Source organism: Bombyx mori, chromosome 8, assembly GCF_030269925.1.
Source record: "Bombyx mori chromosome 8, ASM3026992v2".
NCBI lineage: Eukaryota > Metazoa > Arthropoda > Insecta > Lepidoptera > Bombycidae > Bombyx > Bombyx mori.
This window is the reverse complement of record NC_085114.1, coordinates 2,773,466-2,917,644: the sequence shown is the minus strand read 5'-3', so window position 1 is coordinate 2,917,644 and position 144,179 is coordinate 2,773,466. Positions and strand designations below refer to the sequence as shown.

Below are 144,179 nucleotides of genomic sequence, written 5' to 3'. Positions count from 1 at the left end.
AAAAAGCCACGTCAAAGGAGATGATCCATGCGGGTCGAGATTTTGTTGATGAAGACATCGCGTTCGACGGGTGTTGCAACAGGACTAAGCAAAGCGCCAACATCCGCCAACATGTGGACAGACCGCGAACGTTGGCACAGATTCCTTTGATAAAACTGACACTCGACGGCCAAGTCCAATGTTCGCTCCAATTATGGCGCTCCGTTGGGGCCAATGCTATTATCTAGATCCACACGTTGGGCGAGTGGCGTTGGGGCCTATGTCGGGGCCAACGTGTGGAGCCGGCGTAATCGTAATGGTAGAAGGCAAAATACCTTAAAATAAGACTCAAATTTCAAATGAACTTAATAACATTCGTTCAACCAACCCCACAAATTGTATCTCATTAATTTGCGACAGTAATAGACACAACGGTGATACTAACCCATTTACAGACAACCGACCTTGTAGGAACCTATTTAAAACAGTAATACAAAGTAATTACTGAGTTAATCTGTGCTCATATTATTGCTATTTTCTTTAATGACACATTTTGGTTGTAACGAGAACGGTACGAAGTTATAGCAATTGTTTTACTTTATAAATATAGTATTAGTTCAGGTTGGAACTTGATAATCGATGCCTATTTTACATATTACTATCTGTGGGAGTGTACAAGATTGAGTAATGAAAAAAAATATGAGTATTTATCATTTTGTTGCATTAAAGCAGTAATGAATTCCCAAAAGTGACTGAAAAGTGTTCTAAGTGTTATGATATATTTTGTTTGTTTAAAATCAATTCAAATTTATTAGATTGTAGACTTTTTGGCAGAAACGCGAAGAGCGAAGTTGTGTGAATTGTTTTATTTGGTCTATTTAGTGTTTCCTCAGGTTTAAATGTTAACGGTGGTTTATTAACTCCTTCGTATCAGTGAAAGTGCACAAATGTGAGAAAATGAAACAAAACCGTTGAACGTAGGTCCTCGGGATCCTCCAAAAAGTCTACTCAAAAAGTCTCAGTAAATAACCAACATTGTACTAAGATTACATTTCATCCCATATCATCTCATCTCATTTCAATTCATTTAATTTTATGCTAATTGATTAATGTTTTAAATAAATCAACGTCGTTCCATTTCACATCATATTATCATTTTTCATTAAAAAAAAAGAATATAAAAGTTTAGGCTGTATGGTATGACACCCTTGCCTTTCCAGTTGCAAAAATAGAATAATATTAATCATCATCATCATCATCATCAGCCTGCGGCAGTCCACTGCTGGACATAGGCCTCCCCCAAAGCTCGCCACTGAACCCGATCTTCGGTTCTACGCATCCAGATACCGTCAGCTGCCTTGCGCAGGTCGTCGCTCCATCTAGCAGGAGGGCGCCCTACACTACGTTTGCCGGTTCGCGGTCTCCACTCTAGAACACGTCTACCCCAACGGTTATCGGTTCTGCGACATATGTCACCAGCCCACTGCCACTTCAGCTTACTGCGAGCTATATCGATCACTTTGGTTTTTGCCCGAATGACCTCATTGCGTATTCGGTCTCGCAATGACAAACCAAGCATAGCTCGCTCCATAGCTCGCTGAGTAACTTTTAGTTGGTGGACTGATCGCACAGTCAGTCAATAATATTAATAATACTACATAGTTACTCAAATATATTATGTAATTGTACATATTATGCATTCGGATTTTGTATTTGCATCATTTTTGTTTGAGGAAAGTTCATGATGCCCTCAACGTACTGTATTTAATGCGACACACACTCTGTATGTTTTAAAGTACCTACGTTTAAAACAATACCATAATTTCGTTTCTTTTTTTTTTTAAGCCTTACCGAGCCGTGAAGTCTTTTGTTTCATTCGCGGCTATTTTTCACTAGAATTATCAAAGCTTTTTATTATAAAGCTAACTTTATAAAGGACTTTTATGGATTCCGAGAGCTTGTTTTAAAAGTTTAAGGTTGTTTCCGTGTTTTATTTTGAGTTTTTTTTTTTGTAATTTCTTTGTGTTGCGAACAGGAAAAGATTTTTATAAAGTTTATGAGACTACGTAATAATATATACTAGAGGCCCGCAGTAGTCGAAATTCGACTATAATTAATTGGAACTGTAAACTTGTACACTATTATGATTGTATTTTATACTTCTATAATCACAAATTTCACACAATGGTATCCTAGAGAAAGTAAAAGGAAAAAAGGTAGACCGCAAAAAAGATGGGATGACGACATAAGACAAGTGGCAGGCGTCACATGGAACAGAGTGGCTCAAGAAAGACATGAGTGGAATAGGTTGGAGGAGGCCTTTGTCGATTGGCAAACAGATCTGCAGAAAATAAGAAAAATTCAAATAATAGACTAGATTAAGGTTTAAATAAAATTTAAGTTTTATATATTATATTTAATTTTAGTCATAAAATTGTAATATGGATCTGAATAAAAGGCTATATTATTATTATTATTATTATTATAATCACAAATTTCGCCAAGACTACACTATAAAAAATATTAACAAAAACAAACAATATTTAATCTATTCTCAATTTGACAACGACGTCAAGAACAAAAGTTTGACAATAAATACCTATAGTATGCATGCGTGTGTGCGTCAAATACATGGTATGTAGTGTGTGTAATGTTTTCTTTATTGATTTAATGTCTCTTTTATGCATTATTTTTAAAAAAATATTAGTATTGTGCACTTCTTCTCTATATTCTCTATAAGTGTGGAAAATTTCATACTCCTCTGTCCGCGCAATTTTCGTAAAAAGGGATACAAAGTTTTTGCTTCACGTATTAATGTATAGATAATTTCGTAAACCATATAGTTATTTAATTAACCTACATAGTTTACGGCAAATGTGATATCAGTCACCGTCGATATTGAAATTGGTATTGCAATTTTTTTATTATTTTTTTTTTTGCATAGATTGGTGGACAAGCTCACATCCCACCTGGTGTTAAGTGGTCACTAGAGCCCATAGACATCAACAACGTAAAAGCCGCCATCTAACTTGAGATATGAGTTTTTAAGGTCTTAGTATAGTTACAACGGCTGCCCCACCCTTCAAACCGAAACGCATTACTGCTTCACAGCAGAATTAGGCAGGGCGGTGGTACCTACCCGTGCGGACTCACAAAAGGGCCTACGCTCAGTAAAAAAGGTCAAGCAAGGTCGCAATCATGCCGTTTCCGGCTAAGATGATCATTTTTAAGTGTGAAAGGATGGTCAAAGGCATAATATGTTTGTCAGAAAGATTTTTGATAAAAATAGGTTTGTTTTTCAATGGTATTACATGTAATAGAAGCCTTTTCTGAACTGCTAAGAACAACTGTATTAAGTTTCATCACAATTGATTGAACACACAGCGTACATACATTTTTTGTTTTCGAGTGAACAAGCTCACGTTAAGTGGAGTTACCGTAAATTATAGGTACGATGTTATCCTTTCATTGTGGAAGTCATTCGTTAACGTGAGATAAACTCGTATTTTATAAAAAAAAAATTGTACCTGCATGCGGGATTCGAACACCGGCACTGTTGTATCGCTCGATACGAATGCATTGAACGTCTTATACTTTGAGCCACGACGACGTGAAAAAGACTAAGAGAAAATAATGTATTTATTTATTTATAGTTGGACAAAGCAACATACATAAAAAATCATATTAAAATACGTTACTATAAAAAAAAACAGGTGTGGCACTCGGTAACTGCCGCGGTAAAGCTATTGCGTAGCATTTTTTATCAACTTATGCAATTTTAGACAATAATAATTTAATATTAAAACAATAAAATAAGACCAGGCTATATTTATAAACATTAACAAAAGCAAAACATTAACTGTCCCCTTCACACTCATAAGCTAGACCACGCGAGAGAGAGAGGGGCAGACTTTTGTGCAGTGCGACGTCACGCCGCGCGCTTTTTCACAAACATTACACAAGCGCAACGTGTGAATGTGTTGAACGCGAGCTACCTACATGGTAGGCGGAGTGGGGGGTGTTAGGTTTTATTTTCGTTACGGAATTTCTTGATTCGGTCGCCACGCTTAAAGCCGTGATAAAAGCAACACAATAGCTTAAAAATACGTTACTATACATACTCGTAATACGTTAGCACTTTTAGACATTTACAGACACAGAAGCACTTCTAATATTCCGCTTATCCGCTTCATTTAATAAATAAAAAAAGCCTTCGTTTCAATGCCGTTTGATTCTAGAAATTTCCTAAAATGTATTATATTCGAACCGTGTTCGCAATATAAACACAAATACTTTGTTTCTATTATTTCATGTTTGAACTTTTGCGGTTTCGCGCTCCTTTCCCAAGCTTAAGGTCTTCTCAATGCGGTCTTATTCCGTTACTTTATTTGGTTGTTTGAAATTTTTTTTGCGGCCTACATCGTTATTAAACGGTCTCATTTGCCGACCTTTCGAAGATTATGAGGGATTTGTATGAAAAATGACATTGCGTTCGCTCTCCGTCGAACGATGCTTAGAATACTCACAGTGGGTTCGCGTTGCACTGGACGCGTGAACGAGCTCCAAATACGACTGCTGTCAAGTGGTCCACGGAACCCATAGACATCGGAAACTCCATGCCATTTTCTGTCTTTAGACATGAGGAATCTCAGTTGTGCTGTATAATGGTTGTTCTACCCCTCATAGCAGACTTTGCGCCAGTAACGCAGCGGTAGATTGTAATGCTGGCATTCGGAACTTGTATAAAAGATTATCCTGTAAATATCGTTACCGCGATTCATGTTTTTGACAGGTTTATTTTATTCATTGTTGATAATTACCACTATAATACGTATTTAAGTTTCGGAGGGATGGACAAAGGGAACATCTTCCACTAAATCGACCGTATACCAACGGTCACAATGTTAACATACGGAACTTGTCTATATCTATACTTAGGAAGTCGATAGCGCAATTTAGGCATTTGTCAAACATTTTCATTTCTATGATAGCTACAGCAAAACAGTCATAGTTAAATATTAGTTAGTAAATAATATCTACGAATAACGTTTTTTTCTACCCATTCGCAAGTAGCCTAAGGGGCTATTCTAGCTACGCTTGCTCGTGGGTAGGTGACCTCACAGACTCAGCCTGAGACAGCTTGTTAACACTACCTCCGGCAAGAGCAGTGTTTCGCTGAATCTACCACCGGATCGGAATCGCAATCTACTGAGAAGATCCGGCGAGAAACTCATTGGGCACGAATAACACTACTCATTCATGAACACGAAAACTGTAAGGTATTCGACACTTTGGGCATAGCAAAAGCTAAATTAAACCGTAAAAATAGTTTCAACCACGTCGGCGACTCGCGAAAACTGGACGGAAGACTACGAAATAATTCGTCAAATAATCGTAACGAAAAGGACCCTCAACGTACCTACTGTAAAAGTAAATTAACTGTGACATTGGATTCCTTTGCTCCTATAACTTCGAGTCGTTATTCTTTCGACTTAAGTTTCTGCGGGAGTGTTACTTCAACGTTAATGTTTTGTTTTTTCATTACATTTTTCGTCGGCAGTAGTCTCGTGTTAATAACCTGCCTTGTTTTGATCTCACATAAGAAAGTGATTTTTGTCGAGAAACAACAAGTTTATGTATATTTTTTCTCGATGTAATTTATATATTGTAAGCACTTTTATATATAATAATATATAATGCGGGTTTTTACCGCGGTTTTCACAGTTAATGGGCTCCCGATATTTTGGCACGTTTTTATTTTTATTTGTTTAGTATTGAAGTATAACTGGTGGCCCGGAGGCCTTTCTAGTTTCCCCAGGATAGGTTACAGGTGGGCGAGTAAAGACTCAGCCAGGAGGGGTGGGATTTGCTAACAGCTGCCCGAGCGCCTCCGAAGGAGACTTAACAACTCAAGAGCAGCTGCTTCACGAATGAATCAACTACCGGATCGGAATCGCGACCCGCTGAGAAGATCCGGCGAGAAAATTAGCGAGCTGATTCATGGGTTAGGTTGCACGTCGAACTCTTTGTCGAGTTTGACGAGTACGGTCACCGATTTCGTATATTTTGCCTACTCCTAGTGTTAGAGCTGAAGGCGTCTAATGTAAAGGTTATCGGATCTGATGGATCCGTAAGGGAGTGTCTAGGGCGTCGACGGTGACTGGCTCCTGCGTGATCAGGATTCAGGGAGTAATCAGCGGCGGCAACGATAACGCGATTATCATGACGCATAGTCTTATCGAAGTACCGTTCCGACGCTGACTTCATGTATTTCTGGATTGATTCGAGGCCCAGGTCGTCGTGTAGGTCAACGTTCCTCACGAACCACGGAGCTCCGACGGCTAACCTGCAAAAGCGGGATTGTAGAGATTGGAGGGTGTCTATGTGTGTGCGGGCGGTGTTGCGAACACCAAACTCGCGTAAGTCATGACGGGATTTTGGCGTGTTACGTATAATGGAGACAGGCATGAAAATATAAGGGAATGATAATAGCTGGGAACAAATCACGCAACAAGCAAATGGAACAAATCATCCGGTCCAAATAGGGTTCAGTTTTATGGGTACCGGGGACTGACATACATACTTATACATATATGTTTGAACATATACATTTTTTTTTATTGTTTAGATGGGTGGACGAGCTCACAGTCCAGCTGGTTGTTAAGTGGTTACTGAAGCCCATAGACATCTATAACGTAAATGGTCCACCCACCTTGAGATACCCTAAGGTCTCAGTATAGTTACAACGGCTGCCCTACCCTTCAAACCGAAACGCATGACTGCTTCATGGCGGAAATAGGCAGGGCGGTGGTACCTACCCGTGTGGACTCAAGAGGTCCTACCACCAGTAACGATATTCTTTCGTCTGATGAACAGCTGTATTGACTATTATTATGAGACCCTAATGCTCAAAAACTTTTCTCTTATCTCCCAATATGAATTTACATGGTGTTTCGATATCAGTATTTTTATTGAGTGATCCACAAACTAACAAACTAATGGGCATTGCTTAAAAAAAAGTTTTGCTTTTTAGAAAATATGGTCTAATTAATAAATTACTCTAAATATTTCATAAATATATTAACTGTAGTTATTTTTCAATAATTAATTGAAATAGTCATAGTTTTTCAAAATGATTTCACCATCAGGAGCACAAAGATAGCGGAGCCATTGCATCAAACAATTTTAACCCGTGACATGGTACTCCTTTAACAAATTATTAATTTTATTAATATGGTATGGTACTCCTTGGTATTTCATGGTACTCCTTTAACAAATTATACATTTAATAAATAATGTATATATTTTTTTTATGAATTAAGAGTTACTGAGTAAAATGTTTTCGAAGACATGTTCGGATTTTTATACTCCACATTCATAAACGCTCAGTTCTTAGATAATTCAAGACATAACTACCTTCATGCTTTGTGTTGGAACTGGAAAATGCTTTTTGAGGTTATTGCATATTCAAATCATAACAAAACTGAGAATTCCAGACGTGCACACAGTAAACTAAAATAATAATATGACGGTACGTTCGATTGTCGAGAGTAGCAATGACAATGTGATTTTGACATTATCGTTGGGCTCTATTGATTGATACTCTGAGCGAGCAACGAGTGATAGTTAGGCACAGTTGCCAGATGGGAGGGATTCCCTGCAAAGGTTTTTCGCCCTTGGGGGGGAAATTCGGGGGGAGAGATTCTTTGGGGGGACATTCGGGGGGAAAAAGTTAGTTAGAAATTTCGGAGGTTTTTTAAGTATCAATAATTCATCCACAAACACAGTTCGCAATTACTATTAGAATAATTATAGTCTACTATACTATTCACAAGTCAATATTATAAATGACAAATTATGCAACCAAATGGCAATAGAAACTGCCGAAGTGGTTCTCAGGATTCCATTTTCACTGCCGAATACAGCCATAAATTTTGTTCCCACATCGGACATGTTACATGGACAATAAGAACGAAAGTGAATATGATTGTAATTATTTTTTTATAGATGGTTCAAGTTATAGGGACAGCTTGTTTTATTTTGTCTATTTAGTGTTTCTTCAGGTTCAAATGTGTAATAACGGTGGTTTATTAAATGTTTAGTATCTGTGAAAGAGCAGAAATGTCAGAAAATGAAACAAAGCCGCTGAACGTAACTTCTCGGAATCCTCCAAAAATAACACTGAAAAAGTTTCAGTAAATAACCACCATTTTACTGAGATTATTTTTCATCCCATATCATCTCATCTCATTTTGTTTTCATTTCATTTCATGCCGTGTTTCATGTTAATCAACTTCATTTCATAAAATCATTTTTCATATAAAAACAGTTTTCATTAAAATGAAAATAAGACTTGACATAAAGGTCTTAGTTACCAGGCCATAAAATCCCTTAAAAAAAAAACCAGGTATTATGTCAGAAAACTATCAATATGGTGACATCGCAAAGGGGACGGCCCATTTCAGGCCCAAAGCGGACAATAGATTAGAGAAAAAATACTTAGTGCATTAATTTTGTCATAAATAAATATGCATTTACTTTCTTCCAAATAAGCGCCACTACAGTTTACAATAAGTAGTTAAAAAAAAGTAACTCTATTGAAAAAACAAGAATTTTATTTTTGCGGGAAAAATATTGCCAACTTCAAAACCTTTTACGTATTAAGTAAACATTTTAAGTATATAAAAAAAACATATAAATAAATCATTTTAAATATTATCATTAGTCAATCGATTTTAATCGATTTTAAGGACTATAGTGAGGGGTAGATCTCAGGGGTATTTAAAACTATGGGTTAGTCACCAGTATCGAATTTCGAATTTTAATCTTCCTTTAACACAAACAATTTTCAATTTTAAACAATAATTACATTTAGACGCGGGCGCACGCTATTCACACTCAAAACGGAAGCGCCCGGAACATAGATTATACACTGTTGAAAAGATGGACATAGATACTAACTATGTATAGCGAGCGGGCATACGGCCGCGAGAGTGACGTACCGGTCGGTTTGCTACAGGACATAAAATAACATCAAAGACATACCCATTGGACTTTAACTTGTTACTATACTTGAGACCTTAGAACTTATATCTCAAGGTGGGTGGCGCATTTACGTTGTGGATGTTTGTGGGCTCCAGTAACCACTTAACACCAGGGTGGCTGTGAGATCGTCCACTCATCTAAGCAATAAAAAAAAACTTAACTTGTATTGTTATTTAAATATGTACAACTAAAACAAAAACATAAAAAATAAAATATAATGTGTACTCGTAAAAAAAAGAGTAAGAAATAAATCCAATATCGGTTATTTAAAAAAATGATCGATATATGAATTTCATGTAATTATTTTTCTTTATACTGACAACACTGATTTTAATCTGACTGACGGACTTTTTTGGCGGGAACGCGAGGAGTGAAGTTGTGTGATTTGTTTTATTTTGTCTATTTAGTGTTTCTTCAGGTTTAAATGTGTAATAATGGTGGTTTATTAACTGTTTAATATCTGTGAAAGTGCACAAATGTGGGAAAATGAAACAAAGCTGCTGGACGTAACTTCTCGGGTTCCTCCAAAAAGTCCACTGAAAAAATCTCAGTAAATGACCACCATTTTACTGCGATTATATTTCATCCCATATCATCTCATTTCATTAAATTCATCCCAGTTGATTAATGTCTCAAATTAATCATCTTCATTTCATTTCACTCCATATTATCATTTTTCATAAAATTACGAATATAAAGTAAAACAAGACATGACTTAAAGGTCTTAGTTACCAGGTCATAAAATATAAAAAAAAAAAAAAAAATCTGACTGACTGACACTTCGCTTGCTGCTTGTGCTTGCGTTCAAAATGGATGTGTTTTGATTTTTCTTCGATTTATTTTGCTTTTATCAATAACGTTTCATACTACGGCTGAAAACCATTGTGTGAATTGTGGTTTTAACCTGACCGAGATTTAAAACCGTGTATATGCTCTCCTGTGCTATTTTTAGATCATTTACTAATTGTGTATGAAGATGAAGAAAATATAGAATAATATAGATATTTAAAGAAGTATGTGTGTTTTTTATACCCTAATAACTACAATTGGATAAAAATACATTAGGAACATCTTAAACATTAAAAAAAGAAAAGTTCTTGAGGTATTTATATAGAAAATTAACCTCAAAACGAGTTTTTTATTTTTATTATATTTTTTATAATAGTGGCGTCAATTTCAATATATTTTTTAGATATCTAATACATTTAAGAATTTGAATCAGTCCATTTTTATAGTAATATTTAATGTCCACCTTGGGCCTAGCACACTATGGAGAGTGGGCAATCCCCTTTATACTATGTGTTTGGTGGAGTATCATCTGATACAGACGCGATTAACTATTGGACAATACGAACCAGGCAGCACTTGTGTAAATTATTGTTATTAACTTGGAATTGTAAAGCAAAATGCTGTGTTTTTATATTCTTTTCGCCAGATTACCCAAGCCTTCCTACGATCGAACATGGAAATCGATGAAGGAGACCCCTCTTCTTCGCCTTCAAATATATTTTGAGCGCTACGAAGCCAGCCAGCAAGCGATCACGCCTCATTACGAACGTAAATTATACAATCAATGATTAAGTTGTGCGCCTCAAAGTTCAGTCTCGATCGTGACGTAGATGCGCCAAAGAGATTCGTCACGTCCTATTAAATATTCTGTTTGAAGGCTTTTGATGGTCGCGGCTCAGTTTCTGTATTGAGTTGTCAACTAATCACTGAGAGCATTCGCGGTTTCCTATACTTCAGTGATAGCGCCGAGTATAGTGGGGTAAATCAGTACAACTGGAGTCATTATTCATTTTGATCGTGCCATGTTTGAATGCATTGTTTGAAATTTGAAGTCGCCGTTGCTTAAAGAATAAAAGTCTTATGGACGATCATATCGTCGTTGCGCGTGTGGTACCGTTTTGTGAACTAACGATAAATTAGCAGAGTGTCGTGTCAAGTCATCAGGCTGACCACCGCCATTACGCGTCGTTCAGCAGTAACGTTCCTTGGTTTTTGCAGCCTGTAAGAAGCCAGCGTTGGCAGGTACGTCTACTTCTCATTACCTAGCCTCGGCCTGCTCCTCTTTTTTGTTCACCTTTTGGTGATACTCGCCCCCGCAGAAACTTCCAAAATATATACCAACGCCCCGCCGTGGTAAAGAGTTTTTTCCCAATATTAGTATTCACGTCAATTAAATGCCTATAGGTTCCATAATCGCCTAACACAAGCCCTGGATGAGGCTGACGCAAAAAAGAAGTATAAACGAATACAGAAAATCCTACAGCAACACAATGGCGAGAGTAAACGGGATAAATAGAACAGCGAAGTAAATCTGTGAATTTTATGTGAGGTATAAGCCACCTTTAACCGGTGTTATCCGGTTACTGAATTTCTTACCTCGCCACCGAGTTGACATTTGTTCTCATGCGACGACTGAACTTGTTGTAAATTTATAAAGATTCGTGTTCATATGGACGGGGTTATGTTACAAGCGGTTTTTGAAAAAATAAATAAAGAGAATTGGAATATTGAGCGCAACATGCAAACTTCGTTTACTGTACGTCTGCAGTGTTTCAGTAAGGAATGTAGGGATACATGATGATAAAGTTGACCATGCGAATCATAATATTTTTCGGATTGCGAACACACTTCAAAATTCACGAGAGTGATGTTCAGAGATGTTGAGTAGAGGTTGAGGAATTATACAAAACATACGTCAAATTCGAACTGTCTAGAAAATGCCCAGCCTCGCAAGCCATATTACGTCCTCTGTCACGATTCACCCAATTCAAAGGAACCACGCGAATCGCCTCGACGGTCCTACGACCAACCGAAGGATCGGCCAGCCGTCTGGACTATGACTCCAGCACGGACCGCTGAGATTAAGGCCCTCCGCGCTCTGACCACACCGGGGCTGTGACGTTTGAAAAACTCAACTGCTTCTGAGGTCACGGACGACTTAGTTTTATTCGTCGATATTTTAATATTATACTAACTACTGTCTAATATTCTATAAAACGTATTTATTAACATTTACGTTTCTTTAGTTTTTTTTTTGCCCTTGTAGGCAGACTAATGGTGAGTGGTTACTGTCACTCATGGACGAAAATAATTCCAAGGTCACAATCAAGTCGCTGCACACCACTGAGTGCTCTCCGTGAGCCTCCTTTGAAGAGGGACATGTCAGAGCGCTCGGGAAACACTGTAGAGGGAAGTTCAATCTAAAGCCCAATGTTACGTGGCAAAAAAGATCTTTGGAAACGCACTGTGAATGAACGTAGCGGTTCTAGATAGTATGGATGAACTCTGCTCCGGAGGCGGGTGGTGATAAGATTTTTTTTCCTACCTAAGCTGATGGCCTACGACCTGACGATGTTCCTAACACGAACCCTAGCAAGAGCTGTGCTTCGCCGAATCTATCACCGGATCGGAAACGCGACCCACTGAGAAGATCCAGCGAGAAACTCAGTGGGCTGTGTCTGTGGATTAATTTACTCATCGAGCCCTTCGTCGGTTTCGACGAGAACGATGACCGGTGCTTGAGGTACCTAAAAGCACCGTTAGTGGATCGGTAGGATTCGAAATGACGTGGGTGATAAGAGGTGACGGGATCATCTTAAACATTTCCTCAGAGCACACTCAATGTAACATACGGTATACAACTTAGAGAGTGTCTGTGTCTACAACTCGCGAGGAACATAGGAAATACCATAATATTATGTTTACACTATTTCCCTCATAATCATTACACTGTTAATCGCTTATCGCTCACGCTCCGTCAGTCACGGCGCCCCGGCTCACTCAAGTGGAGTTTTATCCTCAAAGTAACTTGCTCGGTAAATCTTGTTACACTCGAGTACATTATACTCTACTATTAGGCGTTTAATATAACGATCATTAAGTTAATGTTGCTTTTAAAGGATAAATTTGAAAGACAAATCATTTTCAATAATTAATGTGACAGACAGAAAAGAATATATGGTATTTGAGCTTTGATTTAACTATTATTACCGATTTATTTATCATATGAGTAAGTTATAATAAAATAATTAAAATTGATAGGGACGATGGATATTTTTGACATGAATGCGTTCTGATTCAAAACATTTAAAATATAAATGTTTTGAATCAGAACGCATTTTCATATTATGAACTAATGCAATTTCCAGTGCGATATATCTGAAAGTAGTGGCAGTAACGGTGTTGTCAACTCTTGTACCAGCGTAAGTGCAGGTGGGTCGTGAGTTCGTTCACACATCTAAACCTTAACAATAGCATAGTCGCACACTTATACACACTTAAACTCGAATTACAGCGAACATATTTATTACCACGGTCCATTTTAGACTCGCATGGGCTTACATACAATCATCTAGCCTTTTTATACCGTGAAGCGGTAATGTACTCTGGATTACAGAGGGAGCAGTCGGACTTGTAAGAATTCCGAGTACAAAAGCTTCGTCCCACCTATGCTGATAGCCTTGAGAGGCTATTTCAGTTTCTCCTTGACGTGTAGGTGTGCTCACGGGGCTCAAACCGGAGTTTTGCTAACAGTGGCCCTAGCAAGAGCCGTGCTTCGCAGAATCTACCACCGGATCGGAAACGCGACCCACTGAGAAGATCGGACGAGAAACTCAGTGTGCTGTGTCTATGGGTTAATTTACTGGTCGAGCTCTTCGTCGCAAGCGACGGGTTCGGCGTGGACGGTGACCTGTGCTTGAGGTATCTAAAAGCACCGTTAGTGGATCGGGAGGATCCGAAATGACGTGGTTTGAACGAAAAGCTTTGACGTTCGAACTAATAAAAACATTTGTAGCCTTTTTTGCCATTGATTAACTGCAGAGCTCCAATTAAGGAAACAGTCCATTCCCATAAATACAAAACGCAATAAGTACACAGAACAATAGATCAATATTCACTAAATAATTTATTTGATGTAAACATACAAAATATGTATTAATAAGTCATAACAATGCTTAATAACCAACTTTCCTTTGTCGTCACGATTCACATTTGACATCTTAACGCAAAGGCGTAAAGCCGAAAATAGCGTGGCAATTACAAGAGACCCCTTTGAACACATCACTCATTTTTCCTCCGACACGAAACTGACAAATCTCGTGATAAAACACAGAATAAAGGCATATTTCGTACGTGGTAAAATTCGAATGTGTAATACGACCTTTTGGGGAGTAAAAAATAAAATGTATTACTGCTTCTAATAGTGAATATTTGTAACGTTAAATTATATTTCGATTATTCAGAAGAGGACTTTTTGACACGCTTTTGTTTGCTTGGTATCTATTTATTGTTACGCCGGTAAGAGTAACGCCATCTATCGCCGAATAGTCGAACGAATATCGAAGGATCTAGTAGCACCTAGAGCGCTCGAGAAGTACAACGCCATCTATTGTCAGATAGCGGAAAAATACTAGAGATTTGTGGAATATTCTCGATAATTCTAGGGATGTGGTATCGACTATAAAAGCGTTGCAGAGATGGCACGTAGTCAGTAATCGGAACTACTTGAAGCGAAACAGCGAACGGATCACCTGAAGCGAATTGAGAATTTTAGTGTTTGTGAAGTGTTTTAAGTGTTGAATACAGTTTTTAGTTGTACTTTGGTGGAATTTTATTTATCCCGATCCCCAGCGCGTAACAATATTATTATGTTGTTTGCACGAAACGGAATCTTTGAACATAATTTTCATCCAGTTCAAGAAGGCCCGTTAACTTGAAAATATGCACACGCATTAAGGACCGACGACAGTATATTAATTCTATAACTTCGCTTCAATATCCTAATCAGTAATAACAGCATAAAAAGATAAAAAGGTAAGGCTCACAAGACAAGCCGTAATAACGCAAAAAGTAATATTTGCGGGTTTGATTTTTATTACACGACTTTATACCTTCGGCGTGGAAGTCATTCTTGAACGTTTGTTAATTATGTATTACACTAGAAATGTTGGTATTCGCTTGCGGGATTCGAACACGGCAACAGTCGCAACGTTCCATACGATTCTACCGGCAGTAGATGCAATTGCAAAACAGCTGCCCTCGAGCTGATAGGCCTCTTTCGGAATAGCTCGGGCAGTTGTTAGCAAATTCCCTTCCTGGCTAAGCCATTATTTGCCCGACCTTCATAGTGAAACTGGAAAGGTCTTCTATACACGAGTTATTTTTCTTTCCAAAAAAAGAATATTATCAGCCCGAAGAACCAATATTGAATAGTAAGCCTTTATTGGCATGTCAGTATAAGAATCATGAACACGTATCGAATAGATTGTAAGTCTTAGATGCACACTATTATAATAGACTGGTCGTTCAAATACTTCATTAGCTTCACAAAAACGTTAGCTATCTAAAAGCTGCGTCCCTTTGGACATCCTTTTTTGATAACTTCGAGGGGTTATTCTAGATTCACCAAACTATTAGATGAGCTCACGGGGCTCAAACCAGGAGTGTTGCTAACCCTGGCCCTAGCAAGAGCAGTGCTTCGCAGAATCTACCAGCGGGTCGGAAACGCAACCCACTGAGAAGATCCGGCGGTAAACTCAGGGGGCTGTGTCTATGGGTTAAACTCATAGTCATGAAGATGGTTTTTCATTCGCGTATCTATTGAACCGAATTCATTTCACATTAAATGGCGGCAGAGCTGTCGTAATACAAAACCCTTTTGTTGCTTGATACACTAGTATCTGCTCAAACAAGTGAGAATTTCCGTGCATTCGTGAAAATCAGGGTCGAATTCAGCAGCAAGAAATATAACGTAGCTTTTTTTTTTAATTCGGCCATTCCGTACGTTTTTTTTAAATTAGATAGTAACACAAACTCACCGTCTACCTGGTTTTATGGAGTTATATTATATGTATCATAAAGTAAACCTGTCGTTCACTTTGAGGTCGCGACCCAGAGAAAAGGTCAAAAAGTATATCCGACCTCAAGCTTGGCCTGTGATGTTCAGAAATCAATAGGTCGGAAAGAAGACGGTTTCCTATAAACAAAGGCACAATGTTTAAAGTAACCACGAAGACACATTAGTAATTTAACAGTATTTTATTTCTCAAAACGCCGTTCGATTTCAAAACCTAATCACATAACATAAAACTTGTGTAGGTATATTATTTATTCCATTACCCAAATAAGAGGGAAGGACTAGAAACATGACTACGAAATAACTTGTCCTCGATAGAGTGTAAATAATTTAGTATGGATTTATTAATTCCGTCCCTGGCGAGTGACGGGTCGTACGTTTGATGCTGGGCGGACGTGACCGCCCACGCCTCTCGTCAGCTTATCCCGATTTCACTTTAATCTTATTCTATAACCGTATAGGCCAGTGGAACTATTACATGTGCTATTTGTGTCGGTTATCGACACTTTGCAGGGGTTTCTTTTACTCTGTCATATATTTGTGGTGATACACCCACTGAGTTTCTGTCCCGATCTTCTCAGTGGGTCGCAATTCCGATTCAGTGGTAGTTTCTGCGAAGCACTCGTCTTGTTAGGGCTAGTGTTAGCAAATTATTTCCAGTTGGGCCCGTGAACTAAGCCGTCCGGGCGTAGTTGGACCTTGGACCCTTAGGCGATCAATGACTAGGTAGGGAAAAAAGATGATCAACTTTACATCGTTTTAGTTAGCTAAATATTATATTATACTATCACTGTGCCAGATACAGCGTCGTATAAAATGATACAGAGCTTAGAGAAAGTGCCTTTTGTCAAGACTCCGGTATGCCACTATAGACATATTGTAGACTTCCGAGAGCATATTCTTGACTGAGTCAGTGGTACCCCACTGGTGGTATTTAGCGCCTATGACTATTGGCCGAAGGTCTTCAATTCCCACACAGAGGAAGCATTTGTGTGTGACAGGATTGTTTGCCTGGATGTCTGGATTTTTACTATAGATATATGAATATTTGAACGTATTTAAGTATATATGTATATCTGTGTCTGGTTTTCATAGCACAGGGTATCTTAGTTTGTAGTAAGGTGTCTGTGACTTATCCCCGGCTATTAGTATGTTAGGATGCCTGAATAGGTTAGACAATGACTTGTGCTCTTCAAAGCACAGTTAACTATCCCGTTTGATTGTATAAAGAGGAGCACAGTTGGTCGGTTAGGCGAATTAATTTGTCCGATCATTTCAAGTAATCGGAGCTTAGTTATATATATGGATTAAAAAGTTATTGAGAATTTAAAATCACATCTAACTAGCGAAACGTCTAATTAGTATGAATTAGTAGAGGCTAATCAAGATTCAAGACTTTTTTATTGCTGAGATGGATGAACGAGCTCACAGCCCACCTGATGTTAAATGGTTACTGGAGCCCATAGACATCTACAACGTAAATGCGCCACCCACCTTGAGATATAAGTTCTAAGGTCTCAGTATAGTTACAACGGCTACCCCACCCTTCGAACCGAAACGCATTACTGCTTCACGGCGGAAATAGGCGGGGTGGTGGTACCTACCCGTGCGGACTCCCAAGAGGTCCTACCATCAGTGAAAAATTGCTAATTTGCTAAGTTGTGCCATAGTAAGAGCAACGCAACGCTGAGTCTATCACCGGATCGGAATTGCAACCTAGTGAAACGCAGTGGGTTGTGAGATGATTGTAATTTTATTGGGTTCGCTCGGGTCTTTAACAAAAATTTCAACGATATTTGACGTTGTTTTATTTTATTAAATAAAAAAAACACTTATTGCGGCATAACTATAATAGTTAGACATCTGCTGTTGCGACACTTCTTGTAAATAATAATGTGTTCTACAAAGTCGTAGTACATTATTTTATTCTATCATCAATAGTTTTCGAAGGGCACGCGATGTAAATAATATTTTAGGTAATTTTTTAACAACTTGGATTACGTTATTGGAGTTTTTTTTTTATTGCCTTTGTAGGCAGACGGGCATACGGCCCACCTGATGGTGAGTGGTTACCGTCGCCCATGGACTTCAGCAATGCAAGGGGCAGAGCCAAGTCGCTGCCTACCGAGCCAAGTCGCTGCCTACCTAGTTTTATAGTAAGGATCCCTAATTTTTTTCAAAAAAGATTATAGCCTATGTCGCTCGGGATTAGTGTAGCTTCCAAACAGTGAAAGAATTTTTCAAATCGGTTCAGCAGTTTCAGAGCCTATTCGATACAAACAAACAAACAAATCTTTCCTCTTTATAATATTACTAGCGATCCGCCCTCGCTTCGCTTCGGAAACATTAAAACACACATGAAACCAAATAAATAAATAAAAAAAAAAGTAAAAAAAGTAGCCTATGTTCATCGGGGACAATGTCGGCTTCTAATGGAAAAAGAATTTTTCAAATCGGTCCAGTAGTTTCGGGGCCTATTCGAAACAAACAAACAAACAAATCTTTCCTCTTTATAATATTAGTATAGATATAGATTAGTATAGATTAGTATATTAGTATAGAATAATTATTGTTTCGTGGGCGTTCTTTCAATTAATTAAAATAAACTTACCGAATATTAGGTGAGCTACATTTTTTTCTTGCCCTTTTAGGCAGACGAGCATACGGCCCACCTTTGAGAGGTTATCATTGTTCATGGACATCAGCAATGCCCATCGCCTCTGTCAAACTGGCTCACTCATGTTCTGATTCACTGGTAATTAGTTTGTTTCTTTATGGAATTAGGGATTACTGGCGTAGTTGCGGCCGTCTGGTGTAATGGTAAGTGACATGGTCACTACACAGGGGGGTCGCGGGTTGAATCCCGCCAAGGAAAGATATTTGTATGATAAATATAAATGTCTTTTCCAGGGTTATGGATGTATATTAAATATATGTATGTGTATAATAAAAATCTTACATTTATATCCGTTATCTGGTACCTGTAACACAAGTTCTTTACGAACTTATCACGGGACCAGTTAACGTGGCGTGATGGTTAGTAAATATTTATTTATTTATTTATACTGGTGGCCCGGAGGCCTTTCCAGTTTCACCAGGACAGGTGGGCGAGCAAAGCCTCAGCCGGGTATTTAGTTGTGACATGTGCTTTCAAATGTTACGTTTATTATCTCTATATATTAATACGTGAAGCAAAAACTTTGTATCCCTTTTTACGAAAATTGCGCGTACGGAGGAGTATGAAATTTTCCACACTTATAGAGAATATAGAGAAGAAGTGCACAACGCTAATATTTTTTTTAAATAATGCATAAAAGATACATTAAATCAATAAAGAAAACATTACACACACTACGTACCATGTATTTGACGCACACACGCATGCATACTGTTTATTGTCAAGCTTTTGTTCTTGACGTCTGTTGTCAAATTGAGAATAGATTAAATATTGTTTGTCTTTGTTAATATTTTTTATAGTGTAGTCTTGGCGAAATTTGTGATTATAGAAGTATAAAATATAATCATAATAGTGTACAAACTTACAATTCCAATTAATTATAGTCGAATTTCGAGTACTGCGGGACCACTAGTTATTTTAAATACGTGTCAGTAATAGGTGTAATGTTTTATGACCGACTAAAGAAAATATTTTTACATAGTTTTGTGAGTCATTATTATTGCTTAAATACGAAGTGCTCGTGATAGTCACAAATTTGAGGGAATGGTTCTGAAAATATTAAATAAAACTATTATAATGATTTGTAACACGATTATATTAAAACTAGCGACCCGCCCTCGCTTCGCTTCGGAAACATTAAAACACACATGAAACAAAAAAAAAAAGCCTATTTTCATCTGGGACAATGTCGGCTTCTAATGGAAAAAGAATTTTTCAAATCGGTCCAGTAGTTTCGGAGCCTATTCGAAACAAACAAACAAACAAATCTTTCCTCTTTATAATATTAGTATAGATATAGATTTACTGATATTTGTATGAGCGCAGAACCGGTCGTTGAGCGATCAATGCAGAGATCTATGTCCAACAGAAGAGAACTTTCATCTGATCATGACGCCTATCCTAAGAATTTATTAATTATTAGGCTATATAAGGCATTTAACGCATTGATGCGAATACGGCACTACAGGAGTCTGCTAACTCCTAAATTATTATTATATAATTCACAAGTACTTCAGCTGAGTTCTTCAAGAATGCTGAAAGTGGTGTGTCTAGTATGGGCTTAGAAAATACGTGAACAACTTAACATCGGTTTATCGAGTTACGCTTCTCGTGCTAAGGCATAGTTAAGTTTGGTTTCCGGGTAAATGAAAGTCAAAGATTTGAGTTCAAAATCTGCGAATTGCGGGTGAATTTCCTGATGTCAAATATTTTGTATAATTTAATTTAAGTTGTTTCGTTTTGTTTAATTTTTTTTTAGGTTTACTTTCTGAAAAAATTAATATGAGTTTTTAATTTTGTTATTTTCTTATGTAAATTTCGTTTCATTTTCTCCCGGCCATGTTGGTTCTGGGCAAAATTATATTAAAGATATATAAATAGTCAAATCTGACCGGCTTTGGTGGTTAATCTTTGATTTCGCTTTAATTCGATCGCTACCAAACTTTACACACAATTACCAGCTAAGCCTGTCAGAAGTTTTCTAAAATTTCATTGAAATCAATCCAGTTCTTCCGGAGTCTAAAGGGAACACCAGTATATAAAGATAGATAACGACAATAATGGCCGCTCTAACTGGTATCGCCAGGTCGACCTCACGAGTAGCCGATATAGTCATTTTAGCGGACGCAGATCCGGTGTCCCCAGGGAGGCTACGTATCTGATTGCAGTTATGACCTTCTGGTTTTACCTCCTACCTCTCGTACTGTCTGTTCAGTTCGAGGTTCGACTAAAAGAAAGCCATTTAGAGGTCAATTAAGTAAAAGGTAAAAATATACTTGTTCTCTTTAGAATTAAAATTTTAGACAACAATATGTGTGACGGTAATTCTGAATAATCAAAGAAGATATTACTGAATATCGTTAAAGACATTAAAATAAAGTACTTTACTAAAAAAATACATTACCGTGTTGAAGCGATGCACCGGTGTTCGAATCCCGCAGGCGGGTACCAATTTTTCTAATGAAATACGTACTCAACAAATGTTCACGATTGATTTCCACGGTGAAGGAATAACATCGTGTAATAAAAAAAATCAAACCCGCAAAATTATAATTTGCGTAATTACTGGTGGTAGGACCACTTGTGAGTCCGCGCGGATAGGTACCACCGCCCTGCCTATTTCTGCCGGGAAGCAGTAATGCGTTTCGGTTTGAAGGGTGGGGCAGCCGTTGTAACTATACTGAGACTTTAGAACTTGTATCTCAAGGTGGGTGGCGCATTTACGTTGTAGATGTTTATGGGCTCCAGTAACTACTTAACACCAGATGGGCTGTGAGCTCGTCCACCCATCTAAGCAATAAAAAAAAAACCTTCCTCTAACGCCCTACAGTCCTCTACTTTCTTAAGCAGTTAAGGTTTACGCTATCTTACAAGTAAACTCGGGGTAAAGTGGGGTAAAATATGACCACTTTAAAACCTCTTAATTCAAAGGCAAACGTGATGCCTGATGCGTAGTCATGAGCACTAAAACTTTATTACAAAAACCTCTACGGAACTGTCTTTTTATGTACCTACAGAGATTGTTGGCTAAAAAGACCAATAGGCTCAACTTGCCACGTAGGAACATAGCGACGAGAAAAGTAGGTCGCTTGTGAAGTGAATCGTTTATTGTACCAATAAACTGAACGCTTATGTTTATTTCTTAGTGAAGTTAAACATCTGTGTTTGTTTGAATGACGTCATTTGAAACTTCTACGCGTTTTAGACACAGTTTTCAGATAAAGTTGGTCGTTGGTAAGAATCTCCGATATTCATAATTAAGCTCGTCAATAGGTACTACATATAAAGTATATTGAGTTTCTTTGCGGCATAGATCCATCGTAGCATTGACAGTGTCAATACATTAACCGATTTCAAAAAAGGATGATGTTGTCGTTCCCACTGTTTTTTTGTGTGTTTTAACTCTGAGCTGTTTTCTAAGGGAATCGATTTTACTGATTCTTTTTTTATTTATTTGACATGTTCTTAATTCATGTGATTATATTTAAATTATATAAAGATATGACCAGTAGTTTTTGGAGTTTTCCATAATAATGGATATTTAATTGACTACGATTTGAACACGGTTTTCTTTGTTAAAACTTTATGTACAAGGCTGTCGACAGCTACAACCGAGCATTGATCAAAACAATTCCCATTACATTACGTCTATAAACCGAAAACGCAAAACTAGAACACTTGGTACCTATTATTCAACTTAGGTAGTTGATTGTGAGCTAACAGCCCTAAGTGTATCTAACACACAGTAATACACACTTAGTCAACTCTAGTCAGTATAACAAATAACCATACCGGTCCGTGACCTGCCTATTCGTCACGGAATCCGCTCCGAGCGCCAATCGAGTTTCGAACAAAGGCATTTCGAAATGTTTCGCTATACAATGCGCGTTCTGAATAATGTTTTTTAACATCAAAGTTAAATCGACTCCAGTGTATTGCATTCGTGGAATACCTGGCGTTACATTGTTTGAGCATTGATGATTTAGGCATGCACCGACGAAAGAGAATGTTAAAGGTAACATTTTATTAAATATATTTTTTTATTTTTTTATCTACGACTGCCATAAATATTAATAACTAACTGACCATGCAGACTTCGTAGTACCTCAATCGCTAAATAAAATACCTAAACTTTTGTATAAAATAAACTTAAAACAAACAAAAGGAATCCGTCCGACGGGGGGACACATCAAAGGAAAAACAAAATTGTTATTTTTATTTAATTCCCAGCATTTTCATATTTATCCCATCTTTTAAACCTTCTCTGGACTTCCACAAATAATTCAAGACCAAAATTAGCCAAATCGGTCCAGCCGTTCTCGAGTTTTAGCGAGACTAAGGAAGAGCAAAAAGATGAGCAACGGCCCGAAAAAAATAAATGAGCACAGGAGTCTATAGTGGGCGTTGTACTTCAGGAAACTTTGAAATATGTAGACTGTAGTGCTTAATTTAAACTATTTTAATCATACAGACGGTTAAATCACTCAAACAATCAAGGATTGCACCAATAATTAGTGATTTAGAGCCAATTGATTTGTGTATGACCACTAAGTGCGACCGCTGTCAACGATAGAATAGAATTATTTGAAGTTTGCCCGCCATGACAAACATAATTCCATTAGGTGTTAACCGGCCTGAATTAAAATTAACAGTTAATCGAAATCAACAATTTATCAGAAATTTCCAAACGCTTGAAGGAGGTTACACGTGATGCTAAGGCTGGCTGGTACTTTGCGCAGAGAGTGAGTCTGGCTGTCCAACGAGGTAACGCAGCCAGTATCTTGGGAACTGTGCCTCCTTCAAGCGCATTGGAAGATTTGTTCTACTGTGTGAGTTGATTTATGTTAAATTATTTTGATTTGTTATACTATCATTAATTATATCACATTAAAAGGTTAAATTAATCGAATAAAATACGATTAATTGTTATAAAATTAAAATAATAATTTAACAACGATCTGCCGTGAAACAGTAATGCGTTTCGGTTTCAAGAGTGGGGTAGCCGTTGTAACTATACTGAGACCTTAAAAACTCATATCTCAAGATAGGTGGTGGCATTTACGTTGTAGATGTCTATGGGCTCCGGTAGCCACTTAACACCAGGTTGGCTGTAAGGTCGTCTAACCATCTATGCAATAAAAAAAAAGTTTTCCAAATTAATTGATTTGTGATATTTAAAAAGTCACCGTAATATTTAGCAGATACCACTATCTTTCTTATTTCTATTGCGGTCCATTTGGCCTTATGTTGTAAGGTGGGTGGCGGAAATTATATTGTGTTATCTATATTCTCGAGTTACCACTTAACACCGGAATCGTTCGCACTTCTACTGCAATGGAATTAGTCACACTGTTTTGTGAAGATTTAATTACCAAAGAGCAATGTACAGTAAAATAATCAGAAGTATCGATTCTATGGTATTACGGTATGAAGGTAAGTGATTGACTAATGCTGGGAGATTGCAGTGGAGTCTGACACCGCGCTATATAGCTCCCTCTTAGCCGTCAATCTTAAGCAATGTCTACACAATACGTTTCACTTACTCAAATCAAAGAGCGAACAGTTTCAACTGAACAAAAGTCAGTCTGGGGACAGTTTCGCGTTATATCCGAAATACCTATAGCCTATACCTGACCTTTAAATTTTCTCAAGTGATTTAGTTTTAAAATTAAGTTGTGCCAATGAAATACGTAAATGCGCGCTGTCTTTCACCGGACTACACTTGCGTCATAGCTACACTTGCGTCCATCTAGCGTAGTATTGATAGTTTCATATAAACAGGAACTGTATCAAACTAGTTTGCAGACCAATGTTGGGTTGAGTACGAATGAGTTAGCTTAAGCAAACAGCAAAGTGTACTTTCTTCCTGATAAGTCACTCTTACAGGGGCCAATCTGTGTAAATACAGAAGTCAAGGTAGTATAGCTTCCAAAGTGGAAGTTGTTGTGGAGTAAAGACTCGCGACCAGGCATACTAGCATCAACTGCATATATAAGAGTCCACTAAGTTTCTCGCTGGATCTTCTCAGTGGTTCGCGTTTCTGATCCGGTGGTAGATTTTGCGAAGCACTGCTCTTGCAAGGGCCAGTGTTAGCAACACACCCGGTTTGAGCCCCATGAGCTCACCTACACATCAAGCAGAAGCTGAAATAGCCTCTCAAGGCTATCAGTATAGGTAGGGGAAAAATAAATATATAAGTAATAAAAATAAAGATCCTTGTATACCAACAGGCAAAGTGCTGCGTGTAGATGCAGCATTAGCCCCACTCAAATATGATACATAAATCATTCGTTTTCATTAATGGATTCTTGTATTATTCAAGCGCTTTTGTATGTTTCCGCTGGCTTCTATATTAGTTTAAGTTTTCTATTGATATTTGCAGAATGAATAGAATGAATTGAGTCTGCGATTTTTATTATACGGGTCGGTATTAGCATCTAGTATATTTTTAAAGCCATAATCCCTTCTAGTTTGAAGGGCAGGGAAGTGAAGGGCGGTTTTAAATTCGACTTCACGCCTTAAAATGTGAGGACAGAGTCTCATAATGTGTTTTACAGCGGCTTTCTCACCTTAAAACGAAGCGGGATTAAGCTAGGTCGTATGCCGTACCTCCAATGAAAATCATCAACATCGTCTATTCACTGTAGTAGGCGGCGACTTGGCTGTGTCGCTGGCATTGCTGACGTCCATGACAGTAACCACTTGCCATCAGGTGAGCCGTATCTGTCTACAACGGTAATAAGAAAAAAGTAGCTCACCTAATATTCGGTAATTTTATTTTAATTCATTGACAGAACGTCCACGAAACAATTATGTTACAACAAAATTACAATCATCTCACAACCCACTGAGTTTCACTGGGTTGCAATTCCGATCCGGTGATAGAATCAGCGATGCGCTGCTCTTATTATGGCACAGCTTAGCAAATCTTGAATCTTGATTAGCTTCTTAGACTACTAGAAATTAGGTGGAAAAAATACGATCATAATACTTCACTCTAAATTCTGATTTCGTAATTACTAATAATTATCAAAGTCAAAAAACCTCTTCATCCATTATATTTTACTAACAAAAAGGAAAATAGTGTCTAAAAGGAAAATACTGTTATCTGCGATAATGTATCTTTCGAAATAGAAAACAAATTATTTTTAACGAATAGACGAAGTAGTGGATTTAGTTTCGCGTGAGCGTGAGTTTGTTTCGTGAAATCGGACGACTGTGAACCTTTTAGACCAGCCTTTCCCAAATTGGGCGATAACGCCCCCTTGTGGGCGCTGCAGGCCTAAAGGGGGGCGGTAAGAGACCTAGAAAAAAAAAGGAGGCGCTGTGTAAAGGCTTAGGAGGCGATTTGTAATTTCTCAGTCTAAAGAGGACTCTTAGACTGAGCTCTCGCTATAGTGGTTTTTACGAAAGTGAAAAAATGGGGGTGCTAAAAAATAATTTATTCTCAAAGTGGGCAGTAGACAAAATAAGTTTGGGAACCCCTGTTTTAGACAATGGCTACCACCGTGATACCGGATTCGTTGATATCGGGATTCAGCGCTTCGAAACTTCACAATAGGGGTTAGCCACAGAACTTCGTGCCCACTCGACTCCGAACCTCGATACAAACGGAATTAATTCCGCAGTCTTCCGCACCACGAAATCAATTCGATTGAACGATAATCACACAAAGTGCTCGTGAGATTTTAAAGGATTCGTGTCGGTCTGATCGAACGATTGCTACTGTATCGAGATGGGAGCTCGACTCGTTCCAGATATGTCAGGCCTCGTTGCGGGACTGATCATTGTTTTCATGTCATTCCTCGACAACAAACCTGACCGTGCCCGACCGTTTGTTATTTTCGATATTCATCACACGCACTCTATTTCGATCTGTATTTTTTTTTTTATAGCAGTACAGAAAATAGCATTTTCTGATACTAAACGATTTTGGTGTCTAAATGTCAACCTGAAAAACTTCAAATGCAAGAAAATACTGAACGTTCAATAAATGAATAATATTATAGTATGTATGAACTTGTAATAAAATCTCTTTGGCTATACTATTTGTATCTGACAGGTTTTGGTATCATTAAAGGTTTAAATTTTAAAGAAGATAACTCCAAATTCAAATCAGAAAAATGTTTGATTTTTATTTATTTTTCGTACTGTCAAGATGAGTGAATCTAATGAAGAAATTCGATACGTTTTAAAGTTTTACTAGAAGAAGGTAAAAATGCAACGCAAGTCGCGAAAAAGTTTGTGATGTTTATGGACCTAGTGCAGTGTCTGTGAGAGTAGCACAAATTTGGTTTAAGCGTTTTCGATCCGGAAATTTTGATGTCAAACATGCACGTCGCTCTAGTGTTAATGCATCCGCCGTATAGTCCTGACCTTGCACCTTCAGATTTCCACCTGTTTCGGTCTCTTCATAATTCTTTAGGCAGTGTCAGGTTAACATCACGAGAGGACTGCCGAAACCAATTCACGCGGTATTTTGATCAGAAGCCCCAAAATTTCTATAGCAATGGGATCATGTCCCTACCTACAAGACGGCAAAAAGTCATCGAACAAAATGGTACCTAGGTAGTTAAATGTAAATAAACTATATTAAAAAACGTTGTGAATTTTAAAACGCAAAGAAACTTTTTTCCCAGCTTATTATAAACAAATTATTTTTCGCATGTCTCCCAAAAACCGCTCTAGTGCTTGCTGTTCGTTATTTATAATAGTCTAGTTATTTTTACATTCGAACGCTTAAAGCGTAATGTAATGTAAGATAAATAACAATATTAAACGAAATAAATAGCAATTATTTTAACGGTTGATTGGGATTCGTTAACGCGTGAACACAAACATGCGTAATTGCTTTCATGAAGGTACATCTATATATTAATACGTGAAGCAAAAACTTTGTATCCCTTTTTACGAAAATTGCGCGGACGGAGGAGTATGAAATTTTCCACACTTATAGAGAATATAGAGAAGAAGTGCACAATGCTAATATATTTTTTTAAATAATTTTTAAAAAAGACAACAAATCAATAAAGAAAACATTACACACCTACCATGTATTTGACACACACACGCATGCATACTATTTATTGTCAAACTTTTGTTCTTGACGTCTGTGGTCAAATTGAGAATAGATTAAATATTGTTTGTCTTTATTAATATTTTTCTATAGCAGTCTTGGCGAAATTTGTGATTATAGAAGTGTGTCTTTGAAAATAGAATCATAATAGTGTACAAACTTATAATTTCAATTAATTATAGTTGAATTTTGACTACCGGGCGACCAATAGTTCAATTAAATCGATCATACCGTTTGAACACAAACACAACCAATAGACATCGTGTTTATATTTTTTATTTGCTAAATGCTATCTATCATCTTAATGCTACGTAAATGTTTTAATAATTCATCGAACAAAATTGTAAATAATCCAATTAATAGTGAGTGATATTTTTTTCGTACGTAATTTTGTTATTTGCTATTATTTATGATTATTTGAATATCAATGTCGTGCAATAAATATTTAAACCGCCAAAATTGCTCTAAAACTGTTATGAACTTTCGCGCTTAGCACAGAATAATGGATAGTCTAGGTGAGAAATATTATTTAATAACGTTTTTATACAATCTTGTATTACGATGAAGATTTTTGTAGAAATAATCAATATCAATTTTTATAATTCTTCTTTTAAACTTCACATAGTTCATGATAATTCCTTTTTTGATTTTATTCTTAGATACTAACCATAGTGTAAAGATTAGTCGCAGCGCCAAAGTAATTGAGACTTTATGTTTTAAGATGGCATTGACGTATTCGTGTATCTTTGGATTACAGTTTTCAACATCATTTGGATTCTTAGCTTGTTTATTATTAAAAGTAATGGCGGTAAGGCTTCTTGTAATCCTGAACGGATAGGTAACACCACCACCCTGTCTATTTCTGCCGTGAAGCAATAATGCATTTAATAATGCAGTTTCAAGTGTAAGACGAGCTCACAGCCCACCTGGTGTTAAGTGGTTATTGGAGCCCATAGACATCTACAACATAAATGCGCCGCCTACTTTGGGATCGCCTACGTTCTAAGGTCTCAAGTACAGTTATATCGGCTGCCCCACCCTTTAAACCGAAAAGCATTCCTGCTTCACGCAGAAATAGGCGGGGTGGTGGTACCTATCCGTGCGGACTCACTGGATGTCCTACCACCACCAGTAATTACGCAAATTGTAATTTTGCAGGTTTGATTTTTATTACACGATGTTGTTTCTTCATCGTGAAAGTCAACCGTAAAAATTTGTTAAGTACGTATTTCATTAGAAAAATTGGTACATCGATTCGAACATCGTTGCATCGCTTGATATGAATGTACCGGACGTCTTATCCTTTAGGCCACGACCTCTTCATAAGTCGTCTAAGTTTTGAGTATTATTTAGGATCTAATCTATAAGTAGGTTATTTAGTAGAAGATATTGAGACTAAGGATGTTCTACTAGATTTCGGTAGCAGTAAGGGTGATCGGACAACGTAATGAGCTGCGCAAATATGTTTAGTGTAGAATCGTCTATTCAGCATTCTATCATCAAGTTTTTTTTTATTGCTTCGATGGGTGGACGAGCTCACAGCCCACCTGGTGTTAAGTGGTTACTAGAGCCCATGGACATCTACAACGTAAATGCACCACCAACCTTGAGATATAAGTTCCAAGGCCTCAGCATAGTTACAACGGCTGCCCCACCCTTCAAATTGAAACGCATTACTGCTTCACGGCAGAAATAGGCAGGGCGGTGGTACCCACCCGCGCGGACTCACAAGAGGCCCTGCCACCAGTAATTACGCAAATTATAATTTTGCGTAAATTTATGACGTCACACTTCACAAATTGAATTAAAAAACGAACGTGAACCGGAACATCTTGCAAGTGCAAGTCATAACAAATATTTACGCCAAGCCAATTTGTACTTTATTGAATTTCGCCGGCTCCGGTGGTGTCTGTGAGTTCTTGTTAGCATCAATTACCGGGACTTGGGTTCTGTCATCAGCTCTAATAAAATTTTAAATTTATCCGACGCTTGTTTAGTGTTCATTTTTCTATTGTTGCTTACGAAGTTGGTCTTGTAGTTTTATTGGCTCAGACGAACTGTTCAGTGAAGTTAGTCTTGAGTCGTGGTATGGTTCTAGACACACATAGAATATAGTTTTTTAATTTTTTTTTATTGCTTTTTGATGGATGGACGAGCTCACAGGCCATCTGGTGTTAAGTGGTTACTGGAGCCCATAGACATCTACAACGTAAATGCGCCACCCACCTCGAGATATAAGTTCTAAGATCTCAGTATAGTTACAACGCCTACCCCACCCTTCGAACCGAAACGCATTACTGCTTCACGGCGGAAATAGGCGGGGTGGTGGTACCTCCCCGTGCGGACTCCCAAGAGGTCCTACCACCAGTGATTACGCAAATTATAATTTTGCTGGTTTGATTTTTATTACACGATGTTATTCCTTCACCGTGGAAGTTAATCGTGAACATTTGTTGAGTACGTATTTCATTAGAAAAATTGGTACCCGCCTGCGGGATTCGAACACCGGTGCATCGCTACATACGAATGCACCGGACGTCTTATCCTTTAGGCCACAACGACTTCTGTCTTATCAGGTATATTCCGAATAATATGCACTATTGTGTTAGGTAATCAGATCTAAATGTTGTATTATAAAATGCATTCTTCAAATTACAAAACTATATATTCAATCGCTAAACTAATAAACAATACGTGGCCTACCAAATTTTCTTTTTTCTTAATAAATACATCATTTAGTTAAATCGTAGATGCGTATCGCGTATTTTAAATTAATAAAAGTTGGGCTCGATAGCTTTGTAATGATTAAGGAGTTTATTCTTCGACAGTCTGTCTGTATAATATAGATACTTAGATTTCGTGTTTCAAGGCGGTCGGTGGAATCCATATTTTAATGTCTTATGTACAGTTTGCTTGGGGTGAGTTTTTTAACGTTCTCGATAGTGTAAAAGTTAACTCAAGTTTGTATGCAGTTTGAACAGCGCCCCTAGCGGCAAACGAAGACAAACTCCATACAAATTTGAGTTAACTTTTACAATACTAGCTCGTTTTTATGGTAGAGCTATGTGGCTAGTTTTTTCATTAAATTTTCTGAATAATAATTTTTGACGTGGCTTATAACAGTTAACCAACAATTATAACATTAAGGAAACAGTTAATCAATCTTAGTTAACTAAATAGCAGTGCTGCGCCGATATCTTATATATAAAACTCTCGTGTCACAATGTTAGTTACCATACTCCTCTGAAACGGTTTGACCGATTTTTATGAAATTTTATATGCATGTACAGTTGGTCTGAGAATCGGCTACTATTTATTTTTCATACCCCTAAGTGATAAGGGTTTTCCACCACATTTATTTTTTATTTTTTGGACAATTTTTTTTTGTTACTATGAGGCATTATGTGGTTGAATGAGGTTTTGATAATTTTATATTCCCTCATCCCGTCACAGCGCTACATGCCTCTTGCACTCATTTACCACATCCTTACAATAAGTTAGTTTTTCGTTTTCTACACTAGAAATTCCCTAGAAATCTTATATATGGCTAAATAATGTTTGCCGGGTCAGCTAGTATTATTATATAACTTTTACATTTAAAATCTGGCTTAAAGTACACATAAAATTGACATGAAATACTTAAATATCGTATTAAAGCAATCGTATTGAATTCACAATGTCAAGATAAACAGGGTGCCATACAGAATATTTACACAATTGACGGTCGATTGTAACGCTTCGAGAGGGTGAGTGGTGGTTGAGCATCTGCCGTTGCTCGGCGTGTTCCTGCGAGTGGATTTGATAAAATAACATCAGAAACGAGATCGGTACGGTCCCATTTGAAAATCAATTTTGCCGACAATGGAAAAGGCTGGCGACGTATCGAACTAGGTTGGACATGATTTTTTATAAGACATGTACAAAACATATTAGTGGAGCCTAAAAAACGATTTTGCTATTGTTGTGATACTAGCTGACCTGGCAGACTTCGTAGTGCCACAATCGATAAATAAAAGACCTAAACTTTTGTATAAAATAAACTTAAAACAAACAAAAGGAATCTGTCCGACGGGGGACACATCAAAGGAAAAACAAAATTGTTATTTTTATTTATTATAATTCCGAGCATTTTCATATTTATCTACATTTTAAACCTTCTCTGGACTTCCACAAATAATTCAAGACCAAAATTTGTCAAATCGGTCCAGTCGTTCTCGAGTTTTAACGAGACTAACGAACAACAATTCATTTTTATATTTATGTAGATGTGATTGATGTATAAGTACATTATGGATATGTATATTCGGATGCTTATTTACTGCCGTGAAGCAGTAATGCGTTTCGGTCTGAAGGGCGGGGCAGCCGTTATACTGTAAAAGCGGATACTTAGAACTCATATCTCAAGGTGGGATGGCGGCATTTACGTTGTAGATGTCTATGGGCTCTCCAGTAACCATTTCATTCCAGGTAAACTGTGAGCTCGTACACCAATATAAGAAAAAAAAAGTTGGCTTTATTTTCGTTACGGAATTTCTTGATTCGGTCGCCGCGCTCAAAGCCCGCGATAAAAGCTATGCAATAGCTTAAAAAGAAAATATACTTAAGTAAGTTGAATATGTTCGTGATTCAATCTTTGTACAGAAATAAATTCTATTATTAAAAGAATTAATTAAATGTCACAAAGAAAGGTGAAAGGTAAACAGGAGTTAAAGAAAACTAATAACAATAAGAAAAAAATATGTAGACTATTTTTTCGGAATTGTATTATAGTATTAAGCGGTAGGCAGCGGCTTGGCTCTGCCCCTGGCATTGCTGACGTCCATGGGTGACGGTAACCACTTACCATCAGGTGGGCCGTATGCTTGTCTGCCTGCTCGGGCAATAAAAAAGAAGTTGTAATGAGACAAGCGTACGTAATTCACGCGGTTTTTCTTTTCATTACATTCCGCGTTTTAATTAAAAAATCTGTTGTTTGTAAAGTCGGTTTACTGACGATAGTTGAACGTCACAACGTCATAAGAAAATACTGATGGAATGGTTTCATATTTCAAAAGAAAATTTTAATTTTATTTGTTTGATAGATCTTTTGTATGGATATAGAGAAGGAGGTAAATGGAAATCACTACGGAATTGATCAAGTTACATTTATTTGTACGCATAAATATATTACAATTATGTCAATTTTTTTTACAATGTACATAGTTTTTTTACAAGTATGAATGTGCTTTGAGCCATTGTTTGTGGGAGAAAGACAGATGTCGAACGCTGCCGAACGCGGAGGCCGATTGTGCCTCTTTGTCGCTCGTTGCGCGCTCTCACTTGCACTTCAAGCCTTAAATGGAACGCCTCAGAGTGAGGTAATGCCGCATGAGTCATGTTTTTTCGTGCGTGCAGCCGGCTCCTTCGAATTATAAGACGTTGTCACGTCAAAAGAAGCGCTTTGTTCTACATGGCTTAGATGCATATTTGCAATGCGTTCGGTTATTGCGAGCTGGATTTTATATATATTTTTTGCGCTAAATGTGTAAACCTCAAAGCCCGTCTGGGGTTGTCCAGTTATCATAGACTCAAGGCTCTTAAGAAAGAAGTCTTGAGAGTCTGTTTCTGGCGAGATTTTTTTTATTGCCCTTATAGGTATGTGCGCCTGTACAAAAAAATCCCACAAGATGTTCGGAACCTACATATACATAGGCTTAAGAAAACGTTATAATACATCTTGTAAATGAAATGAATATTAAAACAAAAAACTGATGTATAAAAAAAAAGACATGCCCGCTGAGTTTCTTGCCAGTTCTTCTCAGGACGGAGGCTAGTTTTTGTGAATTGGCGTGATTCTTTTTGTCGTTCAACAAGTGTGTACTTTCATTTATGTTGAATAATTTTTTTTTGATTTGTTTTGATTTGATTTGATGCATGATGAGCATGAGGCCCACCTGATGGTGAGTGGTTACCGTCGCACGTGGACGTAAGCAATGCCTGGAATGTAGCCAAGCCGCCACTAACCGCTGTGTTGTATTGTATCCTCATAATAATTTTTATTCTCTGGTTCCTTTTTATCCCATGAGGAACAAAATGATGTTGCCTTGTTGCTCTACTAATCCCAACAGGACGGACAACTCGGTTTTAATTTATATTGTCATAATCACTGAGTTTACTACAGATGAAAATACATTTTTCTGTTGTCACTTTTTGCTTGTAATCTGCGCTGTTAGCGTGGGAATTGTAATTTCTTGATTCTGAATAATGGATCGAGTAATGTATATACAATTACTGTTACGGAAAGTGGGCTTAATTTTTAATACGCTTTTATTAGCTTCAGACGTATGTATGTTAGTATGAAACGGAATCTTTGAACATGATTTTGACCCCTTTCAGAGCGTCCGATTAACTCGAAATTTGGTATACTTATTAAGGACCGATGACAACTCAATATTAAAAAATTAATAAATAAAATTGAAAAAGTTTGAAAATGGACTAAAAAATGAAAAATAAATAATTATTTAAAAAAACTAATAAATACGTTTTTATAGAAAATCCAACTAAAAAATAGAAAATAAATTTTAATAAATTTGAATTAAAAATAGTGTAAGAAATAATGATTTTATTGTAAAAAAGCGTGTCAGGATATTATCAAAATAACCCTTCTACTCATATCTGTTCATAAAATATGTATAACTACTGATACCATGCACTATTCTATTTTTTACTGGTGGTAGGACCTCTTGTGAGTCCGGGCGGGTAGGTACCACCGCCCTGCCTATTTCTGCCGTGAAGCAGTAATGCGTTTCGGTTTGAAGGGTGGGGTAGCCGTTGTGATAATACTGAGACCATAGAACTATATCTCAAGGTGTGTGGCGCATTTACGTTATAGATGTCTATGGGCTCCAGTAACCACTTAACACCAGGTGGGCTGTGAGCTCGTCCACACATATAAGCAATAAAAAAAAAAACAAGCTCAAACAATTCTATCTTCTTTTTTTTTATCTCTCATCAACCGAATCGTTATATACTGTTACTTATAATATTTTGTATTCAAGTTTAACAATATTTGCTATGTGTATGTGCATTACTATAATTCTCATGTTGTATTTGTTATTTTAGCTGTTCTACACAAACTCATCACTTTTAATTATTATTCTCATAATCCTCTCGCAGATCTGCTGGAAGAGATTTCTTAAAGAAATAAGCAGTGCCTTTATACATAATTTTCCTATTACTCTGTATTATGTCTTCTTTTTTGTGTGTACATAAATAAATAAATAATTTAAATACGCAACAATAGAAATAAATTTTGACTAAATCAGTTGATAAAAATATCAAGAATTTAAATTGCTCCTTGATTGGGGTTCAATAGCCAAGCAAGGTTGATGGAATTGATACTTTCACGTCAAAAGATAAGAACGTCTTTGTCTAGTTTCATTGTAAAACGTATCAAAAGATGTCAATATTACATTGTTAGTACCTGCGAACAATGGTATTCGAAGACTTCGAACAGTGCCAGACTAATTTAATTGATTAATCTAAATGCTGTTTTCATTTAGAGCTGATGAGATTACGGTGGATCTCACGTTAAATGCCGTTTAAGTTGTCGTGGCCTAACGGATAAGACGTCCGGTGCATTCGTGTGTAGCGATGCACCGGTGTTCGAATCCCGCAGGCTGGTACCAATTTTTCTAATGAAATACGTACTTCACAATTGTCCACGATGGACTTCCACGGTAAAGGAATAACATCGTGTAGTAAAAATCAAATTATAATTTGCGTAATTACTGATGATAGAACCTCTTGTGAGTCCGCACGGGTAGGTACCACCACCAAGCAATAATGCGTTTCGGTTTGAAGGGTTGGGCAACCGTCGTAACTATACTGAGACCTTAGAACACTATCTCAAGGTGGGTGGCGGCATTTACGTTGTAGATGTCTATGGGCTCCAGTAACCACTAAGCAAGAAAAAAAAAACAGAACTGGAAGGCATCACGACATGAATATCGTTGTTAACCTTGAGACATGAGGTCGAAGACTCCACTGCAGTGGAGTAACCCATGCCGACCTCCAGACCGGAAAGGGTGATAGCATTGTCGTTACTGCAACCCAAAAATCCTGCGACAATTTTATTTTTATGTCTAGCTCTGTGTTATAGTTTGTTTATTTGACGCAATTTGCATTTGGAAGATACTTAGAAATAGATTTTCGTTTTGAATTCACACTATGTACTGTAAATGGCGAATGCAGTGATCGTATCAATTTGGTGTTTTTTTTCCTGCCTTTTCTAGTAACTTCCAGGGGTTATACTAGATCTGCCGGGTTAGTAGGTAAGCTCATGGGGTTCTAACTTGGTGACGTTGCTAACACTAGCACTAGCAAGAGCCGTGGTTCGCTGAATCTACCACCGGATCGGAAGCGCGACCCACTGAGAAGATCCGGCGAGAAACTCAGTGGGCTGTGTCTATGGGTGATTGGGTGAGTGTTATTCGTCGATAAATATATTGCAAAGCACTGTATTCTAACATATTTTGTGCCGCATCTATATCGTACTATAGGTTTATATAAAAAGGAACCATTCAAAATAACATTAAATAGACCAAATATTGTGTTTATTAGAATATACTATTGATGTAATTTCTGTTGCAGGTGAGACAAATGTAATTTGAAAGAATATTTGTAAACAAATTAGGTTCCTTATTGACAAGACAGTTTTATATCTACTAGAGGTCCCGCAGTAGTCGAAATTCGACTATAATTAATTGGAATTGTAAGTTTGTACACTATTATGATTGTATTTTATACTTCTATAATCACAAATTTCGCCAAGACTACACTATAAAAAATATTAACAAAGACAAACAATATTTAATTTATTCTCAATTTGACAACAGCAGACGACAAGAACAAACGTTTGACAATAAATAGTATGCATGCGTGTGTGCGTCAAATACATGGTATGTAGTGTGTGTAATGTTTTCTTTAGTGATTTAATGTATCTTTTATGCATTATTTAAAAAAAAAAATTAGCATTGTGCACTTCTTCTCTATATTCTCTATAAGTGTGGAAAATTTCATACTCCTCCGTCCGCGTGATTTTTGTAAAAAGGGATACAAAGTTTTTGCTTCACGTATTAATATATAGATGAAATATGTACCTACGTGCTTAGAAAGCGGTTCAACCTATCAATGCATATTATTAGACGTGTTCAACTCTACTTTTACTTGGAAACGATTAAAACCTCGAATGGTTCTTTCTTGCTTACTCCTCATTACTTCATATATAGGATGTTTCATTACCTTACGATAGTGCCATTCAGGGCTGTCAGTATATTAGTTTTATAGCCACTTATGTTTATATCCGAGTTTATGGTGCTATAAGCGAGCGAAGCCGGGCTCTAAGCTTAGCTGCTTCTATAAATCGTTATATACCAACGTTAAGGTTTAATGAAAATAGTGGCAGTACTTAGTCCATCGAGGTCGATTATTAGTTTGGGAAGTAAAACAATCGTGCCTCTCAGGGTAATGGACAGTAAATCCATCAAACGTCGGGTCATGGTAATCGGAATACAGGTAGACACGCATTGCGACCGCTCCGTGTATTTTTAATATGTAAATGACTTCTAAACATTTCTTCTTTCTGTAACAAAACAATTTACGCATATTCTTAGGGTTGGACGAGTCATCTTTTTTTTTCTTACCTAATCTGATGGTCTAGAGAAGGGGTGGTTTTTGGTGGTAGGACCTCTTGGGAGTCCGCACGGGTAGGTACCACCACCCCGCCTATTTCTGCCGTGAAGCAGTAATGCGTTTCGGTTCGAAGGGTGGGGTAGCCGTTGTAACTATACTGAGATCTTAGAACTTATATCTCGAGGTGGGTGGCGCATTTACGTTGTAGATGTCTATGGGCTCCAGTAACCACTTAACACCAGGTGGGCTGTGAGCTCGTCCATCCTTCTAAGCAATAAAAAAAAAAAACTTAATTAGTACCAAGATCTACTGTCTACTGACGATCCACCAATGACATTTCTCGAAATTTAATGAAACAATGTAGTTCAGTATATAAATACGTAGAATATTTTCTTTTATTAAAACCAAAAAAAAAGGCCACGACGACTTCACATGTGAAAACATAAGCAAGACCCATAAAGTGTAAAGAAAATAAAAGTCAATAATAGCGCTTTTTATGTTGCATTACTTTTCATTCTAAAATAAAAAATAAACCGTGAAATACAAACATACATAAAATGTTCCTCACATAAAAGTTATTATAGAACCAAAGAATTGGTCATTATATTAGTCATATTTTGGTATTTCAGTGTTAGGAATCGGTAGCTTTGTTTTATTTTTTAGTATTATAGATAACTAGCGACCCGCCCTCGCTTCGCTTCGGAAACATTAAATTTTATTATTGATAGCTGAGTCTCGCGATGTTACCCGCGGCTATTGTCGTACCGTGAGTAACGCCGCGGGGTGAAGCTAGTCTAAGAAAAGTAGCCTAAGTAACTCCTTATATTATCAGCTACCTATCAGTGAAAGTCTCGTCAAAATCGGTCTAGCCGTTCCAGAGATTAGCCGGAACAAACAGACAGACAAAAATTGTAAAAAATATTATTTTGGTGTACGTATAGTATATATTCATATGTATGTAGCAAAAAGTGTTTAAATATTACAAACAGACACTTCAATTTTATTTATATGTATAGTTTATAGAATACGCCACGCCGGCCATCCTGGTGAAAGATTACCACCACCACCACTGAGCATGCAATGCGTTGCTTGAACAAGCACCTGTCAATGACGACCTACCTGCCAATGTCTCTATTGACCATTTATCACCTTAAATAGTATCCTTGTAAAAGATCGGTTTTGTTGCGGTATACCGGTACATGACTTAACGTGAATAAAAGACTTTGTTAATTCATCATTTAACGTCAGCTTTTCTGATAAATGTTCTCCTATATCGTGAACACGTATGCTTTAAAACTATTTTATCCCGTCCGCATATATCAAGTTTCTTCTTCAACAAGTTCGGGTTCAGTTCGTATCTGGAATTCCGCATTCGATATCAATCACACTCAAAAATCTTCATACAAAGTTCGTAAGTTCTACGGAAACCCAAAATAATTAGAATTAAAACTATTTTTTATGGTTTCAATCTCGCTCAGTTTTTTATTGTAGTTTCTATTGTTTGCGATGATTCGAATAATTTACAGTTTTCGTGGTCACGGTCGACTAAGGTGTTATTTATCGATATTTGAATACAGTGTAACTCTATTCATCCATTAGGGGTAGAGGTCCCAAACGATGGTCGGGCCAAAATATAGTGGAGGAACTAAAAATACCTGTCAGCGACGCACTCCACCAAGCTACAAAATGGAATCGATGGAGACAGCTGGTTGACGGCATCAAACGGAGTCACGATCCTCCGCATTTTTTTTTTTTTTTATTGCTTAGATGGTTGGACGAGCTCACAGTACACCTGGTGTTAAGTGGTTACTGGATCCCATAGGCATCTACAGCGTAAATTTGCCACCCGCCTTGAAATATAAGTTCTAAGATCTCAGTATAGTTACAACGGCTGCCGTACCCTTCAAACCGAAACGCATTACTGCAGAAATAGGCAGGGCGGTGGTACCTACCCGCGTGGACTCACAAGAGGTCCTACCACCAGAACCGATTGAAGAGAGAGAGAGAGAGAGAGATTTAACTATTAAAAAATATCTAAAAACTTTTACGTTTAATTTCGCACACAACAAATATTATTTTGAGATCTGGTAGTTTGTTTCACCTAAGTTTTCCTATTCTGATAAGACGATAGTCCTGACCAAGAAAACTGTTAAAATATTTAAGAAAACTGTATTTGTAACTTTATAAATAATATAATTACAATAATAAACGCAAGATAAAAACCGTAAAAGTAGTTCTAAGCGCCAAATAAAAACCGTAGGAGTAATTTAACGGCCGTCTGGTGTAGTGGTAAGTGACATGGTCACTACACAAGCGGGTCGCGGGTTCGAATCCCGCCAAGGGAAGATATTTGTATGATAAATATAAAAATGTCTTTTCCAGGGTTATGGATGTATATTAAATATGTATATGTATGTGTATAATAAAAATCTTACATTTATATCCGTTATCTGGTACCTGTAACACAAGTTCTTTACGAACTTATCACGGGACCAGTTAACGTGGGGTGAAAAAAAAAAAAAATTGTCATATTTATGACTCGCGAAAACTGATGATAATATTAAATTGAATAAAAATGAAATCTTGAAACATAAATTTAATAAGGAAATCAAATTGCTGGACCGTTTCTAATTGCGCACTCGAGTCAATGTGTCTGCATTCTGAAACTTTAGTTCTGCAACTATGGTTGCAGTTGAGTTTTTAATTTAAGATACATTCCCTTGTGCACGATTCGTTTTGCTTTTAAATTTGAAGTTAGCGTTTTGAATACTGCGACAATAGATAAATTTAATCGTGCGTGATATTTTATTTGCGGTCTGTGAGTTATCGACTTAAATAGATGGCGCTCTTGATTTTGCGACAAATAGGTGTACATCATTCATGCATAAAATGTGGAAATTGCATAGCTTTTATCGTGGGCCTTGAGCGCGGCGACCGAATCATGAAGTTCCGTAACGAAAAAACCGAACACCCCTCACTCCGCCTACCACGTAGCAGGCGTTAAACACATTCACACGTTGCGCTTGTGTAGTGTTTGTGTATAAACGCGTGGCGTGACGTCACACTGCATGCGCATCATGACAAGTCAGCCCATCTCTCTCTCGCGCGGTCTAGCTTATGAGTGTGAAGGGGACAGTTAAGGTTTTGCTTTTATTAATGTTTAATATAGCGTGGTCTTGTTTTAATATTAAATTATCATTGTCTAATTATAATTGCATAGTTTGATAAAAAATGCTACGCAATAGCTTTACCGCGGCAGTTCCCGAGTGCCACACTTTTTTTATTTTATGTGTAACTTATTGATTATAGGGCACATGATAAAAAAAAAGTGTTATTTTTTAAATGTGCTGTAAATTAAAACATACTTTTTCTCATCTACATATCGACAGGTGAACGGCTATTTGGTTTAAGCTACATTTTTGCAACTTTAGGGGCCATCCATAAAGTACGTCACACGTTAATGGGGAGGGAGGGTATCACCGAAGTGTGACATCGTGTGACAAGGGGCATGGGGGGGGTCAATACTTTTGTGACGTCACATGTTAAAATTTAAAATACTAAAACGCAAAGTTTGTATGTGAATTAAAAATTTTAAAAATTTACAAACTTGATCTATATTTTTTAATAATTTAGCATTCTCGCTATGCGATAATCTCTCATGCAACGTCATTTAACTTCTAGAGCGGCGTTGTAATGCAAGTGAGACACTCAAATTCACGAGAATTTTGAATGGTAAGGATTTAAATAGGTTTAAGTCGTCGGCGAGTGCTCGCTCGCTTTTCTATCGTTCCGCACGTCGGTTGTTTGCGAGACCTTCGACAAGTGCTACTTCACGCGCCGGCGCAGTGACTTCAATACATTCCTTTTGTTTATTAAAATTTAAAAATATTTAAAATTATTAAAATTCGTCCTCAAAGAATTGCGGCTAGACGTGCCCGAGAAATTCTCTGTTTAATGAATGATGACGATGCTTTATGGATGGAAGAGAATGATGTCGACACTAAGGATGTTCCTGACGTTCAAATTCAGAACGAAAATGAAGTGCCTGATTTACCAGTAATAGCTGATATAAAAGAGTGGATCCAAAGTCCATGGACACTCGATAATTAAGTTTTTTATCTTTAATTAATATAATTAATCGTTTATTATTTTCTAACTAGTCGTTTGTTTTTTCGGTTTTATGAAATGTTGGACTTTATGTTGATTTTATTAGATTATTATTTAATAAAAATAAGTAGAAAATGAAAATAGCTGTTTTCTCTCGATTATTTTTAAATACATACATAAATTTAAAAAATGTGTGACATCACATCAGGAGGGGGGGGGGTTATAAAAATGTGACAACCTGTGACAAGGAGGGGGGGAGGGGTTCAAAAGTCCTAAAATTCGTGTGACGTACTTTATGGATGGCCCCTTACAGGAGAGCCATTTAAAGTTAGAAAAAAATATCATAACAAAAAAACTTCTTCAGCTATTTGAGTGCAGTAAGCTTAATTGAAATTCAATTAAAAACATCAAACTGCTGATGCTAATACGAAATAAAACGCATCTATAATTATAGAGATAAATGTCGCGTATTAAGCGAAATGTTGCTTAGCTTTTCACCCTTCAATATATACTCTGGGGTCATTTCATCTTTTCTTGCGATCGTAAAGTTCTTTGTAAAAGTCATATTTCAAACAGGGGGAAGAGGTCGACAGAAGAAGACATGGATGGAGTGTGTGAATGACGATATGAGAGATAGAGGAGTGAATATTGAGATGATATTACTGATGGTACGACCTCTTGTGAGTCCGTACGGGTAGGTACCACCACCCTGCCTATTTCTGCCGTGAAGTAGTTATGCGTTTCGGCTTGAAGGGTAGGGCAGCCATTTTAACTATACTTGAGATCTTAGAACTTATATCTCAAGGTGGGTGGCGCATTTACGTGGTAGATGTCTATGGGCTCCAGTAACCACTTAACACCAGGTGGACTGTGAGATCGTCCAACTATCTAAGCAATAAAAAAAAAGACGGCTGATATAAGAGAATGGAATAGAAAAAATCGCTGTGCCGACCTCACCTAGTGGGATAAGGTGGAGAAAAAAAAGAATACATTTCAAAACCTTAGTCGCGAAGATCAGTAGGGCACCTTTAACATTTCTCGTTTGAACCTTTTCTTCGGTGTCTTCGGAGCACCAGCGCTGTTTCTCAAGTGAATTTAATTAATCTGTCCAGCGGAGATACGTTGTATTAATTCACGCGGTTTTTCTTTTCATTACATTCCGCGTTTTAATTGAAAAGTAGCGCTTTGTTCTTCGTGGCTTAGATACATATTTGCAGTGCCTTCGTTTTGGTCATTGCGAACTGGATTTTATGTATTTTTTGCGCAAAATGAGTAGCGTAGTAAAACAGTAGACCTCAAAGCGCGTCTGGGGTTGTTTGGAGGTGTTAAGAGGTTACTGGAGCTCATAGACATCTACAAAGTAAATGCGCCACCCACCGTGAGATATAAGTTCTAAGGTCTCAGTATGGTAATAAAGGTTACCCCACCCTTCAAACCGAAACGCTTTACTGCTTCACGGCTGAAAATAGGCAGGGTGGTAGTACCTACCCGCGCGGACCCACAAGAGGTCTTACGACCAGTAATTACGCAAATTATAATTTTGCGGGTTTGATTTTTATTACACGATGTTATTCCTTCACCGTGGAAGTGAAACGTGAGCATTTGTTGAGTATGTATTTCATTAGAAAAATTGGTACCCGCCTGAGATTCGAACACCGGTGCATCGCTCAACACGTATGCACCGGACGTCTTATCCTTTAGGCCACGACGACTTCAGGCCCGTCGAGTTAGGCGATCGAGGAGGTCGATGCATTGAGAAGCTTGACTCGAGTTGTGAAGTCTAAAATACTCGGTAAACATTAGGTAAATGCAAGCTGAATTCTTCGTCTGCCTATCTACTCAATTACTATAAAAATAATACTATAAGAAAAATAATGCGATCCTAGTCGCAGAGTAATAAGATCGATGGTCGTATTGGAGGCTGCCGTCGATCAGGATTATTACCGAACGATGACAAAACAAGAACATCGGCAATTCGTTACGCTAAATCCGATTTCTGATTAGGGATCGAGACGATCGGTTCGTGTTGCTAATACATACATTCGCGGCAAAAACAGAAGACGTGACGGGGCAAACTCTAATATATTGTTACGCGCTGGGGTTCGGGATAAATAAAATTGTACCGAATTACGAGTTAACACTGTATTTAACACTTTAAATACTTCACAAACACTTTAAAATTCTCAATTCGCTTCTTCCGCTTCGCTTCAGATGATCTGTTCGCTGTTGAGTAGTTTCGATTACTAACTAACTGCGTGCCATTTCTGCAACGCTTTTATAGCCGATACCACATCCCTAGAATTATCGAGAATATTCCACACAAATCGAGTATTGTGTTTCCGCTATCTGACAATAGATGGCGCTGTACTTCTCGAGCGTTCTAGATGCTACTAGATTCTGCGATCGTTCGACTATTTGGCGATATATAGCGTTACTCTTACCGGCGTAAGAATATTAATTAAGAGAATCGTTCAAATATCTATAATATAATATTTTTTGACGTAATAACGTCTTACAAATCGATGAAAACCGGCTACACGCATGAAAAAGTTTCACGTTTCGCCTGATCCTGAGCGAGCAAGCGGGAGCGCGAAACAAGCGATAGAAAGGCATAATCGGCCGAAGCGTCGGCTTGTTACACATTTTTCTCTCTTCTCGTGTGACGTCAGAGCTAGCAGTTCAAATAGTTCTGCTATTGACGTTGTGCTCCTAGTGTTAGAGCTGAAGGCGTCCAGTGCAATTGTTATTGGATGACTGGTGACTGGCTCCTGCGCGATCAGGATTCGGGGAGTAGTCAGCGGCGGCAACGAAAAGTCGATTATCGAAGTAACGTTCTGACGCTGACTTCATGTGTTTCCGGATTGATCCGAGGCCCAGGTCGTCGTGTGGGGTCCTCACGAACCACGGTGTTCCAACGGATAACCTGCAAAAGCGGGATTGCAGAGATTGGAGGGTGTTTATGTATGTGCGGGCCTCGTGAGCGAACACCACACTCGCGTAAGTCATGACGAGTATTATGCAAGTTTTGTAAAGTGTCACCTTGTTGATTGACATTTTACTCCGCTTATGTACCATGGGGTAAAGTCTGCCGAGAATAAACGCGGCGCGGTCGCGGACTGTTTTAATATGCGGGCGAAATGTCATGGATGCTTCCAGGGTGACCTCCAGGTACTTGACCTTTCTGGCCCAGGGAATAGGTTGGCCGAAGAGGGTGATCGGGGGTGTGAGATTTCACCTCCTAATGCGGGAGAAAATCCATGTAGAGTTGTCCCTTTGAAATAGCGCCGCTGTGCTTTTCACTGGGTTGATGTCTTTGCGCCATTTTCGGAACCACTGTCCCCATATGGTCTTAAGTGGTACTGGAGCTTTAAATAACACGGTGAATACTTAATACTTAATATTGCAATACAATTTGAGGTACTTTAGGTCGTGAAGATCACGATCTCCTTCAAGGAATACGGTGCAAGCAGTGATGGTTTAAAATATTGATTACATGTTGATTTTATAAAAAAAAATCACAGAAACTTAACATCGGGAACGTAGGGAGCTATAAATTAAACAAACCCGAGATTTAACCTCGAGATATTTTATGAAGCTTTTGTTCGCATGTGCCAACGCTATCCGCTGTATGCTAATGTAAGCTATAATAATTTAATAGCCATTACCGCACGTTGTTCCTGTTAACATCGCCAGATGGCGTTGGACAACTTGTCGCACAAATCGTCGTAATAATAATACAATTATGTAAACGACGGTTATAACGGCGCCATTATGTTTATTACGTTTTTAAAGCGCCCCGTGAGTTTTCGGAAGAAAAATAAAATATTAGTTTTCTTTATCGTTATGTATAAAAGTCGATGAGTACGCACGTTCCCTATACAACACGGAACAGCTGGAGCGATTTCGATGAAATTTTCAGAAGGTCTTCAGATTGGTACAGAGGGTATGAAGTTTCACCACAGTGATCCAATCAAAGTCAAATAGCTCAGCTCAGCGAAACAAGCTGGTTTTAACTAGTTGGGATAAAAGGATTTTTCTCGAGTACGAGTAAGTGGTTACTGGAGCCCATAGACATCTCAATCGTAAATGCCGCCACCCACCTTGTGATATGAGTTCCAAGGTCTCAGTATAGTTACGCAGTATAATTGCTCAGTATAGTTACTCAGTATAGTTACTCAGTATAGTTACTCAGTATAGTTACTCAGTATAGTTACTCAGTATAGTTACTCATTATAGTTATTCAGTATAGTTACTCAGTATAGTTACTCAGTATAGTTACTCAGTATAGTTACTCAGTATAGTTACTCAGTATAGTTACTCAGTATAGTTACTCAGTATAGTTACTCAGTATAGTTACTCAGTATAGTTACTCAGTATAGTTACTCAGTATAGTTACTCAGTATAGTTACTCAGCATAATTACTCAGTATAGTTACTCAGTATAATTGCTCAGCATAATTACTCAGTATAATTACTCAGCATTACTCAGCATAATTACTCAGTATAATTACTCCGCATAATTACTAAGTATACTTATTCAGTATAATTACTCAGCATAATTACTCAGTATACTTACTCAGTATAGTTATAGTCATAATTAAAACTGTCTGTCTGACTGAACGACCACGAAAACATTAAAGTCAAAGTGAGGTAGGTAGTTGTCCCCTCCCGCGTCTCGTAAAGCTAGCTAGTATCCGATGTAGAACGTAAAACCATTTTGTTAATATTAAAAAAAAATGTAATGCAATTTCAGAGTGTAAGCATTCGAAGCGCAATCTCCGATTCAGCTACGTCGTAGCACACGCATTCTACCGTCGACGTATACAGGAAACTGTCCTTATAAAAAATTACGTCCAATGGAATCGAGAGAAAATCCATGTCATTGAAGAAAGAAATGAGTCGTCTATTATCAAAGGCGGCAATCTGACTTTTGAACAATGATTGGTAAATCAGAAAAACGAATTATTGACTTTGTATTCCATCGGCAGTCACAAAACTCTTCGGAACGACATCTTAGATAAATAACAGGTTAACTATTAACCTTTATTTAATGCAGGTTTTGAACCGTATTCTTTGAAGGAGACGATTATATTCAAATCAATCTGTATTGACATATCAATAAAAAAAAAAGTGTGTGTGTCCGCTCCGACGCACGACTGGAGTTTACTGGATATAAAAAATTAAACGAAACAATACGAGAAATAGTTCTATATTACGACAACACGATACACTACAGATTATTAACAAATTAACGAGACACAAAACAAACGACTAACAAATATATGAAAATACAATAATGAGAGAAACGCGCGATCAGTACGAGGCTTTGTGGCGGACTGCCGGCGCAGCAGCCCGGCGCGCATTTCGTGTGACATGCGCAATCAGGCGCATAACGCATTTCGTGTGACATGCTAGTACGATTTTGGTCCCCATAATTTTCATACCCCGGGCCTATATATGTAAATCGATTCTAAAGGAGTAAACTCCAAAAATTTGTCCAAATGCACAGATTGCCACCTTTGATAATAGACGACTCAAATATGAAAGAAAACTTTAAGACTTCCCTGTGTTATTTCTGTGATGTATTATTCTCCTATCAAGTATTGCAAATCAGACCAAGTATTGTGGAGGGCAAATACCATTTTTCTTTAAAAATCCGTGTACCATGTATTAAAATAAAATCCATCATAGTTTTGCGCATTGTGCTTGAAGTAGCCGCTCTTAGAAAAGTTTGTACAAAGCCAGTTATTGTCAAAGATTTTAGTTTTAATGTAATCCATCCAATTGTACAACGTTACCTATTTAAAAATAAAGGTAATTTCAAAAAATTGCATATCTCTGTACAGTCCAGTGGTGTGTGATGGCTTAAGCTGAATAGTGTTAACAACATTATTATTATTTTTTTTATTGCCGTATAAGCAAACGAGCATACTACGGCCCACCTGATGGTGAGTCATTACCGTTGCTCATGGACGTCAGCAATGCTAGGGGCAGGGCCAAGCCGCTGCCTACCGTTTAATACTCTCCACAAGCCTCGTTTGAAGAAGGACATGTCATAGCGCTCGGGAAACACCGTGGAGGGGAGCTCATTCCATAGCCGGATGGTACGTGGCAAAAAATGTCACATGTTAAAATACGCCCCATAAAAAATATGATAAAGACTATTAAACTCAACGGAACACACTCGCGTCTAAGAGATCATTAAGAGCTTAGTGCAGACGGTAAGATGTACTAAAAGGCACATTGATGACGCGGTATTTTTACAGCTCCCGTCACAGAAATGATGCTGTAAGTATTTGAGGGGCTTACCGTCATAATATCTATGGCGGGTGTTGCCAGATATTAAGGAATTCGGGGGAAAATATTTGGATTCATAAATTGCGAGTTTGTGTTACTTTGATTTATTATTGTAACGACTAGTGCAAGGTCTATTGGAGGTGAAGTACATAATGAATGCAGGTTTTTAGCACCTTATAATTATGATCATTGCGACTTCGATTTCATGATTCGAATATCTCTTATAGTCTCTACATTGAAGAGGTCGAAATGGCAATTGCATATGTAAAAATATCACGCCGTTCACCTCGAAATGTGTTCAGAGCAAGTATTTCAGAGCAAGTGTAAGCAAGACGACTATATTCATGCGGACTCACACTTCCTACTGTTGTTTCAGAGATTACGTGGAGTAGAAAAATTGAGGATTTTATTACTATGGACTCTCGATCGGGTAATTCTAATATTATAGATACAAAGGGATATATAAAACGAAATTAAATTCAAGTTAAATCTCATAATACCGTGTCTGTATACATTATTTTTTTTGTATATTTAAATTTATTGAATCCAGAAAAATTGAGAAATGTTCAAAAATTCTCTAGATCCAGATTTGGTTTGCTTTTGTGGGTCGACACGTATTTATTTTTAGGTTATTTAAGTTTTATTACATTAGATGGTCTATCAGAGTCTATCGACATGCATGCGGTTACCAAACTTGAAACATGAAGACGGTGTTTTCGGTATAGAAACAGTTTTTTTTTCATTTAACACAAGCACCGGGTGCCTATCCACGGTCTAATATTACTTTTATATAATACTAACTGACCACGCAGACTTTGTAGTGCCTCAATCGATAAATAAAAGACCTAAACTTTTGTATAAAATAAATTTAAAAGAAACAAAAGGAATCCATCTGATTTTTTTATTTAATTCCGAGCATTTTCATATTTATCTACCTTTTAAACCTTCTCTGGACTTCCACAAATAATTCAAGACCAAAATTAGCCAAATCGGTCCAGTCGTTCTCGAGTTTTAGCGAGACTAACGAAAAGCAATTCATTTTTATATATACAGAAGAAGAAGATAGAAGATTAATTATTAAATAAATGAAACCATGTATATTTTTGAGAAAGACAAATCTATTAAAATCCGTCCGAGAAATATCAATTAAAATGTAATTAAATTAATTTATCGAATACGACAACACTAACCGCCATGCTTGATTGCCGCGCTAATAAAATGTACATTCCGGGGTATTGTCGGAATAAGGATGTCGTCTAGTTGCGAATTTAACCACCGGTCCGTAAAAAAGGAGCTTTTGTTGTTTAGATGAGAGATTGAGGCAACGTTATACGTTTTTGCGGTCCCTTCGATTCTCGATACAGCGCGTTGTAATTTTGTGATTTGACGTTTTTATTTGAAAAAAAAAAACAGCTGTTTGTTCATTACGAATCTTGTAACTTTTGGCTTGGAATAATGGTCAGCGCATGTCAAATATTTCAATATATTTTTTTAAGTAACTAAGTAGTATCATTAGTGTGTCCGTGAAGTTTGAATTTGTATGTACTTATCTCTTATTACGTTTTGTGTTTTATTACTTTTACTGTATGTTTAATTTTTTATTTTATTGCTTCGATGTGTGGACGAGCTCACAGCCCACCTGGTGTTAAGTGATTACTGGAGCCCATAGACATCTACAACGTAACTGCGCCACGCACCTTGAGATATAAGTTCTAAGGTCTCAGTATAGTTACAACGGCTGCCCCACCCTTCAAACCGAAAAGCATTACTGCTTCACGGCAGAAATAAGCGGGGTGGTGGTACCTACCCGTGCGGACTCACAAGAGGTCCTACCACCAGTAATAAATGTGTAATATGTAATAAAGAAAAAATAAAGCAGTGTGGTAATTTATGACGGTCAGTCTTAAGCGGCGTATTATTGTGCTAAGTATTTTGAAATAATTTATTAGAATCTTCTTCAATTGTCTGGATAGACTATGTTTGCAAACTTGTTTCTTTTGTTTAGCAAACATTGACGAGTTTCAGTGTTATCAATAAAGGTAAAATTAAAACTGGCTTAGGCCAACCAACCTAAGAAACAGTATCAGTGACACAATAAAAGAAAAATCCCTCTCTCTCCCCCCTCTCTCTCTCCCCCCCCTCTCCCCCTCTCCCTCCCTCTCTCTCCCTCTCTCTCTCTCTATCTCTTCCTAGTTATTCATCCCACAGGGTGGTAGGGTCAGCTTTCCTTATTTTTTTCCTCCACTTCGCTCTTGTCGCTCGCTGTCTTTTATGCGATAATAAAAGGAAAATGTGATCCCAATTTAAATCTTTAGATGTCGTTGATTATGGTCGCATTTGGATAACCAGTCAATTGTAAGCTTTCGGAAATGAAGACATTTGTTAGCCCTGCTAAACTTTTTTTTATTGCCCTTGTAAGCAGACGAGCATATGGCCCACCTGATGGTGAATGGTTACCGGCGTCCATGGACTTCAGCAAGCCAGGGGCAGAGCCAAGCCACTACCTACCGTTAAACGCGGCATCTTGGATATCCCAATAAATATATTTACTGAATGTAAATACCTGGTGAATAGCAAGAAATGTACAGCGTTGAAAAGCTTATGGCCATTGCTTTTTTTCCATTGCGTATTACTAAAATAAGACGTGATGTTAATGACCTTCATTCAAAAACATGAATAAAAATGAACCAAATCTAAACAAACCTTCTTATCTTATCAAGCTTCACAAATACATTTTCATTTACCGTTTACCACCACTTTCACAGTTTTTGTTTGTTCTCACTCTGCGAGGGGTCTCCTTGGTATTATAAAGTTAGTCCAATCTATGGAATGTAGGTAAAGCTACAGTTTTCTTAACCCGCATCGCCGCCAATTGTAGTTGTTCCAGATTGTTCCAATTATTTGGGATATACAATATATTTTTTAGTAATTGTAGTAACATCTATTATTATACACAATCTCAGTTTTTTTCTTAGTATTACTTGTGAATGAAGCAATCAAGGAAGAAAGAACCGGAACTGTATAGAAATATAAAATTGCAGTCGAGAATTTTGGTAGACTTACAAAATTTTTGACGGAATTACATTGGATAAAATAGCAATCTTTACACTTAATCTATATATATAAAAGAAAGTCGTGTTAGATAAACTATTTATAACTCAAGAACGTCTGAACTGATTTGGCTGAAAATTGGTGGGGAGGTAGCGTAGAACCAGGAGAAGGACATAAGATAGGATTTTTATCACATTCCCATGTGACGTGACATAAAACGTGGTATAACAAAACGCAACTGATATGGAATAACAAAACGCAACTGGCAGATAAACGTAATGTAGTCTATGGTTAATTATAGTAGAATTTTGAAGTTGACCGGTTGATGTGTTCGTTCCGAGTTTCGATTAGATTATTGTGCCGAGATTGGTAATCATTAAGAAAGCCATGGCGCGACCAACAGGCTCAAATCTTTCCCGACGAAGCCGTAATGCAACTAGGATTCGAAACATTACGAGTGAAAGGACTGAAGAAGAACAAGAAAATATAATAATAATAACAACTAAATTACATGGCCAATAAAGAATCATTAAAATAATTGCTTTTTTAATTTACATTAATTATTCAAATAAAAAATTGACACTTATAAAATCAAAAGTCTGCTAATTTATTGCCTCTAAGGCGGAACAATGTTCGCCGGGTCCGCTAATATGTTATAAATTTTCTTGATTTCAGTTGAAAATTTTTCTGTAACCTCAAAGTGAAGATGTGAGTGGGAACTCATACTCATGGGAGAGTGAACGTATGCAAGCTACAAGGCTGAAAATATAGCTTAGTGATTTTTGGAACTGACTGACCGTATGTAATTTTTTGTAATTTGTATAAATGCAAACGTGAAGCAAAAACTTTGTATCCTTTTTACGAAAATTGCGCGCACGGAGGAGCATGAAATTTTCCACACTTATAGAGAATATAGAGAAAAAGTGCACAATGCTGATTTTTTTTTAAAATAATGCATAAAAGATACATTAAATCAATAAAGAAAACATTACACACACTACATACCATGTATTTGACGCACACACGCATGCATACTATTTTATTTGTTCTCGACGTCTGTGGTCAAATTGAGAATACATAGATTAAATATTGTTTGTCTTTATCAATATTTTTTTATAGAGTAGCCTTGGCGAAATTCGTTGAATTATAGAAGTATAAAATACAATCATAATAGTGTACAAAATTAGAATTCCAATTAATTATAGTTGAATTTCGACTACTGCGGGACCTCTAGTTTTGACAAATTCGCTAGGGAGATTCAGACATCTGTCAAATTATCTTGTGTTCTATATGTCAAATTATCTTGTGCTACCATACTCAGTTAGCGGTCTACCTAAGAATTATCAGAGCCCGGAAATACACAACAATGATCTCGAGACGTTAAATCCTAACGCTATCCCTTTGCAGGAATGTTTGCTTCTTTGCTTATATGTTATAATGTTACTTATGGCGACGCTTGCAGCTGATAGTAAGTATTGTACTTTTTGACGAAGCATGTTGCTGATAACTCTATTTCTGTAATCTGACGAAGCATGTTGCGGATAATAACAGGTACTTTTAGGTTAGGAATCTTGTGTTCTTTTTTTTAATAATAAATCTATTAGAATCAATGCAATTAAGACTGACTCATGTCTTGTTATGAGTGATGGACGGAATTCGTTTTAATGATGTGTATAGTATATACTATCTTAGAAAAATAGGTAAAAATCCGACAGAACTAAATAAGATTACTACTTACTATGATTATTACTATGATTACTATTTAAAATACTTACTTATACTATAAATAAATTCAAGCATCCGTTACAGTATAAGAAGCCGTAAAAGTGTTAATTGTTGGCAGTTTCTTTTCTTATTAAAATAAACTTAGCTTGGTAGCCGCCGTTAACTTGGCTACTGACTTTGGCAACTATCCAGCTCAGATGAATGGCCCGTTCTACGTTCAAGTGTTCACTTTGATCGGCTTAATACTGTTTTGATGGTAAGTTTCACGTTTTCAAAACTTTGTTTGTTTTGTTTTATTTCGATAGTTGTGGAGGAGTTCGCGAGAGTACTTTTTCGTTCTAAATCTTACTTTAAATAAACATTTGTATAATAATATATAGAACTACATATTTTAGTGTCCCACTGTAATTTATGAATGATGCCACGAGTATATGAATGCGAAATAGGTATTTGACAAATTCGTGAACAATATACTCGTAAATAATGTAATAATTAATGTTATTTATCGTCAAGTAATAATAAACGCTCTGTAGCCTACCTACCACTCTCTAAGTCAATTTTATTTAGCATTCGGTTTAGTTTTAAGTCTCATTATTTTTAACCCAACCTTTAAATCGAAAAGAAATACTACTTCGCCGTTGAAATAGGCAGGGCGTACATAGCCGCGCGGACTCACAAGACTTCCTACTAACCAATTAAAAATTGTGGTAGGACCTCTTGTCAGTCCGCACGGGTAGGTACGACCACCCCGCCTATTTATGCCGTGAAGCAGTAATGCGTTTCGATTTGAAGGGTGCAGCAGCCGTTGTTACTATACTGAGATCTTAGAACTTATATCTCAAGGTGAGTGGCGCATTTACGTTGTAGAGGTCTATGGGTTCCAGTAACCACTTAACACCAGGTGGGCTGCGAGCTCGTCCACCCATCTAGCAATAAAAAAAGGGGCCTAAGAAGACCACGAGTAAGTGGTTCTACACTCTTCTTATGAAAGAGTAGATGTGAGAGTGACTGCACTTTGTCATCTACACTGATGATTCTGTCCTGCAGGTCCAAGTTGATGGCGCCGTCTGTGTCGGGATTCAGTAAGTTCGCGGACTGATCGAGCCAGTAGTCGTAGCGTTGACGAATGTGTCTGTTTCCTCAGGGTAAGGGCATAGATGTACTCCATAACGGTCAGCTTACCAGTTTGCCTAGAGTGAGTCAGTCTTATTCGTAGCTTGGAGACGGGTGTTGGTCGGTTCAACTCCGATTAACCCAACGTACTGACCCAAAATAAAATGAATTCAAACATTATTCAATATTCAAATTTTGTGAATAATAATGGAATTGTATAACTGAAAAGTCGGGTCTTAATCGTCTTTTCCTTTTGAGTATACAATTTTCAAACTGTTTTCCGAGTCATCGTGACCGCAAAAACTGTTATGTAAATGAATTATCATTGAAACAAAATTCATTTGTAAACTACGCATGGAGCCCGTAAACATAACAAAAGAGAATGCTGGAAACCTTTGACCACATTGAGGCATGAGGTGGAATTCCGAATTTTATTGTACGGGTAAGCCTCAAAACTTCACATCCTTAACACTTTAACCTAAATTATGAGACTGAACAATCAGGTGGCAACACGGGATCGCTCGACACGAGTAGACTAGCCGTCCTATCCTTTTTTTTTTGTTTTTTTTTTTTTTTGCACCCCTCATCACAGGGCGTTGCGTCTTACCTCCGACGTTATGTCGGAGTCTGTTTTACATTTCTCCTTTCATATCAATTCACCCTGTTTTCTTTTCACACTCACTATCATCCTCATTCATTCATTCATCGTCTTTCATTCTATCTCTTTTTCTCCATATCAGGAGTTGGGAAAGGTTTTCTTTTATTTACATCTCTAATACTTATTTCTATATTCACAATACTTATTTTCCTATTATTTATCTATTTTAAAACTAAGTTACTAACATATATGTTCACCATATATATCTTAACTTACCTTATTTATCTATTTCTATTTATCACCTTCTTTGCCACATTTTTACAAAATTCTAAAAACTTATCTCTAATGTACTTATTTTCTACTATTTTACAAATATTTTCTACTTTAATTTCATAATCTATGAGATTTTCTGTATCATACCTTTCTCTACCAAAGACAGGACATTCTATTATTATGTGCTCTACAGTTTCCGGTTTTTCCGGCTCGCAGATACACGATGGGTTCTCCTTACATTTGAAGCGGTTCAAATATGCGGAAAACCCACCGTGCCCTGTCATTACCTGAGTTAAAATACCGTTTGGCTTTACGTGCCGGACTATACTGTAGGCCTTTATCGCGTCTGGGAAGAAAAGCTTCGTAGTTGCTGCGGTTTCACCATCACTGTACCTTTTGTTCCATACCTCAAGCGACCCCAAACGGATCTGTCGCCTGACGCATGAGACAGGGCACAGGTCATAATCTGGCTTGGTCTTCAGCTTCAGAGCGGCCTCTTTTGCGAGCTGGTCAGCTCTCTCATTCCCCTCTAGGCCCGCGTGAGCTTTAATCCAGAAGAGTGTAACGCGTTTATTCCTGCGCTTGCACTCTTCTAGATTACGACGGATTTCGACCACTAAGGGATGGAGAGAGCGATTATTTGTAACGGCTTCTAGTGACGACCTTGAGTCACTGTAGATTCCGAAGCTGTCTTTTGGGTGCTTTATGATCTCCCTAGTGCTCCTACATATAGCCAACAGTTCCGCCTGGAAGACCGTACAGTACGACGACAGCTTCAATTTCTTGCACTTGGTCTCGACCTCATTGCTCCAGAAAGACAATGAGGCCCCGACCTTGCCATCAATTTTGCTGCCATCGGTGTATATGCGTACTGTTTGCGTACTATGGGTGTCTACCTGTTCACGGTCCTCCAAGCATATGAACTGCAGATCTATGTGTTTTGCTGGGTGGGGAATATCTGCGAATTTGGTCATGCGCTCCATCTCCCCGTCTCCTGTCGCCAGCTGGCCCACTCCCCTCTTTGCCTCATACAGGGCTGCTGCCTCATGTATTCTGAGGTCCAGGGGGAGTAGTCCTGCCAGCACCAGTGCCGAGTTGAGGGAGGTGGTGCGGTAGGACTTGCACAATTTTTGGGCAAATCCTCTTTGAACCGCATTCAGCAGCTTTTGCACTCCCAGTTTGTTAGCTGACGAAGCCCAAGCACTAGAGGCGTACATGATGACTGGCTCAACCACAGCAACGTAGATCGTCCTAATGACGTCTGGATGTAAGCCCCAACTTATTTTGGCGGCCCTAGACAGCTGCTTATAAAGATTCAAAGCCTTTTTACAAATGTTCGCTACGTGGCTGTTGAATGTCAGCTTGCTGTCTATGATTAACCCCAGCACTTTGATTTCTTTTGACATGCGTACGCCGACCCCGCCCATGCTCAGGACTGGGGTATCGTACTTAAGCTTACGCGTAAGAACCATTGCGTACGTCTTGTGTGGTGCGAAAGTCAGCTTATTTCTGATTCCCCAATCCCGAACATAGGTGAGGGCGGCATTCGCCTGTCTTTGAATCTCCAGTGCAGAGTCCGCGTCAAAAACCAGGACCACATCATCCGCGAATGCTTGGCAATAGTCGCCCCTTTTTTTCAACTCCTTGAGAAGCGGATCAAGTAGCAGGTTCCAAAGGATTGGCCCTCCTATCGAGCCCTGCACACATCCTTTTGTTGTAGACTTCGTTACCTCTTCACCTGCGTAACGCACTCTTACCGATCGGTCGCTGAGGTAACTGTCCATCACTCTTCTGATGTTTATCGGGCACCTTTCCTCTGCCAGTCTGGTTCTGACCGCGGGCCACCAAGCGCTATCAAAGGCTCCCTCTATGTCTAACGATACCATGGTGATGAGTTTTTTCTGCTTCAGCTTTTCGCGTATGCATCGTATTAGATCATAGAGAGAGTCCTCGGTGCTCCTTTGGGGCATAAAGCCATACTGGCGAGTACTCATCCGTGGAAGAACGTGCCACTTGATCCGGTTCACCATCATTTTCTCTAAGATCTTCCCCATCACAGGCAGCAAACCTATTGGTCGATAGGACTTGGCTTCCGTGTAGTTTTCTTTGTCCGGTTTCCTTAATACCACTACGATTGCCTCCTTCCATATCTTCGGAAAATATCCGAGCTCCAGACATTTATTTGCCAGTGACAGGAAAACTCTAGGGTTCGTACTTATTGCCTGCCTACAGATATCTGACGTCAGTCCATCGATTCCTGGAGCCTTCTTAGGGTTGAACGTGCTCACTGCGAATTTGAGCTCTTCGGGGGTAAATGGTGGGTCATGATAACTATCATCACCCGAGCCATTTACCTTTTCAGCTTCTTTCCTGATTCGCTTGTGTTCCTTATTATCTTCACCCTTCTTATCTTCTGGATAAAAAGTGTCTGCCAGTAGTTCTGCAGACTCCCTGGGCCCCAATAATACTCCCTCCCTGACGAGTGGCAGGTCTTCATGCCTCTTTGTTGTCCTGCCTATGACTCTATAAATAGATTCCCATAATCCCTCCCTATCCTGTTTACCACAGAACTCCTTCCAGCTTGATGTTTGTGCGTTTTTTGCTTCCAACTCATACTTCTCTTTCGCTTTCAGGTACTCTTCCACGACCATTGATCTTCGGACTGGCGCTGCGCATCGGATCCTGCGTTTCCTGGTGATGACATCCTTCTTCAGCATGGCGAGTTCATCCGACATCCATGGCAGGGTAAGTTTGTTTTCTGTTTTCTTTTTCGGTATAGTACTATTGCATGTTTTTGTTATTATATTTATATATGTTTCTACTATGTATTCTAATTTATCTTTAGCATCTATGTTTTCAATATTTGCTGTATTTATGTTATTTTCCGCTAGAAACTGGGCCAGTTTCTCATGAAATTGACTCCAGTTTGCTTTCTTGCTGTTATACCTTCTTGTAGTTCTACTTATATTAGTTCCCTTTGATTTTAATAGCCTCACCGTCCTATCCTTTAGGCTACCTACTTTAAAGTAAAGCTGTAAAGAATTAGGCGTTGTTTAATCTAGGAGTCTTATGAACACTGCTACTATAAATAAGATTGAGCTACTGCAATTTTGACCCTTATCCTGTACAGCATAAGTCCGTTGTTGGTCAACGTCGGTTGACCAGTAATCAGTAGCCGCAGGTTATTCCGAGAGAGCCAGGGAAACGTCCACAATTTATTTTCCCGCGTTCGTTGACATTAGTGAGGACGTATGGGGTCATTGGGCTATTGCTTTGTGAGAGGAGGCAGCGTTTAGCGTTAATATATCTGGACATTAGTAATGAAATTCGAGATAAATAATAATAATATCATTTTCGTTTTAAATGTTATTTTGATTATTATTTTTACTGGCGTCTACCTGATAATAAATTAATAAAGGAACACTGTAAGAGTAAGATGTGAGATTAAAGCAATTGTCTTTAAAATTGTTCGTGAACATATGATAAGTACATACAGTACCTGGCCAAATATAGTGTGCATCGAAGTTTGGAAAGAGACAGAGATAACGCTCTACAAATCAGTGGATTGTCTCTTTCCAAAGATCGATGTACATTATTTATCGTTAGGTCTTTTTGATTTTACTTCATCATATTCGCTTCACATGATACGAATTATATTTTTCTACGATTTAAAGTAGATATTAAAAAAAAATATACAAACCGGCTTTATCTGTTTTCAGTGATATCCATTCGTGGTGGCTCACGATACAGCGGACGTTGCTTCTTGAACTAAATTCTACCTTGAGTATTACTGTCTCTAAGGCGTTATAAGTATGAGTAGCTCTAGTGAGTGAGCTAATTCGACAATGCTTATAAATACGACTAGATACATTTTAAAATTAAATTGTTCGGTAATATAGTGGTCAGTTTCCCCGCCCCATAGACACAGCCCACTGAGTTTCTCGCCGGATATTCTCAGTGGTTCGCGTTTCCGATACGGTGGTAAATTCTGCGAAGCACTCCTCTTGCTAGGGTCAGTGTTAGCATCACTCCGGTTTGAGCCCCCTGAGCTCACCTACTAGTTAAGGTTACGCTGAAATAGCCTCTCAAGGCTATCAGCTTAGGCAGGGCAAAAAAAGTTAAATTAAATGACCAAAAATTATATTTCGATTTAAATATAACATGACAAAATAAGTCCGCTGTTTCATCGCTTCCAAGTTTCAGCCATTGCCATTTTTCAAGTCTGTCACAGCTAGGGGAGAAATGTATAAAAACGTATTGCCTATTTCTTAGGGAAGGCGGCGCTCAGGGAAGAACTTGTTTCATTCTCTTGTCATTTTCAATTTCGGTTCATTTTGTTTACTCGTTTCGTATCAGCGATTTATTTTTCTGCAGCAGCCTTCGTAAAAATAATAGGATGTCTTCGGCATCGCAATGTTTCGAGGGATATTGTGATTCTGCTAAAGTTTTACAATACAATTTTGCATCGCTTCAAAATATGTATCGCTGTTTTTTTTTAAATTCTTATATGAGTGGACGAGCTCACAGCCCACCTGGTGCTAAGTGGTTACTGGAGCCCCTAGACATCTACAACATAAATGCGCCATCCACCTTAAGATATAAGTTCTAAGGTCTCAGTATAGTTACAACGGCTGCCCCACCCTTCAAACCGAAACGCATTACTGCTTCACGGCAGAAATAGGCAGGGCTGTGATACCTACCCGTGCGGACTTACAAAAGGTCCTACCACTAGTAAGTGTTTATTCATTGTAACGTGAAATATTGTATAAAAAGCAAAATTGTGTACTAAGAAAAACTTAATTCAAATATGAGGTTTTTTCTAGCGCACCGCAAATAGGCATTTATAGAGAAATAAGATATGAAAGGGTTTAAATTTTTCGATTTGTTATTGACGGAAAATACTTAAAAAATATTGATTTTATCATTTTGTCTGTAAGTGAAATGTGAAACAAATATATACAGGCTACATCTGTTTCGCTCCTTGACGATGTAAAGGGCTGAAGATAGTTTTGTTTTAGTTTCAAACCCGCAAAATTATAATTTATGTAATTAGTGGTGGTAGGAGCTTTTGTGAGTCCGCACGGGTAGGTATCACCACCCCGCTTGTTTCTGCCGTGAAGCAGTGCGTTTCGGTTTGAAGGGTGGGGCAGCCGTTGTACCTACACTGAGACCTTAGAACTTAAATCTCAAGGTGGGTGGCGCATTTTACGTTGTAGATGTATTTAGGCTCCAGTAACTACTTAACACCAGGTGGGCTGTGAGCTCGTCCACCCATTTACGAATACGAATCGATTGAACAGTGGAAGAGCCCTCGTAATTGCACAGGGATCTTAAGAAGATGAGAAGGCTCAACTTTGGTCTTGTGAGTCGTTTTATCGGTAGGAATTAAGAGCTCATTTTTTCCCTATCTATGCTGATAGCCTTGAAAGGCTATTTCAGCTTCGCCCTAAAATGTAGGTGAGCTCAGGGGCCTCAAACCGGAGTGTTGCTAACACTGGCCTTAGCAAGAGCAATGCTTCGCAGAATCTACCACCGGCTCGGAAGCGCGACCCACTGAGAAGATTTGGCGAGAAACTTAGTGGGCAGGAGCTCATAATGATGGTATATATAGCCGCATCGGACATATGAAGAACGGAGTATACTCGTATATAATGTAAAAAGATATAGGTATGTATCTAGCAATCTCAACGTAACCATATACTACCCTAATTTGGCTCAGAAATTAGATTAGAGAAAGACCAATATTAATTGTTTTCATTGCGTGTCGAAAGTTAAATAAAAGATAAGTTTCTGATATAATTTAAATATTTATTTTGTAATGTCACTTGGAACAACATAAGAGCAGGCGTCGGCGTCACTCCGGACTCAAAAGCGATGCCGGCGCGGCTTCATTCTACGCTTACGCGTTAAAAAAACAACTTTAACATCACCTACGTAATATACACTTTAGATTATTTACAATTTTCCGCTAAACGTATTTACACTAATTAGTATGTATGATATACATAAGCAAAGTATTGTACAACAAGAATTAATAGTCCACCGAGTATCGGATTAGGTGTAAATGTAATAGAGGCAACGCTGTTAGAATTTTTTGTTGCGTCCCCTCCTGTGAGTTCCGAAAAGGATTCGAGCGAAGGCTTGACGGAAATCCGGACTGAATATCGTGTATATAACCGGGTTCAGGGTCGAGTTGAAATAGCCGAGCCACAAGAAGAAACTGGCCAAGTAATCGCTGATCACGCACGTTTGGCAGATTGGCATCACCAGCGCCATGATGAAGAACGGAAGCCAGCAGAACACAAACGCTCCCGTTATGATTGCAAGGGTCTTCGCTGCTTTCCTCTCCCTCTTCGCTTCGAGAGACTCCTTCTTTTCACGATGAGTCGGAGCTGAAACGATCGCCTTTTCTGGTTTCGAGCCATTTGTGACCGTCGAGGAAGACTTTTCTGGGGAAACAGATTGCATTTTCTCGTTTACGGTAAACGCAGTGGTCCTTGGCTCTTCATCTAGTGTATCAACCGTCGAAGTGCTTTGACCCTCGGTCAGTAATAACGCAGCTGCTAAAGTTTCGACACGAGTGCGCTGATTGCATTTCTTCAAGTTCAGGAATCTTTTCTTAACGAACCGCCGGTCTCGCGCCGACTGGATTGGGCGTCCTGATGGTGGAGCACCGTCAGCTGAAGTGGGTCGAGGGGGAGGAGGTTCGCGTCTTCTCCTTATACGTCGTCTTGCAGTTTGAAATATCTTCCAGTAGAGAATCAGAATTACAGCAAGAGGTACATAGAATGTGGAGCAAGTGGCGAAGATCTGATATGCCAAGTCTTGACTAACAAGGCACTTTTGCTGTTGCGTGATCCTGGCCAGGTAGTCAGGGTCCTTCCAGCCCAGCTGCGGTGCCAGAGAGACGACGAGAGCAGCACCCCACACCAGGACAATCATGGTGAAGATCCGTTTCTCGTTACGTATATGGATGTAGTCAACATCGGTCACGGCCCAATACCTGAAATAAGTTTCGTGAATAATATACTGTGCCAGTAAATGGTGTCTTCGGTTCTAGAATAATTTATCCAAGATTAGGTGTCGTCTCGAGGTCTCGGATAACTCGATAATAATTCTAGAAATCTGGGAATATGTCAATAAGCGATTATTTAGGTCAAGTATACCTCGCCCCTCTGGATGTATTAATACCCAGTGACAGGAAAATGGGAAAAATATGGCATACATTATTAAGAGTAATATACAGGTTTTATTGGCGCAGTGGGACTTTATCTCCCTTCGGGATGTTTATCGCTGTAACAGACGGGTAAGTTTATTTTTCTTTTGAAACATTTGATTCGTCTAATGAATATTCGATTGCAGCGTTATTGCGATGTTTTGGATTTGAGTTCGCATTTGTGCCGTGATGAGGCTTAGAATTTTATTTGGGTCAACGGATCTGGCAGACTGCTGTATTGTGTGCATTCAAGTGTGCCAAATTGTCCAAGCTATATTTAAACTTGATTTAATTTTATCGTTTAAGATAATAATATCCATTTTTTGGCTAAATATTGCTGGATATCCATGAATTAAGCGTTTACAAAATTAAAATTTTTAATTGATTTTAATGAGTCGTCTGTAAATGTGACGTTGTTGAGAGGAATTGGTATTTCTTTAAAATAAAATAAAAAACGAGAGGTGAAAACCACAAGAAAAATTTTTTTTACTAGAAAACTGACCGAAAAGAAAGGAGATCCTAATTGTGCAGTGATGCGAATTCTTCTTCTTTACTCTTAACAGAGTGGTCGTGATCCTTACGTATCTTTGGAGAGGGTAGACTTGACGTTTGTTACTAGACTCATTTCTGCCTACTCCAAGCCATTCTGTTGCACTAACTAAGGAACCTTCCACTGCAGTCCTGATTTGGACAGTCTACCGCATATGATGTGGTGATTTGAATGGCACATTACAAAGAAAGTTTGCTGCATAAAAGAGTGACGGGCGATCTAATGCTCAGTTATATGAACAAGAATGAATAAATATGCTCCCGGTTTAAGCCCCGTGAGCCCACCTACACGTCAAGGAGAAGCTGAAATAGCCTCTCAAGGCTATCAGCATAGGTAGGAAAAAAAAGAATAAATAAGTATAATGTAGTATGTGTTCTTGGGTACATACATTTTCTAACTGATGTTTTATGTAATATCTTTGTGACGTATTAATTAGCATAGTGTTATAATTTCTATTATGAAATCCTATCATTCTAGTACCAATAGTTGTCAGTTTCAACCTTTTAACCGAATTGTTATTTAATGGGCTGAGGATCATGGCTTCAATTTCAACACTCACGTGATGAACAGATTTGTTTTTCTTTGTGTGTGTGCTTAGTATCTTTAATCATATTTACACGGACATAAGTATGTGTTTCTATTTCTTGTTCTTATAGTAAAATTAATTCTGACTGGAAAACAAGTGACGCTATGTGATTCGTCTTCTATCGTTCAGATTTTTAACACTATACCTGTCAGTGGCGATAGCGACCAGGTGCAATATCGATGCGGAACTGCAGAGTACGTCGCTTGAGGTCCACATGTCGCAGAGCTCGGGACCCAGGATCCAACCTTGACTAACCTGAAGAAAATATTACCAGTATAGTTGCCATTTTTTAAATAATAAACTATGTAACTAGTATTTTTTTAAGGCATTTGATTCTGTATACAATATATACTTAGTAGCAATAGTAAAGTGGAGATCAAAAATGTATTTTGAAACTTAAATGTCAAAGTGTAAAGTCGTTTGTAGTTTATCTCATGGCTAGCGACCCGCCCTCACTTCGCTTCGGAAACTGTAATTTATTATTGATTTTTCCACTATTTAATGGATGTTATTATACATATAAATCTTCCTCTTCAATCACTCTATCTATTTAAAAAACCGCATCAAAATCCGTTGCGTAGTTTTAAAGATTTAAGCATACATAGGGACAGACAGATATAGGGACAGAGAAAGCGACTTTGTTTTATACTTATATATATACTAGCGACCCGCCCTCGCTTCGCTTCGGAAACTGTAATTTATTATTGATTTCTCCACCATTTAGTGGGTGTTATTATACATATAAACCTTCCTCTTCAATCACTCTATCTATTAAAAAAACCGCATCAAAATCCGTTGCGTAGTTTTAAAGATTTAAGCATACATAGGGACAGACAGATATAGGGACAGAGAAAGCGACTTTATTTTGTACTATGTAGTGATAAGTTACGGTTTGATATATGAAAGACGCTCATATAAATGAGATATTCGTTTGTTCCTACTCGTGCGGCTTCAAAATGTGCCCCATTTTCCTACATAGATGGGTGAACGAAATCACGGCTATCCTGATTTTAAGTGGCTATCAGAGGTCAATTCCGTCATCCACTTTGAGGCGGCCTATATCGGATATGATCGCTGTCCCGCCCTTAAAACAGTAACACATTACTGATCCCGGCAGAACTAGGCAGGGTGACAGTACCTACTGTTAGACTAAGATACAGTTTCTGTCTTAACAAACTCGTACACTGTCTAATCTATATATATATATATATATATATATACATAAATTGCTGTTCGTTAGTCTCGCTAAAACTCGAGAACGGTTGGACCGTTTTGGCTAATTTTGGTCTTGAATTATTTGTGGAAGTCCAGAGAAGGTTTAAAAGGTAAATAAATTTGAAAATGCTCGAATTTAAAAAAAAATACAATTTGGTTTTTCTTTTATGTGTCCCTCGTCGGACGGATTCCTTTGGTTTGTTTTAATTTTATTTTATACAAAAGTTTAGGTCTTTCATTTATCGATTGAGGCACTACGAAGTCTGTCGGGTCAGCTAGTTAAGATATACACATTTGCTCGGTCATAAAGTTAAATTAAATAGCGGTCAAGTTTCACAGTCGCTGGGCATTTTGAATACGCGACTCCGTAAGCCTTAGCGGGCCATTAACCAATGGCTTTGATGTCCCCCGAAGCGGTCCTTTGTCTGGGAGCGCTAAATGAATGCATTCGTGTCGGTTTTTCCTTCGAAACATTTTTGTTTAATTACGGGCGAAACGTTTTAAACGGGTGTAAAGTTTTTGTTAAGCATTTCCACGATTGGAACCTCGGTTAGATTACGTACAATGTCAAACATCGGAATTGTTCTGTCATCTATATATTAATACGTGAAGCAAAAACTTTGTACCCCTTTTTACGAAAATCGCGTGGACGGAGGAGTATGAAATTTCCCACACTTATAGAAAATATAGAGAAGGGGTGCACAATGCTAATTTATTTTTAAATAATACGTAAAAGATACATTAAATCAATAAAGAAAACGTTATGTATGCTACCATGTATTTGACACACACACGCATGTATGTATGTTCAACAGGTGCACCGCCTCACGGAGCACATTCTTGTGGGGCTTAATCGACCAAAACCGTTATACACGGGAGCTCTCTTCTTCGACGTCGCAAAAGCGTTCGACAAAGTCTGGCACAATGGTTTGATTTTCAAACTATTCAACATGGGCGTGCCGGATAGTCTCGTGCTCATCATACGGGACTTCTTGTCGAACCGCTCTTTTCGATATCGAGTCGAGGGAACCCGCTCCTTCCCACGACCTCTCACAGCTGGAGTCCCGCAAGGCTCTGTCCTCTCACCCCTCCTATTTAGCTTATTCGTCAACGATATTCCCCGGTCGCCGCCGACCCATTTAGCTTTATTCGCCGACGACACGACTGTTTACTATTCTAGTAGAAATAAGTCCCTAATCGCGAAGAAGCTTCAGAGCGCAGCCCTAGCCCTAGGACAGTGGTTCCGAAAATGGCGCATAGACATCAACCCAGCGAAAAGTACTGCGGTGCTATTTCAGAGGGGAAGCTCCACACGGATTTCCTCCCGGATTAGGAGGAGGAATCTCACACCCCCGATTACTCTCTTTAGACAACCCATACCCTGGGCCAGGAAGGTCAAGTACCTGGGCGTTACCCTGGATGCGTCGATGACATTCCGCCCGCATATAAAATCAGTCCGTGACCGTGCCGCGTTTATTCTCGGTAGACTCTACCCCATGATCTGTAAGCGGAGTAAAATGTCCCTTCGGAACAAGGTGACACTTTACAAAACTTGCATAAGGCCCGTCATGACTTACGCGAGTGTGGTGTTCGCTCACGCGGCCCGCACACACATAGACACCCTCCAATCCCTACAATCCCGCTTTTGCAGGTTAGCTGTCGGGGCTCCGTGGTTCGTGAGGAACGTTGACCTACACGACGACCTGGGCCTCGAATCAATTCGGAAATACATGAAGTCAGCGTCGGAACGATACTTCGATAAGGCTATGCGTCATGATAATCGCCTTATCGTTGCCGCCGCTGACTACTCCCCGAATCCTGATCATGCAGGAGCCAGTCACCGTCGACGCCCTAGACACGTCCTTACGGATCCATCAGATCCAATAACCTTTGCATTAGATGCCTTCAGCTCTAATACTAGGGGCAGGCTTAGGGACCCCGGTAACCGTACTCGTCGAACTCGACAAAGAGGTCGACGTGCAACCTAACCCATGCATCAGCCCGCTGAGTTTCTCGCCGGATCTTCTCAGCGGGTCGCGATTCCGATCCGGTAGTAGATTCATTCGCGAAACAATTGCTCTTGAGTTGTTAGGTCTCCTTCGGGGGCGCTCGGGCAGTTGTTAGCAAATCCCACCTCTCTTGGCTGAGCCTTTGCTCGCCCACCTGTCCTGGTGAAACTGGAAAGGCCTTCGGGCCACCAGTAAACTTTCAATCATAAAAAAAAAAAAAAAAAAGCATGTATACTATTTGTTTATTGTCAAAATTTTCTTATTGTATAAAGTGTATGGTAAAATTGATAATAGATTAAATATTGTTTGTCTTTGTTAATATTTGTCTAAAGTGTAGTCTTGGTGAAATCTGTGATTATAGAAGTACATATAATAAATAGTATTTGACAATAGAATCATAATAATGTTCAAACTTATAATTTCAATTAATTATAGTCGAATTTCGACTACTGCGGGACCACTAGTAACATAAAATATCTCAAAATGCAATCGTCAAATGTGAATTTAAAATTCTATTTCTGTACTATGGAAACAACATAACACCAGGAATTGCAAAAAAAAAAGGTTTAAATAAAAAAGTTGATTTATCCTAAAAATATCTCCCCCGGATTCGTTCGCAATAACTATCCTTGTCCCATTTTCACTTTAGTTGTTCACATTAGTTTTAAACACCAGAATACTAGATAATGATGGAAGAAATCGAAAACTTACTTCATATACAGCGCCCAAGGGCATCACCAAGCACGCGACCATGAGGTCAGCGACCGCTAGCGACGCGACCAGATAATTAGCTACATTCTGAAGATTCCTCTCGATAATAATAGCGGCTATCACGAAAACATTGCCTAGAAAAAGAAAAAAGGGTTTTTTAAACGTAGCATGTAATTGAATTGGTTTTTCATTATATAATCTATACTAATATTATAAAGAGGAAATATTTGTTTGTTTGTTTGTTTCGAATAGGCTCCGAAACTACTAGACCGATTTGAAAAATTCTTTTTCCATTAGAAGCCGACATTGTTCCTGATGAACATAGGCTACTTTTTTTAATTTTTTATTTATTTATTTTTTTGATTTCATATGTGTTTTAATGTTTCCGAAGCGAAGCGAGGGCGGGTCGCTAGTAGGAAATATAATTACAATAAAATTACTGTAAAAATTTGTATATGTTTCTAGCAATACAAAGAGAAAAAAACTGGTCATTTTGTTCAATTTGATATTTTATGATAGATTCGACTAGCATCGAAGTCGGCGTAGCTAGCCGATCTTTAACTTGAGTTTGATCCGACCGTTACCAAACTTCACACTGGATCTACCGTAACGCCAATATGAAGATATCTTTAAAACTTGATGAAAATCGGTCCAGACGTTTCGGAGTTTACAATGAACATACAAAAAACACAAATCGACTTTTATATATAGAAGATGACACTAAGTACAATGTTTTAGAAAACTTGTAAGCTATTTTATTATTTGTAAATAATACATAAGGCCTAGTAATTTTCATTTCTAAGCCATTTAGGACTTATCCTAATTAAAAATACTCATACACCTAATGTTATATAAAATGTTAATTAATTGTTCAAAGATCACTGACATGAAGTATTTATGGACGAACTGCACGTAGAAGCATAAATATGCAAAGATAAAACAGCTAAGTAATCTTTATCTTTGGTTTGTAAACGTCTTATCTTTTCTTTTTTTGTCTATTGCCATTACCATTACATCTGTTTGAATGAAAAAAAAAATGTTTAGGAATAATTTTAAAAACATCACAGAAGAGTGACACAAAAACATGCTATTAAGTTTTCTCAAGTAGCTAAAAATAAATTCGAATTACCATCATTCGGAGAAGCTACTGCAATAAAAACTAATTTACATTATTACACAATACATTAAGCTTCCGTGGTCACAGACGACTATGGGGTTATTCGTTTAAATTTATTATTAATATCGTATTAAATACCGTCTAAAATTGTAGATGAACTTTGTTGTAAAGTTTACTGTAGATAGAAAAACGAACATCCTACGCAGCTTAGATATATACGATAGTTAAAATAAACGCTTGAACAACTACGAACCGGTGATCCGTTGATCAACCGTCCGCTTTCATTCAGCTGAGCGGTTATCGCATCAGATCTAATAAATCATACGGCCTTGTATAAAAGTGAAGTTTTAATTTCTGCCTCTGAGACTTGTGATAAGTTTTGTTGAAAAGAAAAATCTTCTTCCCCGTTGTTAGGAGAGGGACGGTGTTCCCAAAGTTTCGCAGATAAAAGATTTCGGTGTTATTGTGGATGGATTTTTTTTTTTTCGTCGTCAGAGTTTTTGTCGTTTTTGCTATCACGTTCACGGACCTTTAGCGGTCGCGGGAGATTACTTTACTTTTAATGGATATTTGTAGTAGATCATTCTGAATTTAATGAATTCGTAACTTAATTCACAACAATATTGTGGCCGCCGAAATAAAACGGGTTTTGAGTTCGAACCATAATAGAAATAAATCGCGGTGTCAACTTGGAAGAAATGATAAATCATTTTGCCATAAATTTGCACATTGTGTTCATACAGTTCATATCAGTGAAGAAATTCATTCAGTGTAACAAGTAAATCTATAAAACCTCCATGAATGAAGTAGATATTAATAAGAAGGAAGCATGTTTATAGTCGGATCTGTACTTCTTAATTAACTTTATTTTAGCAATATTGATATAAGTATACAAAAGAGGAAGAAGAAAGAAGAGAGTGGTAACTCCTAATAGATATTCTTGATGTCTTTTTATTGTTCCATACAAGCTGTTATTTCTTATGAATAATGCTACCTAATAAACTATTTAATAAGTTACAAAGTAGCTACACCGATTGAATAATTGTAAACAAACATAACCATAAATGCAACGAAGTTAAAGTCTAGAGTACTGTGCTGTAAATATTGAGGTCTTTTTTGCCACGTACCATCCGGCTATGGAATGAGCCCCTCCACGGCGTTTCCCGAGCGCTATGACATGTCTTTCCTCAAACGAGGCTTGTGGAGAGAATTAAGCGGTAGGCAGCGGCTTGGCTCTGTCCCTGGCATTGCTAAAGTCCATGGGCGACGGTAACCACTCACCATCAGGTGGGCCGTATGCTCGTCTGCCAAGAAGGGCAATAATTTTTTTTTATCAAGATGCCAATAAATGGAAAAAATCCATTCTTCCTATGGCAATAATATTTAAATCTCCAAATCTGACACGAAGACGTAACAAAATAAAGCCATGTGAGTGCAGGTATTCGAATAAAAGCCTTTTGTGCCTCTTCGAACTGTTCTTCAATAGTTTCGTGTGTATTCTCCACTTTACAAGAGATTTCTCCTTATGCAGATATCAAGTTGGAGTACGGGTGTGAGCGAGTTGAAAATTTAAAGAAAAAAATAAATAAATTAATCATTCCTTCTTTTTTTTATTTATTCTTTATTAGAGCCATACACCTATTAGAGGTCCCATTCCACGACGCCCTTCATGCGGCCAATGAGGCGCTGGCGGGACATCACAAGGAGTAAAATCATGTCGAATTATAATGGTCACGACCCTCAGCAGTGAGGAAACGACGCGAGGAGGAGACACCTATTAGGTTAAGTCGGCTTGATTCATTCTTTTAAAGCAAATTTACAAAGGACATGCTTAGAGGGTAGGTAATTCAACTCAAAGTCTTATAACAGAAGTTGTCGACGGAGCGTTATCGTTGTTGAAAATTCATTCGTAAAATATTACAAAAAAAAACAACATACCTATACTACTAAAATAGATGTGAAATTCGCGAATAGAAACAAATATAATCCTTGAAGAATCCAATAGTCTGATTTAAATCAACAGACTGTTTTGTCTGCGAAAGCACGTCGTGATAAAGCAGTGTTCATTGCAGTAAATAAACCATACCTTCATTTGCATATTTTAAATTTATAACCGTACACAAGCGATGATTTGCTTCAATGCTTATAAAATTAGACCTAATATTAATATTCAAATAAGCGGATACTACAATCGCGACATTGTTCTATTCTTCAAACTCTAACACGGAATTGCTTCACCAAAATGGACAGAATGCTTATGAGTCTGTAGTGACTTGCATCATGCTCACTGGTACTAAAAGAACTTTGGGGTCCCATCATTCTGTAGGTCATGGCTTCTATAGGTAATCGATGACGCAATGGCGAGGGTGGAGCGTCTAAAATACTCTGGAGAACCCTTCGCGTGGGCTTCTTGTAAGAGATTTGACCCACTCCCAACAATAAAAAATTTATCTTTAAGAAATGGGAAGGAAAATAAATAACCATACAGGCAAAAGATATGGATGCTATCTTTTATGTAATACAGGCTATATAAAGTACTGAGCTGTAATTCATTTAGATCTTGAATTAATTAAGATATCTGTTCTGAAACCATTCCGCTAGCAAAGGCAGCATACAGATTGAATAACGGGTACCAACTTGACCCACTCGCAGCGGATTAAGCACTTAATCACATGTTAGAATTTAGTTATACTGTAATCTCGATGTCCGTAGAGAAATGGTGCCAGTATCAGAGAATTTACTTTGTCAGTTCAGAATTAATTGCGAACTGTATCAATGAATAGTATGTCAAAATAGCTTAACCAAATTAGCATAAACGCTTTATAGATTTAGTGGCACAGAAACAATTCAAACAAAAGATTAAATCGAAAAAGAAAAACATAGATTTTTTACTGGCGTAAATAAGCAGTCAATTTCCAGGTTCAAATGGTGCAACTGTCCTACAGCTAAAAACATACTGATTGCGAATCAAACCTGCCTGGATATGTACCAAAATCCCGCATTTTCTGTTGCAATGCAGTCAAGCTTTCCATGACTTTTTATGTCTCATTTGATTTATATCGCAAAAAAGCTAACGGCAGGCATGGAAAAACGACAACTTGTCTTGTCTATTATAAGATACGTAAACCACTTTAGACCAGATCTATGGACTTAAGTGAAATAAGTCCATAGATCTGGTCCATCATCTGGCCTAAAGGGGTTACTTAGTTGAAAATAAAAGTGCCTCTGAATTGTTTTTAATTATGAACCATCCTTCAAAGCCGTCACACATGATCGATTCACGCAACGAATAGGCCGAACTGTGGTTGATTTAACCATGTTGAGTCCGTTGCACTCTCTCAACCGACGTTCGATCACCGCCCAGGGTTAGAGCCCGGTCAGATTAGGATGGTTCTCGTGGTCAACCCTACAACCAAATCATCGGCGCCATCCCTAGAACACCTGACGAACGGAAACCATGTTGACCCAACCTACATCGATACCATGTAGACAGCAAAACATGCGTATGAGTGAGGCATCACCATGTGTCCATGTAAGTTCTTCTAAAATCTAATACAACATTTGAATATAATATTCCGTCATCTTAATTTGAAACATAAATCGCTCTCATAAGCACCGCACCCTGTGTGTGTGTGTCGGGGAAACAACTTGACCTAGTCACGACAGATTTCGCACTTAACTTCCTCTCAGTTTACGTAAAGTGTCCAATTTCGACGTTGTGTTTAGTTTAGTACTTTAGAATTTAATTATACAGAAATTTACATAATATAAATGGTAAATTTTCGTCTACTAGAAAAAGATCCAGATAAATAGGTGTAAACATAAATAGGTGTAGGCAGCAACTTGGATCTGCATTGGACCCTGGCATTGCTGAAGAACCGGGCGACGGTAACCACTTACCATCAGTTGGGCACTATACTCCTCTGCCTACAAGGACAGTAAAACAAAATATACATGATCAATAATCATTTAGATATGTGTAAGACTTGTTACATGTGAATTTGTGGTTTTAATCTTTAATCTTTTAATTTCAAAAATATTTTTTTTAACTGTTATATAATCTGATACGGACTTTTTTCAATTTATTAATCCTTAAATCACTTGTATTGATGTACATACAATTTAGTTTTTTTTTTAATGAATTTCCGAAACAGTTCCGAAATTCAGATGAAAAAACCCTTTCATATTTGGTGTTGGAAGTGGTTGTGAAATAACCAAAAAGCACACACATTGTGGTTTGTGACGTCACAAGCATTAAAGCTCGGTCGTCCGATAGAGCCTTCGAGATTATCATATGTTTTGTAAATTAATATAAGAGCGCTTAAAAATATGAAGCTTATTCAGATATGCCATTACAAGTCAATCATCTTTTATAATACGATTGTAATTTCTATAGTCAGTTCCTATGCTCAAATATTTTAGAATGGGTTTCTTAGGGTTATCTGCGTCATTGCTTCGATGGCTTTCTTGGTACAAACACTACGTGAATGACACGATTTTTGTGTTACAAAGCAGAAAATATTTTTGATTACTATACGCATCAATATATCGAGACAGTATACAACATAATTACAATACGAAATAATTAGACTGAAAAAAAGGAGAGTTCAAAAAAATGCATTTTAGAGTTTCCGGTCGTAAGATTTAAATAAAGCTTTGAAAGTTTCAACTACAACAAGACCTGTTTATAAGAGAAACCGCAAAAAATTATGAAAACTTTTTCATCCGACATTCCGCAAAGCGTTTAATTTTGTGTTTTATTTTTTAATTGTTCCTCTTCCACGGGGCCGGGGAAGAGGCCAGTAATTACACAGAATTATTTTTCATTCCATCTTAATTATTACTTTTGTGTTCGTAATTAACTATGAATGCTGTAAGGCCTGATGGCACTCGGAATCTGTTTGGAAACGTTCTTAAATTAATATTAATCTACCTTTGTCTTTTGATGAATTGTACAAAAGGAAATTAATTAGTTTTTTCGTTAAGTGAATCGTCAATTAAATGCGTATTCGGGTTACGAATACCAAAAAACAGTATTTTCTAGTCAAATCATTCGGCGATCTAGTCCTTTTATTATTAGGTTTTTTTTTTTTTCTTTTTTTTATAGCCCACCTGGTGCTAACTGGTGGTTACTGGAGCCCATAGACATCTACGACGTAAATGCGCCACCCAGCTTGAGATATAAGTTCTAAGGTCTCAAGTATAGTTACAACGGCTGCCCTACCCTTCAAACCGAAACGTATTACTGCTTCACGGCAGAAATAGGCAGGGTGGTGGTACCTACCCGCGCGGACTCACAAGAGTTTCTATATTAGTGTGTACCAATTAGTATATTTTGTAGATGACTATATCGTGGTTCATTTTTGACATAATAAAAGATCTTCCACCGAACGAGCGTCATATTTCGATAGACCAATACTCCGAATGTTGGTATTATGAATATCTATATTATTATGTACAAAAACTCATGATGGTTAGGGAAGTTGTGATTGTGCCAGATTCTGCCACAACCACACCAGGCTAGGTAAGCTAGTAAATTCCGCTTTTGTTTATCTGACAAAAAAAAATTAAGTAGGTACGAGATATTTAGGATTTTTTTACGCAAACTCATCTCATCAACATCGATAATAATCTCCGAATGTTTCCAATAGTGATATTATCGTTCGAAAAATAATATTGTAAAAATGAAATTGATGATTTGGGGCTAGGATACAAATATTCAAACACTATTTTGTAAAGACCTATGTATGTTGTTCCGAAATGGAACAATCAGCTTTTCCGTCGGTGGTGACAAAGGGATTTACCGGAGAACGAAGAGTATATATTATAACTAGTGGTCTCGCAGTCGTCGAAATTCGACTATAGTTAATTGAAATTATAAGTTTCCACATTATTATGGTCCTATTGCTACAGATTTCGCCAAGACTACACTATAAACAAATACTCTTAATATTAAAGATAAACAATACTAACCTATTCTCAATTTAACTACAGACTTTAAGCAATAACAACAGTTTGACAAAAAACAAAGAGTATATGTGTGTATGTCAAATAAATGGTAGTGTGTGTAATGTTTTCTTTATTGATTTAATGTGTTTTTGTTCATTATTTTAAAAAAATATTAGCATTGTGCACTTCTTCTCTATATTCTCTATAAGTGTGGAAAATTTCATACTCCTCCGTCCGCGCAATTTTCGTAAAAAGGGATACAAAGTTATTGCTTCACGTATTAATATATAGATACTTAAATACTTAATGATTAAATAACGCTACTAGTCACTAGTTCTATGAAAAGCGTATGTGAGCTAACATGAGTGTCGTCTTTGTTTAGGGCAAACATAACATAACATTAATATAATATATTATTATTATGTTTATAATATACCTATGTTTATATTACAACATGTTTCTAATGTGGCAACAGTAGTCGTTGTAGTTCTACAAAAATTCGTACTTAGCATGTTTGTTGTATTGTGTACTAAGAGAAATAAAACGCGCTCTTTCTAAGTCGAGTTTTATTGAAGCTAGCCAGCGACCTAGCACAAAATACAGTCCACTGCGCGAAACAATCATATCATCATCATATACGCATGGGCATCCTGCCTATTTCTACGGGAAAGCAATCATGCGTTCCAGTTTAAAGTGTGGACAGATTTTGAGTCTCAGGATGTTGCTTCTGATGATCTAAGGCCCCGGTAATCACTTAACATCAGGTCGGTTATGATATAGTCTTCCCAAATGAAAGCAATAAAAATAGGATAATAATGCATTAATATGGATCCCGAATCTTTGTTACATTTAAGAAGAAAACCTCTAGTTTAACCCAAAATCCAGTAAATTTCCGCTTATCGTATATGCCATTCCCATTTTTCGAGCTCTAGCTCAATCGTTCACTCAATCTAGATTCACGAAATGGTGTCGTCGCCAAGACCATTAGATCACGTTTTATTCTATCAGTTCTTACGGGATAAGAACCATGTGTTTTTCTTAGCTATCACTAATGTAATTAAAACTTTGTTTATGGTTTGATCTAGCGTTAAAAAAGAAACGGGGGATTAATGCGTAAAATTAGTTTAATTATGTGTATGAGTCGCGAAAAGATAGGTGGCGCATTTACGTTGTAGATGTCTATGGGCTCCAGTAACCACTTAACATCAGGTGGGCTGTGAGCTCGTCCACCCATCTAAGCAATAAAAAAAAAACTGAAGAAAAAGATATTATATAATTTTATTGATAAGGTTGTGAGATCATTGCATTCAAGAGTATGAAACTTACAGAAAAAAATATCACAGAACAATTATTAATCTTGATTGTTATAATAATGACGTGCGTATACGCATCGTCGTAATATTGTTTTAATAATAAAGGATATATTATTATTGCTTAAATTAATTTTGGAAGAACCTCTTCAATAATTGTGAAAAGGAACATAAAAAACCCAGCGTGAACTCTCTTTAAGATAAATGTAATGAGCTACAAGAATTACTACAAGCACGGTAGTGATTATCTGAGTGATTGTCTGGTTTATGCTAACTGTCTTCACGAAACAATTACATATTACTTCAATGACATTATTTGATTATAATCGTAACTGATAAAAAGGCGTCTTGTGAGTCCAAACAGGTAGGCACTACTTCCCTACCTATTTCTGTTTCTGTTTCTGTGATGCAGTAACGCGATTCGGGACGGGACAGCCGTTGGACTCTAAATCTGAGGCTTCGAACTTATATCGGCTGCATTAACATTGTTGATGTCTTTGGGCTCAGATTGAACACTAAGTAGGCCGTAAGTTCGAAACGAAGCGATACAGAAACATAGTCGAATTTCTTAATTGTAAAAGGCTTGAAATGGAATTTAGATATCGATAAAAATTACCGAGTCTACTGTCGCAACTCTTACGAATATATATTCAAATCTGCTAAATATCTAAATCATTGTCCCGATAGAGAAGAAGCCGAATTTCTTAATAAAAGGCTTGAAACGGAATTTAAATATCGATATAAATTAGTCCGAGTTTAGTAGCCACTGTCGCAACTCTTAATAATAATAATAATAATTTATTTATTTCTCTCTTAAAGGTATAGTACAAATGCAAATGGAAATTAACCTTACAATTTATTTTGTAACCCTTTGAAAGAGCTGAAGTCTGTACTAGGTTCAAAGACCTGTATTACTGATCTCCAGGCTCCCTCATTCTTAGGATAGATTAGGTTAGGTTAAGTCGTGAACAGATGCCGCGGACTAGTGTTGAGAGATCATTAGGTGTTATCACGAATCTTACGAATATATATTCAAATCTGTTAAATATCTAAATCATTGCCCCGAACATCGGGTTTCAATTTTCAATTAAGAATTACAAATTCCCCATACCGGTCATAATACCGTATCGGTAGCGGCGACCTTCGTCTTTACTGCGATTCGCAAATATATTCGTTATTCGTGAAAGCATAAAAACGTTATCGGCACATAAATCGTCGGGCCCTTTTTCGTGATAAAATGCACGCTTCTATGTATTCGGACAGGTGGGTGTCGGCTGAGGTTACTATTTACCCGAATTCTGAGGCGATATGAGAGGTCCCCTCGTGTTCTTTATAGGCCCTTTGGCCGTAGTTTCGATATCAGTTTTTTTTTTGACGTGACAACGTCTTATAATTCGATGGAGCCGGCTGCACGCACGAAAAAACATGACTCATGCGGCGTTACCTCGCTCTGAGGCGTTCCATTTAAGGCTTGAAGTGCAAGCGAGAGCGCGCAACGAGCGACAAAGAGGCACAATCGGCCTCCGCGTTCGGCAGCGTTCGACATCTGTCTCTCTCCTACTTGAGTGAGCGATGCATCCGCGTTGACAGCTGCTATACAATAATACATTTACATGTTTTCGTCAAGTGTGAAGTTCAGTGAAAAGAATTGACTAAACTATTTTGGGGCGGACTGGATATAGATACCGCATCAAGGTAGATTATATAGATAGGTAGGTAGTAGGTAGATGTAGGTAGATAGAAAATACATGTACTTAATGGATAGGTTAACATTTATATAAGTGTCAGACTCCCTAATAATAATGACAATAAATAATAATGTTAATTTTAAATGCCCGGCGAAGCGGGCGAGTACGGCTATCTTTTCTATTAATATAACTCAAAAAAAAATTGACCACTGTACATATTATACATCACTTCGTCAATCATTCCCGCTATTTTGTTTTTTTCTTTCGTTGTTTTCTCCCTTTCTTACGTTAATCTCTCACTCACATCTTAACGTTCCGTTTACATATAATCTATATATTAATACGTGAAGCAAAAACTTTGTCTCCCTTTTTACGAAAATTGCACGGACGGAGGAGTATGAAATTTTCTACACTTATGGAGAATATAGAGAAGAAGTGCACAATGCTATATTTTTTTTTTAATAATGCATAAAAGATACATTAAATAAATAAAGAAAACATTACACACACTACATACCATGTATTTGACGCACACACGCATGCATACTATTTATTGTCAAACTTTTGTTCTTGACGTCTGTTGTCAAATTGAGAACAGATTAAAATTAAATATTGTTTGTCTTTATTAATATTTTTTTATAGAGTGGCCTTGGCGAAATTTGTGATTATACAAGTATAAAATACAATCATAATAGTGTACAAACTTACAATTCCAATTAATTATAGTCGAATTTCGACTACTGCGGGACCTCTAGTAATATAAAACGTCAAAAATAAAAAGGTTATTAATAGCAGATTTCTAATAAAACGATACGCATTATCCTCGTTCAATCAATGTTGAGGTTCTGAAATTTTAATAACATCGAGAGAAAAAAAAAAAATGTCGCCGCTAAGGAAACCTATCCATCAAAGCGGAGTTTGTTATTAATTTCCAGGTTATTTTTTTCATCGCAATATTTTCCGTCCGCTTCTGTTTTTACCCGTATGATATTTTCAGAGGAGAAAATAATGTCGTCGTTTTCAAAGTTAAGCAAGCATAGGGCTAGTTTGTTAGTAAGTAGTCGCCGTCGTTCGTTTTTTTTTTCATTGCTTAGATGGGTGGACGAGCTCACAGCCCACCTGGTGTTAAGTGGTTACCGGGCCCATAGACATTTACAGCGTAAATGCGCCGCCCAACTTGAGATATGAGTTCTAAGGTCTCGGTATAGTTACAACGGCTGCCCCACCCTTCACGCCGAAACGCATTACTGCTTCACGGCAGAATTAGGCAGGGTGGTGGTACCTACCCGTGCAGACTCACAAGAGGTCCTACCACCGGTAATTACGCAAATTATAATTTTGCGAGTTTCATTTTTATTACACGATGTTATTCTTTCACCATGGAAGTAAATCGTGAACATTTGTTAATATGAGCAAGGGTACAATTAAATAAAGGGCTTAATGTACAATTAAATAAAATTGTTAACATTAATATATTAAATAGAAATCCCAGCTAAAACCATCGATTTTTTGTGATCATAGTGATCCTTGATATTATATTGTCATCAATCGTTGATATTTATCCAAATTGCCTTTTAAGTGGCCTAAAATTATGTTAAAATAGTTACGTTACATAGGTATCTAACAAATTAGCATTATTGTAGTTTTCGGTATCTTTGTAACCTTTAGGGTTTTCTCTGCTATCTTTTTCATTTGAAGTATTTTTTTTTCTATTTTCTAACAACTAGTTATACGTGTAAGTAATAAATATCAACAATAATAATAATACGTAGTATGTCTTGAAGAACGTGGTCACTTCATTTTGGCTGTCCGCCAGCGATATCCGCTTTCTCGGAGCCAAAAGCTTTCTTTTACACGACTTTGATTAGAAAAAAGTGGACAAACGAGCGTGTTTCATTACGACTTGCAGTTCATCTGATGGCAATAACCACATAACTTTGTCGATGTAAATAGACAATGATAAAGCGCGTATCATTTTCTCTTCTGTTTATAAAATGTTTTTTTTTGTTTAGTAATTTTTCACGAGTTTTTGTGTAATATGAGACGGATGTAATATGAGACGTTAGTATTTATGGTTGAATTTATAACTGTGTCAACGTGTTAAAAAGTTTTAAGCTCTTCCACAACTTTTATCGCGGGCTTTGAGCGCGGCGACCGAATCAATAAATTCCGTAATGAAAATAAAACCTAACACACTACCTACTCCGCCTACCATGTAGCTCGCGTTCAACACATTCACAAGTTGCACTTGTGTAGTGTTTGTGAATAAGCGGGCGGCGCGACGTTGAACTGATGCGCATCATGAAATCTCTGCCCATTTCTCTCTCGCGCGGTCTAGCTTATGAGTGTGAAGGGGACAATAATTTTTTTGCTTTTGTTAATGTTTATAAATATAGCGTGGTCTTATTTTATTATTGTTTTAATATTTAATTATTATTGTCTAATTATAATTGCGTAAGTTGATAAAGAATGCTATGCAATTGCTTTACTGCGGCAATCCCCGAGTACCACACGTGTTTTTTGTTTTTGTTTATTTGTAGTAGTGAGGCTTATTCTGCTCTCACACGATTAGGTAGGAGTGGCACTTATTTTTATATTTTTTAGGATTGAAGGATTACTAGTGGCCCGGAGGCCTTTCCAGTTTCACCAGGACAGGTAGGCGAGCAAAAGCTCAGCCAGGAGGGGTGGGATTTGCTAACAACTGCCCGAGCGCCTCCGAAGAAGACCTAGCAACTCAAGAGCAACTGCTTCGCGAATGAATCGCGACCCGCTGAGAAGATCCGGCGAGAAACTCAGCGAGCTGATTCATGGGTTAGGTTACACGTCGAACTCGACAAAGAGTTCGACGAATACGGTTATAAGTGGCGCTTTTATTTCTGTTAATGAGATACCATGCCAAAAAATATTATCCTTCTTATATCATTAGCTTAGGCCGTGGACTTATTTGTCATAGGATGGTTAAGTTGCATGAAACGGCGGTACTCCAAGCACTGTCCTTGCCGTTCTGTCTCATTGTGCTTTCCACCATAGACACAGCTCACTGAGTTTCTCGCCGGATCTTCTCAGTGGGTCGCGATTCCGTTCCAGTGGTAGATTCTGCGAAGCACTGCGCATGCTAAGGCTAAAGTAGCAAATTCTCTTAGGTTAAGCTGGAATAGCTTCATAGGCTACCAACGAATAGGAAAGGAACAAATGCTTTTCTTTAAATGGAGCAGATTGGAGCTAATATCATAACGTCTCGATCATCAGAAGCAATTAGACTTATAATTCAGTTTGTGAATCTATTATCCCGTTTTTTTAATAGCTAGACGTGCTTTTACGTGCTGAGTCTGTAAGTTAGTATGTCAACTCCTGCATCGCCATATCGAGACAGATTTCGGAAAGACCACAATCTTAAAGTACCTACTGTTATAACATATTGCTTCATTGAACGCTATGTCGGTCTAGTAATTACTGGTTCTGATTCTGATTACTGTGGTTTGGTGTCCGATTTCGATTCCCGGTCGCAGACTACGTTAAAGATTTGGTATTCGGTCTAGATGTACTGATAGGACTGGTACAACCTGTTATGAGTCCACACGGGTAGGTTCCACTACCCTGCCTATATTCATCGTGAAATAGTAATGCGTTTCGGCTTAAAGGGTGGGGCAGTCGCTACGAATAAATAATAAGTCTTATTTATTCGTAGGGCAGTCGTTGTAACTATACTGAGACATTAGAACTCATATCTCAAGGTGGGTGGCGGCATTAACGTTGTAGATGTCTACGGGCTTCGGTAACTACTTAACACCGGCTGTGAGCTCGTCCATCCATCTACGAAATAAAAAAAACATGTATTTAAATTTTCTCGTAGGTGTTTCTGATATGAATATCACTGGGAGACATCTTATGTTGGGTTATTTTTATTTTATTTTATTGCCCGTGTAGTCAGGCGAGCGTACGGTCCAGCTGATGGTGAGTGGTTACCGTCGCCCATGGTCTTCAGCAATGCCTGGGGCAGAGTCAAGCCGCTACCTACCCTTAAGTACTCTCCACAAGACTCGTTTAAAGAAGGATAGATATGTCATAGGGCTCGGGAAAACCACGGAGAGAAGCTCATTCCAAAGCCGTATTATTGGATTAGTTTCATTATAACTGATTTCAAGAAAAGAAGAGACTGGGTACGACTGTATGTATTTTTTATGGATTATATGTTCATCGATTTATGTGATATATGTGGGCCGATTTTAAAAAATTGGTAGACTCTCTAGGCTGTTTCTTTGTTAAGTTTTATTACTGTATTTCCTTCTTGAAGTAAGCTTTAATTTTTCTTTTAATTATGTTAAGAAAACTTTATTTCGCACAACCCTAAGTATCCCTAGTTTAGTCGAAAATCAAAACTGCACTCACCAACGATAGTAGCTAAGATGATGAGAGCGAGAACTACAGAGGTGACAGCCATAAGGACGAGCGACGTGACGTCACTGCTCGTGGAGTTGCTTGCTGTGCTGTTGACCGTAGTGTTGCAGCCCCACGATACCACTTCCACCCAGGAGCAGTTCGCGTCGAACCACTCAGAGGTCGGATATGCGACGTCATCTGTAAAACGAGCTTAGTTAGAGCTACTTCTGAAGCTTTAACGTTACGTTTATAATTCTCATTGTAAAAATGAATATTAAAAAAGAAAATCTAATATTAAAAAAAAAGAAAAAAGATATTCCCGCTGAGTTTCTTGCCAGTTCTTCTGAGGACGGAGGCTAGTTTTTGTGAATTGGCGGTAGTTCTATTTGACGTTCAACAAGTATGTATATGAGGATATTTTTTTTGATTTGATTTGATTTGATTTAATAGCTGGTTTTCGTCACCAGAGAACATCAGATCAGGTTCAATGAACTAAAAGAATTTCATTAGCAGACTATAGGAAGCATAGGAATGCTCAGATTCCGACGGCGAGCGATCTATGCAAAGCCGGAGACAATGCTAGCTGAGATGGTGTTAAGTTAAATTTTTGAGAATTGATGTGAAAGAGATGCTATCGAAAGCTGGGTTAATATAATGAAGTTAGTGTTGTAATCTATGGTAACATTATAATCTTATTCATGTAACTGGTGGTAGGACCTCTTGTGAGTCCGCACGGGTAAGTACCACCACCCTACCTATTTCTGCCGTGCAGCAGTAATGCGTTTCGGTTTGAAGGGTGGGGCAGCCGTTGTAACTATACCGAGACCTTAGAACTTCTATCTTAAGATGGGTGGCGCATTTATGTTGTAGATGTCTATGGGCTCCAGTAACCATTTAACACCAGGTGGGCTGTGAGCTCATTTACTATCTAAGCGATAAAAAAAAACTATAACCTTATTCATGTTAGTTTTATTGCCATCTACTATGCACATAATATAAGATACCTGCAATGGCTCCTTTTTCTTTATTCAATTAATATACTATCTTAATATAACTGGTCTCATTTTATTGAAATCTCACCATGTCAACAGTTAGGTCTACGGATTTAGTGTAGTATTTGGAAACTGCAACTTGAAATTAGCCAGCCACAAGCACAGACACGAAGCACGGAAAATTCCAAGGTATGATTACTTTATCCATTAATTCCACGCAAAATGTAACAAATTTTTTTTTTATGGCTATCTGCCGATACTTTCAGCAATTTCTGCCAGTGTCGTGTTATGATTACACATGGAACATTGTCGAGCTATTTAAACACACTTTATATTGTGAAAAGTATCCAATTTTGGCAATAATAATTGTGCCTGGGAGTAACACAAAATTAATGTTACTATAAACTCACATATTATAATAAAGATTATGTACAGAGAATAATGCACTACATATAATTTTATAGAGTTAGTAGTTATAAACTTAATAAAAGCACTTATAATACGGGGGGTCTGGGAATAGTGAGAATAATTGAAGACATGAGTGGATGAAGGGGCTAAGAACCGTTTTTAAGATTTTTGAGTTTTTAAATAGAATGAATTTGCCATATGCCTATAGGCCATATTAGACCTTAAAACTCCGGGCCTAAATTTTTAGAAACTGCATGTGATGAAGAAGTTATGTACGAAGAAAAATTACAGGTAACAAAATTTTGTTTCCCGTTTTCTCAAAATTAACAAATTGTATCGTATCCCCTTCATGCATGTTATTTTTATTGATTTAATTTATTATTAATGCATAATTTTAATAAATTTTTGGAATTCTGCACTTTTTCTCTATATTGCCTACAAGTGTGGAAAATTTCATACTCCTCCGTCCGCGCAATTTTCGTAAAAAGGGGTACAAAGTTTTTGCTCCACGTATTAATATATAGATAATTAAAGGTCCGTTTTTAATTGAGCTTCAATGAAGCTTACCCCATTCAAAAAGCCGAATTTTTTTTTTTGTTATGATATATGTTTTTTTTTTTTAGATTTTAAATGTCTCTCCTGCAAAGCTGCATATATGTCGCTTAAATATAATAGCCTCTCAACCTTCGATGGGTATAAGTAAGAACTTAACGATTAATACTACTATTTTGAGACGTAACCAACAAATGACGATCGAATCTATATATATAAAAATGAATTGCTGTTCGTTACTCGTTCGTTAGTCTCGCTAAAACTCGAGCACGGCTGGACCGATTTGGCTAATTTTGGTCTTGTATTATTTGTGAAGGTCCAGAGAAGGTTTAAAAAGTTATATAAATATGAAAATGTTCGGAATTCAATAATTCTGCCAACCGGCGGTGAGCTAACACAGATTTTCTATTTATTAGTAGCTTTACCTAAATAATTATTATTTTTATTCATTTATTAGGTTGTTTGTATATACATTATTTATAACATAATAAATAACACTATAAAAATAACAATTTTGTTTTTCCTTTGATGTGTCCCCCGTCGGACGGATTCCTTTTGTTTGTTTTAAGTTTATTTTATACGAAACTGGGTCTTTTATTTATCGATTAAGGCACTACGTAGTCTGCCAGATCAACTAGTCTTAAATAAAAATCGGGCACAATGGACGAAAAATATAATATCGAGTTTCTCAAGAAATGAGAATTTCGGGTCGCGACGTCACATTTTAATATTCAACCTTCTCGAAGCCCTCCGACGATAATCCACTCACTATACAATAAAAAACAGCTGACGAAACCCTTTTCGGCAAATTTTATTTCAGGATACAACAACAGCTAAGGGTTACAGGGTATACAGGTATTGATAGGGCCATTCATGGGGGTAAAATGAAAATATATCTCTCTTGGAAGGGTCCAAGAGTGATCCCTTAAGCTCCCGCGGGACATGTTCGAAATTTTAGTAAAATCCTTTTTCGGAAAACTTTCTGGGACACTAATTAGGTATTTCCATTGTGATATCTATGAGTATTATACTTTTATTAAAAAGGTTAACTCTTTTCAATTAAAATACGAGCCAACATTGATATTATGATTTCTACTGGCTGCCGTAACCTTTTATTAATTTATTTCAGTTCATGTTTTTTTTTCTTTTTTTATTTATTGCTTTGATGAGCGGACGAGCTCACAGCCCACCTGGTGTTAAGTGGTTACTGGAACCCATAGATATCTACAACGTAAATGCGCCACGCACCGTGAGATATAAGTTCTAAGGTCTCAGTATAGTTACAACGGCTGCCCCACCCTTCAAACCGAAACGCATTACTGCTTCACGGCTGAAATAGGCAGGGAGGTGGTACCTACCCGTGCGGACTCACAAGAGGTCCTACCACCAGTAATTACATGGTCAATAACACGGCTGCGGACTTAATGCTTGAGGAATTCTCAACCAGTCAACCAAGGGAGGTGTGGAGAGTATTGTGGGAGGTGCGTTGCTTTATTTAAAAATAATAATAGTATAAAAAAACATATGTATAGATAGCATACAACGCCGTACATAAAATTGTACAATATAATAAAATATTTATAATAAATGATAAACTATCTTATATATATAAAAGAAAGTCGTGTTAGTTACACTATTTATAACTCAAGAATGGCTGAACTGATTTGGCTGAAAATTGGTGGGGAGATAGCTTAGAACCAGGAGAAGGACATAGGATACTTTTTATCACGTTCCCGTGGGACGTGACATAAAACGTGGTATAAAAAAAGGCAATTGATATGTAATAACAAAACGCAACTGACAGCTAAACGTAATATAGTCTATGGTTAATTATAGTAGAATTTTGAAGTTGACGTGTTTAAAACAAACTGTGTGGCGGAACAAAGTTCGCCGGGTCCGCCAGTACCTACATATAATTAGACTTATACATTTGTATGTTTTATTTAACCGTAGACAATACGTCTTAACCACTAGTAAGAAACGTATTTTTTCATACTTCAAAACACATTTATTATGACATAAGAACTTCAAACTTCTTAATCAGCTCTTAATGTAATCTTGCACAAGCCAAAGAGCGTATTATGTAGAAATATTACTTTCGTATAAAAGATTCTGAATCCGAGTGCAAAATAAGCGGCGGTGTATTATTTTACTATGCTCGGGTCGACAAGCTCACGGTTATCTAGTTTTAAGTGGTAACTAGAGTACAAATGCAATGTAGGAAAAGTATGGAAATTTCGGAAAGGATCGTAAACTATTTGTACTTTTCAAACTGCAGCCATTTTGCTTCCAGTTGTGCAAGATTTCTCCTGGACTCTACAAAGTAAAGATACTGAATTTTAAGGGACGTGTCCTGAAAGTCGTAAAATTGCTTTTTAATATCTACGGTTTTTTTTTTCATTGAAATCCACGGAACACCTATACGATATAAAAGTAATTGAATAATTATTTTTACTCGTAAATGCAAATAGTTTGAAATTACGAGACCATTTCTAGAGACACTATAATTTATCTGTCTTATTCATACATATGTTTTTTTTTTATTGCTTAGGTGGGTGGACGAGTTCACAGCCCACCTGGTGTTAAGTGGTTACTGGAGCCCATAGACATCCACAACGCAAATGCGCCACCGACCTTGAGATATAAGTTCTAAGGGTCTCAGTATAGTTACAACGGCTGCCCCACCCTTCAAACCGAAACTTATTACTGCTTCACGGCCGAAATAGGCAGGGCGGTGGTACCCACCCGCGCGGACTCATGTCTACGTAGAGTCCTAGAGTTTTTTCTCACATTGTCAGAAAGACAGACAAATAAACTTGAAAAGCATCTCATTATTGACAAAGCGAAAAGAGAGAGATGTCTAGGCGATTTGCAGCGGCAAATACGAGATATAGTCAGTCTGTGATCGAGGTAGAGGCAAGGCAATCGATGAAAAAGTAATACCTGGAGCAGGTCAATGAATTTAATTCGCGAATTTAAATATAAACTTCTTTGAAGTCACAGTTTAACTAACATACTTTTGTGGATGCTGGAAAACTCAGATCTATTCGATTCATCTATACTAATATTATAAAGAGGAAAGATTTGTTTGTTTGTATTGAATAGGCTCCGAAACTACTGAGCCGATTTGAAAAATTTTTTCACTGTTTGGAAGCTACACTATCCCCGAGTGACATAGGCTATAATCCTTTTTTTTTTAAATTAGGGATCCTTACTAAAACTCCAATAATGTTACGAAAATTAGAAAAATAATGATATTTAAATAATAAAAAAATAGATAAAATCAAATATTATTTAAATGAAAATAAAATTTCATTAAAATTATAATATTTATTCAAACTACCTTTATAATTTTCTATTTTTAGTAACCTGACGCAAATATAAGGGTTAATGTGTGTGTATTATAATTTCTTATTTTGAAAATTTTTTTAAAGACCCGAGCGAAGCCTGAGCGTGCCGCTAGTTATTAATAATTTTCTTTCACTACAGATCTACACTATTAGTGGTTAAATGGACAATAAAATAGTGCTGTAATTGTCAAGTTGTACCGAACGATCGAGGTAAAGGTTCCATCCAACTCGTCTTTCCGCAAATTGGCACAATGCATTCAAGTCACGTACGTGCGAGTTCTTGAACAAGTCGATCCAGTGCGATGCGCCCTGATACTCTTTAAGACTTAAGCTCTCTTTGACTGGGTGATTTGTCGGATACGCGAGCAGGCTCTTAATGTAATGATCTGGTTGTCCTTGGGCATGTGGAATATAATAGATAGATATTGTATAATATGAATATAACAGTGAATATCCAATATTTAGAAGTCGTCGTGGCCTAAAGGATAAGACGTCCGGTGCATTCGTATCGAGCGATGCACTGGTGTTCGAATCTCGCTGGCGGGTACCAATTTTTCTAATGAAACACGTACTCAACAAATGTTCACGAATGACTTCCACGGTGAAGGAATAACATCGTGCAATAAAAATCAAACCCGCAAAATTATAATTTGCGTAATTACTGGTGGTAGGACCTCTTGTGAGTCCGCGGGTAGGTACCAAAGCCCCGCCTATTTCTGCCGTGAAGCAGTAATGCGTTTCGGTTTGAAGGGTGGGGCAGCCGCTGTGACAGTACTGAGACCTTAGAACTATATCTCAAGGTGTGTGGCGCATTTACGTTGTAGATGTCTATCGGCTCCAGTAACCACTTAACACCAGGTGGGCTGTGAGCTCGTCCACACATCTAAGCAATAAATAAAAAATAAAAAAATATAATCAAGGTATGCAAAGAGTTGAAATATGCAAGTATATTTTCGAACTTTCCACTGCCTATATAAAAGTCGACCTTTGCCACTATGTTTTTTCTGTTTTTGACCGATAGTCGATCCTATGGACCATTGAAAAAGCTTTATTATTAGCGACTACTTAAATAAACACACAATTGGAGGAAAATCGACAACGGGCATCAGAGATTAAGATGGTATCAGTACTATTGAAATCACAGAAAGATGTATATAAACATAATTATCATCTTTAAATATAAACATATTGTTATGTCGGGATGAGTAACGCCATCTGTCATCAAATAGCAGAAGCGGAAAACAATTAGTGCTGTCGGGAGTATTCGAGAAGTGTTACGCTATCTATTGTCAAATAGCGAAAACGGATATCGAAACGATAGTACAATCAATATTGACGATAATTGTAGACATGTCGTATCGACTATAGAAGCATCGCAGTGACGACTGCGCCCCGAGAATTAAGAATAGTTTAACCTTCTCTGATAATATTTGTATTATTGAACTTAACATAAAATGGCGCAATACCCATACTATTAAATAAATACTTACGTCAGCACTGTAGAGTTGAGAATTAATAATAATGACTACAAGAACTGAAATTGGAATAGCCGACTACACAACCGAACATACTACATAACTGAAAGTTCGACTTCTTGTCTTAAGGTCTTGGCACTGTCATCGTATTGTTTATTCCTCCTATCAATGGGCCGTGAATTCATCTGCTCGTCTCTAGCAATCTAATCTGTATCTATTCCTTACACCGAAATTGGTCTTTGTGGATTTTAACCCACCACTACATAGCAAATATTTATAATTACCGCTAGATCACAAGAAGATAAATACGGCTATTTTACGTCAAAGCAGTCTTGGCACCATATGCGCTCATACGTGTTGTAAGTGCATCGGAGTTCTAAAGACTTCAACTTCGCTGGCCTCGTTCCAAGTTGAACATTATTAAACTTACGAATAGTGTTACTGAAGGAAATTCACATCACGTCATCATTTGAAACATCATGAAAGAAGCAATGCGCGAATTAGCGAACGGTATTTCAATACGACAGTAGCCTGGTCTTATCTGGCCTCATCCTGCGATTGTCAATATCCATGACCTACGGTAACCATTCCAAAAATAAATATAAAATTAGAAAGAAGAATTTTAAAATTTAAAAATGTTTCTGTCTTTCATAATATCGTACGATATTGTTTTTCGACAGTGAATACTGTGAAGCAGTTAATTGTATAAACCGGTGGAAATTAATATGTTATTATGAAATTTTATTTACTAATTAATTATGATGAAAATACAGATAAACGAACAAAAATGGGTTATGTTTTTATTTATTTTTTGGTATTTGAAAATCTAAATTTCAAGGAATAAATTATACGATAATAAAGTGCGAATCATAGAACCAAAGACGGATGAAGTATATGAATAAGAAACATGAAAAAAATAAGCAGAAAAGATTTCTCCTTATGACACGTTGGAATGGATATACTATTGGAGATATAACTTCGTCCATCCATCTAAGCAATAAAAAAAAACCTACCTATTTCAAGTTGACATCAGGCAGACGGTCGGTCGTTTTTTCCCTACCTATGCTGATAGCCTTGAGAGGCTATTTCAGCTTCACTCTAACATGTAGATGAACTCACGGGGCTCAAACCGGAAGTGTTGCTAACACTGGTCCTAACCGGATCGGAAACGCGACCCACTGAGAAGATCCGGCGAGAAACTCAGTGGGCAGTGTCTATGGGTTAATTCGCTCGTCGAGCCCTTCGTCGCAAACGACGGTTTCGACGAGGACGGTGACCGATACCTGTGGTACCTAAAAGCACCGTTAATGGGTCGGGAGGATCCGTAATGGTGACGTGTTTTGGGCGACGTCGACAATCGATCGTGAAACTCATGTCATAACCCTATGCAGTATGATAAGACGACATTCTGTCACCCTATACACTGTAGTGTTGTTGTTGCTTGACGTTATATTAACATTTCTTCTTTTCTTCTTTTCGATATGACATTTTTAGACATTTTTATTAATATTTCAACGAATAGTACTGTTTTATTATTATTATTATTGTATTCAATTTTCGAGCCGATGAATTGCCAATGCTATGTACGCCATTGTTGTCACATGCATCAGGTCATAAATTAAATAGTTTAAATTTATTTTCAATGTTAGATGTTTGTGATGTGGCAGTACTTATGTAAATAAATAAATAAGTAGTGTAAAGGCCATAAGAAGAGGCCATTATCAGCAGAAAATACTCACTGTTAGTAGTGTTCAACTCGCTTGATAGTTGAGACGCATTCATTCTACTGTCGCTCGTCCTTCTGAAACCAAATATAATCTAATATTAATAAATTAAGTAATAAAATCTATAACAAAAAAATCGCTTTGAACTCGTATAGCTTTAGGATTCAATTAATGAGCTTATTAACCACTTAAGCTTTCTGTTAGCTCCAAAGTTCATCATTAGAGTCGTCTATTATCAAAGGTTGCAATCTGTGCATTTGGACAAAAAAAATTTATTGATATGTCAATACAGATTGATTTGAATATAATCGTCTCCTTCAAAGAATAGGGTTCAAAACCTGCATTAAATAAAGGTTAATAGTTAACCTGTTATTTATCTAAGATGTCGTTCCGAAGAGTTTTGTGACTGCCAATGGAATACAAAGTCAATAATTCGTTTTTCTGATTTACCAATCATTGTCCAAAAGTCAGATTGCCGGCTTTGATAATAGTCGACTCATTAGGAGGTGCCTGGTAGGTCACTATGGGATTGGTGTCCCGTTGTACCATGTTATAATTATCTATAGGTACTAATACATAAATCTAGAGTGGTCTTTATGGATGTTCCGTTATAACTACTGAACCATCGATTGTTGATGACTTTAAACTTGGTATCCATGTAGAAAATATATGTACATAATGGATAGGCTAATATTTATATGAGTGTTGGACTCCCTAATAATAATGACAATAAATAATAATGTTAATTTGAAATGCCCAGCGAAGCGGGCGAGTACGACTTGTCATTTATAATTTTAGCAGTGAATTTAGAATAATTTATGGCACAGATAAGTAAACGTGCTCATGGCCCATCTCGTATTAAATAGTTTTTAAAAAAAAATTATTGCATAGATGGGTGGACGAGCTCACATCCCACCTGCTGTTAAGTGATTACTGGAGCCCATATACATCTACAACGTAAATGCCGCCACCCACCTTGAAATATGAGTTCTAAGATTTCAGTATAGCTACAACGGCTGCCCCGCCCTTCATACCGAAACGCATTACTGCTTCACGGCAGAAATAGGCAAGGTGGCGGTACCTACCCGTCCGGAGTCACAAGAGGTCCTACCACCAGTAATTACGCCAAAAATTAATAACCGGATTACAAAGTTACCGGACATCACATCGTGAATGTCCCGTCTATCTTGAGATACGTGATCCAACCTCTTGATTATATTGTAAAGTCAATCCCAATCTTCAATCAAGAATAGATGAATTAAACTTACATTCGTTTGTAGTATTATTTGACTTTCATAATATAATAAACTAACGACCCGCCCTCGCTTCGCTTCGGAAACTGTAATTTATTATTGATTTCTCCACTATTTAATGGATGTTATTATACATATAAACCTTCCTCTTCGATCACTCTATCTATTAAAAAAAAGCGCATCAAAATCCGTTGCGTAGTTTTAAAGATTTAAGCATACATAAGGACAGATATAGGGACAGAGAAAGCGACTTTGTTTTATACTATGTAGTGATGTTCAAATATCGCGTCGTTCATTCGTACCCTTCCTAAACTATGTACGAAGTTATTCATTATCTTCAACATTCATATTACGTTTCCTTGCAAACTTCGACATGTGTCAAAGCATTGTATGTCATTGTGTTCGACAATCAAAGCCTACACGAAACGTTGGAGCTTCGTCCATTGTGATTTTGTTGAAGAATCGATCGAAACTTGTGCGTTTATCTGATTCTATTATTTGCATATATTATTAATAAACTAGATACCTACCTATTTCTGACGTGAAGCAGTAATGCGTTTCGGTTTGAAGGGTGGGGCAGCCGTTGTAACTATACCTGAGACCTTAGAACTTATATCTCAAGGTGGGTGGCGCATTTACGTCGTGGATGTCTATGGGCTCCAGTAACCACTTAACACCAGGTGGGCTGTGAGATCGTCCAGCCAAATAAGCAATAAAAAAAAAAAAGATAAGGACAGGCTGGGTATATTGAAATATACCACACTATACTATAATATGCAATGTTAGAATGTATTATAAAGAAATGTCTAGAAATAATGTCTAGGATTCCTTTATGTTTTAATTAACAATTGTCATTCTGTGTTGACTTGGCTTAGTCAATAGGTGGCGCCGGCTATTGAAGATTGGTAAAAGAGCATTATATTTTTTGACAGAATGGCTCTGTCATTCAAGTGGTCAAAATATACTATATCTATATATTAATACTTGAAGGAAAAACTTTGTATCCCTTTTTACGAAAATTGCGCGAACGGAGGAGTATGAAATTTCTCACACTTATAAAGAATATAAAGAAGAAGTGCACAATGCTAATATTTTTTTTAAATAATGCATAAAAGATACATTAAATCAATAAAGAAAACATTACACACACTACATATATATACATTTGACGCACACACGCATGCATACTATTTATTGTCAAACTTTTGTTCTTGACGTCTTTTGTCAAATTGAGATTAAATATTGTTTGTCTTTGTTAATATTTTTTATAGTGTAGTCTTGGCGAAATTTGTGATTATAGAAGTATAAAATACAATCATAATAGTGTACAAACTTACAATTCCAATTAATTATAGTCGAATTTCGACTACTGCGGGACCTCTAGTAGAAAGGAAATAAACTTTAAATGTTGTTTCTTTGTTTTACAGGTAATGTTTATAACTTTATGCTAATGTAATTATTATTTTTTTCTGAACATTACAATGAAAATAAAACTTTGTTTTACAGACCATCACATATAATTTAATGTCGTCACCTAGACTACTAGATAACAAATAGACTTATAAACTAATTGTCTTATAAGTAAAAGAGTATTTAATTATTAATACCGACAAATGCGACGATGCAACATTTCGTCAAATGGAGGTACCTATAGGTTATATTAATTGAATATATTGTAATACCTTGTAGGTATTTTTGCGCGATAAATTAACTGACTTTTATACAATAATTCTTGAATTTTTTTTGCTAATACGATTCAGATTTCTACACATTATTGCACCCATAGGAAGTCTCTGCAAAATTCACAGAAAGCCATTAACTCATTATCGAATACAATACCCCGAATAAAACTTTGCCTGTAATTAATGTAATTCAACCCTCGTTCTGTAATTAATTACGTAAATCAATGCCCGAAATTGCTAAGCACAGTACTGTAACAGCGTTGGACAGATTTCACAGTATATTTACAGCGAATGTAATTAAATTTTCAGTGGGTGTGTTGACTCGTAATTTTGTTAAGCGTCTACTCAAAGTCCGAGGCTCGGCGGAGAATGATAATGGAAATGAACAGTAAGGCATGTTGAATTTTATAGCGCTTTGCTGTAAGATTAGAGATTTATTTAAAAAAAAAATTATTGCTTTTAAAAGAATTTGTATTTGGTGTAGTTTTCTTTCTTTTCAAATTTCCCGGATATTTTTCACAGTATTTTCAGTGATCTAAAAAAATAGCGTCGTAAATTTTTATATACGGTGTGTGTATGTTAAGTTCTATATGTGGGAGTAACACTTTAATTTGAATTTTTACCCACTTACGAATGCTAAAAGTACATGTAAGTGTAAAAGTACATAAAACTACATGCTAAAAGTAGCATCATGTTATTTCATCTTATAATAAGATAAAATTGCATCAAGAGTGTGAGTGTGAATGAGCGTAGTGAGCTTAAAAACTTTTTAAGTTTGTATGCACAGCATTTATTTATTGCTGTTTCCAAAGTGTGAATTTTTATGTTACCCCACTGATCATTTATTTTATGGCGGCATGTAGTGCGGCTCGTTTAAAATTTCGTTACTAGAGCTTAAATAGAGTTTGAGCCATTGTGTGACCGAAAATTTTAGGAGAAAACTTCACCGCTACCGTAAATAATGACTGAATTTTCCAGAGTTCTGAATGCATAATTAAAAGTGTCATAGTTTTTATAATACTTTAAACATTGTTTAAATTAAAACAAATATTGTCGTTTTGCCTGAAATAAGCATTGCTCTATCAAAAATAAAAAAAATAATACCCTAATTTTATAACACGTACCTTATCTTTGTTTGTGTTTAGTATTAGAATAAATTCATAGATAATATACACAAATCAGTTATAGATAAACAACTCATGCACTAAAAAAAAATGCTTACGGGCCTCGGCCACTAGATGGCTTCGTTTCGATTAGTTTCTCATTGCTCCTGTAGATGGCAGTAACATAATATTATCTGTCCTATATTTTATTTTTAATGAAGGACTTTGTAAATTTTCAGAAACCATAAATTTAATCAATTTGTCTATAGCAAATAAAGACTTGTATGATTTAATAATTTTTATTATTTGTGTTTAGTTATACAATAATTAAATGCCTCAGCTTTAACAACATATAAGTTTAGGGGCATCCGCTACAAGATGTCGCTAGTTTCCATAAAAAAATATTTGTTTCAAAGTAGCGCAGTTTCAGGGCCTTATAAATTGGGTTTTATAAATTGTAACCAAGAAGAGTGAAGGCCGCTGTCAAACAAGAAAGAAACGAAGACAACCGTTGTCTGGCAGTGGTCATTTTTCAATGCCCTTCTAAAATACCTAAATAGAAGACAAAGAACATACCGAACGTTCGAGTGGTCAATACTAAGTACCTGGAAGCAAGAGACCAGCAAGCTACTGCAAGGAATCAACGCTGGCAACAACGGCTTTTTTAATTATTGCTCAGATGGGTGGACGAACTCACAGCCTAACTTGTGTTAAGTGGTTACTGGAGCCCATAGACATATATCAAATCAAATCAAATAAAAAAAATGTATTTAACATAAATGAAAGTACATACTTATTGAACGTCAAAAAGAATTACGCAAATTCACAAAAACTAGCCTCCGTCCTGAGAAGAACTGGCAAGAAAATCATCAGGCATGTCGTTTTTTTTTTAAATATTAGATGTTTTTTAAATATTCATTTTTACAATGAGTATTATAACGTAACAATTATTGCAATATTGAAATGCCCGGAGCGAGCAACTCACAACTATACAACGTAAATGCGCCATCCATCTTGAGATATAACTTCTAAGGTCTCAAGTATAGTTACAACGGCTGCCCTACCCTTAAAAACCGAAACGCATTACTGCTTCACGGCAAAAATAGGCAGGGTGGTGGTACCTACCCGTGCGGACTCACAAGACGTCCTACCACCAGTACAAAAAGCCTTCCACTCCACAATATGTTTTATTAGCCCCTTATTTTTAAGCCACCAGTGATAGCGCAAAATAAAAAAAATTGCGTGTTTGATTTTTATTACACTATTGCCTTTGTTAACTTCAATGAATTTATATCTTGGATCTTTAGTAGCTGATAGGAACAATATATCCTGTGAAATAAATGGGAGAATAAAAGCCGCTATAACAATACAAGTGATGCTTCGGCCTGCTAACATACTTTCGCTCGAACCTTTCTTCAAGTTTAATACTATAATATAACATTTAGTTATTCACTTAAATGTCACAAATAATAACGTCTATCGTTTTTATGTTACTAAAGATATCGAAAGTTTTTAAACGTAAAAGAACAATTTTATTCAAACATTTTACGAAATTTTAAAACAAACTTCAGGACATCGTCGTATCGAAGATAATCCGACCTTTTGAAACGGGTTTTATCTGATTCAAACAATTAATTGAAAGAGTATCAAATGAAAGGACGAAGGGAAATTGAATTTTCTTAGTTCATTGATAAATAGTATGTAAAGGACTAGAGATGTGAATAGTGCTCGTGATTCGGCATTCGGTCTAATCGAATTTGGCTGCTTTTTATTAAATTTGCAGGTAATTCGTAGCTTCTGTCGATGAAACTGATCATGGGCCAAAGGATGAGACGTCCGATATGTTTTTTCAAGTGAGGTTACTACTTTTGGCTTCAGACTCCCTAGACGTAGTTAGCATATTTAACGCGTATTCACCAATTACTTTCACAAAGAAGGAATAAAATTATGTAATGAAAATCAGACCCGTGAAATTTATGAGCTTGTGTAATTACTCGGTGTTTGTAGGCATTGTAAGTGTGAATGGGTCTATTTATCTAGATAAAGCCTATTTATGCCGTTTCGGTTTGTAGGGCGGGACAGCACTTAAGCAAAACAACTGATATTTCGAACTCGTGCCTCTGAAACATTAATGATAGTGTTACGCCGGTAAGAGTAACGCCATCTATCGCTGAATAGTCGAACGAATATCGAAGGATCTAGTAGCACCTAGAACGCTCGAGAAGTACAACGCCATCTATTGTCAGATAGCGGAAATACAATACTCGAAATGTGTGGGATGTGGTATCGGCTATAAAAGCGTTGCAGAGATGATAGTGATGATGACGGCACGAAGTCAGTCAGTAATCGGAACTACTCGAAGCGAAACAGCGAACGGATCACCTGAAGCGAAGCGGAAGAAGTGAATTGATAATTTTAAAGTGTTTGTTGAGTGTTTTAAATGTGCTAATACAACGTTAACTTGTAATTCGGTACAATTTTTTATTCATCCCGAACCCCAGCGCGTAACAATAGTAACTACTTTTACGTATTATTAATTTTGCTTTACAATTTACTATGTTTCAAATATTCGATCTCCTCGACTTTACCTAGTTACCTTGACCTCTTTTAAATGAAGGCATGCTTAGACTACCCACATTTTCCACAAATCTTAGCACCACACATCAGCAGCGCTTACTGGTGTTGTCACTTCATTTAAAATTGTATTTATCGTAACGGAAAATATGGTTTAATTATCTAAGCCAAATTTGTCTTTTAGTAGTTTTTGTTGTATCGAATACCGAAAAACGATTCGCGTTTAAACCAAGGTTTTTTTCGAGCGCACGAAGAAAGGAATTTCGTCAAATGGCCAAAAAAGTCAACGACTGCGACAATCAAAGACAAGTTTTTCGTTAAGAAATTTTGCAACGAATAATCTATATATTAATTAATACGTGAAGCAAAAACTTTCTATCCTTTTTTACGAAAATTGCGCGGACGGAGGAGTATGAAATTTTCCACACTTATAGAGAATATAGAGAAGAAGTGCACAATGCTTATATTTTTTTAAAATAATGCATAAAAGATACATTAAATCAATAAAGAAAACATTGCACACACTACATACAATGTATTTGACGCACACACGCATGCATACTATTTATTGTCAAACTTTTGTTCTTGACGTCTGTGGTCAAATTGAGAACAGATTAAATATTGTTTGTCTTTGTTAATATTTTTTATAGTGTAGCCTTGGCGAAATTTGTGATTATAGAAGTATAAAATACAATCATAATAGTGTACAAACTTACAATTCCAATTAATTATAGTCGAATTTCGACTACTGCGGGACCTCTAGTATTGAAAATTCGGGCAAAGTTTTCTCTAGCACATCACCATAAACCCTTTTTCGGGTCTTAACATTCATTCATAACGGTTTGTGACATTCACGGTTCAAGACTCCGCTTGCCTATCTAATTAAGTATATTATTAGATATTCAATGTTTTTATTAGAGTATTAGCTTGGGTTTGATTCGTTTGATTTGGGGAAGGTCTATCGAATATACGTGATTCTTGATTTCATGTACGCATTCCCTTTTGGGATTCGGTTGGGTTTTAATTAAGTAGCGTGTTTGGGTAGGTTTTATGTGTATTTGGATGAACGACTATTGTAAGTTGTGTGGTTACCGAGGTTCAGAGAATACGCGTCCTTACGGATCCATCAGATCCAATAACCTTTGCATTAGCTGCCTTCAGCTCTAACACTAGGAGCAGGCTTAGGGACCCCGGTAACCGTACTCGTCGAACTCGACAAAGAGTTCGCCGTGCAACCTTACCCATGAATCAGCTCGCTGAGTTTCTCGCCGGATCTTCTCAGCGGGTCGCGATTCCGATCCGGTAGTAGATTCATTCGCGAAGCAGCTGCTCTTGAGCTGTTAGGTCTCCTTCGGAGGCGCTCGGGTAGCTGTTAGCGAATCCCACCCCTCCTGGCTGAGCCTTTGCTCGCCCACCTGTCCTGGTGAAACTGAAAAGGCCTCCGGGCCACCAGTAATCCTTCAATCATAAAAAAACGAATACGGGAATGCTAACCCATTATTACCCTACCCACCCATTATTACCCTACCCACTTATCTTGAGACATGGTCTAAAGATAGAATTGTTACGTCTATCTAATTTTTCGAAATATCACTTATTAGGGGCAAAGCCTGTTTAGCATTTAAGGATGCAATAACAACTTGCGTTATGGTATACAATTGAAATTTCCATTTCCATTTAAAACATATTAAAACTATTAGTTTGACCTGAATATCTGTTCACGCGTTATTGCTAATGACAGTACATCGTCAAACGCGAAAAAAAATATGGAGATTAATTATTATCTATATATTAATCCGTGAAGCAAAAACTTTGTATCCCTTTTTACGAAAATTGCGCGGACGGAGGAGTATGAAATTTTCAACACTTATAGAGAATATAGAGAAGAAGTGCAACATGCTAATATTTTTTTAAAAATAATGCAATAAAGATACATTTAATCAATAAAGAAAACATTACACACACTACATACCGTCTATTTGACGCACACACGCATGCATACTATTTATTGTCAAACTTTTGTTCTTGACATCTGTTGTCAAATTGAGAATAGATTAAATATTGTTTGTATTAGTTTGTATTTTTTATAGTGAAATTTGTGATTATAGAAGTATAAAATACAATCATAATAGTGTACAAACTTACAATTCCAATTAATTATAGTCGAATTTCGACTACTGCGGCACCACTAGTTTATTGAATTAGGTGAATGACTTTTGTTATTGCTTAGTAGTTGGACGAGCTCACAGCTCACCTGGTGTTAAATGGGTACCGGATCCCATTGACATCTACAACGTAAATGCCGCCCCCACCTATGAGTTCTAAGGTCTCAGTACAGCTACAATGGCTGCCCCACCCTACAAAACGAAACTTAATGCGCTTAATTACTTCACGGCAGAAATAGGCAGGGTGGTGGTACCTACCCGTGCGGACTCACAAGAAGTCCTACCACCAATAATTACGCAAATTATAATTTTGCGGGTTTGATTTTTACTACACGATTATTATTATTATTATTTTATTGATGACAGAGGAAAGCCTTATGGGAAAAATATGCAGATTGGTTATACCATCGTCTCACAACGCCTTATATCTCAAGGTGGGTGGCGCATTTACGTTGTAGATGTTCATGGGCTCCAGTAACCACTTAACACCAAGTGGGCTGTGAGCTCGTCCACCCATTTAAGAAATAAAAAAAAAGCTGAAAGTATGAAAGTATCGCGGCGGGCCTATTCCGCAATCAAGGTTTTAAAATATATTAAACATCCCATAATTTAGTACCAAATCTTTGGACCACGCGCTTGAATTAATTAAGGATATAAATAATAATAAAGCTTTTATTCAGACAAAAAGCTTTTTTTTACATGCCCAACGGTTATTTCCTTTTATTAATTATTTAATATGTTTTAACTACATATGTAGTGGTATTAATATGAATACAATTTCAATGTTGAAAATGTTGTATTCATAAATCATTATGATTTTTTTTACTTATATTGTTATCATTTTTTGTGTTTGTCTATTATAGACATAGGCCTCCTCCAACTGCCTCCATAAGCTCCTATTTCTAGCTGTTCTGGGCCATGAAATACCCGCAACTGCTCTAATGTTGTCCGTCCATTTTCTAAATGGTCTTCCTCGGTTACTTTTTCTGACTCTCGGATACCAATACGTTATATTTTACACCATTTCTCCTGTCCTCTTATAGTATGCTCCGTCCACTTGCAGTTACAATAAGGTAACTCTTAGTTACAATAAGGAAACTTAAATGGAAATGGGAGGATATAGATAATAAACAACTGGGAACAGATCACGTACAGTCAATTCCGGTCCCAATTTAGGATTTCCTGTGTTATGGGTACCAGTGATTGACATACATACTTATATACGGTTAAATGTATTTAAATAAAACACCCGGAAAAAGAGCAAACATGTTCATAGGGAATCGAATCCATAACCCACGGTGCAACAGTCAGGGACTATAACTATTATAGCTATAGCTAACATCACTTAGTCATAAATTAAAGCAAACATTGATCATAAGTCAACTACATATTATATTGTATCCTTTGTGAAAATATTAGATTCGTTTTACAGAAGCAATTTATCAAACGTGTCTTTTGTCGCTATTACTTCACGTGCCGCTGTGAAAATCAATGGAAAATCGATTTTCTTTTCAACAGACTTACGAGCTATTTCCCTATGCTCTATACTCCACTTAAACCTTATACAGATTTTGCAGAAAATTGTTCTTATGATCAAACGCATAAGGTATACTAATATGTTTAGTTTTGAAAGAAACATAGGCCTTAAATCCATAGTCATAAGAGTAATGTCTGTTTGCGTATATTATGGAAAATATGGATCGTATGATGAGCCTCAAGATTGATTTTGTATACAAAGTTAATGTAGAAATAACGTTTTCGGTTTTACTTTGGAATCTAGCTTATAATATCTGAAGCATACGGTAATAATTATTTTTTGCGTAATTAGATGGTGGTAGGACGTCTTGTGAGGAGCAAGTGCCTCGCGCGCCTTTTTCTTAGTTCATTGATAAATAGTATGTAAAGGACTAGAGATGGAGAGGCGTAGTCTTCTGTGAGAAATTGGGGGAGGTGGAGGACCTCGGTCCTTCTCTTTTCCCCTTCTTCCTCTCAGGAGGCGCCGGAGTCCGACATAACTCGGTCAGTTACCCCCCTCGATCGGGTATCCATAAATGGATTCCACAGACAAAAAAAAACCACCGTCCTGCCTATTTCTGCTGTGAAGCAATAATGTGTTTCGGTTTAAAGGGTGGGGCAGCCGTTGTAACTATACTGAGACCACACATTTCAAAGTAGGTGGGTTATGGGTTCCGGTAACCGCTTAGCACCAGGTGGGCCGTGAGTTCATCCACCCAACAAAGCAGTAAAGAAAAAAAGTTCTAATAAAATTAATTTGTAGCAGTATTATCGTCTTAATAATGTCACCTACATAAAATTATGTATGTAGAATTGCGAGTGACTCCGAGGTGTTTCATCATAGCAAAAGACTCTATTTTGGGTTTCAAAACAAACCGACACTGCGGGAGCAGAAGTGCAGAAAATGATTGCTTGGTTACCTAAAGATCATTAGTCGAAAGACATATTAGATTCGACAGAAGCTAAAATGGTAGAGATTGAATGTGTTTTCTAAGAACTCCTTTTTTCGGTGGAAGGTGAGGTAAATTATAATCGTCTGAATAATCCAATCAATTACACAAGTAAATTAATCAACTGTATACGAACGGTCGAAGGTCCAACGTTGTTTTGAAAATCTTTTACTAGACTAAAAACTTGCGTTCGAATAAAATATGAGGTTCCACCGCTACACAGCAATCGATTTCTGGTTAATTAAACGTTCCAACCGTCAATCAGCCGACATCATTCTCGAACTAAATCATTACCCATAAATAACCTTCAGCAACGCCATCAGTCTTTAGTCTCAATTGTATCGGTTCAATAAAACATGTAAATAGAGGTAATGACTTCGCGCCAGCTTCAGTTCCTCACACGAGTAATAGGCGAGATTTATCTAAGCCTCACCTGAGCGAAGCGATTTAGAATCGAGAGTGTGAAGCGAATTGGAGTTTGGAATCGAAATTGAGTGTAGTGATTGAAACGTTCGCTCAATTCCAGCAAGAGAAAGAGTTCATCGAGAGAAAGAGAATCCGGTTCATAAATACTAAGAAATTTTAATGATTTTTCAGCAACATGTAATAAATTGTAGAAATCCTGCAAAAACTTAAACAGTGCTGCTAACAGTAATTTCAAGAAATAACAGATTCTGAAGCACAACTCCTTAGTGAAAAACTACGGGTTACAAAACCAAGTAGGAATTTCATCTGAAGAATTCAATAGAGGTTAATAACTAAGTTTTTACGGGTGGTAGGAGGCCTCTTGTGAGTCCGCACGGGTAGGTGCCACCACCCTGCCTATTTCTGCAGTGAAGCAGTAATGCATTTCGGTTTGAAGGGTGGCGCAGCCGTTGTAACAATACTGAGACCTTAGAACTTATATTATCTCAAGGTGGGTGGCGCATTTACGTTGTGGATGGGCTCCAATAACCACTTAAAACCAGGTGGGTTGTGAGCTCGTCCAGACATCTAAGCAATAAAAATAATAAATTAACACTTTGAATGAGTTGACTGAAATGAGCGAAAGAAGCCCAAAATGAACAATTCAATCAACTTAAAATCATTATTAAACTAGCTTTTTTTTAAAGTTTATTTTGTATAAGTTCTATTAATTTAACATACCTAGGATGGAGCTTGGTCTAACCTACCAACTCAGGCAAGTAAGAAAAACCATAAAGAATATTCTCGTATACTCAGTAGTAACTTGAGAGCTTCGAGCCAGGCATTTGTCACAAAATCACTTGTGAACTCAAATAACGAAAAATTTAACTTTTCCTTTTCTTGTAGATCGTGAATTGAATCAAGATGAATGTCGTCCATTAGTTTAAGCAGTCGAGTATTTTTATTGCTAACGAAGATAAATGGACGCACGAAAAAAAAAGGAATATTCGTGACGTCATTTATAATTAAACAACTACGCGATGTCAGTTTTAAATAGACTGAAGACTTTGGGGGCTTAAGGTCTATTTGTGACTTAGTTGATGATATAAATATCATATGACTCAAAAATAAAGATAAGAAAGAGAGGGTCTCCCCAATTTGCTATAGTAATAATCTTTTGGCTGTTTGGTCACATTGCACGACAATTGAAGGAGCCTGAAGAAGCCAGATGAGGTCAGGATGCAGGGAAAATCGACCTGATCGATGCTTCTATTTTGTAACACTGTCTCAAAGTTTAGACAAGCAGTGTTGAGTAGGAATAAACGTTAGAGGTTCTGCAAAAGATCTTACCTACTAGGCTGCACTAAAAGTATCGGGAATGGAATATTTCCACTGTTCCTGTCATATTAATTCCTGTCATATTAAAATCTTTTTAATTGAAAACTCCTTGGTTTTAAAAATCGAATACCATTTATTTATTTAAAAAAAGATTCTCGGTCTTGTCACGAGGTTTTGTCAAACTTGTTTAGTCGTTGAGAAAATGGAATTGACTCGAGAAAATTCAAGAGCGATGATTTATTATGACTTTCGAAGTGGTTTAACACAAAAACAGTGTTTTGACCGGATGATTTCTGCATTTGGTGATGAAGCCCCATCCAAAACCACAATTTATCGCTGGTTTGCTAAGTTTCAACGTGGACGTGTCAAGCTCAGTGATGATCCCCGTCAAGGTCGTCCAAAAACTGCAGTCACCCAAGAAAACGTTGATGCTGTGCGTAAACTGATTGAGGAAGATCGACATGTGACATACCGCGAAATTCAGGCAACTTTAGACATTGGCATGAGTCAAATACAAATAATCTTGCATGAACAATTAGGTGTAAAAAGTTGTTTTCCCGATGGATACCGCATTCGCTCTGTGAAGAGCAAAAAGCGGCTCGCGTTACTTGGTGCGTCAGAACTCTCGAAAGATTCCACGCAGGATCCTCAAATGCTGTATACAACATTATATCAGGTGATGGATCCCGGATATACGCGTACGAACCCGAAACAAAAAACCAGTCACGAGTTTGGGTGTTCGAAAATGAGTTAAAGCCAACAAAAATTGTTCGTTCACGGAGTGTTGCAAAAAAAATGGTGGCCACGTTTGTCTCCAAAACTGGCCATGTTACGACTATTCCTCTTGAGGAACAAAGAACGGTTAATGCAGAATGGTATGCTAGCATTTGTTTGCCACAGGTCGTTTCTGAACTCCGTAAAGAGAACTGCAACCGCCGCATCATCTTCCATCACGACAATGCGAGTTCTCACACCGCGCACAGAACAAAAGAGTTTTTAGAGCAAGAAAACATAGAATTATTAGACCATCCGCCGTACAGCCCCGACCTAAGCCCTAATGATTTCTATACTTTCCCTAAAATAAAGAATAAATCGCGTGGACAGAGATTTTCATCACCTGAAGAAGCTGTGGACGCCTACAAAACGGCCATTTTGGAGACCCCAACTTCCGAATTAAATGGTTGCTTCAATGATTGGTTCCATCGTATGGAAAAATGTGTCAAATTTCGCGGAGAATACTTCGAAAAGCAATAAATACATTTTTAAATAGTAATGTTGTGTCACTTCGTTAATTCCCGAAATTTTCAGTGCCGCCCTCGTAACATAACCTAAAGGTTAGGATCCAAAAAGATCGAAGTGCCACGCAAATGTCTGCACATCCCATGACGAAATTAATAAACGATAAGGCCCTACGCATATGCGACGTCCGGTAATCTCTCAGAACTCTCATGTCGAATAACACCCAGCTGGCAAAACACACATACGCTCATCAAAAATGGCTAACTACACGACCCAGGAATATCGTACACCAAATATTTTTGTTGCAAAGTATTTTCACGAGCTATATACAACGGCCTTTGAAGGTTGATCGCAGGTTCGATTCGTTATTGAGGTTCGGACGGAGCCTGTAAGGATTTTCCTTTCGATTACCCGATTCTCGCAACAAACCGTATTTTTATTAGTCCTACAACAAATACGTTGAAATAACAAACGTAGCTAGGGACGTGTTTTGTATCGTTTTCTTCTGCCTCGGCTTGATCGTAAAATATAAAAATAATGCTGAACGTGTTTTTTTTTTATTCTGAGGACTCGAGAAGCTTTGTTGGGAGCGCGTTATGCGAATCTGAATAACACGGGTAACACCATCCTTGTTTTTAAGGGCCGAGGGCCGAATCTTCTGCGAGGTCCCCGCGCTTAGGGGCGCGTTGTGTATGTGGTCAGTAAACGCTGGGAGTGCACCGCGGGCCTAAGGATGGTATTTAGGGGCCTAACAATTAAACGAACCCTTGCACTCTCGCCCAGTCGTCCGACCCCAAAAGCCTAAAACCCGGGCAGGATAACCGCGGTCAACATTGCAACCAGACGTGTGGCTCGCCCCAAAGACCGATGGAGGCTTCGAAGCCGGGCGTCCGTCCTGCCCACTTTTGCGGTATCAAGTAAGTCATGTGTGCCTTACTTCGCTTTCTTCGCGAAGTCTTCGCGCATCTTCATCTGAGACAGTACTGCGAATATTACAAGCATGTTAAATTTTTGCCTTGCCATGGACATTTATCAAGCAATTTGTAATTGAAAAGTTAAGATTCAATTTCAATTAAGCTTGCCATTGTATTGGAATATGCGTCTGTTTATTAACACGAGATTTGTTGATGAAAATTGAAAGCTTTAGATTAACCGAAATAACATGCATTCGGTGAATGTTAAAAATAATAGATACTCCTGCATATGCACGTATGTATTTTATACGAAAAATTGGCGAAACTATTATAAATGTCGAATAATTGTTCTCTCTGTTACTCCTAGTACAGGCTTGCACCCTAAAAAGGAGACTCCAATCAATGTATTGTTTTGACTCGTTTTTGAAAATAAAGAATTTTTATATTTTTGTATTTTTGTATTGTGATTTAAAACTAACTAGAGGTCCCGCAGTAGTCGATATTCGACTATAATTAATTTGAATTGTAAGTTTGTACACTATTATGATTTTATTTTATACTTCTATAATCACAAATTTCGCCAAGACTACACTATAAAAAATATTAACAAAGACAAACAATATTTAATCTCAATTTGACAACAGACGTCAAGAACAAAAGTTTGACAATACATAGTATGCATGCGTGTGTGCGTCAAATAGATGGTATGTAGTGTGTGTAATGTTTTCTTTATTGATTTAATGTATCTTTAATATGAGCTATAACGATGATGGATCGCAATTAGTGCCAATTATTTTGGCGTTGACCTTTTGTAAGTCTTATTCGATTTTATATTTATATTATAGTTCAAATAGTTATTGGCTAGCCTGGAGATAATAGATAACCAAAGACCTATTGACCTAACACCTATTGAATTTCGATAGAAATAGACAGAAACTTGGTACCAAGTTTTTCTGACTCACAAAGCAGTCCGCTGCCAGTATCAATCATATAAATATACATATGTATATAAAAGAATAAGTACTCGTATTAATTGATGCTATTGTCCTAAAGTCCAAATCCCGCAAGCAGGTACCAATTGGTGTTATGAAATGCGCACTCAATTTGTATACACTATGTAAATGAAAGGATATAAAAACCTGGTGGTAGGACCTGTTGTGAGTCCGCACGGGAGGGTATCACCATTTCGCTTATTTCTGCCGTAAGGCGTTTCAGTTTGAGGGGTGGGGCAGCCGTTGTAACTATACTGGGACCTTAGAACTTATATTTCAAGGTGGCTGGCGCATTTAGGTTATAGATGTCTATGGGCTCCAGTAACAACTTAATACCAACCAGGTGGGCAATGAGCTCGATCAGCCATCTAAGAAAAAAAAAACTCGGGTTATAAATATGGAATCCGGAAAATTGGTTGGTACCAACTACTCTGGTTATTTCTGCCCCAAAGCATTAATGCGTTTTGGTTTGAAGGGTGACCCAGCCGTTATATAATTGAGATTTAAACCTTATTTAATAAGGTAATCGGCATTTACATTGTGATAGTGTGACAACTGTGTGTGATAGTGGACTGACTTTCGTACAAATGTCTCGATACTTCAGGAACTCGGCATCAAGCAGCGTCTATTTGCTATAGTACAGTCTCGAATGGTGGATTTCTTCGGACACGTTTCGCGACGAGATGGCCGGTCCGCCTCGTTGTACAGGGAAGCGTTGCTGGTACAAGACCGCGCGGGAGGCCACCAATGCGGTGGACCGACCAAATTAAAACTGCAGTGGGAGGTCCCCTAAATTAGTGCAGTAGAATGGCCTCGAGCAGGGAGAGATGGCGGGACATCGTGAGACGCATGAAGTCTGCCCTTTCCAACACTACATGACGATCACGACCACTCTGTCAAGAGTGACACGATTGAGAGAAGAAGTGTGACAACTATAGACCCTATAGTTTAATTCGAAAACATGTACTTTTAAATATACTCCAATGAATAGACCATTCCCTGATCATTCCTATTCAATACACCGATAAAGTCTGAACTGCAAGTAGTACGAACCTCCCCAGAAAAGCAAAGCAACGTTTGTGGGTCGCGGAAGTTGAAAAGTTTAGTTTCCGTTTGCTAACTAATGAACATGTTACGTAACAGTATATGGTATTAAAGTTGTTTTAATGGAGAGCTCAATTAGTTGCAAATACAGTAAATGTCAGGGTAACCTCAATAAGAACGATATGGATTCAAGTTGAATAGACAAATCATATCTAAGGTTTTAGCTATTGCGTAGCTTTTATCGCGGGCTTTCAGCGCGGCGACTGAATTAAGAAATTCCGTAACGAAAATAAAACCTAACACCGCCCCCACTCCGCCTACCATGTAGCTCGCGTTCAACACATTCACACGTTGCGCTTGTGTAATGTTTGTGAATAAGCGCGCGGCGTGACGTCGCACTGCATGCGCATCATGAACAGTCTGCCCATCTCTCTCTCTCGCGCGGTGTAGCTTATGAGTGTGAAGGGGACAGTTAATGTTTTGCTTTATTAATGTTTATAAATATAGCGTGGTCTTATTTCATTATTGTTTTAATTTTAAATTATTATTGTCTAATTATAATTGCATAAGTTGATGAAAACTGTTATGCAATAGCTTTACCGCGGCAGTCCCCGAGTGCCACACGTGTTATTGTTTCTATTACTTTTCTGACAGAGAACATTTTAGCTGGTCTGGTCTTAAATGCCACTGAAACGTCGTGACTTCCAGTCTGAAATTACAATTTATATTTCAAGTATGTGTATATACATAATTTTTTTTGAATAATTTTGAAACGAGGTCTAAGAAATTTGAGGGATTCCAATTTACATATGTCATAGGGCGACCATTGAGTGTATCCGTTGAGAAATGAAAGTTCATTTTTACGACTTTCGTCATTTTATAGAGAAAGCATGCTAATATTTAATTGATATATAATTTCCACTTCTATTGTCTTTTGCTCTGCGAGAAGGAAAGTCAAACTTGTATTCCGTACATCATACACTATCTGATTAAGATCTTAACGGGATCCCAAACTCACGACCAACGTGGTAGTAAGCAATCACCACTTATTTTTACAATCACAATCATTTTACGCATTATCGTGCGTAAGGTCTTCCGTGATGGAAGTTCTATTAGTATTTTAATACAGAAGTCTTAGACAGGCAAGTGGAATATGCGAACGCCTCTTGCATAGTTACGTAGAATGCTTGTAATCGCATGTTGGCTTTCCATACTAAAAAAATGTGGAAAAATAAGTGTGAGCTTCCATTATGCTCTGCCTCCAGTTAAAGACTGCGAAGTTAAGTGTAGCCTTTTTATTTTACTGTTTTGTTGTGTGGACGAGCTCACAGCCCACCTGATGTTATGTGGTTACTGGAGCCCATAGATATCTACAACATAAATGCGCCACCCAACTTGAGATATAAGTTCTAAGGTCCCAGTATAGTTACAACGGCTGCCCCACCCTTCAAACCGAAACGCATTACTGCTTCGCGGCAGAAATAGGCGGGGTGGTGGTACCTACCCGTGCGGACTCACAATAGGTCCTACCACCAGTAATTACGCAAATTATAATTTTGCGGGTTTGACTTTTATTACACGATGTTATTCCTTCACCGTGGAAGTCAATTGTGAACATTTCTATAGTACGTATTTTATTACAAAAATTGGTACCCGCCTGCGGGATTCGAACACGGTTGCATCGCTACATATGAATGCAACGGACGTCTTATCCTTTAGGCCACGACGACTTCAAAGCCTGCAACTCATTCAGTGTCTTTTCATGTCGTCGTCGCTGTGCATCTTGGCTGCACAGGAATTTACTGCATGGCAGTGAGTAGAGATAAAATAGCAACATTACCGGTAAATATTTCATTGATTTGAAATATATATAGTTGTAACGCTGACTCGGCAGACTTCGTAGTGCCTCAATCGATAAATAAAATACTTAAGCCTTTGTATAAAATAAACTTAAAACAAACAAAAGGAATCCGTCCGACGGGGGACACATCAAAGGAAAAACAAAATTGTTTGTTTTTATATAATTCCGAGCATTTTTATATTTATCTACCTTTTAAACCTTCTTTGGACTTCCACAAATAATTCAAGACCAAAATTAGCCAAATCGGTCCAGCCGTTCTCGAGTTTTAGCGAGACTAACGAACAGCTATTAATTTTTATATATAATGTAATTGTAATTGTAATTTGAAGTGAGATATACCGAAACATATAATATATAGGTACATGTAGTTAGTTTAAAAGCGTCTCCAACACACAGAGGGATATCGGTTTATAGACAAGATAGACTAAGGTTCGTAAAAATAATCAGTGATAGAAGACAATACAAAAGAATCACATATTTCGTATCTAATCTCTAATGGACGGTAAAGGTCAATGGTTTGTATAAAACAGAATGAAATAGAAAAAAAAAACCTTTTGTGGGCTTAATTTAATGTGAAGTGTTATTTTTGTTTCGTATTATTTTTGTTGGATCATCCATCACTTAAGTCTTTCGCCTTTGTGTTTTGCTAATTTAGGAAATGTTTTCAGCGGGAATGCGGTTTTCATACGAGTTTTTTAGTTACGTTTTGCTCTCATAGTAACAATGACTAACAAAACAAAATTAACAAATACAAATCTTAAGAAATGGATATCGTATTTGGGTAAAATTGGTATTTATGAACACGAAAAGTGGGATTCAAGACTAATTTGTTTGTGTTTTCATATAATTTCTATTGTTTTATTTATTGGTTAGATGAGTGGACAAGCTCACAGCCCACCTGGTGTTTTTTTTTTAATAAATAAATATTTACTAACAATCACGCCACGTTAACTGGTCCCGTGATAAGTTCGTAAAGAACTTGTGTTACAGGTACTAGATAACGGATATAAATGTAAAATTTTTATTATACTCATACATATATTTAATATACATCCATAACCCTGGAAAATACATTTATATTTATTATACAAATATCTTCCCTTGGCGGGATTCGAACCCGCGACCCCCTTGTGTAGTAACCATGTCACTTACCACTACACCAGACGGCCGTTAAAGTGTTAAATGGTTACTGGAGCCCATAGACATCTATAACGTAAATGCCGTCACCCACCTTAAGATATGAGTTCTAAGCTCTTAGTAGTTACAACGGCTGCCCCATCTTTCAAACCGAAACGCATTACTGCTTCACGGCAGAAATAGGCAGGGTGGTGGTACCTACCCGTGCGGACTCACAAGAGGTCCCACCACCAGTAGAAAGCTCAGCTTTTATGAACCACAAAAAGTCTCTTTCTTAATCGTTATTAATTTAACATAAGTATTACTTTTTAGGTGTTCTATTGGTAAGTGTTCTTCTGTCAGAATCCCGATATTATCATTCCTATTTAAACAATTACTTTTATCTCAATATAAATTTTATTCCCGTATACATTTTGTTTGTAATTACCATCCGAATAGATCCTTTTGCGTAGATTGTAATTGAGCAACGCCTTCGCATTTCCATCTCTTAAGAACATAGGTGTGTTGGTAATGTAATGGCCGTACCTAATAAAAAAATTTGGATCTAACCATATATATATGTGTGTATATATGTCTGGATCTCTCTCATTATACCTGTTTATATTCAAATACGTACATCCAAATATTTGATCTTCCTATGTATACTTATATGCCTGATACTGATTTCGTTTAAATTCTATACGAGCTTATATGTTTAAAAAAGTAATTAAATGAGGAATACGTTTTCAGCAATAAAACCTGTTTTCTCTGGCTATTATTTATCACATAAAGCACACAGATATGTCGACTTTTGTTAGCACTATCTTGCAGTTTCATCGTTCAGGCCATGAAACCTGAGATATTCTATTATTTGAGCTCTTATAAAAAATAGTCGATCGTGTTTTTTAATAATAGAAATTACTGAGTTTTTATCTTTAAATAATTATCTAATAACTAACACTCGGGCTTTTGTTTCTAGGACCGGAGTTTTTGCAATCAACCATTGAATATTATTTATGTTTCAGTTTGACCTTTATAACTTAATAATAAGTGTCTAAATTTTATTAAATTATTGGCCACACTGTTTCGTTTGACGTATTGATTCAAATGAAGCCAATCTTTTTGATATTTTCGTTCTCAAGCTATATTTGAGTGGGTGTTCTGGGTATGTGGGTGTTAGGATAGGGAACAATAGAATTACAATGAAATACGTGAAATAAACCGTAAAAGTAGAGCTTTGACTATGGCTCGCGAAACCCGAAGAACATACTAGAAATAAAATTTTTATTTAATCTAATTCGAAGAACTTCAGACCTTTTTGTGTTCTTTTTTTTATTGCTTAGATGGGTGGACGAGCTTACAGCCCACCTGGTGTGAAGTGGTTACTGAAGCCCATATACATCTACAACGTAAATGCGCCACCTATCTTTAGATATAAGTTTTAAGGTCTCAGGTATAGTTACAACGGCTGCCCCACCCTTCAAACCAACGCATTACTGCTTCACAGCAGAAATAGGCAGGGTGGTACCTACCCGTGCGGACTCACAAGACGTCCTATCACCAGTAGTAACAGTTCGTATATTTTGTACCTATTTATTTTGATCGATTTTGGTAAATCGTTCTAACTGATGAGCGGTACTGTGTGATCAGATCCTAGGATACGCCGAGCTAACTTAATGAGGCGTTATTGCTAAGTGCCCATTTTATTTAGTGGCGGGATACATATAGACGCTAATGAAATTGAGCTCCAAACATTTTATTGATATTGTTATGTTGTTTTTTTTAATTCGAGCAGGAATTGTTATTATGTCGATTTCCGCAGATTTAGTGGCTCAATACAAAGTGAGCTCGACTATACGTTATTTTTACAGACCCGCTTTGAATTCCTGCATGCGAATGCAGTTCGACGTTGCTCTCGCATTTTAGAATTTTGTATCGTAAAATGTTTCTGTATTTGATTATGTCTATAAAATAAAAAAATGATTGCAGTGTGAATATTGATGAGGATATACAAAATCTATATTATAAAATCTATATATACATAGTATAGAAAATCACGTGCGTTTTTGTGTTCTGATTCGTTAGTTTTTTTATTTTTTTATTTTTTTATTGCCCATATGTGTGGACGAGCTCACGGCCCACCTGGTGTTAAGTGGTTACTGGAACCCATAGACATCTACGACGTAAATGCGCCACACACCTCGAGATATAAGTTCTAAGGTCTTAGTATAGTTACAACAGCTGCCCCACTCTTCAAACCGAAACGCATTCACGACAGAAATAGGCGGGGCGGTGGTACCTACCCATGCGGACTCACAAGAGGTCCTACCACCAGTTCGTTCGTTTTAGCAAAACAAGGCCATCCGTATGTCGTATCACTCTTGTCAGAGCGGTCGTGGTCGTCATCACGAGCAATCGCCACTTCTCCCAGTTTGTGGTGAGCCTGGTACACTCATGCAAACAGCCGCCAACTGCCGACTTGATCCGGTCGGTCCATCGCATGGCCAACCTAAACAAGGCCATAATCGACTAAAAACCCACTCGAATTCTGAAGGTAATTTTGAAAAGTTTCATTCAAAGAAGCATTCGTTCGACTTTTGAGAGCCGGTAACATTATTTGAATTCCCAATAGGTAATATTTACATTCGAAGAAATTATACGAAAAAAAAAAGCAGACTCAATCGAACCGTTTCTCCCCGGACAAAAGAAGCCGCATTCAAATCTCGAGTCCCGGCTTAAAAATCGAAATCACTAGAGGTCGTTATTCATTTGAAATGGTAAGATAAAAGATTCCTCCCTTTATAGGCACCGGGGAGGCTGACCTAGTAAGATGGGAGAGGTGCATTTTTTGCATCCCGGGCGACCGCCTACGGCTTTATTGCGCTCATTAGTGCAGTTTTACATTCACGGTTCGTTGTGGATCGTGCATTGTGATAAAATCTAGATGCGGCCGTATATTATTCTCGTTGCGTAGCTAGCGATTTACGCTTTCTAGTTTTTACGCAACGACAAATCTCTGTAGCTCTTTGTTAAAGCTTGTAGTTAATATACTTGTTCTAGTAGGTACTTAAAAGAAATAATGTTTAACGTTAGTCAGGACTTTTGGCGGGAACGCGAGGAGTGATTTTGTATGATTTGTTTTAATTTGTCTATTTAGTGTTTCTTCAGGTTTAAATGTGTAATAACGGTGGTTTATTTACTGTTTAGTATCTGCGAAAGTGCAAAAATGTGGGAAAATGAAACAAAGCCGCTGGACGTAACTTCTCGGGATCCTCCAAAAAGTTCACTGAAAAAATCTCAGTAAATGCCCAACATTTTCCCATCCCATCCCATCCCATATCATTTCATCTCATTTCATCCCTGTTGATTAATGTCTCAAATTAATCATCTTAATTTCAGTCCATATTATCATTTTTCATAAAAATATGAATATAATTTAAAATAAGACATGACTTAAAGGTCTTAGTTACCAGGCCATACATTAAAAATATATCTAGAGAGTGCACTTTAGGTTATTCGTTCCTTTTTGTTCTGTGTTCATACATTTGTTTTCCAAGCCTTCCCTACTACGTATGCTTAAGTACCTTTTGTAGTCGGGTTAATCTTTTAATTGAAATTTTGTATTTTTTTTATTATAATTTATACTATGTCCTTAACTTATAAATGTATGTATGTATGTATATCTGTGATGGTAGCTATCGAAAAACTGAAATCGCGCTAACAACATTTGCACGTTTTTATTTTATTTTATTGATTAGATGGGTGGACGAGCTCACAGCCCACCTGGTTTTAAATGGTAACCGGAGCCTATAGACATCTACAACGTAAATGCGCCACCCACCTTGAGATATAAGTTCTAAGATCTCAGTATAGTTACAACGGCTGCCCCACCCTTCAAACCGAAACGCATTACTGCTTCACGGCTAAAATAGATAAGATGGTGGTATCTACCCGTGCGGACTCACAAGACGTCCTACCACCAGTAAAATTACTTTGCACTTAAACTGCTATATCCTATCCTGCATATTCTATTTCAGATCTTATTTACTAAATGACAGAGTGCTATTTAATCTAGTTAAGTCTCCTCGAAAATGTACATCGTTGTGTAATTTACATCTTCTCACGATCGCGAACAAGTTTCACGAATGTCACAAGAGTCACAAAGACGACGAAATGAAACAGAAGCGATAGGTAGATAAAAGCAACTTTGTAATACGTGTCACAAGTTGCGACAGAGCGCCTGCGGATCGCAATGTTTGAGCTTGAAAAGTTTATTGGCATTGAACTCAAAAACGTTAGATGCTTAGAAACAGATTCAAAATTTTGTATGTAAAATAATTTATATATACACACACACACAGCTATAATATATGTGTATTACAAATTACATTGAAGGCACATCAACGCTTGTTATCACGAAAGTATTACGACTGCTTATATCAGAATCTCTGGTCTTGAAATTAAGAAACGCCACAAGATTACTAAAATATTATTATCAAAATCTTTTTACTATAAATACTCGAGTTTTTTAAGTTAAAACTTCTTTAGCATCGTTGTGATTTGAAAGTAGATGAAACGAAAAAGCGACACTAAAAAGAGACAGACACATAAATTAAAAAGTTAACGTAGGAGAAAATAAAATAGAAAGTATTATACAGTGTTTTTTATATTCGTGGTTCCCATTGTGCTCTGCTTTGTACCTAATTTTTTTTTTTTATTGCCCTTGTAGGCAGTCGAGCATACGGCCCACCTGATGGTGAGTGGTTACCGTCGCCCATGGACTTCAGCAATGCCAGGGGCAGATCCAAGCCGCTGCCTACCGCTAGTACTTAATACATTCTGCTTTCATAGGATCAGACTGCGCTCACTGGACTCTCTGTTGCGAACGCCCTGAGAGAAGCCGAAAACCGAAGCAAATGGAAGCTAAGGGTACAAAGAGCCACGAAGGGCTTTCAAGGACACGACCTTCGGCAATGAAGTATTCGACTAAGAAGAGAATACATTCTGAATAAATCTATGTAGTATTCTTCTATATCGTTCTCTCACTACTGCGGATCGCGACCACATGCGACATACTTCCAATGTGCTCGATCATGGGTGGCATGAACTGCATGGTACAGACTACCACCAAGTGCTTGTCTTGCTAGATCTGACCATCTGGCTGGTGTTCTGCCCACGGCGCGCTTGCCCTCTATGCGACCCGTAGTTATGAGCTTCTCTAATTCATGTCTGGGAGACCGCATGATGTGTCCGAAGAAGCTCATAACACGTTCCTGGCAGATGGAAGAGAGCCTTTTTCGGATGTCTGGCTACGAATAAAATGTAAAATACTCAATTATCAAACTTTGTACAATTATGATCATTACTAAAACCTACAATTATCCTCTTCTCGAAATTTTACATTCGTCTCGTTATCTTGAAGCCAAATTTTTTGAAGGTTTCACTTCTACCACGTGTGAATTGTACACATGTTTTTTTTTTATTAAGTCACATTCGAAATGTTTGAATATTTCAAAAACATTGGATATTTAAAAAGGTAACGCGACGCAAAACTTTTTGATTATGACAATTGCCATGTAACATTTTATCTAGGTATATATTAATACGTGAAGGAAAAACTTTGTATCCTTTTTTCGAAAATTGCGCGGACGGAGGAGTATGAAATTTCCCACACTTATAGAGAATATAGAGAAGTAGTGCACAATGCTAATATTTTTTTTAAATTATGCCTAAAAAATACATTAAATCAATAAAAAAAACATTACACATACTACCATGTATTTGACCCACACACTTATGCTAGTATTTATTTATTGTCAAACTTTTGTTCTTGACGTCTGTGGTCAAATTGAGAATAGATTAAATTTAATCTTATTTGTCTTTATTAATATTTACCTAAAGTTTAGTCTTGGCGAAATCTGTGATTATAGAAGTATAAAATAATTTTTTGACAATAGAATCATAATAGTGTACAAACTTATAATTTCAATTAATTAGAGTCGAATTTAGACTACCGTGGGACCACTATATCAAATAAAATTTCAACGTTGAATTCGTAAGTACCTTCTGCGTCCTCGTTTCTAGTTATCTGTTCATACAGAATTAGCGGTTTAACATATCTACATATTATAGATATCATCTCCGTTGTCTTCGACTGACGATGTTACACATAGGGTTGTACCAGCAGAGATTTAATTTAGAATTTTAATCATATATATCAAAGTTAATCGTTAAATATTGACCAAATTTAGATGAATAGCAGGAATTTTGCTCTTATGTTGTAAATAGCCAGTTGTTTTTTGTTTTCTGTTTTCCTACCTACGCTGATAGTCTTGCGAGGCTATTTCAGCTTCGCCTTGACGTTGGGTGAGCTCACGGGACTCAAATCGGGAACGTTGCTAACACTGGCCCTAGCAGGAGCAGTGCTTCGCAGAATCTACCATCTGATCGGAAACGCGACCCACTGAGAAGATCCGGCGAGAAACTCAGTGGGCTGTGTTTATGGGTTAATTTACTCGTCGAGGCCTTCGTCGCAAGCGATGGGTTCGGCGGTGACCATTCCTTGAGGTACCTAACAGCACCGTTAATGGATCGGGAGGATCCGTAATGACGTGTTTCGGGCGATGTCGACTGTTTACCATTCGGTCCACAGGATCGAGTATGTAATAGCCAGTGACGACTAGTTCAAATCACTGTTAGTGAAACAATGGGTAGGAAGAATTGTCAAAGGTAAAAAATTGTTAAAAAACTTTTTATAACTTTTTTCAACATTGCAACGACGAGTTACGGTACCTTTCATTCATATAAGAAACAAAATTATCTTCACGATCCGAACCCCGAGAATATTAAAATTTGGTATGCGGAGTTCGAATCTATTCATTCTTGGTATTGCATACTGTAAAACGAAAAAGTTCGAGACATTTAGTTTTTTTTTTATTGCTTAGATGGGTGGACGAGCTCACAGCCCACCTGGTGTTAAGTGGTTACTGGAGCCCATGGACATCTACAACGTAAATGCGCCACCCACCTTGAGATGTAAGTTCTAAGATTTCAGTATAGTTACAACGGCTGCCCCACCCTTCGAACCGAAACGCATTACTGCTTCACGGCAGAAATAGGCAGAGCGGTGGTACCTACCCACGCGGACTCTCAAGAGGTCCTACCACCAGTAATGGACACTATTATACAAAATCTAGTAAATTGGTATACTTAATTAAAAATGATTACTATCTCGTCTGTCAGTGCTGAACGGAAATTCGTGCATTAAGGATTAAATTGTCTCATTAATCCTCATGGGGTTTTTCCAGGGGCAGTCGTGTTGTGTGAAACTTTAATGGGATTGGGAGCTGTTTTTCAACAGCAGTGGCACTCCGATCTCGAATTCCTTCTGATACTGAGGAGGAAATTTTAAAACAAACGTGGTTGTTGGACTGCAGACGGATTGCCTCCGAGTCATTGAAATTGGATCCGTCTGGTTGCCTTACCATTCAGAAATGAAATTATACCTACTTTATGTCGTCACGGATTTGTTTAATTTTTTATTTGTCCTTGTAAACAGATGACTATACGACTCACCTAATGGTGAGTGATTATCCTTATGGACGTCAGCAATGCTAGATAGAGGTCGAGCCGCTGCCTACCGATTTCTTTTCCTTACCTATGCTGATAACCTTGAGAGGCTATTTCAGCTTCTCCTTGACGTGTAGGTGAGCTCATGGGGCTTAAACCAGAGTGTTGCTAACACTGGCTATAACAAGAGCAGTGTTTCGCAGAATCTACCACCAGATCGGTAACGCGACCAACTGAGAAGAATAGGCGAGAAACCCAGTGGCTGAGTACTCTCCGCAAGCTTCATTTGAAGAAAGGCATGTCTTAGCGTTCGGGAAACAATTCGTTTCAAACCCCAAAGGTACGTGGCAGTAAAGATCTCTAGAAACGCACGCGGAAAAAATATATAATTTTAATAAACTAAATTCCGCATACGATTTTCGTGTCAGCGCCGCCCCTAATGCGGCTCGTCATTACCTGCAAACATTACCATGCGTGGAACGGAGCTCTCGTATAGGGCGCGATCGCATTTTATAATAACCGCTGGAATCTGCGGTCTCCCTGATATGTGCTCGCGGCTCGTTTTACGAACGAACACGAACGTTGTCGGATTATATATTTCTGTGTGAATTTTAGTTTCCACATTAGAATTTATATTGTACTAAAAATATTTTTATCTGTCATACTAAAGTTGCTTACACCTGTAACAGCGAGGCTTTGACGTGATTTGAAAACTATATTAATACTAGCTGGCCGGCAAACGTTGTTTTGCCATATAAATTATTTCTAGGAACGATAAATAACCTAGATACTGATTGCAGCGCTATCTGTTGGGCTGATTTGTAAATCTAAACCATTTTCGAATCCATCTGAAGGTACACAAAAAAAAAAGTGTGTGTGTCCGCTCCGACGCACGACTGGAGTTTACTGGATATAAAAAATTAAACGAAACAATACGAGAAATAGTTCTATATTACGACAACACGATACACTACAGATTATTAACAAATTCTTCTTCTTCTTCTTCTCTGTCGTTTCCTCATTAACAAATTAACGAGACACAAAACAAACGACTAACAAATATATGAAAATACAATAATGAGAGAAACGCGCGATCAGTACGAGGCTTTGTGGCGGACTGCCGGCGCAGCAGCCCGGCGTCACCTGCGATAACGCATTTCGTGTGACATGCGCAATCAGGCGCATAACGCATTTCGTGTGACATGCTAGTACGATTTTGGTCCCCATAATTTTCATACCCCGGGCCTATATATGTAAATCGATTCTAAAGGAGTAAACTCCAAAAATTTCATTAAAATCAGTCCAGCCGTTTAGGAGGAGTTCAGTGACAAACACACGCACAGAAGAAATATATATATATAAAGGTGATAATGTAAAGATTTTTGTAACATACATTGAAAAAAATATATGAGTAGTTAGGAGTTAAAAACGTTATCAATACCGCTGCTGTATGCGTGAGAGAAAGAGAAGCCAGACAGACTGACGCCGTAACGCGTAACGTCACGAAGCGGTGTATCCTCCCATAAGATTTTGTTACTTCAAAAATATCGGACGGTGGGATTTTGCGAAATTATATTAAGAATTCGAAATTCTTAGCTACTCACTTAATTCTTAGTGACTATGACTATAGAAAGCAGAGTATTATATACACTTGACATTGGCGAAATCTAAAAGGAAACGCCATAAACCTAAGAGATAGATAGATAGATAGATAGACGAATTTAAAATATCGGAATAACGTACATGTAACGTCCCGGGCGCCATTAAGCAGGCCGAATGCAGGCAGCATTGGAGGAAGCTGGTGCAAAAACTGGACCAAGGTGGTCACGTCCCTCAGTAATGAGGAAACGACAGAGAAGAAGAAGAAATATATATAGTTATATATTATAGATGGAGAAGTCTCTCAAAAGCAGCAACCAAACATTAAGACATACGTAACCACGACCAGTCCGCCAGGAGTATATATGACCAGCTTGATCATGTATTGCATAGTTGGGTTAAGATAGTCACCAGAAACTTTAGTGGTATTTTTAAGCATAACGAAGTTAACGCTGTTACCTACCCTATGACGTGGGTGTAAACTCTAAGTTGCATTAGACACATAACCGCTGTCCCACCCTTCAAACCTGAAAACATTGTGGCTAACTAGAAAAATGTAAGGTACAGGTCACCTTCCTATAACACGGTCAATACTTTCCAACAAAGTCCCGTGTTGTGCGAAGCAGTGTTATATCAGACTAGAAGCCAGTACAAAAATGTGAGTACTTTTTCTGAATGAAAAATCTGAACTATGCCTGTATGTATTATTTACCTAACATAAAAAAAATACACGTGTGGCACTCGGAGACTGCCGCGGTAAAGCTATTGCATAGCATTTTTTATCAACTTATGCAATTATAAATCGACAATAATATTAAAACAACAATAAAATAAGACCACGCTATATTTATAAACATTAACAAAAGCAAAACATTAACTGTCCCCTTCACACTCATAACCTAGACCGCGCGAGGGAGAGATGGGCAGACTTTTCATGATGTGCATGCGGCAGTGCGACGTCAGGCCGCGCGCTAATTCACAAACACTACACAAGCGCAACGTGTGAATGTGTTGAACGCGAGCTACATAGTAGGCGTAATGGGGGTATCAGGTTATTTTCGTAATGGAATTTCTTGATTCAGTCGCCGCGCTCAAGGCCCGCGATAGAAGCTATGCTATAGCTTAATAAGCACTACCCTACTTACTACTACTACTTATAAGCATCCCCATATATTGTGTATTCATAGTGCATAATGTAATTTTCAAAATAATTCTAAACAATAATCTCGTTATAGTGTTCTAGAAGTACCGTGTTATATAATAAGAGGGATTTCGGGAATTTTTCTTTCCGTGTTATAGGAAAGCCGTGTTGTAAAATACAGTGTTATAGAAGGGTTTGCTGTACATAAATGTTACGTTATTGATAACAAAAGGTTTGCCCTCTCACGAATTTATGGCGTTAAGAAGATAACGCATGTTTTTTCATTTTAATTTGAATAACATTGTATTTTATAAATGATAGATTCGTTACAGAATCCGGAACACGCATTAGTTGGACAAACCACAGGATATAGGAAGCCCAGAGCACTCGATATCGCATTTCTGTTCAATATAATGCATCGTTTATTTCTTTATTTTATCGAACTAAAAGTTACCATGCTATATGAGATTGGTGGCCACTAGACAGACAGTGGTGTGTTATATCATTCTGATTTTCCGGGATTTAAATCCCGAAGACAAGCACATAATCCATACCTATCTAGCACATATTTATGAACGGCTCTATACGTAGATCAACGCACAAGCTTTTACTGGTGGTAGCACCTCTTGTGAGTCCGCACGGATAAGTAGCACCACCCTGCCTATTTCAGCCGTGAAGCAGTAATGCGTTTCGGTTTGAAGGGTGGGGCAGTCGTTGTAACTATACTGATACCTTAGAACTTATATCTCAAGGTGGGTGGCGCATTTACGTTGTAGATATCTATCTATCTAAAAAATAAAATTCAGACCACGTTTTCATGCGATACAACCTTATCGATGAACCAAAAGCAACGTCCCCACTAAATAATTTAAGGGCCGCTCAAAACAAGCTCCAGTTAAATTAACCAGAAATTCCGAAGTATAAAACTAAATGAAGATACAATTATTAAAACTGGTAAGAGCCCTGTACTAAAATCGAAGTTGTTGGGACGGAGCTCAGAAATGAAATCACCCTTGTTATCTATTGCAGTTTTTTTTTATTTTTTTATTGCTTATATGTGTGGGCTCATCTAAGCAATAAAATAAAAAAGTGTAATATACATAAAACTAGCAAAACACATATGTTTGTGTTTGCGTTGGTGGCAAGACGTATTTAGGCGCGCATGAGGCACGTATGACTACCATTATGTCGAATGCCGCGATCCCAATCCAGTGGTAGATTATTATTATTATTTTTTTTTTTCTTTTTTTTTTTTATTGCTTACATGGGTGTACGAGCTCACAGCCCACCTGGTGTTAAGTGGTTACTGGAGCCCATAGACATCTACAATGTAAATGCGCCACCCACCTTGAGATACAAGTTCTAAGGTCTCAAGTATAGTTACAACGGCTACCCCACCCTTCAAACCGAAACGCATTACTGCTTCACGGCAGAAATAGGCAGGGTGGTGGTACCCACCCGCGCGGACTCACAAGAGGTCCTACCACCAGTAATTACGCAAATTATAATTTTGCGGGTTTCATTTTTATTACACGATGTTATTCCTTCACCGTGGAAGTCAATCGTGAACATTTGTTGAGTACGTATTTCATTAGAAAAATTGGTACCCGCCTGCGGGATTCGAACACCGGTGCATCGCTTCAGCACGAATGCACCGGACGTCTTATCCGTTAGGCCACGACAACCACATTGTGACCAGATTGTGCAAAGCACTGCTCTTGCTAGGGCCAGTGTTAGCTAACACCCTCAGGTTGAGCTCGTGAGCTCATATACTAGTCCGTGGGTTGCTGGAGTAGCTCCTTAAGCTACTATCGAATAGGTAGGAAAAAAAGTCAAAATGCTGTATGGATTCCTATAATAACCAAATCGAATGACTTTTGTGACCAAGGGCCAAAACAATTAAATAAGATCCACCGTTAATTGACGTAGTTTAGTTCCTTGAATTATTAAGTACATCTAAGTAACGTATAGGTCTTCACTGGTTACATACGAGAAGCATTACAATGAAATATGAGTAGATAATCATAAAAATGAACTACGCCTCGCGTAGCCTTTTATTTGTCTGCGTCGGGCAGCGATAAATCCGTTGTAATTTTACTGAGCGCGATATGTGTTGTTGTTGTACAAGGATTCTTAGATTGTACGAGCTTCGCAGTCAACCTGGTTTGACACCGGAGATTATCAGAATGGAAATCGCAACGTCAATGTAGGATTGGTAAGAACGGAACGTGTGAAAAGAGTGTGGAACGGAGCGTTAAGATGTGAGTGAGATAAAATCGTAAGAAAGGGAAAAGAGAATGATAGAGACAAACAAGATGGCGAAGAAGAATAAATGAGCAAAACAATGTCAGTTACTTGTGGTAGGACCTCTTGTGAGTCCGCGCACGCGGGTAGGTACCATCACCCTGCCTATTTCTGCCGTGAAGCAGTAATGCGTTTCGGTTTGAAGGGTAGGGACCACCGTTGTAACTATACTTGAGACCTTAGAACTTACATTTCAAGGTGGGTGGCGGCATTAACGCTGTAGATGTCCATGGGCTCCAGTAACAACTTAACACCAGGTGGGCTGTGAGCTTGTCCACCCAACTAAGCAATAAAAAAAAAAGTTTTCGACTATAACAACAGAGAAGATTTTGGAAGAGTGCATTAGAAGTGCAACAGTGGAATAGTTTTATTTTATGCGCCGCGAGCCCAATTCTACAAAAATGCCACCAAATGGATTCGGAACTTGAGGTCGAATTCATTCATATATGGTACATTCATGATACTTCTTCACGGCTGTCATATTTTGTTTAGTAGCAACACATGAGTCCGTCGCAGAAGGAATATACAGGGTCTACCCGTGCCGTTTTAAAACGACCTAGATCCGTACTTACGCAATATAAATTAAGCGTCGTTGATGTTTAAAACAAGATGTTATTCCATCATAGTGAAAGTTTTTCGCGAATACATGATTCCTTTTGAAAAATTGGTACCTGCCCACGTGTTTCAAATACCAACGTGGTCACTTTTTTTTTTTGTTGCTTCGATGGGTGGACGAGCTCACAGCCCACCTGGTGTTAAGTGGTTACTGGAGCCCATAGACATCCACAACGTAAATGCGCCAATCATCTTGAGATATAAGTTCTAAGGTCTCAAGTATAGTTCACTGTTAGTCTCAAGTATAGTTCACTGTTAGTCTCAAGTATAGTTTACTGGTGGTAGGACCTCTTGTGAGTCCGCGCGGGCGGGTACCACCACCCTGCCTATTTCTGCCGTGAAGCAGTAATGCGTTTCGGTTTGAAGGGTGGGGCAGCCGTTGAACTATACTTGAGACCTTACATCACTCGCTAAGAGTACACCATGTGTTTTATCCTCTGGCCACGTCGATTTTAGTTATGTAAATAGCCAGCGCTTACCCCCACCACTTTGTAACAAGGATCCCCAGAGCTAATGCCCCGTGTTGACCTGTAAATAATTTAAAAGCTAAGGCACATTCGGCTCGTCCCAAGGTCGCTCAGTAACACGATTCAGTTTGACAACTCGCTGAAAGATTCATAAGATTGATCCGCTTGTCGTCCTGTGTTTTGTGTCAAGTTAATAAATATTATAGCGTATTTTCGCGGCTGGGTCGTTACGGGCAAAGCTAGATTCGAGATTGTTATTATTCGACGGTGACCTTATGGTGAGTAGTCGCGTAGCAAGGGCGTTGTCAACATATTCTAAAGTCAGTGGTCGCATAGAATCGTTATGTTTTTTATTGACGTCTCTGGTAGAAGAGTGTAGAGTGGCGGCGGCGAGGTCCTTGTGGTAACACAATACACACTACCATAAAAAAAAATTAGTCTTTCTGCTTTATGCAAAAGCTGCTTTATGTATCGTAACAAAATATTCAAAGAAAGAAAGAGAGAGAAATCACATAGAAAGAGACAGAGCATTACTGGAGTCTTATTTAGTAAATAGTACTACAAGGTTACCGTAGCTCATACACACCGGAAATACCAATTATACAGTGGAGCTGCTTATATACATACTGCTTATATAAGCTTGCTTGAAGATAACATAAATTAGGAGCGTTCGTAATTCGTATCGGAGATTATATCAAGTGTAGAAAACAATATTTTGCATTAAAGCCATTAGCAGAGTTGTTACAAAATATCCTGCGATTAAAATCTCAACCGATATTGTGGGGATGTTTTCACTGTAATTTCGTACCAAAGTTCAATTTAATTCTGTGATATCATCATTGAACGGTTAACATGAAATTTACGATTTTCTTTATTGATGCTCCAAGACTGCTGTCTAAGTACTGGAAAATTATGTATAGTGTTTGAATTAGGTATTTATTGTATAACACGGTTATTGGGACACGCGTTCAAAGTCAAAAACACATTCTTCAAACCCGAAGCGTAAGAGCTTCGCAGTAGAACTGGGCAATATTGTACGGGTTTACAATATGCCTTAGCTAAAGTAATTATCAGTTGCAATTGTAATAATATGCTGATATATGACCAGGGATGACTGCTGCGCTTTCTCCGATGAATTCCATAGCCGCTTTTTACCACACCCATGGGAAGAGACAGGCTTCTATTGTCTGTAAGTAGATCAGCATGTGACAAATCAGATGGCGAGTGTGTTAGTAGTTACCATTGCTCACAAAAATCATCAATGCCAAGGGCATAACCAAATCGCGACCTACAGCTGAGCACAAATCTCATTTGGAGAAAAACATGTCATAGCACTCAGGAGAAACCGCAGAGAGGAATTCATTCTAAAGCCGGATGGTAAGGAAAATATTTCTGGAAAGGCAGTGCGCATGAAACTAGTGGTCTAGGTAGTATGGTTGAATTTGGCTCCGGTGACGGATGGTGTTTTAAAAAAAAAACACGTGTGGCACTCGGAGACTGCCGCAGTAAAGCTATTGCATAGCATTTTTTATCAACTACTGCAATTATAATTAGACAATAATAAATTTAATATTAAAACAATAATAAAATAAGACCAATAAACATTAACAAAAGCAAAACATTAACTGTCCCCTTCACACTCATAAGTTAGATCGCGTGAGAGAGAGATGGGCAGACTTTTCATGATGCGCACGCAGTGCGACGTCACGACGCGCGCTTATTCACAAACACTACACAAGCGCGACGTGTGATTGTGTTGAGCGTGAGCTACATGGTAGGCGGAGTGGGGGTGTTAGGTTTTATTATCGTTACGGAATTTCTTGATTCGGTCGCCGCGCTCAAAGTCCGTGATAAAAGCTATGCAATAGCTTAAAAACGAAATGATGAACCCATCTCAAACAATTCCACACAGCATTCTTGATGAAAAGTACAGATATCCTGGCTGAACATTGTATAAGCAATTGTGTCGGCGGCGAGGTTTGTTGTTATCTAAATTTCTGCGACTGTTATAGTCTTATGGTTAAGTTCGCTAAGGGATCTAAGGCAATTTACTTTTCCTCTTGGGTTACTTGAACTTTGCTGTCCAAAGTATAATCGCCGCTTTAGATTTTGGTTACACAAGAGTTTCAATAGTCGAATTGTTCGGAATAGCCGAAACGACTAATAACCATGAGTCATTATATTATAATCACTCAAAACAATACCTTTTTATCGAACATTTTACAGAATCGAAACACTATAACTGTGTGCGTAAATTCCCTGATTGTACGACGTCCAGCATTCATTAGACCCTTTTTGAAATTAAAAGGCAATTCACGCGAACAACCCTGAAGTACCAAACAAAACAATTTTTAACAATTAAAAAACGAAAGTCAAATATGAAAATGCTGACTAAAAATTCTCACGGATTGCATACCTCCGTTTTATTTTTTTTTGCTTTCCAAAACGGAATTCCCGAATTAATTAAAGCCTTCAACGGTACGTTCTGAGCTTATTTAATAATATTAATTAATGGTTTCCGTCGGTACCTGCTTTTGATGTTGCTCGCTTAATTATATGGTTAATGGAGTTGTTTTGATCGTATCTCTGTTAGTGGTTTGATGTTTATGTGATTTTTGCGTTGGTTTATTGGAAATATTTTGGTGGACCACGTTGCGAGTAACAAGATAACTAGCTGTTTTTTTTTACTAATGCTATTGATCAAACGGTGAACTGTCGTGGTGAAGGCGAAAGACCAGACAGGATGATGGAGCAATATGCATGCCTTTTACATTTTTATTATTATTTTCTATTGCTTAGATTGGTGGACGAGTTCAGAGGCCACCTGGTGTTAAGTAGTTACTGGAGCTCATAGACACAACGCTTATGCACAACCAACCTTGAGGTATAAGTTCTACGGTATCAGTATAGTTACAACGACGAACTAGCTTCACGGCAGAAATAGGTGGGGTGGTGGTACCTACCCGTGCCGCCTCACAAGAGGACCTATAACCAGTATTAAGGCTCAGGAGCTTAAATCAAGCGAATAACAAGTTGCAAACGGACTGACTTTGCTGCTACTGGTCTTGTTGTTAAATCAGTTGTTATAGAATTACGCTTAATATAAAAGGGCGAACGTGCCTTTCTATGTTGACGTCAATCGCTGCACAACACCAAATCAGTCGCAAAAATAAATAAAAACGTTATTTGGAAAAACACCCAGAACGGAGTAGTTCTGGACGTACCAGAATTTTGAAATAATTGAAGGCTCAGCTCAAAATAATGCAAGTTATTTTCCGCCGTCCCGTGGGGTGGTGGGGTTAATGTCCGCGAATTACTAGTGTCTATTACGCTATTTTTAAGTGCTGTCACAGTACGAGCGATTTGGTAAAAAAGCAATTAAGCGGCTGATCAGGCTATTCTAAGTATTCTGTAGGATCTATTACCTAACAAGCAACCTATATAGCTGTATGGATGCTTCGAATGTTGAGCATCGGAAAATGTATACACTAAAAGTTTATTGAATTTATTTAGAGCAAGATCCAGTCCACATTTGCCTAGTTATTCTTATTCGTATATTGATACCAGACTTTTAGTGTCATCGAAGAGGAAAGAGCACACAAAAGGCTTGTAAAAATAATAAAATACGTGGAAAAAAATAGAGTACTAAAGTTGTTTGTTGCTTATGTGGGGTAGATCGGAATCTCTGAGTTGATTTTATTACGTGGTCTCAGAACATCAAATTCGCATGTATCAACTGTGTATAGCCAAAATGTAGTAACTCGCAAAACGTATTTTTTTCATCAAAACAGGCACAACTTTTTAATATTCCAAAGAGAAAAAGAAACAGTAGACTTCTGATTTTTGGACCGTAAATTTGTTTTTCCAGGATTGATGTTTCGATAACCGATAAAATTTTATTCGAAATTCAAATTAACTGAATATACATACAATTCGGATAATTGCATTAATTTATTATGTAGCCTTCTGTTGTTGTGACTTGTTAAATGAGCTCACTGCTCATCTGGTGTTCATTGCGTACTAAGAAAACTTTGAGAATGCATTGCTTGGACTAAACTAGCATTGGACTTCAGCCACTAGATAGTGCTTTGACGAATTATTAGGGACCCTGTTACTAGGGACGCTCTTATTAGGGATGCTCCTACTAGGGATGCTCCTACTAGGGGCCCTCCTACTAGGGAGGCTCCTACTAGGGACGCTCCTACTAGGGACTAATCTCCTATTTACCATCGCATTGCCATCAAAGCATACGTCATCCGTCACAAATTCGTTTAAAATTATTCTATCTATATATTTTTTGTCACGTACCCTTTAGCTCTGAAATAAATTGCCTTGTAGAGTATTTCCCGAGTGCTATCACATGTGCTAATTTAAAGGAGGCTTGAGGAGAGTTATCAGTAATAGGTGTGGCGGGTAGCCATCATACAACGCAAGATAATTGACAGATGCCTGAATCTCGCTTACGACATTTTCAAGATAAAGCGCATATATACAAGTTCCGAACAACAACATTCGGACCGTCGGTCTACCGAGCAAATATCACCCGCTCGGTGGAAGATCTTCCCTTTGTCGTTAAACATACCAAACCGGTGACCTGCGACGTGATGTAAACACGCAACCTTCTGATTCATCTTCAGCGCATCAAGAACTCCGGCTACCACAATCCCCGCATTCTCGCAGATAAAAACACGTCATTGACAGTCGTCCCACAGCAAGCCAGCATCGCAGCCTCAACAGGACCATCGCAGCCGACTCACCGCGCTTCCTGGTCCTACGGCACGCAACTTCACTGCCTCATCACGCCGCTACAGTTCATCGCAGCCCACGACCGGATCATCAACGCTTGGGGTCACACATCTCCGGCGTGGCAGCTCTGCACACATGGACTACTGGCGACACGCACGCAGCATTCAAGCTCAGTCTCGACTCACCGCAGACTTCGAGCAGCACTGGCGACACGCACGCAGCATTCAAGCTCAGCCTCGACTCACAGCAGGCTTCGAGCAGCACTGGCCCTTGCAAGCTAATCTCAGCATGCACAACGCTAACTAAAAATGACACGACCTCCAGTCTCGGAGGGGAGTGATGTGGCGGGTAGCCATCATACAACGCAAGATAATTGACAGATGCCTGAATCTCGCTTACGACATTTTCAAGATAAAGCGCATATATACAAGTTCCGAACAACAACATTCGGACCGTTGGTCTACCGAGCAATATCACCCGCTCGGTGGAAGATCTTCCCTCCGTCGTTAAGCCTTACAATAGGTAAAGGCTGTGGCCTGGGATTGCTGAAATTCTGTAGCGACGGTAACGACTTACCATCAGATGGACAGTATGCTGTTACTCCGGCGGAAATTATAATATTTGCTATATAAATATAGGGAATCCACTAAAATAAAAACCGTCGAAGAATCCGTTAAATATGTCTTTATAATGTCGATTCATTCTAGTACGGACTTTTTGGCGGGCACGCAAGGAGTAAAGTTGTGTTATTTGTTTTATTTTGTCTATTTAGTGTTTCCTCAGGTTTAAATGTGTAATAACGGTGGTTTATTTACTGTTTAATATCTGTGAAAGTGCACAAATGTGGGAAAATGAAACAAAGCCGCTGGATGTAACTTCTCGGAATCCTCCAAAAAGACCACTAAAAAAATCTCAGTAAAGGACCACCATTTTACTGAGATTATATTTCATTCCATTTCATCTCATTTTGTTTCATTTAATTTAATCCCAGTTGATTAATGTCTCAAATTAATCATCTTCATTTCATTTCATTTCATTTCACTCCATATTATTATTATCATTTTTAATAAAAATATGAATATAAATTAAAATAAGACTTGACCTAAAGGTCTTAGTTACCGGGTCATAAAATTCCTTTAAAAAAATCATTCTAGTACATTCAAGTTTTTTTTTTCAATATTATGCCTTTTTCTTTTTGGTCTTTGAGAACAACAAACTGTTTGTAAATTATTGCCATCAAAGCCCTAATCAGCGTGAAGACAAATGCATATCGCGCGAAGTAACAATTACGTCGTTCCGTAGTACAGTGGCGCGTCCATTTGCACTGCTGCAAAGTGAATTTTTCTCGCTGCGAGCTCATTTTTAGATACGCTGTTAAAGACTTGAACGGCCCAGTTTCAAAGGAGCTGAAAGAGAGAGAGGCGAATATCGTCTTTTCGCATTAAAAGTGTACAATTTCCAAAAAAATTCGAAATAAAAAATTCGAAAAAAATTCGAAAAAAAATTTGTCGAATACTGGTGGTAGGACCTCTTGTGAGTCCGCGCGGGTGGGTACCACCGCCCTGCATATTTCTGCCGTGAAGCAGTAATGCGTTTCGGTTTTAAGGGTGGGGCAGCCGTTGTAACTATACTGAGACCTTAGAACTTATATCTTAAAGTGGGTGGCGCATTTACGTTGTAGATGTCTATGGGCTCCAGTAAGCACTTAACACCAGGTGGGCTGTGAGCTCGTCCATCCAACTAAGCAATAAAAAAAAAATTGAGTTAATATGCGGAATCATTTGGTATCACCAGTATTTTTCTCATAATAGGTACTATCGAAAGAGCTTAGTTTAGATTATTTTTTTTTAGTTTACCTATATTTTGACTACTATTAACAAAACGAATACATAATTTTATCTTACTTTAAAAACCAGTAAAAAATAACAAATAATGTTGGAAAGATAATTAATATTAAAAATATCGCATGTTAAACCTTTAAAACACTCTCCTGTAAAATTAGTAAGTTTTGAGATCATACAGTTTTAATGCAAGAAGACGATATATGCTCTGTAATAATTTAAATGTTAAAGCAAATATATATTGCTTTAACGGGTTCGTTCGCGTTACAAATCGTTATGAAACTTATAGGTGACCGAACAATATCCACGTCATAGATTTTTGTCTGAGTCGATTAGGATTTCTGTATATTAATACGTGAAGAAAAAACTTTGCACGAAAATTGCGCGGACGAAGGAGTATGAAATTTCCCACATTTATAGAGATTAAGAGGAGTGCAGAATGCTATTATAATCTTTTTATAAAATTATGCGTTAATAATGCATTAAATTAATTAAAAAAAACATTACGCTCACTACCATGTATTTGACACACACACACATATATACTCTTTGTTTATTGTCAAACTTTTGTTATTGGTTGAAGTCTGTGGTCAAATCGAGAATAGGTTATTATTGTTTACCTTTAATATTATTTGTCTATAGCGTAGCCTTGGCGAAATCTTGGATTATAGAATAATAAATATAATAAATAAATAATAAATATTTACTAACAATCACGCCACGTTAACTGGTCCCGAGTTGAGTTCGTAAAGAACTTGTGTTACAGGTACCAGATAACGGAAATAAATGTAAGATTTTTATTATACACATACATATATTTAATATACATCCATAACCCTGGAAAAGATAGTTTTATATTTATCATACAAATATCCTCCCTTGGCGGGATTCGAACCCGCGACCCCCTTGTGTAGTGACCATGTCACGTACCACTACACCAGACAACCGTTAGAAGTATAATAGTAAATTTGAAATGCTCATTTCGTGGCGTAAAACTGAAATATAAATTTGGTTTTGTTTCTATGCAGACGAGTTCAGAGCTTGGAACGACTCTGGAAGAAGGAGGCGATGATTCGAAGCTGGAGATTGGCTGCCCAACTTCAAATCAGAAGGAAGGTGGTACCGCTATGGTGGTTATGTTGGTTTACCGTAGGCTTCCCCGCCAGTAATTGGTACAGCGACTATTCTAACTTCTAACTAAAAAACTTAGACTGCACGAAAATTCGTTCATCAACCGGAGATATACGCTAACCTGGAGGTAGGCCTTGTGAGTCCGCACGGGTAGGTACCACCACCCAGCGTATTTCTGCCGTGAAGCAGTAATGCGTTTCGATTTGAAGGGTGGGGCAGCCGTTGTAACTATACTGATACCTTAGAACTCACATCTCAAGGTGGGTGGCGGCATTTATGTTGTAGATGTTTATGGACTCCGATAACCACTTAACATCAGGTGGGCCGTGAACTCATCCACCCATCTAAACAATAAATAAAAAACAATAAATAAATAAAAATAACAGATAGTAATTAATACCAAAAATAGCTATATTATGTTTTTTTACTTTTATTTACTTAGTGCTTATTTTCCTAACTTTATTCAATAAGAAAACACTAGATTTTAGTGTTTTTTTATGTATTGATTAAATATATAAAAGTAATCTTTAAATTATTTCATGAAAAGAAATAAAATTCTAAGGCTCCTCTGATATCAAATATCATAATGATAAACTAGGTTATTTGTCACGTCAGAAATAATAGGCATAGCGACAGATCACTAGAACGTATTGTGACTCCGAATGGAGATGCCATAAGATATCCAATGATAAATAGCTGGTATTAATAACCGCTGCTTCATACTAGGTAGAATTCGAACTCTAGATTTAGTTGTGTACTGTGAACAGTATCGGTGATTGTCTTTCATATATTATATTTTGTATAGAATGATGATGTGGAAACTTTAATAAGAAAAAAAACGACGTGTGGCACTCGGAGACTGCCGCGGTAAAGCTATTGCAAAGCATTTTTTATCAACTTATGCAATTACAATTAGACAATAATAATTTTATATTAAAACAATAATAAAAATAAGACCACGCTATATTTATAAACATTAACAAAAGCAAAACATTAACTGTCCCCTTCACACTCATAAACTAGACCGCGTGAGAGAGAGATGGGCAGACTTTTCATGATGCTCATGCAGTGCGACGTCACGCCGCCCGCTTATTCACAAACACTATACCAGCGCAACGTGTGAATGTGTTGAACGCGAACTACATAGTAGGCGTAGTGGGGCTGTCCGGTTATTTTCGTTACAGAATTTCTTGATTCAGTCGCCGCGCTCAAGGCCCGCGATAGAAGCTATGCAATAGCTTAAGCACCCTTATAATTTTATTTAGCTCCAGCAATATATACACAGGGTAATACGTAATCTATTTTGTAAAATAAACAGACTGAAAGTGACTTTCTTTGATTTTGTAATAAGGTCTTTTTTGATACGTTTTTATCAGCTTCACTTTTCTTTTAACGTAACATAATATTTTAACTTCATTTTCACAAACATCAAGTCATCTGAATACAATGAAAATTTTCACACGTATCAAAGTCCGATAAATATACAAGAATTGTAATGATCTAGCCTAATATTGTGGATATCAAGATTATTAAAAAAAAAAGTGTGGTGTCGTGGGACACCGGATAGGAATGAAGTTCCTTAGTGTATTGCGCAAACGAACGCTCTGAGATCGTGGTCAGTGAATGATAAAAAAATATATTATTTTTTGTACGTTATTACAAAGTTAAGTCGTACACTGTGTGCATTACTAATAAAAATCTTACGTTACGGACGTTTTTTCCCTGTTAGGGTACCCCTCCGCATCGTACCATAAGGAACTTCGTTCCAATAAATTATTTTTTTGTTACATAATTTAAACATCATTTTCTAATTTTATAGATGAATGATTTTTTAGAGAAAGGAGAGGAGAAGAAAGGAAGAAGAGAAATTAAGAGGAGTTATAGATTTTGACTGTCCATTTGTTTATTAAGCCAGGCTAATCACTGATTCAATTTTCATGAGATTCAGGGAAAATGCCTGTGAAAGTATTGTTTCTTTGTTCTATGTTGAAACAACAATAATATCAATAAAGTCAAAAGTACGTTGAGAGCTTCCACTGTCAATACGTCAGATTTTTTCTTTATTGTTTAGGACTACTAGCTGTACCGTTCTAGATTAAAAAATTCCAAGCAAAATTTGCCCAAATATGTGGTGAACGCTGTAGTTTTTAGGCCAATAAACCAATACTGTGGAAATATTCGTACCAGTGTCTGTGGAATTGTTTATGTCAGGGTTTTGTGCGGAAAATTCTGATTTTATGTTGGATGAGAATTTCGTGAATTTTCAAAAAATGTATACATTCTATTCCATATTGGCAGCCGATACCGATTTTTATTGTTGTCAGAATTAGTAGTGTGTACCGAAAAATATGATACAGTAAAAATCTAACCTATTTCTATGATTCTATTATTTTTCTAGAAAATATTTGAATCTGCAAATTTTACGATTCGACTGAAGTTCTTGAAGTTTTACGAGTTCACTTCTAAGTATAAAAACGTTGAACTGCCAGAATCGGTATTTATTATACTTTTACTAGCGAACCGCCCTCGCTTCGCTTCGGAAACTGTAATTTATTATTGATTTCTTCACTATTTAATGGATGTTATTATACATATAAACCTTCCTTTTTAATCACTCTATTCATTAAAAAACCGCATCAAAATCCGTTGCGTAGTTTTAAAGATTTAAGCATACATAGGGACAGACAGATATAGGGACAGAGAAAGCGACTTTGTTCTATACTATGTAGTGATTTATCGAAATTGGTTCGTCCACGCTACTAGTACTCGTAGTTTCAAAGTTTGAAGTTAATCGTTCACGTTACGTTATGTATATGTTACTTCTTTAATGGATTCTAAAAGCTTAAGAATTATTTTTTTGCTTAGATTGGTGGACGAGATCACGGCCCACTTGGTGGTTACCGGAGTCTATAGACATCTACAACGTAAATGCCGCCACCCACCTTGTGATATAAGTACTAAGGTCTCAGTATAGTTACAACGGCTGCCCCAACCTTAAAACCGAAACGCATTACTGCTTCACGGCAGAAATAGGCAGGGCGGTGGTACCCACCCGCGCGGACTCACAAGAGGTCCTACCACCAGTAATTACGCAAATTATAATTTTGCGGGTTTCATTTTTATTACACGATGTTACTTCTTCACCGTGGAAGTCAATCGTGAACATTTGTTGAGTACGTATTTCATTAGAAAAATTGGTACCCGCTTGCGGGATTCGAACACCGGTGCATTGCTCAACACGAATGCACCGGACGTTTTATCCGTTAGGCCACGACAATTGAAATTGAACTCTTTTTATACATATCTTTTTCGGAGTCCCATTTATGTCGGATAGAATCAAACAGTCTGGAAAAGGACCGAATCAAAAAGTGTTTATGGAAACGCATATTAATTAGATCGCAAATGCTTTAGCCTTTTTTACTGGTGGTAGGACTTCATGTGAGTCCGCACGGGTAGGTACCCTGCCTATTTCTGCCGTGAAGCAGTAATGCGTTTCGGCTTGAAGGGTGGGGTAGTCGTTGTAACTATACTGAGACCTTAGAACTTATATCTCAAGGTGTGTGGCGCATTTAAGTTGTAGATGTCTATGGGTTCCAGTAACCACTTAACACCACGTGGGCTGAGAGCTCGTCCACACATCTAGGCTATAAAAAAAAGCCTTCGTTATCCCAAACTCGATAACTTGTAACGAACTAAAGAAAGATATTTGAAATTACAATGTGCGTTTGACGAACGGCGTGAATATAATGTGCATATTGGTAAAAATACATTCAATATCATACGTAAATCTTGAACGAAGAATTCGTAGGCGTTTCAAAACAAATTCGTTAATTTTTTTTCGCTGAACTTCTAGAAAATTTGCATCAAAATATCGGCAGCTTATTGGATGAACATTTGCGTAATTTTGGAACGAAGTTCCTTATGTGACGATGCGGAGGGGTACCGTAACCGGGAAAAAACGTCCGTAACGTAAAATTTATTATTAGTAATGCACACAGTGTACGACTTACCTTTGTAATAGCGTACAAATTAGTAATGCACACAGTGTACGACTTAACTTTGTAATAACGTACAAAAAATAACATATTTTTTTATCATTCATTGACCACGATCTCAGAACGTTCGTTGGCGCAATACACTAACTCTTATGCAAACAACCGTGAATGAAGTGTACCACAATAAGTTTGCATGTTGCCGAATGACCTTGGGTTGCTGCGAAACCTCCAGTTTTATTTTCTGTATACCTCGAATAGAACTTAAAATTAATATTTTTACAATAAGGAACTTCGTTCCTATCCGGTGTCCCACGACACCACACATCTTTTTTTTTGTTTTGTCCACTGGACCGCACAAATGTTTTGATATCTTCCATGTAGATTACAATGCTCAAGATGCTACTCTTCATAATGGAAGTAATTCGGAAATAATTACGCATTTGAAGCCTCGCCTAATTTGGTACTAGTATGTACGGGCATTAAAATTAATGCCACCTTTAGACCAGGGGTCGAAATCTGAAGTGTAATGGCCCATCGTACAAACCAGAGCCCATCATTGCTCGCGTTAGAAATAGACAAGAGAGTCGTAGCTACCTATGAGGCTTTACAATGCGCTCTTTGACCGGCTACTACTCTAGCTCTCCGATGATGTTAGAGTTGTGGTCTGTGTAACGATCGTGCACATAAAGGATCCTCGTTCTGACCTTCAACTCTTTCCACCAACTTCTCTTTGTCGTCTGTTTAAAACTTAGATAGTACATATATAATAAAAAAATATTTACTAGTGTAATAATTTCATAGTTTTTATTGTATTCGATTCTAACACAAAAAAATATTATTATTTTACGACCTAATGCACCGTTCCAATAAAATGTAAAAAAAATTGTCATTTTTTTTGTAAGGTTATTTTCTACACCAGCTCACAGTCATCGGTGACCAAACAATTATACAGATTTGTCTGAGACACTGAATAAATAAAGAAACAAAATCAAATCTTGATATTATAATTTATTGTGTAGTATTGCAACTTAGACTTTAAGTTAATCTCATTACATTCCTATGTGTGATCTTCTAGGGAGTACTGCTTGTGGTACACCATGGAACACTTAATCAGGTAAAACACCTTAATCTTCTGTTAGATTATAATGTATTAACGTGTCATCACTTCCCATTTATCTCTAAAGGCAGCTTCGTATTTCGTTACGTACCACCATTTCTTTAGTTATCTGTTTAAGTTAATATATTTACTAATGCTCTAAGGTTAACAATGTTAGTAGCTAATGATAGAAATAGATTAAATCTGGACTAAGTTTTTTATTGGCTATAAAATTCTATTTCATGTTGATGTAAAAAGTATTTTTTAATTGGAAAAAATTGGTAGTTAAGTTGAGGTATTATGTACAGCAACTCCTGTGGATGGTGTTGCGCTGAGGAAGTCTTAGGAGTGGCAGCCTGGAGTTTTGTAGCTTTGGCAGAGGGTTCTTGCAATATAAGGGATCACGGATTGGCCACAAAAACTTGTAGAAGGCCGATGCATAGGCAGCGTTTACTTAACTCAACGTTAGAACCTCTGCCTAACTTGAGACATAAAATTGAGGTCTCAGTTGTACTGGTCAAAGTTGGCCTCCCGCTTGAGGCCACACGCTCGGGTTTGAAACGTTCTTAAGCACTATGAGTTTTGGCAGTAATTAACTTAAAAAATAAGTATTTTCATAACAATACATTCAAATATCTCAAAGACAAACAAACGCTTTCCTTTAAAAGTTTTTAAATGAAAAAAATGTTGTGTGAAAACGCTCTACATCTATTCTATTTATAGTATCTTAATGTACTAACTACAGATCTTAATGTAGATGACTTATCAAGATGTAAATAAAACCTTACCTGGCGTTCACTTTCAAAGGCTGTCGACGACTGTAATCATTTCACCATTATTCTGTCATTAAAAATGCTATCCCACATCAGTCAGTTCACTCATCATCAGTCTCCTCCGATAGTCGAAAAGCACGCCGAACTCGTTTGGAAATTGAGAATTACAAAACTTTTTTAACGGTGAAAAATTTGTAACTTTTTCAGATTAGAACATCGGTGGCGCTTTTGTGAGCGGCGAAGCGTGCACACCCCTAAGCGGTTCGAATACGACTGCCGAGGGGTGGGACAGTGAGGCGCGCGCAAAACGACAAAACTGTTGAGTCTTTTCTCTCTGCACTGTTCTACTGGGACTGTTTTTTTTAAAAAATAGAACTGCGTCTTTTTTTTTTAAATGTTTCAAGTTTTAATCTCTTTCTTTAGGCTTAACTTTTTTGTTGAGCGCGCGAAACTGTGCATCGACATTGACCTCTGGGTCTGCGGAGGGTCTTCGGTTTTCAATGTATTCTGTACCGCGTGTTCCATAGGGAGTGCTCTGATTGTCTTTTATCTTTGCAATTTACTACTGGGACTGTTTTTTTTTAAAATAGAACTGCGTCTGTCTATTTTTTTAAATGTTTCAAGTTATAATCTCTTTCTTTAAGCTTAACTTTTGTGTTGAGCGCGCGAAACTGTGCATCGACATTAACCTCTGGGTCTGCGGAGGGTCTTCGGTTTTCAATGTATTCTGTACCGCGTGTTCCATGGGGAGTGCTCTGAGGATTTGTTTGAGATTATCCCGTCATCTCGTTTTTACCACCGCACCGCCCGCCACTGGAGCAGAGTTCGTCCTGTAGGTTTAATGACGAAATGAAAAATCTTCCACCGAGCGAGCGATATTGCTTGGTAGACCGTTGTTGTTCGGAACTTGTATATATGTAAGCTTATCCTGAAAATGTCGTAAGCGAGATTCAAACATCTGTCAAAATATTTTTTTATTTATTTGTAAAAATTTTGATAAAACTGTTGTGTAGGGTCTGATCTGAATCTGAGATTTAAAAGAGCAAACTGTAAGTATGGTCCTCTGGGCTTTCTCTAATGGAAGTAGATTAGTTTTGTGGGCTTACCCCAAGAAGTAATGCAATAAGACAAAATTGACTGACAAAGGGCCCGATAGATTTGTTTAAGTAATTTGAAATCCATAATATTCCGAATTTGCTTGAAAACATAAATAAGTTCCCTCGTGCGGTTGGTAACCAAGTTTATATGTTGTTAAAAATTCAAGTTGCTATCTATTATAGTCCCCAAATATGTAATACAATTTGAACGAGACAAGGGGGGCAAGTGCATTGTGAGTTATTTTTGCAGTTGCCATCGTGAGCAGTTAAACTAAGAGTTACAGGAAGCTGAATATTTTTTCGCATAGTAAGAGTAGTTTAGTTTTATCTGTATTAAGAGTTGAGTAATTGTAGCGAAGTCAGGTGGTAACTATACAGAGACCTTCCTGAGCTTCCCTAAATGCCCTTTCCCATGATCCAGCAGAAAAGAGTAGAAATGTATCATCAGCATACGAAATAATTTTGTAACGTAAAGGATTAAGCTTCAGGAGATCATTGATATAAATTAAGAAAAAAACAAGTATACTACCCTGAGGAACGCTATAACTTACAGGAGTATCTCTGCTGAAATAGTTATCAAATTTGACGCATTGATATCGGTCGGTAGGTTAAGTAATCATTAAAGATTTTCAGTTGAACACCTTTAATCCCGATTTTTTCCAAGTTTTTTGTTATGATAGAATAGATAGGGATAGAAACTGTATTAAATGCCAAATTCGGGAATAAACTCAAAGTTTTGTATCCCTTATCCAAGTTCTCGACTATATAGTCTACAAGTTCATTACATTATCACTCTATTATACGTACTTACTCAGTTAACATCTGGTTAATAGCTAGCGGTAGGCAGCGGCTTGGCTCTGCCCCTGGCATTGCTGAAGTCCATGGGCGACGGTAACCACTCACCATCAGGTGAACCGTATGCTCGTCTGCCTACAAGGGCAATAAAAAAAAAAAAAAAAAAAGCTGTATTATTACCTAATATTTACCGCAGATATTCTAATGCCTGTATGCTATTCTATCAGCCCACAGAGGTCCACTATGGACATAGGCCTCCCCCAAGGCTCGCCATTAATATTGGTCCTGCGCTGTCTGTATCCAGTGGATCCCCGCGAACCTCAACATGCCTCGGGTCATCCTAAATAGAAATATCGTATTTCTAAATCTCACGAGACATCAATGTTTCGCCATTTTTACTGATAAGCATAGCAAAAGCATAAGCTTTAACAGGTGGTAGGACCTCTTGTGAGTCTGCACGGGTAGATACCATCGCCCCGCCTATTTCTGCCGTGAAGCAGTAATGCGTTTCCGTTTGAAGGGTGGGGCAGCCGTTGTAACTATACTGAAACCTTAGAACTTATATCTCAAGATGGGTGTCGCATTTACGCTGTAGATGTCTATAGGCTCCAGTGATCACTTAACACCAGGTGGGCTGTGAGCTCGTCCACCAATCTAAGCAATAAAAATGGTGGTTGATTGCCGCTGTTCAAGGAGAATGTACTCCAATATCACTAAGCAGAGATACTTCATGTTGTCCGCGAGTACTAACGTAATTAAGAAAGTAATTAAAAACTAATTAGAAGAATTAGTAAAGCAAAACACAAGTTTGTTGGTCAGACGCGGTCGATTCTTTCAGAAGTATTGTTTTTTATTGCTTATTAGCTGACCCGGCAGATTTGGTAGTGCGTCAATCGATAAATAAAAGACCTAAGCTTTTGTATAAAATAAACTTGAAGCAAACAAAAGGAATCTGTCCGACGGGGGACACATCAAAATAACCACTCACAATCAGTTGGGCCGTATGCTCGTCTGCCTACAAAGGCCATAAAAAAAAAGAAGGAAAAACAAAATTGTTATTTTTATTTAATTCCGAGCATTTTCATATTTATCTACCTTTTAAACCTTCTCTGGACTTCTACAAATAATTTAAGATCAAAATTAGCCAAATCGGTCCAGCCGTTCTCGAGTTTTATTGAGACTAACGAACAGCAATTAATTTTTATATATATCGAATATGTGTGGACGAGATCACGGCCCGCCTGGTGTTAAGTGGTTACCGAAACTATCAACATTAAGACTAGGCTGACACTAAGTTATTAGTTTGGCATAATTGCCACCACCCGCCTTGGTACCTAAGTTGAAAATCTCATTTTTTTACAGTGCAAAGGCTGCCCTCAAAACCGAAAGATTTTGAATCCTGCGTCTATATAGTAAATAGTCTATATATCGCACATACGGTACTATAAAGTCACGTATGAAATTTTTGTTAACACTTGAACTGAGTATGAGAAAATACATTTTTTAGTTATTAGTTATAGTAAGACGAGAGAAATGTTTGCTTCTACTGATGAAGTTTGTAGTTTAAATATTATCATTTTACTAGCTGACCCGGCAGACTTCCTAGTGCCTCAATCGATAAATAAAAGACCTAAACTTTTACATAAAATAAACTTAAAACAAACAAAAGGAATCCGTCCGACGGGGGACACGTCAAAGGGAAAACAAAATTGTTATTTTTATTTAATTCCGAGAATTTTCATATTTTTTTACCTTTTAAACCTTCTCTGGACTTCCACAAATAATTCAAGACCAAAATTAGCCAAATCGGTCAAGCCGTTTTCATGTTATGTCGTGACAATGGAAAACGGGTTTCATTTTTATATATATATAGATTTCAATGGCCCAGCAGAGCTATATAAGAATTATATAGTGAGATGTTGAATTTTCCAACGTTTCTCCTGAAAAATTTTATAATTTGCATAAGTGACGTTATCGCACCGTAGGTTTATTTATTGCTTAGATGGGTGGACGAGCTCACAGCCCACCTGGTGTTAAGTGGTTACTGGAGCCCATAGACATCTAAAACATAAATGCGCCACACACCTTGAGATATAGTTCTAAGGTCTCAGTATAGTCACAACGGCTGCCCCCCTCTTCAAACCGAAGCGCATTACTGCTTCACGGCAGAAAATAGACGTCTCGTCCATCCAACTAAGCAACAAAAAAAAAATTTATACTAGGTGGGACGTCAGTGCTTTTTTTTTTTTTTTGCGTACACCTATCTAAGCAATAATAATAAACAAGTTTTCAATATGTTTTTCATTGCAAAAGGTTTTCCCATACCCACGTGAGCACCGTATTCTTTAAATTCAATTTAAAAATCAATTAAACTGAGAAACAAATCCCTTATTCATTTTCATTTAAACTGGGAATTTATCTTGTGGCCTGAAACGCATGGGAGACAATGACATTCGAATACCATTTATCTTTTACTGAGGGTATGGATCCGGCTGGGGCTCAAATCCCGATCACGAAATACATATATAACGTAGACAGGTTTGGGCTCGTAATGTTTAGTCTTCTTTCAGTGGGCGTTGTTGGAGATGACCAGGTTAGTACAATCGACAATTTAATCTCGCATTATCTGAAGGTGGACGATAATATTCACGTCGCAATATTTTTATTCTTTAACTAGCGACCCGCCCTCGCTTCGCTTCGGAAACTGTGATTTTTTATTGATTTTTCTACTCTTTAATGGATGCTATTATGCATGTAAACCTTCCTCTTCAATCACTCTATCTATTAAAAAAAACGCATCAAAATCCGTTGCGTAGTTTTAAAGATTTAAGCATACATAGGGACAGACAGATATAGGGACAGAGAAAGCGACTTTGTTTTATACTATGCAGTGCTAGCCTAGCTCAAGAGGGGGTAACCTCAAAGATCGTGTAGTGGAATACAAATGAAAAAAAAAACACTCCAATAAATAGCTTCGCTACTGATTTACTCAGAAAAGCCGGGGATATTCAAAGTAAACATCTATATGAGCCTACAGATATCACCATTATCTTAATTGAAACAGATCATTAACCTCGCCGTCTTAATATTAAAGCAGAATATCTCTTTAAATTTTCGACAAATCAACAAAGTTTCGAAAGTTGAAAACTTGAGCGCTGCGCTTTTGTTGAACAAACGAACGAAAGTTACACGAAAACTTTAGGTCTTTGAGAATAAAGAATAGCCTTAAATCTCAATGTGTATGACCTTCATTTCAATTAACTTAGAGGGTGTCTAATTTGATGAAGATTCTCTTAAATGTCATTGAAACGTTGGACTTTTTAAGTATTGGTCAGTGGTACTTGGGACATTATATCTATATAATAATACGTGAAGCAAAAACTTTGTATCCCTTTATACGAAAATTGTGCGGACTAAGGAGTATGAAATTTTCCACACTTATAGAGAATATAGAGAAGAAGTGCACAATGCTAATATTTTTTTAAATAATGCATTAAAGATACATTAAATCAATAAAGAAAACATTACACACACTACATACCATGTATTTGACGCACACAAATACAATACTATTTACTGTCAAACTTTTGTTCTTGACGTCTGTTGTCAAATTGAGAATATAATATGGTTTGTCTTTGTTAATATTTTTTATAGTATAGTCTTGGCGAAATTTGTGATTATAGAAGTTTAAAATTTAATCATAATAGTGTACAAACTTACAGTTCCAATTAATTATAGTCGTATTTCGACTACTGCGGGTCCTCTAGTATATATAGTACGTCAAATATAGGTTGATACGCGTGACAATTAGTCGAGTGATATTTCTAGGGTAAGGTTCTGTTTCTGTATATAGTTCTATGGTTCTATGATAACATCTGTCATAATTTATGACAAAAATACATTTTACATATTTAATAATAAAAAAAACTTCCTCGGATTTTCTCTATTAACAAGAACCAGTCGTTTTACTGGTCGTTGGTCAGTTGACGGGAGAAGATCACGCGGACGCTCACCTACCCGCTGGTCTGATCTAGTAAAGACGCTAACTGGGCTACCAATAAACGAGGCTATAAAGACCGCCAAGGACAGGAAGACGTGGGGAAGCATTGTGCATCGAGTGGTCCACATTTCAAATTAGACACGACCTTCAGCAACGAAGAGACCGACTCAGAAGAAGTCGTTTTACAGTTTGACCTCGACGACTAAACAGTATATATCTTAAAGCTGAAAACAATAGTAGCAGTTCGAGTATCATTCGAAGACAATTGGTAAGAGTCTTTCAGTTTCAGAGCACATTGTCAGCCTTCCATGAGTATCGGTATCCGATGACTATTGTTTTTGCGAATAGAAAAGGTTTTGATACACGGTCGGGAAAAACGGAAAGCCAAATTGCACAGCAACTATGAATCGTGTTTAAAGGTAAACTAAATTTTACAGCGCCCTGATTTTCAATATTTAGATAGTGTTATTTTAATTAACCTTGTAGGCAGACGAGCTTATGACCTACCTAATGGTGAGTGGTTACCGTTATCCATGGACTTCAGCAATGCCAGAGGTAGACCCAAGTCGCTGCCTACAAGACTGTGCTGCTGTTTAACGTACATTGTCTTGTTATATACATATATTATTCTGTGACGAAGTCATCATACATCTCGGCATGCACGCATTAATTCTTGCTCAAAAGAAATCGCTTAGTAACGAAGCGAATACTCTACTAAAAAAGTAATATTTAATAATAATAATGATTAAAAAAACACCAAGCCGACTTAACACAATAGATGCATGACTCTAATAAAGATTTAAAAAAAAAACACAATAACAAAAAAAACGTTCGGATATTGCCTATGTGCGTGAGGACTGAAAAAGGTATATATAATAAGATTGCGCCGCCTCTTTCCAAAATCATCAGAGTATGCCTTATCGTACACCAATATAATGAAATAATAAAATAAAAAAAATACATAATATTATGTGATTTTACGAAACCCTATTATTACTGCTTGGAATTGAGATGCATTTTAAAATCTAAGATTTTTTTATTACCTCTGGCGTAAAATTGACAATTACTTTTCATCTTACTTGAATAGCTTCCCGAACGTGTGTCAGCAGATAATAGAATCCGCGGTAATACGTTTCTGAACGTTTTGTGT

The 144,179-nt window shown here is 37.6% G+C and overlaps 1 protein-coding gene and 3 long non-coding RNA genes across 5 annotated transcripts; all 4 read right to left on the bottom strand.

Moving 5' to 3' along the window:
* Positions 1-3,605: 3,605 nt before the first annotated feature.
* On the bottom strand, positions 3,606-5,500 carry LOC134199198 (uncharacterized). Its single transcript, XR_009973584.1, has 2 exons — positions 5,399-5,500; positions 3,606-4,734 (listed from the first exon to the last, which is right to left on the bottom strand). It is a non-coding gene; the product is annotated as an uncharacterized LOC134199198 (long non-coding RNA).
* Positions 5,501-6,928: 1,428 nt separating this feature from the next.
* On the bottom strand, positions 6,929-7,532 carry LOC110385028 (uncharacterized). The gene is made up of 2 exons (XR_002430377.3): positions 7,396-7,532; positions 6,929-7,185 (listed from the first exon to the last, which is right to left on the bottom strand). It is a non-coding gene; the product is annotated as an uncharacterized LOC110385028 (long non-coding RNA).
* Positions 7,533-51,240: 43,708 nt separating this feature from the next.
* On the bottom strand, positions 51,241-51,907 carry LOC134199196 (uncharacterized). Its single transcript, XR_009973582.1, has 2 exons — positions 51,774-51,907; positions 51,241-51,527 (listed from the first exon to the last, which is right to left on the bottom strand). It is a non-coding gene; the product is annotated as an uncharacterized LOC134199196 (long non-coding RNA).
* An 8,357-nt stretch (positions 51,908-60,264) lies between these two features.
* LOC101746040 (5-hydroxytryptamine receptor) lies at positions 60,265-137,415 on the bottom strand. Of its 2 annotated transcripts, XM_038012246.2 has the most exons (6): positions 137,153-137,415; positions 89,725-89,786; positions 81,218-81,406; positions 66,765-66,898; positions 62,975-63,084; positions 60,265-61,480 (listed from the first exon to the last, which is right to left on the bottom strand). In XM_038012246.2, exons 2-6 carry the CDS (start codon positions 89,765-89,767, stop codon positions 60,562-60,564), a joined length of 1,395 nt encoding a protein of 464 aa, XP_037868174.1. In that variant the 5' UTR covers positions 89,768-89,786; positions 137,153-137,415; the 3' UTR covers positions 60,265-60,561. The 2 variants fall into 2 exon arrangements, with proteins under 2 accessions (XP_037868174.1, NP_001296510.1); NM_001309581.1 differs by lacking the exon at positions 137,153-137,415 and having other exon boundaries at positions 60,562-61,480; positions 89,725-89,767.
* Between the last annotated feature and the right edge of the window lie 6,764 nt (positions 137,416-144,179).

What these genes read in the sequence shown, in the direction of transcription:
- LOC101746040 (XM_038012246.2), bottom strand. Translation starts at nt 89,767, where the DNA reads ATGAATGCGTCTCAACTATCAAGCGAGTTGAACACTACTAACA. An exon ending in CGAGTTGAACACTACTAACA is followed by an intron (nt 81,407 to 89,724) that starts GTGAGTATTTTC and finishes CTCGTTTTACAG; the next exon opens with ATGACGTCGCATATCCGACC. An exon ending in CCTTGGGCGCTGTATATGAA is followed by an intron (nt 63,085 to 66,764) that starts GTAAGTTTTCGA and finishes TATTTTCTTCAG; the next exon opens with GTTAGTCAAGGTTGGATCCT.